At 42.2% G+C, this 131975-nt stretch overlaps 3 protein-coding genes across 4 annotated transcripts; 2 read left to right on the forward strand and 1 right to left on the reverse strand.

Annotated features, from left to right (window-relative positions):
• Positions 1-63157: 63157 nt before the first annotated feature.
• On the reverse strand, positions 63158-82270 carry RCHY1 (ring finger and CHY zinc finger domain containing 1). Of its 2 annotated transcripts, XM_055138466.1 has the most exons (10): positions 82074-82270; positions 76231-76350; positions 75922-76037; positions 73438-73516; positions 72206-72250; positions 72061-72119; positions 71939-71965; positions 70834-70954; positions 70096-70200; positions 63158-67846 (listed from the first exon to the last, which is right to left on the reverse strand). In XM_055138466.1, exons 1-10 carry the CDS (start codon positions 82146-82148, stop codon positions 67718-67720), a joined length of 876 nt encoding a protein of 291 aa, XP_054994441.1. In that variant the 5' UTR covers positions 82149-82270; the 3' UTR covers positions 63158-67717. The 2 variants fall into 2 exon arrangements, with proteins under 2 accessions (XP_054994441.1, XP_004617925.1); XM_004617868.2 differs by lacking the exon at positions 70096-70200 and having other exon boundaries at positions 82074-82269.
• Positions 82263-98141, forward strand: THAP6 (THAP domain containing 6). Its single transcript, XM_004617867.2, has 5 exons — positions 82263-82401; positions 83131-83233; positions 84995-85202; positions 89404-89520; positions 95224-98141. Exons 2-5 carry the CDS (start codon positions 83154-83156, stop codon positions 95476-95478), a joined length of 660 nt encoding a protein of 219 aa, XP_004617924.1. The 5' UTR covers positions 82263-82401; positions 83131-83153; the 3' UTR covers positions 95479-98141.
• A 17831-nt stretch (positions 98142-115972) lies between these two features.
• Positions 115973-121669, forward strand: ODAPH (odontogenesis associated phosphoprotein). The gene is made up of 2 exons (XM_004617895.2): positions 115973-116036; positions 121106-121669. The coding sequence occupies exons 1-2, from the start codon at positions 115973-115975 to the stop codon at positions 121486-121488; spliced, it is 447 nt and encodes a 148-aa protein (XP_004617952.2). The 3' UTR covers positions 121489-121669.
• Positions 121670-131975: the final 10306 nt, after the last annotated feature.

Here is a 131975-nt window from a genome sequence, read left to right on the forward strand (position 1 = left end):
AGCCATGCTCAGGACTCCTGACTCTGAGGTCCAGGATCACTCCTGGTTGACTCAAAACGCCCTATGCCAAGCTAGGGATAGAATCTGGGTTCGCTGCATGCAAAGCAAGTTTCTGATCCACTGTCTTTTTACTATCTCCCTAATCCCCTGAACTGAATTTTAAAGAAAAAAGAAAGTGTAATATATATATTACAATAGAACACTACTGAGAAGACAAAATCTTCATGCTGAGCAAAATAAAGCAGAAGAAAGATAATTTTTTAATGAACTCCTATGTAAAATATAGAAAATCTTACTCATTAAAAGCAAAAAAGGGAATAGGGAAAGCCAAATGAAAACTAACAGATCCTAAACCACAGAACTCAGGTTTCTTTAGGCGATGGAGGACATGGGCCAAAGAGGATGGGGGATCCAAGGAACTTCTGCAGAGTGATGCTGTACTTTGGTGGTGGGTACAGTATGAGAATATATGTAGAGAAGAGTATGAATTTGTACCCTCCAAACATATATAAGAGCCAAGGTAGCACAACAGATAGGGCATTTGCCTGACATGCGCCTGATCCGGGTTCAATCCCTGGAATGCCAAATGGTAGCTCCCTCCCCAATGTCCATCAGGAGCGATCCTGAGTGCAGACCCAAGAGTAAGTGCTGAGCACCACTGAGCACAAAACAAAACAAAATAAGAGTAAATAGAAAATAAAAAAATGATATTTTAATAGGAAAAGAATAAGAAAAAATTTACCTAAGACTCTGAAAAAGAATAATATATCAACCAATGTACAAGAATAGAGCAAACATTCACAGAAATTATTACCCCAAATACCTAATTGGCATCATATTGATCAGGTTAAAGCTAGGGCATGGACTGTTCACAATAGCCAGAACCTGGAAACAACCCCAGTGCCTGAGAAGAAACGACTGGTTAAAGAAACTTTGGTACATCTACACAATGGAATACTATGCAGCTGTTAGAAAAGATGAAGTCATGAAATTTGCTTATAAGGGATGGACATGGAGAGTATCATGCTAAGTGAAGTGAGTCAGAAAGAGAGAGACAGACATAGAATGACTACACTTGTTTGTGGAATGTAAAATAACATAATATGAGACTGACATCTAAGAACAGTAGACACAAGAGCCAGGAATATTGCCACATAGTTGGAGCCTGTCTCATGAGCTGGTAGAGAAGACAGATGGAATAGAGAAGGGATCACTAAGACTATAATGGTTGGAGGGATCATTCAAGATGGGGGATGTGTGCTAAAGTAGATAAAGGACCAAACCTGATAAGCTCTTAAAATCTGTATTGCAAACCATAAAACTCTAAAGCAGAGAGAGAGTATGGGGGAAATTATTTGCCATGGAGGCAAGGGTGAGGGTTGGAAAGGGAGGGGTATAATGGGAACATTGATGGTGGAGAATATGCACTGGTGGAGGGATGGGTGTTTGATCATTGTATGGCTGAAACTCAAACATGAAAGCTTGTAACTGTATCTCACAGTGATTCAATAATAAATAAATAAATCTTAAAAGCTAGGGCACCACTGGGCAAATGAGGACTTCCAATATGGAAAAATTTTAAAAAATCTATGTAGAAAAATATAATGTTTATCCAATAATGTCTGTAAAGAAAATAAAATAGGGGAACAAAAGAATTTTAGTCAATAGAAAGATATTCTCTGGCAAGGAGAAAGCTGGTTTATTTAAATTCACCATGGTCAAAAAACAATATTCCTCTCTTCACTCTATATTCACAATAATAAATTTCTGGCCACTCTAGTTCAGCACATATGTTCTGAGCATCTCCCGAGTACAAAGCACTGTGAAATGGACTGAATATTAAAGAAATGTACAAAAGGAATCAGAGAGAGAATACAGGACTTGGGCTACTGATGAACTGGGTTTGATCCCAGGTATCATGTGGCATCCTAAGCCTCACTGGATAGCACTGGAGGTACAAAGTATCATCAGGTGTGGACCTAAAGATCCCCAAACACCTCCAAGCTAGCTCATAGTCCCGGCACCAAAGGTCTCTGAGCATCATTTGGGAGTCCTTTCCACCTGGCAGAATGAAAAAGAATGAGTAATAAATAATCTTTTATTTAAGGAGGGGATAAACAGGAAAAGGAATTGTAAGAGTGTCAAGATTCTAACTTGAGCAATTAGCCTGATGCTATTAACTGAGAAAATATCCATCGAACAACAGAGTGAGTGAAGAAACAGAAAAGGAGGAGAAATTTGGACCTCAGGACAGTCTCGAATGCCTTTGGAAACAAGAGACAATCACAGAGTTTTAACAAATATTTACTTATACTATGAAGAAATCTTGATTAATACAGCTCAGAAAATGCAACTGCTAAACAATATCACCAGGGATACTGGTTTTATCTATTCATTACCCCAGCAAATTAGTAGATTGGCATTTTGTTCCTGTGCTTGCTATTTCATGTTACAATTTCCAGGATATATGTCAGTTATTCAACCAACGTGCACTTGTCATCCCTCTTGAAGTCTCCCTAATACCAATATACAAAAAATCAGCAACTATATTTATACAATGTTTTAATCAAATAAAATTAAGTACCAAAATGCTTAAGCCTATTCTTCACTCTATCCAACTATTATTACACAGGTGATAGAAAAATAAAAATGCAAACTTGATTTCTAGGTGGATGTAAATCATTTCCTAGTTTCATAATATCTAGCAAACATCTGTTAAACAAGCAGAAATCCTTTTTTATTGTAAAACAGTGTTTTCTTTGGAGCTCTTGAGTGCTTCAGGAGGCAGTGGGAGAATGACTTTCTATCCAGACGCTGCACTGTACCTTCCCATCCATTAGCTAGAGCCGAAATGCATGTGTTCAATGTAAACTGCATCACGAACAGCTGTTCCTTCCCCAAAGCAAGCCAGCTGGATACTATAATAGCTATCCAGTCTAGGGTTTACTGATAGAGCATCTTGATGTCCCCAGACAGAAAACATTACAGATAAGTTTACTTACTCATATCAAATATAAAAGAGTTGGGAATTTTTCCTGTATTTCTCGATCAGCCCTTAACTATTTTGTATATGTTCTTGTAATTCAGAAACAAGACTTGAATGTGTATTATTAATTATTTATCAACACTCAACCATCTTACAAATTACTGTATAATGCATATAAATGTTAACTGGGATGTGCAAGAAGGTAGAAATTTGAACTTCACTCATTCCTTAAAACTGTTCTCTTTACTCAAGTTGATTGTTTCAAAATAGAATTTCTCCTTGTCATAATAATTCAAGAGGCAAATAAGGAAGCTATAAGACAAGGCAAGAGGAAATAAGACACATCTTCCATAGATAGAAGCATAGTACTATGCTTGGTTTTTTTTCCCAAGAAGAAACACACACAAAATTTTTGAATCAGTCTTGTCTGGATAAGTCCCAATTTCTGAAAACTCAATACTACTTTTCACTTGCCACACTTACAAAACTGTTAGAATCCTCAAAATCTGATTTATGTAAAAGATGAAAAGAAAGTCGATAGGGTTTTTATCCCAGAAAGAGAAATAGGTCTTCTACAGCATGATTTACTCCAGGCATATGGAAATCCATTGGTTTCCCTCATGCAAAATATGTGTTTTTTCAGAGGGGCCATTCTGGCCTTTTTTAAAGATCACTTTCTCTCTTTATTCTTTATTTTTTTGCCTTGTTGAATGTTATTACTGAATTGCAGTAATAACATATTGACATAAGCAAAAGCATATTCTACAGTACAACCAGAAAAATATGTTAAAAATGAAATATATATATATATATATATATTTGTTTTGGGGCTACACCCAGCTATGCTCAGGTGTTACTCCTGGCTCTGTACTCAGGAATTACCCTGGCGGTGCTTGGGGGATCGTATGGGATTCCAGGAATCTAACCCGAGTCAGCCGCATGCAAGGCAAATGTCCTCCCCACTGTACTATCACTCTGACCCCAAAATGAAATATATTTTTCCTTAACGACTGCACAGAGTCAGTTGATGGCTAACCTGACATTGTCAGCACCTTCTTATGCAAAGAAACTAATTGAGGAGCCTCACAATTTTCCAGTGCAAAGAGGAGCATCAGAATTGATCTGCCAAGTCTCTGATTAGACAAGCAGTCGATTTAGGAATGAGACCTTTCTCAGAGGATAGCAGAGAAGAAACTTCGTGTATGCCTTGAATAGAGTTTGATTTGTCATAGAACAAAAGCAAGGTGAATATGTGGACAAAGAGAGAACACTGAAACATGTAATAGATGAGAAAATGAGGAAGAAGAGCCAGAGAAATACAGGCTCTATAAGTCGATTGCTTGGGGTTCTGACAACCTATAGATCATATCAGTCAATTTCCTTATTTAAGAAAAAGAAAACTCTCATGGGGCTGGAGCGATAGCACAGCGGGTAGGACGTTTGCCTTGCACGTGGCCGACCCGGGTTCGAATCCCAGCATCCCATATGGTCCCCTGAGCACCTCCAGGGGTAATTCCTGAGTGAAGAGCCAGGAGTAACCCCAGTGCATCGCCGGGTGTGACCCAAAAACCAAAAAAAAAAAAAAAAGAAAAAGAAAATTCAATTTTTTAAATAAACAAAGTTGAAATTTTGGGACATGATAGGTAATATAAGAGTGCAAAAAGCAAAGAAGAAGTGGTGAGATTTTTATCACCTTGGCAAATAAAGAAGGGTCAAAAATTGGTATTATCCATGCAAAAGCATAGGACATGCAAAGAATTCAAGCTCAGATAGGGCTAATAATGGCAGATATAGCTAGAAACACCCTTGATGATGTAACCTTATATGAAGTTCTATCCTCTTAATAGATTATTTTTTAAAGATTTTAAGATCATAATATAATATTAAAGCTATTGCTCATCTTTGCTTTAAAAAATATGGCAAAATTCCAGGCACATGGTGAGTACCAAATATTTGAAGGAGGAAGGAAAGAAGAGAGGTCAGCCCTATGCAAGGCAAGGAGCTTACCTGCTAGATTAGCTCTTGACCCCGATTAGGTTTTTATTAAATTCTACTCAAATTATATAAATTAAATGGTCTGAAGTGTATGCTTTGCATGTCGGATTCCAGGTTCAATTCCCAACCCCATATGTTCTCCTGAGAGGCAAGAACATCACTAGATGTGGTCTAAAAGAAAAAAACAAGATGAAATCATACTCCATTTTAGAGAAATTCCTTTGAATCCCTATGAAGGGTAATTTCTAAATGCCATCTCTGGTCGGATAGGCATCCTTAGTGAGATGGAGGGGGAGGATGGGCTGGAGAGGGATGGACACTCGCGGTGTATCCAAGATCCCAAATGGCTCTAGGGCAAGGAGCTCATCTCAAGGTGTTCAGCTGTAATCCTCAGAACTCTTGGGATCCCACAAGATAGATGCCTCAGGGATCACTCCCCCATCAGGGAAAGGAGGTGACAAGCAAGATGGGCTCCAAGTACACCGCCCCAGCCACCCACAGCAGCTCTCTGAAACGACTCACATGTTTGCGACTACTATATGGGGTTTTGTGTGTGTCCAATCCTCTATTAAAACTTCACATAAATACTCTAACCAGTTTGAATTATGATACTTTTCTTTAGTTTTTAACACAATTGTGATTACTTTTTTGACATCTCAAAACAACTCAGAGGACTTAAAAATCTTCTAATCATATCAAATGCAAAAACAGTTGGTTGAAAACATTATTCAGTGGGATCAGTTCCCCGCTACTTTCTCCTCATTATCAGGGAAAAGACCCAGTTCTCCCTAGCAGGAGCTCTTTCCTATTCATATTTATTCGTAACAACATAATTATGAACCACGAGAGCAACTAAAATGTTAATGACAGTTTTTTAGGAGAAACAGAAAGCAATTCAATGTTTCTGAATAAAATGCAATAGACATCTAATTTTTTAAAGGTGTATTTAAATTCTGCAAAGATCTTTGTCATAGCTGCCCATGCTTTCTCACACTTGGGAGCCGTATTCATAGATGGCTTCAGTTTTCAAGAGCAAGACCATAAATTCCCTTTATTAGGTGCTGCCCCTCAAATGCCAATATAATCCCTATAAAATAAATGCCACCACCCTAGTTAACACAGCTGCACAGAAGCAGGAGATAGAAATGAATGTTTCCTTTTATTTTTCCCCAGCACATACCAAATACAAGCTTCTCTGAAGGAGACATGGTGAAAAAAGAACCAGGCCTGTCTTCCCAGTTGTTGCAGTTGGCAGGAGAAAAAGAAATTATTCCATCCTCCAGACTGTCTTGCCAAGTTCTGTCTTTCCTAAACCCTACACCTCATCAAGGGCCATTGTGAGATGAAGGATTACCTGTCGGCACAGTTTGGACTCCATAGTCAAAGCACCTGCCTTGTGAACAAGAGGCTCCAAGGGAAGCCTGAGTGTTGCCTCATGCACAGAGGATGATTCTGACAATTCTCTCGTCTGTGCCTGACAGCTCTGCTGTCTTTGAGCCCCAGCTGTTAGCAGTTGCCAACTATATCACAACCAGGTGCATAGGAGTGCCACAACCAAACGTATGTGTCGCACAATGCAGCCTGTGTGCAACCCCTGTCATCATCAAAATGGGAAGTCTGAGGCTTAAGGCTGAGTAGTAGAGCTCATGTCTTACTGCATAAGTCCCTGGGTTCTTTCCCTAACATAACCCAAAAAAAGGAATTTTGACATGCTTTTTATCCACCTAACAGAGCTATTCCTTTACCGTGGAAGTCAGAATTAAGAAGACATGAGTTGACTGAGAAGCTAAGAGCTGCCGGCATCATGGCATAGCTAACAGCAAGAACTAGAGCTTTGCAGTGACAATTCTCTAAAATCTAAAACTCATCTCACTGCAGTATACATAGCAAAAAATGATGTACCCAAGCAAAACACTTTAGAGTTTTGGGGACTGAAGTGATGGTAGAATGGTGCGGGGGGGGGGGGCGGAAATTTGCCTTGCAAATCCTGGTTTCATGGCCAACATCCCATATGGTCTTCCAAGCACTGCCAGGAGTAATTCCTGAGTAGAGAGCCCAGAGTAATCTTTGAGCACCACCAGGTGTTGCCCAAAAAGATGAAGAAGAAGACAAAGAAATGAGTCACTCCTACCACAACAAAGAAAAACTTAAACTATATGAAACTGTTTTTGAGAATCAGCTGACAAGTAGTAAGAGGGAAAAAATGTTTTCACTAACATGTATCACCCCTGAGTAAAAGTTTGAAAGAAGTTACATTAAGTCCATCCATCGTTTTTCTTTTATCGCCACCATTGGACCAAGAGTGGGTCAGATCTAGATTTAGACAAAGACAGATGGGACCAACCACAAGGTTATGGTCATTAGATGGACTGAGGGATGTGCCTTTGTTCTCTGAAGCATCCCCCACCAAAAATTCTTAAGTGCCACATTTATACATCTCTGTGATTGTGGGAGAAAAAAAGGGGTGGAAAAGAGGGCAAAAGAAAGAACATATTTAAGATATAAGACATTTTAAAGGCAGAAGAATATATGGCATATTGTCTATCACCAAGTAGATTCAAATAAGACCTAAGTGTGAGTGGAGTGAAAGTACGGAAGACTTCTAATAAAACCTGGGCAAGACTGGAAAGATAGAACGACTCTTGCCTTGCACACAGTCAACCTGGTTTCAACCCTCTGCACCACATATGGTCCCCCAAGCACTGTCAGCGGTGATCCCTAGACAGCTGGATATGGCCACCTTGGGGGCCTCCCCTCCCCAACACACACACAAATTGGAAAGGTGTGTGTGTGTGTGTGTGTGTGTGTGTGTGTGTTTCATCCAAAGAAGCAGTTTCTGCCCCAGGTCTAATGGATGATGGTTCTAAAGGAGACATCATAGAAAACAAGTGAATTATAAGCTTTTTGTCGAAAATAACTCCCGAGTAAATTCTTTTCTTCCCTTCTCACCTCACCAGAAATAAAAAATCAACCAAAAATTTCATACACCAACATAAGAACTCTGGAGAAAAAAATGATTCTTGGCCCACAGCGTCAATGCAATGTGAATACCTTCTCAAAGATGGAAATCCTCAAGAATGCAGACTGTCAGAAGTGCTGTGGCTCATTATAAATCCAGAATGCCTCTATAAGCTGGGAAATGGTGATAAATCAGAAAGATTTGCGAGCCATCATCAGAAGAGGTTGTGGGTGGCGATGATGGCAAGAAGCAAGGCAAAGTTCACAGAAGAGGAAGACTTAACTATTACTGGTTCTGCCAAGAGAGGTCAGTATCCTCAAGGAATAGTGTAATTAGGAAAAGTTAGATGGGAAAAGATTTTTAAGGCATTCTTGATTTTGTTTTTCCTGATTAGTACCTATCAGTTGCCAGTTTCCACTAATGTGCACAACATGCCTCATTTTTGTTATCAAGCTCATATCCCTTGCTCACCCTGAACCACTACCATATTTCTAAGTCATTCCCTGCTCCCTGTCCCTTCATTCTTCTCTTGCCTGTACATTTGATGCCACACTGATGGATTTGTCTTTCCAAAGGTAACCCACCTGCTATGGACTACAGTCCCAAATCCCCCCTTAGCTACCAAACTCCTCCCAAATCTGACACACTGACTTACTCACATTGACTCAAATCAAAAGGTCCGTTCCCCAAAGAAGGGATCACTAAGTCCATGATAGTTGGAGGGATCATTTGAGAAGAGCTGAAATAGATAAAGGACCAAACATGAAGGTTTCTCAGTACTTGAAAACCATAATGCCCAAAGTAGAGAGAGCGCATGGGAGAAATTGTCTGCCATAGAGGCAGGGGGAGGGTTGGGATGGGGAGATACTGGGGACATTGGTGGTGAGAAATGTGCACTAGTGGAGGGATGGGTGTTTGATCATTGTATGTCTGAAACTCAAATATAAAAGCTTTGTAACTCTATCTCATGGTGATTCCATTTTTAAAAATCCATTTCTTTTTGGATTCGCCATAGCCATGCCTCCAGACCCTGTGCAGGCTGTTTCATTCAGGGCAACCTGGAGCCGGGGTAGGTGAGTTCCCCTCCCCACCCCAAAGGAGCCAGACCCAGCAGCCAAAACCTCCGGAACTCAACCACCACCACCACCACACTCATGGCCACTCTCCACACGCTCAGACGAGCCTCACCCATGAGTGGATCTATTCCTGGACATCTCATACTTTACGCCACTGCTATACCAAGAGTAGCGCCCCACATTTGATGGGGTTTAAAGGAGAATGCAACCAATCTTAGGGGAAATATATTTTTACAGATATATACATATATATATGTAAGCACACACACACACACACACACACACACACACACATATATATGTAAAGGTTCAACCTTTAACCACATGCTAGTAATCTCTTGCAGAAGGGTTTAATGGTTCCTGGGTGAAATACAACAATCTTCATACACTTTTCTCTTTTAAAAAAATCCATTCTTTTATATATGTATATGTGTGTGTGTGTGTATATATATATATATATATAACCACCAGTTTTCCTTTCTAGACCTTTGTTCAGCTATTGCCCATCATCCCCCCCCCCCACACACACACACACTTTCTTCCAAATGTCCAAGTTCTGCACATGCTCAGAGCCCAGCCCATGCCCACTCCCTCACTGAAGGCTTCCCCCACCCTTCCACTCTGCTCTCAACACTCTGAGCTCAGATAACATCATCTGAGGCTCTTAGGAAACTTGTCACTTCTATCTAGTGTCATCTGTGTGTCTGGTTTACTCCCTCAGTTTTCTGAAAAGCAAAGTCTTGTCCTAATACTACAGAAGAACAGAGGGCAGAAGCAAGAAGAAAAACAACTCTAGTCCAAATCTGGTACCCCAGCAACTCAAATACCCACTAACTCCCCTGACAAACTTTTTTCTGCTTTACTGACTCCCTAAATTCTCCTTGCCTAGCAAATTGTGGTGCCAGTATCTGCTTTAATGCTTTCCCCTCTACTAATTATGAACCAAAATGAGCACCCAGATTAGATCGCCAGATCCCAGAGCCAAGCACTTTGGAAGACTTGGGATGAGGCTGGGAGAGGCAAGGTTGGGAGGAATAGAAGCGCCCAGTGGATAAAGCAAATTGCCTGATAGTGCTGGTGCAGCTGGACTGGGCCAATAGCACAGCGGGTAGGGCGTTTTCCTTGCACACAGCCGACCCGGGTTCGATTCCTCCATCCCTCTCAGAGAGCCTGGCAAGCTACCAAGAATATCCCGCCTGAACAACAGAGCCTGGCAAGCTACCCGTGGTGTATTCGATATGCCAAAAACAGTAACAACAAGTCTCACAATGGAGATGTTACTGGTGGGCACTCGAGCAAATCGATGAACGAGACGCCAGTGCTGCAGTGCAGACAGTGCTTCGTACAACGAAGCAGAGACATCAGATCAATTCACAGGCCTGCGTACTTCTGTGCTACCGTCTCAAATGTTTAAACTTAAGCCAAACATCATGTGTCCTGACCCCGTCCAGCTCTGAGATGCAGAGCTCTCCCCTAGAGCCACAGTGCGCCCCCAAGAGGCGCCACCGGGAACTCCAACAGGTTACCAGGTTCCAGGCTCGGCCAACTGCTGCCACAATTGTTGAATTTAATTCTCAAAAAACCTGCACTGCACAGATGCGGATGCTGCGGCTCTGCTCTGGGGGTCTCTCACAGAGACCCCCGGGTCCTGGAGCTACCTGAGATGTGTAGACAGTTCGCAGGGTCGGAAAAGGTGGGGGAAGTCTCCTGCCGCCTCCACCCATTTTCCTGGCTGCTGGCTACTCCGGCACAGACCACGCGCGGGCAATCTTTAATTCATCACCTATTGTGCTCGGCCAACTGGCACTTCCAAAGCCTGGTGCGGAACGAAGAGCTCCCAGATGATTTTACCCGTTCGATAAGTCCTCTGTGGGGACAATGTGTGCTGTTGCTCTCCCATCTGCCAGAGTCTGTTCTTCGACACCTGCCACCTTCCTGATCACAGGGGGAAGCAAAATAATCCCAGTGGTGCGTGCTGATTTGGAGCAGTTGTGGTCCCTTGAGCACTGTCCTTTAAGCCAGTGTCAGAGATCACGTGGCTCCACATTCCATCCTGAAGAATCATCGCTGCCTCCCCACAGCAGACTCTCTCCACTCATCCTAAATCCAACTGCATCTTTTCTTTAGTGTTAATCTAATTTTTTTTTTACTTTTTTATTGAATTACTGTGAGATAGACCATTACAAAGGTGTTCATGATTGGATTTCAGTCATACCATGTTCCAACACTCATCCCTCCACCAGTGTACATTTCCCAGCACCAGTGTCCCCAGGTTCCCTCCCATCACCCTCCACCCCCCATCCCCTGCCTGCCTCTATGGCAGGTGATTTTATGCTCTCTCTCTCTCTCGTGCTCTCTCTCTCTCTCTCTCGCTCTCTCTCTCTCTCTCGCTCTCTCTCTCTCTCTCTCTCTCTCGCTCTCTCTCTCGCATTGTGGTTTGCAATATCGATACTGAAAGGTTATCAAGAATATCCCTTCACCTACTTTTAACACTCAGATCTTGTCCAGTGTGATCATTCCCTGCTACTGTTGTCATACTGCATTCATTTGTGATATATAAAAATAATATATAGTAGAAGACTAACTAATATCCATGACCAGGGAAAACAGGAGCTAGGAGGACTGGTCAATGGTTGGATTAGAGAAAAGACCAGTATCCAACTGCATCCTGATAGGTCACCTTCAGGGAGCCCTGGCGATTCCAATAACTATGGGCACCAGTTCTTGTTTAATGTTGACAGCCTGTTTCATTCTGTTCAGCAGGTTTTCCAGCCCATCTCCAACCTTCCCACATACGTGACCCAAACTCCCAGTGGAAGCAGCCTGTGGGCCTCGCCTCCCAACTCCACAAACTCTGGCACAGTCCTCCTCCGTTCCCATCTATAGAGAGCCCAAACATTGGCTGAAATGCTGAATCTTCTCATGACTTTCTTCCTAAGCCTTCTCCCAATCCTAATCCTATGTAGGATTCCTAGAGTCTCGGTGGCTCCCTGTTCCAGGTGGCTGCGCCTTTATTGAGTGTTTACAGCATTCAGCCCTCACTAGAGTGACCCATATTCTAACTTCCTTTATCATAAACTGTCTAGTCAAGGGAAAACCCACATCCCTATCACAATAGCCGCTGACAGGGTGTTTGTCATCCAATTGCTATTTATTGAATCACATTGTAAACTGTTGAACTGGACAAATGTGATTGGCAGAACCATTGAATTTACTCCCTTTATCCTGGGTTTTAGCCTACAGTTTGTTATTTTCATTTTCTTCTTTACTCTTGTTACCAAATGGTGAGTGTCCATTCTCATCCGTTAACAATCCAGAATTTTAACGAGTATCACTGTTATCACTTCATAATTTTACAAATGAAGTGAATGGGGAGTTTCCTGACACAATTTACTCATAAAGGTGAAATGCGAAGGACACTGCAAAATGGCTTCTGTTCTCTATGTCCCATTCCAGCCTGGAAAAGCCATGCAGAGGCCTAACCTAAGGATCTCTTTATTTCAAGTTTATTTCAAAAGATTCACACTTCTCCTGACTAAGAAAACCCAGGCGGGGCTGGAGCGATAGCACAGCAGGTAGGGCGTTTGCCTTGCACGCGGCCGACCCGGGTTCTAATCCCAGCATCCCATATGGTCCCCTGAGCACCACCAGGGGTAATTCCTGAGTGAAGAGCCAGGAGTAACCCCTGTGCATCGCCGGGTGTGACCCAAAAACCAAAAAAAAAAAAAAAAGAAAACCCAGGCATCAGAGATAGTATAAGGAGGTAAAGTGCTTGCCTTGTTCATGGACAAATCTGGCTTGATTCCAGCACCACATATAGTCCGCTAAGCACCACCGAGAGTGATCTCAGAGCAAAGTCAGGAGTCAGCCCTGAGCACTGTCAGGTATGGCCCAAGCCATATCCCCTAAACTTTCCCCTCAAAAGAGGGGGAGGGGCAGAGAAAACTCTGCACCTGTTTTTTTGTTTGTTTGTTTGTTTTTAATCAAAAGGCCAACTGACTCTAGCTTCCATGGGTGGAGACATGCATAAAGGAAAGGAAGTCAAGGATAGCTATTAAGACAATTTCCAAAAGGAAATTCTCTATCATGTAACATACTTACCTCCCTATTTATGCTCTCTCCTCATAGCCTCTGATAACCACAGCTTTAATTTCTGTCTCTATAAATAAGACTGTTTCAAGCACTTTTGGCAGTTTTTCATAAAAAATCAATACAAAATATATTATTTCGGTTCTACTTTGGGGCCCGGGTTGGTGTTTGGGCTGGAGACATCTGAAATATGGTGGTGGGAAGGTGTAATGGTGGTGGGATTGGTGTTTGAATATTAAATTTAATCAAATATTGTGAACTACTTTATAAAATAAGAAAGTCCAAAAAAGTAAAAGATACAAATTTTAAAAATAGACTCTTTCAAATCTCATGTAAGTGGAATCATTACAATACTTGTCCTTGTCTGATTTACTTCAGTTAACCTAATATATTTCAAAGTCATGGTGTAACAGTACTAGAATTTTACCCACTGAATTACTACACCATTGCATGCATATATCATATTTTATCTGTTTATCTGTTAATGGACACTTGAATTGCTTCTACCTTTGGGGTTTGTGAATAATGCTATAAGCATTAATGTACAAATAAAAAAGTAGATTAATGGTTTATCAGGGTTGGAAAAGGTTGCTAGGAATATAGGGTGTTAATTTTTAAGGTGATTATAATGCTCTAAAGTTGACTATGACAGTGACTGTATATGACTATGAATACACTAAAATCATTTCATTGTAAATTTTAAATGGTTGAAAACTTTAAATGGTTGAGTTGGATGGTACTTGAATTATACTTTAATAAAGTAAGTTTTAAGGAGAGGAGGACCCTTGATTAACTACACTAATAAGAGCTCGATAGAATCTTAAACAAATAATAATTGTTAATAAAATTGATGAGTTTGACAGAAAGTAAAAATTAGCTAATTACTAGCACCCTCCTGCAGATTTCCAGTCCAAGAAGATCTTGTGGAGCAAAGAACTCAACATAAACTCCTCGGCCACAAAGATCAGAGTTCTTTCTATTGCAAATGATGTAACAAAACAATGAATTGTTTTGATTTTGAATAGTCTGGCCATACACCCTGGTTAGCCTAGATTGTTCCAGATTTTGACCATCGCCCAATATTCCTAATTCCTAACAGTTTGACATTTGTTTAGGATTTCTTTTGTGTGTGAAATTTAACTACTATCAAATATTGTATTAAAATAATCTGGAAAGAGATTGGATTTGCCGAGCTCCACTTACCATTTCTATGGCATGGTCTGTCTGTAATGGATGAAATGCACATGCAGCCTTATATGCAGTGAAGTCCAGAAGTCAGCTGCCAGAACCCATCTCTGTTTCCCTGATACTTTCCAGACACAGCGTTAACACCATCCTGTAAAGGGACGTCAGATAGAGTTAACACCGTCCTGTAAAGGGTGCAGAGATCTCTTCATGGACATGGCATTCAGACAAAAGCAGTTTTTACAGCTCACTCCTCATCTACGTGGTGGTAGGCAAAGGCATTTAATGCTGTTGTCACTGACAGCCACTGGGGGGACCAGGCAGTTATGTTATGACTGTGGGTTATAGTCAGTACAGCCAGTGGGAAACAAAAGGATAGAAGCACATCAAATAAAGATGCAAAATTGGGTGCTGCGCACTCCTGTTGATCACAGGGCACGGTCTGGACTTCCTGGCCCTGATTTTGTCACAAATATTTAGACAAATCTACAACTATTGATTTTATGTTTGGTAATTATTTTTAATTTTGAATTAATTATAACTACATGCTAATTTGTTTGACACCTCTCCTTATATCCCCCCCAAAATGTACCTGTTTTAGGCCACAAATGGACAGACATCATAGCAATAGGGTGAAGGGGACCAGCACTATCAGTATGTCTGGCTCCTGACCATCCAAATATTATTGGCCCTGGAGCACTTCAAGGAGGAGAACCACAAAACTTCGGGGAGCTATTGCCCAGCTTAGACTCCAGTGTCTCTGGGCGCTATAGTCTTTAAATCAGGTACAGATGCAGTTCCCCATATTTGGTTACCACCAAGCTAAAAACCTGTTTGCTGTCCCAACATACCTCATGCGCAGTGTTGAAGAATAAAACAGCCAATCATCTTCAAGTAGGAAGGAGTGGCAGAACTCTCTGTCCTGGAAGTTATGCAACTTCCCTATAGAATGTGGTGTCTAATTTATGTGCCAATTTGGCTGGATAAAAGGTTGCCCACACAGTTAATAACGAACTACTTCTGCATGAGTCTGTGAAGTTATTTCTGGAAGAGATTAGCATTTGAATCTGTGGAGTACATAGACTGTCCTCCTGACTTGGGCAGGTGATATCTTAGCCACCGAGGGTCTGAAGGAACACAAAGGAGGGCATATTTGTTCACCTGCTCTCCAGTGGGAAATGCTCCCAATTCTCAGACTTGGGAATCTGATTCTTATACCACCAGTCCCCTCTCCTTTTGGCTTTTGGAACTTAAACCACTGACTCATCTAGTCTTCAGCTCTTTGGGTTTGGACTAGAACTATACGATCAAATTTCTTGGACCTCCAGATTTCAGATAGCAGATGAAAGAACTTCTCAGGGTCCATAATCACGTGAGACAATTAACCATACTAAGTCTCTAGATATGAGGGATTGACAGACAGAAGGATAGAAAGATAGATAGATAGATAGATAGATAGATAGATAGATAGATAGATAGATAGATAGATAGAATCATTTTGTTTCCTTTTTTTGAAGATTCCTAACTCCTGAAAATCAAGCAGCCCTTAATTTCTATACTCTAAAAAACTTTGCTTAGATGAAGTCATGAAATTTGCATATAAATGGATGAAACATGGAAAGTATCATGCTAAGTGAAATGAGTCAGAAAGAGAGGGACAGACATAAAAAGATTGCACTCATTTGTGGAATAAAAGTAACAGAACGAGAGACTAACACCCAGGAATAGTAGAGATAAGTACCAGGAGGTTTGCTCCACAGCTTGGAAGCCAACTTCACATGCTGAGGGAGAAGGCAGCTCAGATAGAGAAAGGAACACCAAGTAAAGGGTGTTTGGAGGACCCAGGATGGGAGATGCGAGCCAAAAGTAGACTATAGATCAAACACAATGACAACTCAATACCTCTATTGCAAACCACAACACCCAAAAGGAGAGAGAGAACAAAAGGGAATGCTCTGTCACAGAGGTGGGGTGGGGGGGATGGGATGGAGGTGGTGGGAGGAATACTGGGATCATTGGTAGTGGAGAATGGGCACTGGTGGAGGGATGGGTACTTGATCATTGTATGACTGAAATGCAAGCATGAAAGCTTGTAAGTCTGTAATTGTACCTCACAGTGATTCAATAATAAAATTTTTTTTCATATAAATAAAAAAAAAAACTTTTCTTGCCAACTCTTCTCCGTGGGCCTGGTTTTTTATCTTCTTGGAGATTCTATCTTTCCTTTCTCATTGTCATCCATGGTAACATCTCAGGTGAGTATTAGAGAAGATAAAACAGACAATCGCCCGGAGGCATAGCCCAATGACTTGGAGCAACTTAGAGGGCAGTTCCTGGTAAGCAGTGTGCAAGCACTACAGCTAAGTGTACACGTCTCCGTGAGCACCACAGCCAAATGTGTGATCTGCGCAACCTAGACGGGTGTGAGAACAAGCCCCAGTCTCTGTGACAACAGCATCAATAATAATAACAAGGAAGGGAAGATGAGAGAAGTTATATGTAATCAATAAAAACAACACAGTATGCTACCATATGCTACAACACATGGTGTTGTATGTTGTATGCATACAACACCACGGTATGGTGGCCATGGGGGTAGGCCACCATGGAGCATTTCTAAGTCTCCTGTGGCTTCCAGGTGGCACGAAAGGTACATGGAATTCCCTATGTTCCATGGCATAGCACTGCCGGTGTCAACTGGCCAAGTTTTTGAGGAGATGCTATGACCAAACCCACACCCTTGGGCTGGGGGCTATAAAGCAAAACATTGGTCAAATAGAGCTTAGGACTCATAGTCGGAGGGACCGCTGAGTCCCAGCAAAGCTATTAAAGAGTGGATGAGGGGCCAAAGCAATAGCACAGAAGGAAAGGCATTTGCAACCCACCTGGGTTCAATCCCTGGCACCATTTACGGTCCCCTGAGCCTGCCAAGGGTGATTCCTGAGTGCAGAGGCAGGAGTAAGCTCTGAGCACAGCTGGGTGTGGCCCCAAAAATAAAGTAAATAGATAAAACTTAAAAGTGAATGAGGCTTGGGGCTGGAGCATAGCACAGCAGGTTTGGCGTTTGCCTTGCATGCGGCCCACCTGGGTTTGATTCCCAACATTCCATATGGTCCCCTGAGCACCACCAGGAGTAATTTCTGAGTGCAGAGCCAGGAGTAAACCCTGTACATCGCCGGGTGTGACCCAAAAAGCAAAAAAAAAAAAAAAAGTGAATGAGGCCAGAAACAGAAATCAGCAGAATAGGATTGGACCTATGAGTGCCTAGTGCGTGCCAGATCCGCCCTGAGGCACCTGAAGGAGGAAATATACTGGGCTCCGCTTAGGAGAGGAACAGACAGTTAAGGAAAATCTAAAAGCCTAAATCATCCTTGAGACTAAGTTTATCTAAGAAGACGATTTGGAGGAACAGTCTAAGGATGACAATTGACCTACAAATTGAGTTTTAACCCTCTCCTCAATAGGTTAGGGGACTTCCCAGTACCACCTCAGTTACAGTATTACTGGACACATGTTCCTATAATGTGAGAAAAATTGCAACCACAATGCAAGCAGAAAAATCCATGTTTGGGGCTGGAGAGTAGTACAGTTCTTTCCTTGCATGTGGCTGACCTAGGTTTGATCCCTGGCATCCCATATGATCCCACGAAACTTCCAGGAGTAATTCCTGAATGCAGAACTAGGAGTAACCCCTGACCATTACTAGGTGTGACCACCACACCCCCCCCAGAAAAAAAAATATATGGGTGTTTATAGACATTTTATAAGGGTAGTTGCATTTTCAGTGAGAAGATTATAAACTTTTGTAGCTGTGTTTGTAGGAGGGAATTTAATCACTGCAGCATTTCAAAGACTTCCTAGCAGCAAAGGAGATGGGAAATTATGAAAGCCTAAAATCCTGAACATCAGCTACAAAGTACTTCTATAAAGTCTGTGTGTATTTACCATTCTTTGAGAACCACAGTTGCAAGAGGCTTGTTCCGGTGAGACAGAAGGTAGACGGTGAGGAGAGAGACGAGGGAGCAGCAAGCAAGCTGGCTACGGAGCCTGTGAAGCGGGGTCGATCCCTCAGGCTCCAGGAAGCAGATGCTGTGCTTGCCCCACACGGATCACCTGGGCCCAGTGGAGGTCACCTGCGGCTCTGGTGGGGAGTTCACGGGAACTCCAAGTGTCCTTCCTAGGGCACCTCTATCTCCCTGCACATTTCTCTGCAAATGTGCCTAGCACGCATGGAGTGTCCGCTAGGGGTGCTAGTGAGTTAATACCCCTGGACCAATTCTGGGTGGCATGTCCGCCAGGGGTGCTAGTGAGTTAATGCCCCTGGACCAACTTTGGGTAATGAGCAATGGGAATGAATGAGAAAATCGCGTCTCTTCTTTTCCTTTCATTGAACCATTTTGTAATGTTCTGCACCGTCTCCGTGGGTACCTGTGAAATGAAACCATTTGCTCCCTGTGGTAATGCATCCTCTACCCTTCGCTTACTGCCCTGTCTACACTCCCGGTACCTTATTCCCCCACTGCACCCCCAGGGCTATCGCCTCCCAAATCAAATCAAATACAGAGCCATGTTTCAGGACCTCTTTGGGACATTTATGGCCCCAGGCCATTTGTGAGAAACTTAAACGAAGGTGGTTAGACTGGAGCGCAGAAGTGATGGGCTGACAAGCCCTAGCAACGAGCAAACTTGGGGAAACCACAACCTTTCCCTTATGCAAAACAAACTTACAAGGTACATGAAAGAGCATAACTGCCTTGACTCTGGTGGAGAAAGCTACAGAAGAGCTTTTGCTAATGTATGAATCAGAGCACAGGAGCTAAGCCTGCGTGTTCCCACACTGTTCTAAGAATCAAAACAGGAACTTCTCAAAAACAGGTCGGTCACTATCTGTCACTCAGTCTCTTCCTGACCCACAAATGCTCTCCCAAGGGCTAAAGTTTAGAGGTTGCGGTTTTTTATCTAACCAAGTATTTCCAGAATTTGGATCTCCCTATCCACCATCTTCCTGTTTCTCGAGCAAGTTTGTTGAATGTGCAGTGGCGATAATAAAATGTATGCCCAAGCATGACAGAAATGCTAAAAATGATGAACTCGAGTACTGCCGTAGAATGGAAACTATTTCTTTTTTTCTGCTGCGAACATAAATTCCATCCAGCTGCTTCTTTATTCTTGAGTTCCCTGCGAGCACCCGCCGAGAAAGTGGTCGTCTTCCAACATGCTTCGGTGGCAGTTTGTCATGGCATTCATATTTTATCTCACTTGTTGCAGCTTTCACACTGAGCAAAACTGGGTGTGCAGCTGAGAGGTGTTGCGGTGGTGGTTCACCTTTTGTCAGATAATTATTCACTTTGAGAACGGTCAGCCTGCTTTCCTGCTGGGTTCAGTCATATCTATTCCTTTGATCCATTTTTACCATTGAAGTTTCCTCTTTTATAACAGTTGCTAATTGAATTTGGATCAGTGAGAACACTATCTCTGAAGAAAGCAACTTGGTGGGGGCGGGGGGGAGGGAATTCTTAATGCTTTCTCCCCTTGTGTCATTAATCATGGTATTATCAATGACTTGTTCACATTGCAGAGGCATTTGCTTGTAAGGTCTGGGTGTGGATTTAGGAAGTGCAACAAGACTTGATGAACTATTTCCCAGAATGGCTGAAAACAATGTCATCAAGAATTCAAAACAGGGGCTGGAGAGATAGTCAAGTGGATAGGGTGATTGCCTTGATCGTGGCCGAGCTGGGTTCGATCCCCAGATCCCATAAGGTTCCCCAGCACCGCCAGGAGTAATTCCTGAGTAAGCTGAGTATCACAAGCTTGGCTCCCACCCCTCAAAAAAGAATTCAAAATAAAAATTGGCATCGGGAAGGAAACTAGAAATAGACTGGAAAGGCATTTGGAAAACATAGGTTTTTCAAAGAGCTTGAGGCTGTCAGGAACAGATTTAGAGGAACAGGGCAAAGCAATCCCTTTATGGACTCGGAGATGCAAAAGTGGCAGTGGCTCATTTTGAAGCAGGCTAGTATCCTGATTGTGACGGGCAATATTTCACCACTTACCAGTGCTTCGTAGGTCTCCCCTCTCCCAGGAACTATGCTGCCTTAGACTTTCTGAATCCACTGTAGTTGAGTCGAACCATCTGATTGACTTTGAGATTTAAGTTTTAAGCCAAAGTTCTATTTTCTATTCTAGATAGGAACATTTCATTGCGGAACAGGAAAGAGAGCTCAAGAGCTGAGTGCATGCACTACATGCAGGAAACCCAAGTTCAGCTACTGGCACTCCCATGGTCCTCCCCGGCCACCCCAGCAACACCAGGAGCAACCCTCAAGTACTGTTAAATGTTGCAATAAAAAAAAAATAACAACAATATTTAGTTATCATTGCTAGACTTTCTTGAGTCCTCCAGTCCCTATGGAATGATGATCAGTAACATTCAAGATGATGACTGGAATATCAGCCTAGATCCACTCAAGTAAAAAAATGTAGACCAAAGTGGCGGCAATCTTATCTGCAACTGATAAGTAAGCTCTTTTGAGTCATTGGGAATTTTTTAGTTATTATCTAGGAGAATCTAATCCAACCTGGTATCATGACAGAAATATTCTGCTAAATTCAAAAAGATGAGTTCGATAAATATTAAGTTCATCCAAGTATGGCAAAGTATGAACCCAGGTGTGTGGGACCCGGGGCTGAGACCTCCAAGGCTGCTCGGATCGGGACTGGGCCTCCTCCGTCCAGATTTCCCATCTCCCAGTAGCTAGGCAGTCACACCCAGGGACTGCCCCCGGCGCTCTGTAATTCTGCCAATGGCTAGCATCCAGAGACTTAAAAGCAAGCTCCCGGAAGCGATATTTCCCTCTGGGAGAACCTGGCAAACTACTGGGAGTTTCCTGCCCACATGGGAGAGCCTCGCAAGGTCCCCATGGTGTATTAATATGCCAAAACTAGTAACAAGCTGGATCTCATTCCTCTGACCCTGAAAGAGCCTCCATATGTCATCGTTGGAAGGACGAGTAGAGAGAGGCTTCTAAAATCTTAGGGCTTGGACAAATGGAGACGTTACTGAGACCGCTCAAGAAATTCGACGATCAACAGGATGATGATGATGATGATGATGATGATGAAGTATGGCAACAAATGAAAATAATATGGACTAATCTACTTGAATGGATGAATGAATGGATAGGTATATACGAAGATATATAAGATGGCCTGATACATATGACAAAAGTATAGAACTAAAAGAGTTCCTGAATTTACTCTTACTTCCTATTAATTATACAGGCTTGAATATCAATTCCCTTAGCCTCTTTAATTGAACATCAGCATTGTCATTTGAAGATAGAAATAAGAACATCTCCATACCATCTACCCAATGTTATCATTATGACATACTCCAGGTGACACACAGAATCTCATCTTCTTGGGATTCATGGCTGTGCCTTTTTTTTTTTGATTTAATTTATTTTATTAAAGCACCATGATTTACAAATTTATTCATAGCTGAGCTTTAGACATAGTGTTTCTGCACTAACCCTACCACCACTGTCAAATTCCCTCCACCAGTGTTCCCAGGTTCCCCTCACCCTGCCCCTGCTTGCCATTGTTTAAGTTTGGTTGTTAGTTTGGATATCATATCTTCAGTGTTTTTGATTCTGTGGTTTGGATATTTATCCATACCACTCCTTTACACCACCATTGTACCTAAATCCCCTTGACTCCTGCCATCATGAAGAGGATCATGAAGAGGTGGACCATACACACAATTGAATAACACGCAGCTGTGAGGAACAATTAATCCGTGCAATTCACTGCAAAGTGGATGGAACTAGGAGATACCTTGTTAAATGAAATAAGACAGAAGAGTAGGGCAAAACACAGGCTATCACTTACAAGTGGTATTTAGAATAACTGAACAAGGGAACGCAATATTTTTCAAAGGGGGTGCCTCGATCAGCCTTGACCCCAGAGTACTGGAAGAAGAACAAGGAAAGCAATCTGCGAGGTGGGGTATGGGGTGGAAAGAGATGTATGGAGGGGAAACTAGTTTTTGATTTTCACTTTTAATTTTTGACCATACCTGTGTGCCTTTGTTTAAAGTCCTCCCCTCATGTATGGCGGGAACTTTGGATTATAACATGATAATTTTTGACATGTCACTTTAGAAATCCTTTTATAGACTCAATCCTGACCATAGTTGCTTGAGCCTCCATTTTTATGGAAGGACCAATGTTTATTCAGCCATTACCTGTTCTTGGGCAAAGGAATTCTCAATTTTTCATTTATTAAAAATGTTATGATGAAAATACAAGAACAAGGCAAAAATTATAGAAAATTCTCCATGATTATGTCAAGACCCCTTATAGTCTCCACCTTTCTAAGAAACTTTAGAAATGAGCAGATAAACCAACAAGCAAGTTGGGAAAGCTGATGGTCTCGGGACCATAAGCAGACTCCGAGAGCTGCTTGTCCAGAAGCGTGAGGACCCAGGACTTCAGGGCTTCCCATCCTACAACCACAGAAAGTAAGTTATACCCATAACCTGAATGAGCTTGAAAGCATGTTTTCTTCACAGTTGATTCTCCAAATCTAAATTCAGCCTAAGTGACATCTTAATTATAGCCTTATGAGACACTAGCCAAGGACCCATCAAAGTTATTCCGAGACTCCGGATGCACAGAAGCTGAGAGAACAAGGCGTACTGTTTAAACTGTTAAGTTTGGAGCTGAAGAAACAGTCCAAGAGGGTCTACGTGAGCACAAAGCATGCTTTACATGTCAGAGACCTGGGTTTGATCCCCAGCACTGCCTGGTCCCCCAAGCATCACCAGGAACAACCCCTACGCACAGAAGCAGGAGTGCTCCTGAGCACTGCCAGGAGCAACCCCAAAATAAAATAAGTTTGTCTTAATTTTAAACAAATCACTAAGTTGATAGTCCTTTATTATGTAGCAATGATCTAATAATATAATAATAGTATAATAATACTACATGAATACAATCATTAAATGAACTAAGATATGTCAAAGAATTTCATTAACTGAAAGATGGTAACCACATATTAAATTTTACCTTAAGATATATGAAAGATTATGGAGGGAGACTTTAGGTAGTAAAAAATTTGAAAAGTTAATTCTTATTATTTTGTAGTCCCGGAGTCATTTGCAGGATGTGGGGTGGGCGGAGGTTTGGGACCACAGCCAGCTATGCTCAGGGTCTCTCCCCCTGGTTCTGCGCTGATGACTCTCTCCTGGTGATGCTCAGAGGACCACGTGGCTCTATAGAAGGCCTAGGGTTGACAGCATGTAAAGCAAGAACCTATATGATCTCTCCAGACTCATGTCATTTTTTAACCAAGTTTTCACATAAACTTCTCCAATTTATCTTAAGACCATAGCATCTACTCTTTTGTTTTGCCCTTGAGTTCCTGACAATGGTGTCACTGATTACTTTCGGCCTGGAATATTCTTATTTTTTATATTGTTGTCAATAAAGACAAAATATGGGGTTTAGTTGTTCCTCCTCAGAGAACTAAGAAAAGCCGGGCTGCTTTAACTGTGAATCCAATTTAATAGGTACAGTTCAGCCCACATTTCAATGGAATTGCCACTTCCATCATTTTTACTATTACTGTACAATGTGTTGTGGCTATTAAGAATCTCAATTAATACTTGTACTTTGCAAGTACCTGCTCTGTTTTTCATCTTGAGACCTTTAGAATGGATGGTGAGATGATATTGTCCATGTCAAGATGCCAAATTTCTTCTCAGATATAGGGATATAAATAATGATGTGCTTAGTTTCTGTGACCAGTAATAATAATATTAGCAGATCTTCTGCCAAGAACTCCTGCTCCAAGTATAATCAGTCTGGAGGCCCTAGGACAATACAATAGAGGCCCAAGGGCAATACAAAACAATCCCTTACTTATTCCAAATGTGCAGTAGCACTGTCTGTAGCACTGTTGTCCCATTGTTCATCAATTTGCTCGAGCGGGCTCCAGTAACGTCTCCATTGTGAGACTTGTTGTTACTGTTTTTGGTATATTGAATATGCCACAGGTAGCTTGCCAGGCTCTGCCGTGCGGGCGGGATAGTCTTGGTAGCTTGCTGGGCTCTCTGAGAGGGGTGGAGGAATCGAACCCGGGTCGGCTGCGTGCAAGGCAAACGCCCTACCCACTGTGCTATTGCTGCAGTACAAACTAAATTAAAACAGTTCAAAATGTAGGATTTTTTTAAAAAGCCGCAAGTCATACCTCCCCCCCACCAACCCTGCACATTTTGGGGGACCACACCCAGTGGGGTGCTCAGGCCTTACTCCTGGTTCTATATCAGGGATCACTTCGGGAGGGGTTCAGAGCACCATTTGTGCTGCCAGGGACTGAAACCAGGTGAGCCGTATGCAAGATAAGCCTTACCCAGTGTGCTGTTGCTCCCTCCCTTGCACATTCACTGTTAACGAAGCTGGATTTTAAGTAAGTGCCTTTAGGTTAGAATGTTTGTTTTGGGGTGGCGGGGTGTTTGGGTCACAACCAGAAATGCTCAGGGGTTACTTACTCCTGGCTCTGCACTCAGGAATTACTCCTAGAGGCACTGGGGGGACCATAAGGGATGCCAGGGGTAGAACCTGGGTCAACTGTGTGCAAGGCAAAATGTCCTACCCGCTGTGCCATCTCTCCAGTCCTACTAGATATTACTAATTGAGCATGGTGACCAAGTTACTTAAAGTTGTTCAAAAGCTTAGAATGGAATTATTAGACCTAGTTTTCAGTTAAGAACAGTTGGTTAGAGCTGGAGTGGAGAACTGCCTTGCATGTGGTCAACCCGGATTCAATCCCTGGAACCCCGTACCACTCTGGAGTCCACCAGGAGTGATTCTCAAGCGCAGAGCCAGGAGTTAGGCCTGGACATGAAAAGGCAATGCTCAAAAACAACAAAATACAGAAGCAAAAAACCAATTTGGAAGAAAACACCTATCCAAATGAGACTTTAGGGAAAAAAGTCTTGCAATTGTCAAAAGGTTGAGAATTATTACAAATTCCCACAAGCTCCCAACATACTTGAATTTCCATTCAAATGCAGAGCTAAGGAAAAATAAAACTTAGCAAACAGAAGGGAGAAGCAGCTTCATAGTGACAGCTTGGATCTTACACTCCCCCAAGGCCTGGTTTCCTTGCTCTCTGACAAGCCTTCTTTTGGGATCCAAGTTCAGTGAACCGGGGAGCTGGGGAGATTGTACAGGAGGAGCGCGTAAAGTACTTGCTTGCATGCAGACACCCCCAGCCCAGTTGCGCCCAAACTACCAGGAGTGATCCCTGAACAGAGGGGTTGGAGTTTGATTATTATAATAATGGGCAGTAACCGAATACCTTCTAAGTCATAGGCACTTCCCAGACATCTTAGCTAAGTCTCAGAACTGTACAGAGTAAGTACTTTAATTTCCATGTTACAGAGATCAGTAAATTCAGATGCCGGGGGTGGGGGGTTGATTTTCCTATCTAAAGTCACACATTTATAATTCACAACCAAGATTTTCAATCAGGTATGTCAAAATACGAAGCCCACTTTTTTCCAAAGCACCCTACCAGTTCCTCTAGCATTGGAAAATGGGAATACAGTATAACTCGGTCGCTGTAGCACTGCCGTCCCGTTGTTCATCAATTTGCTCAAGTGGGCACCAGTAAGGTCTCCATTGTGAGAATTGTTACTGCTTTGGGCATATCAAATACACCATGGGTAGCTTGCCAAGGCGCTGCCTTGCAGGCGAGATGCTCTCGATAGCTTGCCGGGCTCTCCGAGAGGGACAGAAGACTCGAACCTGGGTTGGCTGTGTGCAAGGCAAACGCCCTAATCGCTGTCAATAGCACAATATAACTCAAATTAATAAATGTTTCCCAATATCATTCCATTCATTGCCATCCTTTTAATATTCCACTTCTTTATAGATGTCATCTATAATCATCTATTTATAGTGCCCATCTTTGTCAAGGGAACAGGGAAGAATTTCATGTTAGTGATCGTCATACGTGGCTATGAGAAGAAAAGGGAACTATCACATTGGCATAAACAGATCTAAGCTTACAATTCGTGCCTGTGGATATTGGCTTGTTATGTCCATGTAACTTGAGTCCACCCGGAGGAGACTGGGAACAGTTCTGCGCATGCCATGTTAACCACCCTCATCCCCTCTGCACGCTTTGATCTAGGAAAGAGCTGCTAGGCTGCCAGGTGCCATACAGGTCAGGCTGTTGGGGTGTTCACACCTTCCCCAGGACACAGAAGAGAAGCACCCCAGGGATCTTGGATTTGAATAAAAAATCTCTGAGACACATTTCAGTGTCTTTCAGAGGAACACAGGGATATTCTGTTTCTGTTGCCCTGAATCAAGGTTCACTATTGAATACCTGGCCCTTGGGAAATACATAGTCTAAAGAAATAAACAACTGCTGGCAATGTGAAACAATTTACTATAATGAACGTGGAAGAAAAGAGCTAGGGAGAATGCAATAAGTGATTTCTAATAGTAGACTTAAAGAGGACTCCGTGGGGTTGGAGAGATAGCACAGCGGGTAGAGCGTTTGCCTTGCACACAGCCAATGTGGGTTCGATTCTCAGCATCCCATATGGTCCCCCGAGCACCGCCAGGAGTAGTTCCTGAGTACAAAGCCAGGAGTAACCCTTGAGTATCACCGGGTATGACCTCCCCCCGGCAAAAAAGAGCAAAAATAAATAAATAAATAAATAAAATAAAGAAGACTCCTATGAGAAAATAGTATGTATTAAGCTTTAAAGGTGGGTAAAATTTTAATAAGAAGGGAAAAAGGACCTCCCACGCTAAGTAAATAACATGAATAATGAATAATGATCTCAACAGCTGCTTCTCCCAGACGGGAGTATAAAATGAGCCCCTGCCCCCATAGCCATGCCACCGGACTCCACACCAGGCTGTTTTCACTTGGGGCGCCCCAGATAGGGATGGGTGAGAACCCTTCCTGTCCCAAGGGACCCAGCCCCGGCAGCCGACCTCCACTACCCAAACCACTGCCACGCTCCAGGTCGCTTTCTGGACACATTATAAGACACTTCCTACCCATTTTCCATAATTACCACACCATACTTGATGGAGTTCAGAAAGTAGGCAACAAATCACAGAGTATAATATGCACACACACACACACACACACACACACACACACACACACACACACACCTCTTGGAGAGCCTGACAAGCTAACGAGAGTATCCCGCCCACACAGGCAGAGCCTGGCAAGCTACCCATGGCATAGTCAACATGCCAAGAACAGTAATGATAGGTCTCATTCCCCTGACCCTGAAAGAGCTTCCAATCATTGGGAAAGATGAGTAAGGAGAGGCTGCTAAAATCTCAGGCTGGGAGAAAGAGAGACATTACTAGTGCCCGCTCAAGTAAACTGATGAACAACAGGATGACAGTGACAGTGACAGAATAATGTAAAGAGTTGTACAAAGCTAGTTCAGGGGCCAGAGAGTGGGTACGGTGCTCAACTTGCATGTGGACAGCCTGGGTTCAATTCCTGGCACCTCATATGGTCCCCTGATCCTCACTAGGAAAGATCTCTGAGCACATAGCCAAGAGTAAGTGCTTATTTAGAGAGACTAATATGGACCTAGAAAAAGGCTCTATTTTAATATGTTCACTCAAAATTCATTCTTTCTTTCTTCCACAGTGGTAGATTCTTCAGATAATTGAATGCTCACTCCAAATAAATATTGTATTTCCAGATCCCCATAGAGCTAGGTGGAACAAAGAACTATATTCTGATTAATGAAAGAAGAGGCAGATATATTACAAGTCTGCCGCTGAGAATTGCCCATAAGAAACCAGCTAATGAGCCTCTCATAGTTCTGAGTTTGGGCAACATAACTGATCAAGAGCCCTAACTACAAAATAAATCTCGGAAAAGGAAGAGAGAAACACACCGCAGAGATGCCACTGGACCCTGTGCCAGGCTGTCTCATTCAGGGCAACCCGGAGGGGGATAGGTGAGTCTCAAAAGAGCCCCAGCAGCCAAAAACCTCCAGAACTCAATCACCACCATGCTCACAGCCAATCTCCACAGGCTGGGACAAGCCTCATCCATGAGTGAAACTGCTGGAAAACCCAGGTATGCAGGATTTGCGACCAAAATCTCCAGACTGACATGGAGTCAGGAATGGGTGACCTCCCCCCATCTCCCTGTGCTTCCCGTAGCCTGTCAGTCATGCCCACTGTGACCCCATATAAGCTCCTTAATGACCATGATCCAGAGACTCACAAGTAAAACTCAGAAGAGAGCAACATGACACAGAGATGCCTCCAGACCCCATTCTTAGCTGTGTTTATCTAATATGTGAATGGAATAGATTCACAGTAACACTCGTTAACACCATTTCCTGACATCTACTTCTTACACCACAGCTTGCTCTTTCTCAGTCTCTAAATTTCCCAAAAATTTCTCCCGAAAATCTTCTCCCAGTAACTTAACCTTTGTGCTACTTTGCCTACCCCTCTGAAAAAAACGCAGATGCAGCATTATGGCAGCGACACCCTTGCCAGACGTGAGCTGTTTTCTTAAGAGGTTTTCTAAAGGAACTCAAACCAACAAGAAAATACTCTGCTGGTACTAAGTATTTCTATACTTCTGCAGAACCCAAAATACCCATTTTCCATCTTAGTTCTCCATTCTACCTTCTGAATGCTTTCTTTTTCAACAAATAGACAATCAAAAAAATCTTTTAAAATGTTTACAGCAGGCAATAATATTTGCTTTTCCAAAGCCATTTCCATTTTCCTTATTAATAACACTTTGTTTATATTTTTAGAAACAATGAACCCTGTCCTAATCTTAGAAGATGAAACATAATTTTCCAAGCCAGCCATGCTAATCCCATTTCCTCTACCATTGAAAGGTAAGTGAACAAACACAAAACTCACTTCTAGTCAGAAGGCCCGAGGGGAATTTACTAGGAACTACTAGAATGATTTTTCTTCATGATTTAAAAGAGAAGCACAAATGAAGCACTCTTCCTATTTTAATTCAGTTGTGTGAAAACATAATGCTTTAAAGCTGAAGCAGCCATCAAGTGACTATGGAACGAAAATCAAAAGAATGACAGAAACTCAGACATCAACTGTGCTACTGAATTAAATCTTGGAACTGCTTACTTGTACGTCTGTGTTTTGTTAACTGCAAATGTACTTTTATGCTCTATTAAATATTTCTTTTCTTATAGCAAAAACATCATTCTAACTGAAAATATTCATGAATGACATCCATTTGCTTTCCTTCCACTAAATATTTGAAAGTTATGTAAGTTATAAGTAAACTTATTGAATGTAATCATAAACTGAATATTATTTTTATTTAGGTAGCATAATTATAAACTAATTTATAATCTCTATTATTAACATTGATAGATACATTTGAAGTTCTTGGAATTTGCATCTAAATTTTTTCAATTATCACAGCCACATCACTTTATTATGTCTAAAAACAGTCTTTGATATCTCATTTTCATTTTCTTGTCTGACCAACTGAACTCCATTGACTGCCCAACCAGGAAACTGGCTCGAATGTGAATGTCTAAGAATATGAGCTGTACTTCGGGGCTTGACTTGAGGACAAGCATACTGAAGGCCAAAAGGTTCTCAACAGAGGAAAAATCCAAGTGATCAAACTCTAAGACTTTCACAAAGAACAAATATGTTCATCGGTCCCTTGTAGAGACTTGGAAAGTTTAAAAGTCAAACGCTAATGACAATGAGTCTGAAGTGCCTTTTCCCTACTAATGCAGAATTTACCTGAATGCCCTAAGACACACTACATGTTTATACGCCGCCTTCTTCATAACCATTCTTCATTATCCTGGGATCTGGAATAACATGTACCCAGCTGTGCAATATACCTGCCCTAATGTGCAACACATTTATTTTTAAATCCCATTTGTACATTATTTCTCTCAAGCCTGCAAAGGACATAATGAGATAATGTGGTGGAAAGTACTTTGTAAGCTGTGAAGTACCATAAAAATGTTGCTATTTTTATTACAACTTTAGCTTCTTTTTAATGTTAAAATGAGCAATGGCTTGGTGAAAATACTCTCCCACGGTGCAAGATAGACTCCTACTAAGACAATGAGATGTATATCCAGAGTCAGACGGGGCTGATTATTTCACTACTTATATAGACTAATATTCTGTCCAAGAGACAGAAATGGTTTAGGAATCCTACCTTCTGTTGTTTAGAACAAATATACAGTGGTGCTTCTATTCCGTGTCCTGGGGAAGGTATGAAAGCTCCAGCCCTGAGCAATAAAGAGAAACTCTTAGAATATTTGTAAGTTATACGCAACCCTTATGTTCTGATCTCACTCTTCCCTCTATCAAGAATAGAGACTTGGCAGCTATTTAAGCTACATTCAACAAAAAAAGTAGCTTTGTTTACTCTCCATAGACTAACTAGGTTGACCTCCAGGAGTTTGTCAGAAAGGAAGAATTTTGGGAGCCACTGCAGACCTACCAAATCAGAATCTGCACTATAATAAACATCTACCCCACCCCAAAGTTTGCAGTTCACCTTAAAGTAAGTGTAAGAGTTCTGCAGCTGTGAATATAGCGTTGCTGTGTTTTGTTTTATTTTTGGAGTCCACTTGGAGTCCAACCTAGAGGTGACAGGACAGAACAGTTTTCTCTCTCTCCCTCCCCCTCCCTCCCTTCCCTCCTTTCCTCTCTCTGTCTCTCTGTCTCTCCCCACCTCACTCCCTTCCTCCCACCCTTCTTACTTCCCTCCCTCCCTCCCTCCCTCCCTCCCTCCCTCCCTCCCTCCCTCCCTCCCTCCCTCCCTCCCTCCCTTCTTCACTTAGGAAAGTGCTGCCATGTACCATACAGGTCAGGATTCTGGGTATTTCACCTTCCCCAGAACACAGAATAGAAGCATCAGTGTTCTTGGATTTGAACAGGGACACTGAGACTTATTCCACTGCCCTTTAGAAGATCACAGGGATATTGTGTTCCAATTACCCAGAATCATAGTCCACTATTGAACTCCCTGTCTCCCTTCCCTACACCCTTAACACTTGTCCTTGGACTCACTTTCCAAAGAAACAATCTTCACTCTAATCCTTGTCTCAGGATTTTGCTTGTGGAAAAAACTCCAACTAAGACAAGTTGCACAGAACATTTTTAAATTTTTATTTTATTTTATTGAATCACCGTGAGATAGTTACAAGCTTTCATGTTTGGGTTACAATCTCATAATGATCAAACACCCATCCCTCCACCAGTGCACATTCCCCACCACCAATATCCCGGGTATACCCCCCCTTTCCCACCCTCCCCCTGCCTCTATGGCAGACAATATCCCCATACTCTCTCTCTACTTTTGGGCATTATAGCTTGCAACACAGACACTGAGGTCATCATGTTTGTTCCAATATCTACTTTCTACACACATCTCCCATCCCAATTGGTTCCTCCACCATCATTTTCTTTAGTGATCCTTTCTCTATCCCATCTGCCTTCTCTCCTCTGCTCATGAAGCAGTCTTCCAGCTATGGGGCAATTCCCCTGGCCCTTGTATCTACTGTCCTTGAATGTGAGCCTCATGTGATGTTATTTTATACTTCACAAATGAGTAGTTACACACCACTTTGATAATCTTTGCTCTCTATTCTAGCCTAAGTCAGGTTGCCATAACAAAAGGCCCAAAACCAGGTGAGTAAAAAGACAGACACTTATCTCACCATCTGGGAAGTTAGGATTCAGAGCTCGGCTGCCCAGAACGGTTGGTTTCTGGTAAGGATTCTCCCCCTCCTGGCAGACAGCTATAATATTGTTTCTATCCTCAAGTTAAATCAATGCTCAGGATGTCAACGGGATCACAAGGGCCAGAACACAGGTGCCTAACACTAAGTGAAAGATGGGGCGCGGGGTCAGGAACCCGAGTCTCTGATTCCAAGCCTAGGGCTGCTCCTAATACACCAAACTGCTTCTCACAACAATGATCCCAGGAATTTCTAGAGCAACAACAGAACCCGACAAGTCATAACATTGAGCCTCCCTCTTTTTTCCTCCCTCTTTTTGTTCTGCAAACCTAAGTCATTTTAATGACAACCTATTTGTGACAATTCACAGTAAGGAAAGGGAGCATTGACATAAATAATTCAGAAACTCACTAATACTCCCCCCAGCTGGATCATAGTCGTGCCAGGAGAAGCATCTCGGGACGCCGTCCTGGCTGGGGAGATGACAGGCTCGCGCCCCATGCATGTAGATCATCCACTGCGGTATTCAAACAGTGTGTTGCCAGCCTCAGAACCAGGCTTGGGAAGGCAGTCACGGGCCCCGCTGGCAAGAGGATCGAGACAACCTCCTATTACTGTTTCAAAGAGCTTCAGAGGGACCTGAGGGTTTTCAAAACTAAAATAACAGCCCAAGTGCTAGGACAGGGGGGAGGGCTCTTGCCTCACACCCAGCTGACCCAGGTTTGATCCTGGCACCCTGTAAAGTCTCCCGAGCGCCACCAGGAATAATCCCTGAGCACCACTGGGTGTGGCCCGAAAGATGACAGAACTTGGAAACCTGTGGAAGCATTCTGCTGCCTAATCAAGTTACCACTTCTCTGTTTCAGTGAGTTTGTCTAAATCTGACCTCATCCAATTTGGCCTTGGATATTGTCACAGGAGCTTATTGGAGCACTGTAAGGTATAGGAGGTTTTCCTGTTAGGAATGTTAGGCAGCATAGAGCTTAGTATGTTCTTGTTTTATTTGGAATACATCAATATATGTTATCTTAAGATTCTTTTTCACTGTGCAGACAATTGAGTCATGTCTTTCAACATAAAATCATGAGAGTACTGGAAATTACCCATAGTATATGTTAGGCACCAACCAGAAAAATAATTCAATTCATAATCTAGGTGTGATGTTTTCATTTTAGGGATAATTTATTTGATTTTGAAGAAAGAGACGTGGGGGGGAGGGAGAATTGAAGAGGAAGATGGGAGGTAACCAAGGCAGGAGGGCGGAGTGCGGGACACACTGGCATGAAGAGCTGTGGTAAATCTATATATGACCACAGATCCAACAAGAGTGAAAGCATGAGATCCAGACTATAACATTCAAAGTTTAAAATGGGCCTGTCCTGGAGTAAACAGGGATTAGGAGGACTGGCCAGTGGTTGAACTAACCACAACTGTTGGGGGGGAGAGGGAGCTGAGCGTAGGTAAGATAGAGAAGAGACTCCTATGACAATAATAGCTGGAATGAATGATCACGCTGAATAAGATTTGATATATCTGACTTATATCTAAATAAGATATAGTCACTGTCATCCCATTGCTCATCGATTTGTTCGAGCAGGCACCAGTAACGTCTCACATTGTGAGACTTATTGTTACTGTTTTTGGCATATTGAATATGCCACGGGTAGCTTGCCAAGCTCTGCCGTGTGGGTGCAATACTCTCGGTAACTTGCCAGACTCTCTGAGAGGGGTGGAGGAATCGAACACGGGTCGGCTGCGCGTAAGGCAAATGCCCTACCGCTGTGCTATCTCTCCAGCCCAGGGTTAAAAGTAAGGAAAGGCTATTCTTGATATTGCAAACCAGAATGCCCAAGGGGGGGGAGAGAGAGAGAGAGAGAGAGAGAGAGAGAGAGAGAGAGAGAGAGAGAGAGAGAGAGAAGCGCCTCCATGGATGCAGGCAGGGGGTGGGGGTGGGAGTGATAGGGGAACCTGGGGACACTGGAGCTGGGAAATGTCCACTGGTGGAGGAATGGGTATTGGAATACTGTATGACTGAAATCTAATCATGAACAGCTTGTAATGTTTTATCCCACAGAAATTCAATACAAAAGTTTAAAAAATAAATAAATAAAATGGGCCTGTCACAGGGACTGAGTGGACAGTGCAGGGAAACTGGGATCACGGGCGGTAAGAGGCTGACACTGGTGGTGGGATTGGCGTTGGAACATTGTATGCCTGGAACTATGGATAACTTGGTAAAACACAGTTCCTCAGTTTAAAAAAAAAAGCACTTTAATTTAAAATGTTCCATCTAATGACACTAATAATAGAGCAAATGCAACCTGGTTAATTTATATATGTGAATTAGTTAAACTCATTCATTCTTTAATAACAGAGCAATGTGGGAAAATCATATTTGAGTCCTATGAAAGGTTTGACTTGGTTTTAATGGCATTAAATTCCTGAATAATTTTGCCTGTTAACAACAACTAATAATTACTGACAAGATTTAAAGCTCAAAAATTGGCAAGAGTATTAGTTGACTCTTGAATTTTAGTCCCATAGCATAATGTGGAGTGGGAATTGGCACCTGTGCAGGGAATCTAATCTTAGAGATGGCTAAATAGGCCCAAAACATCCACTTCTGCAACCAAATCATGGCAGCAGTCTTTGAATTACACATTTCACCTTGAAATTTTCTAGGCAGCAATCATGTCCAGGAGCATAACTGAGAAGGGATTTAGAGTAGTCAGAATGGACGATGGGAGATGATTGTACAATTCCACTCAGAAACCTTTCACAAGACAGGAACCTAGGGGGCATTGATCAATATTCTTTAGTTTTAGAGGCTCCCTTCAGAGGAGCCATTGGAAAGCATTTATACATGGACGATCCCTACTGAGAAAAGCCCTTCCAGAGAGAATGTGCAATTCAACTGCCAAATCCTGTCACTTATGTGAATAAGATTTGGGTACTTGACAATCATCTTAAGTGAATATTACCCCAATCTAGGGCAGTCAAAAGCACAAATTATTTAAAAAGAAATGCCAGTAAGTACTATAGAACAAATCATGAAGAGGGAATTATAAGAAGGCAGGACTTTCTTTTTATATACAAAAAAGAGCACATACTTATGGGCAATATATTACACACCAGTATTAGGGACACAATGACAAGTAAAACTCTGTTCTTGCCATCCAGTACTTTATAGCCCACTCTATCTAAGCACTGTCGTCCTGTTGTTCATCGCTTTGCTCAAGCAGGCACCAGTAAGGTTTCCATTGTGAGACTTGTTTTTTACTGTTTTTGGCATATCGAATACAGCCACGGTAGCTTTCCAGGCTCTGCCATGTGGGCAGGATACTCTCGGTAACTTGCTGGGCTCTTTGAGAGGGATGGAGATTTCGAACCCCAGTCGGCTGCATGCAAGGCAAACACCCTACCTGCTGTGCTATCATTCCAGCCCTGTATCTAAAGACAAACTGAAAAATAAAATATTATAAAACTCTTTGTATCAGCAGAATTGAGATTATTTAGAGAGGAGGAGAAAGAGTACAACACTGTTGTATCTAATTTGCACTTTATACTTAAAAGATGGAACAGTAAAAGCTACATACATTGACTAAACCCAAAAGAACATTTCAGCACACCTGAATTAGAAACACCTCTAAGTTAAATGACATTGTTTTATTAGGTTAGGAGCTGTGGTATGATTATAGAGCAATAAAATAAATTTTAATTATTCTGAGATGTGAGAAGACCTTACCGATGAATGATAGAAAAGTAGGGTTTTTTTTAAAGGCTTGTAGCCATCATATTAATTAGTCTTCATATTCAGCATTTATTAGTTAGACTAAGGGATAAAACTTGGCCAAAATCCAGCCATTCATCACTTTCTCCCACAAATAATTTTGAATAGACACCAAGCAATTTCAACCAATCAAGTATTTGTCCACCATGTGCCTAAAGAGGCTAAATAAGCCAGTCAGCACAAAGAGAGGACAATATAGCAGAGAAAGAAATTGAGTTGCTAGATAGATAATTCCAGTAGGGGGGTGAGGCTGATTTGCTTCTGGCAGGTTCCAAAACCCTGGTTGAGTGCCTCCAATAAAGCCTACTGTTTCATGTAAGCCAAGGTGAGTTAGTTATGATAATCTCCCACCAACAACACATCCCAAGGAGACTGATCTGCTCACTGTCTCCAAAACGCCTTTGGCACATCAAAAAAGTGCTTTGATCCTATCCTTTCAGTGCCCCAGACCCTACGCTTGCCCCACCTCCAATTCTATGTCACTTATTATTGCACTGTAGCACTGTCATCCCGTTGTTCATCGATTTACTCAAGTGGGCACCAGTAACGTCTCCATTGTGAGACTTGTTGTTATTGCTTTTGGCATATCGAATATGCCACGGGTAGCTTGCCAGGCTCTGCCATGTGGGCGGGATACTCTCAGTAGCTTCCTGGGCTCTGAGAGAGGGACAGAGGAATAGAACCCGGGTTGGCCAAGTGCAAGTCAACTGCCCTACCTACTGTTCTATCGCTCCAGTCCTCCACCTCCAATTCTAGTGTCTTGCTCCCATCCTGTCACCAGCATACCTCAAGGAACTTTAGATGAAGTTCCAGGAAAAGACTGAGGCTAGAAATTAGCTTTAGTCCTACTTCATACTAAAGCATCTCTCAGATGAAAAGTCTTTGGGAATCCAAAATACACTTTATATTCATTGTTATTAGGAGTATCACATTTCAAGTACTCACTGTGACCTCTGGCTAATAGTGACCATATTGGCCAGTGCAATTTCAAAGTTCTAAGCTCTGCCTTTTCCTTATTGTGTGACACAGAACACATTACTTAGCCTCTCCAGGTCTCACAACGTGTAAGTTTTAAGTTTTAAATAATATATTACCTGCAAATTCTTCAGCTATTGCCTGGAACATAGAAAGCGCTCAATAAATATTAACCACTAATTTTATCACAGAACATGGTCAACAGAAAGGAAAGAAAAGGAAAAGATTTTTCAGTGGCATTTAATATATTTTTAAAAAGTAACAAGTGAATAAAAATCCTATAGTGGCCATTAGAAGTTATATAGAAGTGTGTATAGGGTTTAAGAGCTATGTGAGGCCTAAACTCTGATCCTACCACTTACAGCTGTACAAAATTGGGGCCAAGAGTGATAGTACAGCAGGTAGGGCACTTGCCTTGCACTCAGCCAACCAGGGTTCAATCCCCAGCATCCCATACAGTCCCCCAGCACTACCAGGAGTAACTACTGAGCGCAGAGACAGGAGTAACACTTGAACATCACTGAGTGTGGCCCAGAAACCAAAAACATAATATTTTTTTAATTGGGGAATTAGTGTAACTATTTGATATTTCAGTGCCTTGCTCGACAAAATGGAAATAGCAATGGTATCTCCTGAAAATTTTTGAGGGAATCAAATGAGTTAGTATATGTACAACATTTAGGACAGTAGTGAACGGTAAAGATAAGCCAGAGCTACCACTATCGTCTCCATTAGTCATATCATCACTATCAGTCATCACCGCTATGACCACGGCTACGATTTCAGATAGTTAATGCCATCCTAATCACTGGTTCTCTGAAGAGGGAGTTTGTGGTGGCCGAGTGTAGTAAGTTTATATATCACTAAATAGATGATAACTTTCAACTGACCCCAAATTAATCTACTGTGCATAAAATCATGAATTTTCTCTAGCTGGTATTTAGGGATACCGAAGGGCAAAAGTATTATTACAACAGACTAGATAAAAGCATCCAGTTCATCCAGTTAATAAATGCCACAATTCAATTCACAATTACAAGTCCTGAGAAACAGACAGAGTCAGAATCTGGGACCTATACATAATAACTAGAATAATGATAAGCTATTATCTGTTGACCCTACACTCTCTTCCATCCCTTTCTTTCTTCTTTATGCCATAAGGGCTGGAAGCCTGGCAACTAAACGTAATTCAGTGGTCAGCAGGTACAATTCAGTGTACAATAATGAGATACACTCATGCAAAATTCAGGTTTAAGGTTATTCTTTTTTTTTTTTTGTCAGTCAAATGGGGTACAGGGCAAAAATAAGAGCTCCTGTGTTCCCTTGATTACATTTTGCTCTGCTTGAGGGCAAGAGTGATAGTACAGCAGGTTGGACATTTGCCTTGCATACAGATGACCAGGTTTGATCCCCAGCACCTCATATGGTCCCCTAGGCCCCGTTGGAAGTAATCCTTGAGCACAGATCCAGGAGTAAGCCCTGAGCACCTCCGGGTGTGGCCCCAAACAAATACATAATACATAAACAAACCTTGCTCTACTTGAGATAACTCAAAAAATTTCTGTTTTCCTAACTAAAACTTGATTGACAATCTTGTTTTCCTCTGAAAACTGATCTTGACTCCTAAATCTAGCTGATGTCTCCAAGAGATGCTAGAAGGAAATCATGAGGAATTAACCCAATCAACTTCAGTTTACTGGCACCAATTCATTTCAACAGTAGTCACAATGAAGAGCAGCCATTACTAAATGACAAAGTAAATAACTCACCGAACAAAAGAGACTGCTTTGCATGACTGTCCCTGCCTCAGAGTCAACACACCCTTCTCCCACTCCATTAATTCATAGATTGAAGCTCTATCCCCAGTGTAATGGTACTTGGGGATGAAGCCTGGGGAGGTAATTGGCTTTAGATTTAGGTCATAAGAGCAGAGCTCTCATGGTGAGATCAGTGCCATAATAAGAGACTAACACCCTCCACCTCTCCATCATGTGAGGCTACGGAAAGACAACAGTCACTCAAGCCAGATAAGGAATCTGCTAGCACCTTGATCTTAGACTTCGCAATATCCAAACTGAGAAATAGAGGTTTGTTATGTAGACCACTTCGTCTGTTGTATTCCGTTAGAGCTTCCTGCACTAAGACATCTAATACCAAAGTGCATTTTGTAACCCATGAAACTGTCCTGTCATATTGAACTGTACCTGATAACCACTATCATTCACTGAGAGCCAGACTTGACTGCACTGTGCCTTCTCCATGGAAAGATACCATATTCCATAATTACTCTACCTAAAATCTTGCTCCCAGGACCAGAAAGATAATACAGAGGGTAGGGTGTTTGCCTTGCACACTGCTGACCCAGATTTGGCATCCCATATAGTCCCCTGAGCACTGCCAGGAGTAACCCCTGAGCATTACCAAATGTGAAAAAAAATTTAAATTAAAATAAAATCTTGCTTCCCTGACCACAGGAGACACTAAACTGAATGAGCATGATGATTTCCTTTTGTAGAAAGAGAGACTGATGCTGAGTGTCTGTATGCAAAAACAAGACTGAGTCTAAGATAGAACCACTTGATCTTAGGATGAAGTAAATATGTGGTATGTATGATTTTCAGCAGTCACTGAAAAAATGTCAAAGCACAGGAAGATTTTGTTTCTAATTTAGTAAGGTTTACTTAAAAATACCCCCCAAATTCCCACTCATCCAGACAGAGGTCTAGGAGTGGGTTCCTTCTCTGGAGAAGTAGGTTCAACAGAGATGTGGTAATAGCCTCATGCATTGCTAGTCATCTTCTGCTAATGAGACAAAAAGCAGATGGATAACGCAGCAGGGATTAGAACAGTGTTCTTTGAGCTTTAGCTCCGTTACCACAGCAACATCATACCTGGAGGAAATATGCCTTATGATGGGGCTCAGCTTGTCTGTCTCCATGACAACAGGATCACAACATTTTGGCCTGGATTCCTCCCCCTCAATCTTCAGCAGTGACCACAGGACCTGTGCTATACACCCCCGTGTAACTTCCAGATACACAAGTCTCCATCTCTGGTTTCTTTGGGATGGAAGTCTTACTCAGGGTCCCCAGATATGAACCCCAGTATAAAAATGTATGTGGAAGTGATTTATTAAAGAAGTTGTACCAAGGGAAAGAGGAAGGAAAGGAGAGTGAGCTAAGAAAGGGAGAAAGGTGACAACAGTGTAGCTCCAGACACAGGCTGGCAACGGCAACTTCTGCAGGCTCCCATGGCGGAAACCTGGAACAAATCTCAGATCCCAGGTCAGTAACCATGGACTGCCCCAAGGGAATGTCATTCTCAGAGACCTTGAGCTTTCTAGGGAAAGCTAAAACCCAGGAACCAAAGAGTCTAGAGAAAAGGTGCAAGTGTTGACTTTGGAAAGTACAGAGGAAACAGGTGGTGCAAAAAGAGAACAATGGTACCCAGTGAGGTTCTAATAAGGTCTTTGTGTTGAGGAACTGTGGAGAGATGACTGGAAGGAAAGGTAGAGTTGGCAGGACCTTCTTTCCCATGCATTTCAGGCTCTGTTCACCTAGGATGTTCCAGGATGCGGTTGAAACATCAAGGTCAACTGGCAGTCCTAAATCATCAATAAATGTGCTCCATACAGGAGTAAAAATTGTGGGAAATTCAATCAATGACATATCATGCTGTACAGTAAGATGAGATTCATTCCCAGTAAGAGACCCCATATTGGCTCCAATAATGAGACTTGGTAGGGCGGCCAGAGACAGGATTCAAGTTATCCAAAAAGGTACTGAAAAAATTTGCCTCTCAACTGACATTTAGGATTTTGCAACGTCGATCTTTGATCCTGCACTATCCCTTACATTTTGGGGAACCCCGGAAATTTTATTTTTTAGTTAAGGGTGATAAGACTTAATTTTTATTGAGAGCCCGGCAAACTACCGAGAGTATCCCGCCCGCACGGCAGAGCCTAGCAAGCTACCCATGGCATATTCTATATGCCAGAAACAGTAACAGTAAGTCTCACAATGAGAGACCTTACTGATGCCTGCTCAAACAAATTGATGAGCAACGGGATGACAGTGACAGTGACAGTGACAGTGATTTTACTCAGGTGATGTGACTGACAAAAATTTCTGGATTATTGTTTTTCAACTGCAACGCTTCTTCGTGTTTACTTTGGGGATCAGGGGATTGTGTATTTTTGGTTTTTTGTGGGGGGTTGCTTTTGTTTGGGGAATTTGTAGAGGTCATTGTTTTTGCAGTTGAGAGCCGTTACTTGTGCAGTTCCTATGCTCAACACAGCAGAGTCACCTGCAGAATATTTAATTTACTCCAAAGTAAATGGGCAACAAACACCACACGGGCCTGACTCTGCCTGCGTGCTGGTTGCAGGGCGAAGGAGCCTGTCAGCCCTGGGCCTCCTGGAACCGCCCGTTTGGGGGGTGTTTGGGCCCCGCCTTACACTCAGGGCTCACCTTTGGCGCCTCACTAGGGCATCACTCCCAGCCGCCGGCCTGGCAGGCCTTAGCTAATGCCCAGGACAGACCTCGTGGACAGGGTGCAAGGCCCTACCTGCTCCGGCCCCTCCTTCAACTTTTAATACCAGATTTTTTTTCCTTCTGTAAAACGTAAACGTTAATACCTACCTTGCACCTGCACTTTAGGAAGAGAGCAGACTAAATTTCCCCCCATCCTCCCACCAACTCCGACAAAGAATTTTGAGCATCAGATATAAAACTAACATAAGACGGCTCTGAAAGGTGGAGAGATGGAGGGGAGGCAACCAGCAAGAGAGCTTGGAAAAGTTGCAAAAGAAGTTGAATTTAAAATTGTGACAGGTAGCCTGTTCTTCAGGACCAGTCTATTGTCCTTACTGTCCCCAAAGCCTGAAAGCAGGTTGAAGGCTTACTCAGAAACCCCAGTTTAGTTTGCAGGTGGGTGGAGTGTGCCTGCGGGACCACCCCATGAGGCCATTTAGGGGTGACTCTGATTCCTAGCACTCTGCAAGCCACCAGCGGTTTTAGAAAAAGAGCCCTGTGTTCTTTTCCTCTAAACAGTTTCTTCTGGCCTGACCCAGGAGATGGCTACTCCGAGGGCACGACCCTGTTATCTCCATTCACTGTCACTCCAGTGGTAGTGACCCTGGACCTTCGCTTACTATCTCCAAATCCACAAATGGTACCATGATAAATTCTACCAATTTACTTTTTGCTGGTCAAATACTGGAACTTGTTAGAAATACATATATGTTTGGTATTGGTTCCCATTTCCGGCCTAGAGCTCCTAAAACTCTTGGGATTTCCTGAATAATAGAAACTATCAAATTTCGGTGTTATGTTAATGAGATTACTTTAAGAACTCACCTAAAGGTGAGGTTTATGTCAGGAGGGCCATCCTCATCGTTGTCGTCATCATCATCATCATCATCCCATTGATCATCGAATTTCTTGGGTGGTCTCAGTAACATCGCCATTCGTCCTAGTCCTGAAATTTTAGAGGCCTCTCTTTACTCATCCTTTCCAATGGTGCCGCATTGGAAGCTCTTTCAGGGTCAGGAACCCTGAGACCCATCATTGTTACTGGTTTTGGCATATGAATACGCCACAGGCAGTTTGCGAGGCTCTCCCATGTGAGCAGGAAACTCTTGGTAGCTTGCCAGGTTCTCCCAGAGGGAGAAATAGGCTATAATAGGCTATAATGCCAGGACGGCCATTCCAGAGAATAGAGGGTTGAATTTCAGTCTCATCCTAAACTCTGACGTCCAAGGAAGCAAAAGGGGCTGGTGATAGAACCAAAGAGCAATGGTCAAAGATTTACTCTAAACCCAGAGGAGGCCGTGGGGAGAACAGTCAAAGGGCCAGAGCATTTGCTTTGCATGCAGGAGGCCTGAGTTCATCAGCACACAACTTGGTCCCGTGAGGGAGGCGACTCAGATTGAATTCCCAGGTATAAGAGGCCTTTGAACACCATCAGGTGTGGCCCTAAACCAAGACAAAGAAAACATGGGTCAGCATTTCGAGAGTTTCCGGGTGGCTCCAAGAGTTCAGGTACTTGGAGAGTCCGAGACAGTGGCACATCTGAAGAGCACTGGAAGCAACTTGCTCTTCCCTAGACCTCGCTCTATGCATCTTTTCTGTCTGGCCATTCCTAAATCACGTAATAAGTTTCTATGATAAATTGACAATGAAGACAGAGCAAAATGGCTGAACTCGAACTTGTGTTTATCTCCTCCTGCTCAAATCACAGTAAATTAACACAGGAACTTGAATGAATTTGCACAGAAACCAACCTGAAATCCCAGGGAATAAATGCTTTCAATAGGGGACAACTGAGAACCCAGGTGGACAGAAGACAAGAAGATGCCCTCAAAATCCTGTTGTGGGCCAATAAGCTACACTTGAGATCTCTAAAGTATATAAAATTACCCCAGGGAGAAAAGGGGTTGCACAAAACGCCTGGCATTAAAACTAGAATTCTATACTTAAAGCTGGAACAGGAAATCAAAATCTGTAGGACGTAAGCAGGGATCAGTCACAGGCTGGTGTGACCTGGATGACTTCGGGCTGCCAAGCCAACAGAGCAGAGTTTAAATCTCATTCTTCATCATCACAGGCCCTAGGGGAAACCCTGAGAAGAGCACCACCCAGCCCTACCAAAGAGCTAGATAACGGGGACACGGAGACAATTGTCAGGAGACTTCTGACTCTAGCAGACAAATGGACGAGTCCTAATCAGCCCACATCTGCCTTTGAGTGTGCAAGTCACAGCATTAAAGACAGAAAGCGTCTGTAGAGTCAGTTAGCCTGAGGATTCTACCTGGCCCCCACACCCCCACTTCTTCCCCAGCCCCCATCTCCTGTGTTCCCATGCTTGCCTGCAGTCTGGCAGACTCTGCTCCTGCGAGCCCCAGGATAACCATTCTGTCTGTCCCCAGTTGGTACTGAGGTCCCATCCAGCACAAGTTCACCAAATGCTGCCAGTGTAGCAGGCAGCCAAGAGACCGTGGGCCACAGGCAACCACAAGCCCAGGATCGCTCTTCAGGCTAATTCAAATTTGACTGACAGGTACCCCAGGGCTCACCCAAACTTGAACCCCTGGTCACTATCCAGGCCTCCTTGAACACACCTCCCTTAGCATCCAGCTAGGCACTCACGGAGCACCAGACTTAATGACGAGAGAGGGGAATTCACGTGCCAATGATACAGAACTCTTAGTATGGCAGAATTAGGCAAACTAGCTGAAGAAGACTTCAAAGCAACAGTTCTAATAGTGCTCAGTTCAATAAGAAGATGGATGAAAAAGAACTTCAATGAAATAATTCATGAGATAAAATATGGGAAAAATCCCAACAAATCATAAAACTAAAGAACATACTAGCTATATTTAAAAATTCAATAAACGGTCTCACAGCAAAATGGAAGAATCAAAAAACTTATATTTTACAGTGTCATCTCAAAAAGGTTTCAACAAGTAGTCACTAACATTCTTTTTTTTTTTTTGCTTTTGTTTTTTGGGTCACACCCGGCAATACTCAGGGGTTCCTCCTCACTCTGTACTCGAGTCACTCCCAACAGTGCTCGGGGGACCATATGGGATGGCGGGGATCGAACTTGGGTCGGGTACGTGCAAGGCAAACACCTTAACCGAAGTACTGTCGCTCCAACCCTAGATGCCTTTTTTTTTTTTTTTTTTTGCTTTTTGCTTTTTGGGTCCCACCCAGCGATGCACAAGGGTCACGCCTGGCTCTGCACTCAGGAATTACCTTTGGTGGTTGTCAGAGGAACATATGGGATGCTGGGAATAAGACTCGGGTCAGCCACATGCAAGGCAAACGCCCTACCTGCTGTGCTATCACTTCAGCCCTCATCACTAACATTCTTAAATCAATATTATGTTTTAATAAAATATTAGGAAGTATTAAAAAAGTGGAAACTTTAGAATTATAAAATAAAAAATATATAAATAAAAAGCTCAAATGATGGTTCACAGCAGAATGGAGAGTACTGCGAAATAAGATACTCAAATGCATCTAATATTAAAAATTGAACTAGCCCTATAACTATTAAGGGCTAGTTATAAAATTTAATTAAAATTATAAAAAATATTTTATTATTTTAAAATTTATTTTGTAGTTTTTTTAAATTATAAAACTGAATGTATAATTTAAAAATTCTTAAAAAGAAATATCACCACTTTGGAAAAATGACTTGAGATTTCTAACAAAAACTTTAATAAATTACAGAGGACACACAGAAAACATTCTCTCACCATAGACCCAGAAACCACACCTCTTTCACAGTTATTCAATTGAGACATTCTTAGGAGTTGAATGAATATACTGTGGTATAAACATTTATAGAATATTATTCCATGTTAAAAATATTGAGTCATTAGATTATGAAAATACTTGATAGAACTTTAAATTCTTATTCCAAATGAAATAAACCCTATCTAAAATTACACTCGATGAGTCTAACTATATAACATTCTAGATAAAGTAAAATACTTAAAAGAGTAAAAATTATACACGTGACCAGAGATATGATATGACGATATGTACACACCAATATAATACCATATATTTTTTTACCTAAAATTACCCACTTCGGGACTGGAGCAATAGCACAGTGGGTAGGGCATTTGCCTTGCATGCGGCCAACTGGGGTTCGAATCCCAGCATCCCATATGGTCCCCCTAGCACTTCCAGGAATAATTCCTGAATGCATGAGCCAGGAGTGACCCCTGTGCATCGCTGGGTGTGACCCAAAAACAAAACAAAAATTAAATAAAATAAAAAATAAAATTACCCACTTCATCTGTTAATCCCACCTTCCCTTCTGCCCCTGGAAATTACTGGTACACACATATATATATTGTGTAGGAAGGGAGAGTTTGGCCACAACTAGCGAGGCTAAGGTTTGCTCTTGGTTCTGAACAAAGGGGTCACTCCTGGCGGTACTTGAGTGTGAAAGACCCATGGGGTGTTGGGGATCATCATAAAGTGTTTTCAAATCCGTAGAATGTGAATCTTAACTCATAAACTATGGTTTCTGGGAAGTTAACGCAGCAATCTGGGTTCATCCGTTACAGCGAGTGTGCCTCTCTGGTGGGAGACGCTGACCAAGGGGGAAGCTCTGTGAGAGCAGAGGACACACAGAAAATATTCTGCACAATACTTATAAGTTTATAGCTGCTCTTGAAAATAGAATATTAAAAAAGAATACAGGGAAAGTATGCACGCATTTACTGGAGAATTCTACAAGATGCTTAAAGAAAAACTGACAATTATATGCAAATCTCTCCTGGAACAAAGGGAAGAAAATTTCTCAAGTCATTTTAGAAAACACCAAAACCAGACAAAGTACAAGGAAAACATACTAAACACTACTTTTGCTCATGAATATAAACATGAAAATCTTTAACGAAATGTTGGTGTGTAGAATAAAGCAGTATGTAAGATTCACTGTATCACTGTCATCCCATTGTTCATAGATTTGCTCGAGCCGGAGCCAGTAACATCTCCATTCGTCCCTGTCACATGCTAGTGTAGCCAGATGTCATATTGGGGGTTCTTTCAGGATCGGGGAATGAGGACCGTTGTTGTTACTGTTTTTGGCATATCGAGTACACCACAGGTAGCTTGCCAGGCTCTGCCACACGAGTGGGATACTCTCGGTAGCTTGCCGGGCTCTCCAAGAGGGACCGAGGCTTTTACAGCAGACTCTAATCTACATATTATGATTAAGTGCATTTTATTGAAAGTTATGCAAGGCTGATTTAACATAAAAAACTAATCCATCGGCACTTGTCTTGCACACAGACTGAGAATCACCAGGTGTTAGCCAAAAATACGGAAAAAAATACATAATGGGACAGTTACTAGCAAAACAATGAAATAGATTGTTTCATTATTTCATTACTATTCAGATTATTTTTTTTTATTCTTTTGCTTTTGGGACACAACTGGTAACTGGTGTTACTCCTGGATCTGCTCTCAGGGCTTACTCCTGGCCCTGCTGGGGAAAAGTGGGAGGGGTCATAGGGGGTGCCAGGATCCAATTGGGAAAGCCACATGCAAGGCCAATGTCATACCCACTGTACTATCCCTCCAGCCCCATTTGGAGATGTCTTTTTGTTCTGTTTTCTTTTGTTTTGGTTTCAATTGCAGTTTATCCCAATCTCATCTCCACTCACCTCTGATTGGAGAAGTTCTTGCTTCGTCCTCCCCTATGCTGCTTCATTCTCCTTCTGGATTCCACTTCATACTCATTTGGAGATGTCTTTTTTTTTTTTTTTTTGCTTTTTGGGTCACACCCAGCGATGCTCAGGGGTCACTCCTGGCTCTGCACTCAGGAATTATCCCTGTCTGTGCTCAGAGGACCATATTGGATGCTGGGAATCGAACCCAGGTCAGCCACGTGCAAGGCAAACACCCTACCCACTGTGCTATCACTCCAGCCCCTCATTTGGAGATGTCTTAAGTCACCACTTTCAGAAACTGATAGCCTAAATAGAAAAAAATAGCAAAAATGCAAAATACTTAATTCTCAACAAAACTTTACCCTCCCCCAAAATGCTACTAAAGAATTCAAATTTATAAAACCCATTTTAAACTGTGAATTTTGGATTTCTCAGAGGTGCCATTTTTTCTTTTGGCATATTTTACTATTTAGCCTTGTAAAACTAAAGCCTCTTCTAGTTTTACTGATAAACCTTTCCAAGACTCAGGACACATATTTCCACTTTGCCCCAAAGCTGTCAGAAACACACGGAATATTCTGCATCACAAAACTGACCTGACAACCTTAATTCTAACAAAATTAGTAAGACATTTGGATCTCAGAAACTGCCTTTACAGCCTCAGGAAATAGTTTGTCATCTCCAAGAGGCTTATAATGCTGGTTGGTTGTTTCATAATGTGCTATGCTGGTGATAATATTTGAAATGGCATCTTAAAGATATAAATACTTGTTGACTTTCTTTGTTAAGGCAGAAAGAGATCAGTGATACTTAACATGCCTAGAGAAAACGAGCAACATGACTTTTAGATTGCCATTTTACACAGAGCTTGATTGAAAATTTCATCTTATTTAAATACATGAATAATGCTGCAGTTAAACAGAAAATCATGGAGGTAAATTATAAGCTACTGAGAACAAACAAAGAAGTACAATATATTAAAATTTGTGAGATGCACCTTAATAGTACATGGAGGAATATTTATATCTTTGAATATATTAAAGAAAGATTTTTTAAAATTTTACTATTTTGTACTTTAAGCTGTGCTCAGAGGGCCCAAGGGCATCAATTCTCCAGCCCAGCAGTGCTGGGTGCCACCATAATACCCTCACCCCTCATCCCAGAGCTGTCACCCCAGCCCTTAATTAACTATTTCTCTTCTCCTCTTTCCTTCTTGCCTGCCTTTCTTCCTCTGAGCAGTTCAGACCACGACACATGAGTGCAACAGAGGTAGGCACCGCACCATACCATAGGGGTGGGGTAAGACAGAGCAGCCCAGCACACAGAATTGACATCTGAGGAAGGCAGGAAGGAGGTCCACCTGAAGGAGGTGACCACTACAGCAAGGCACAGGAAGTCAGAGCCAAACCGTGGACAATCTGGTGTGGAGGAAGGAAGATGGATACATCAAGAGCACCCCAAGAGGAGGGGAGCATTCAGGATGAGAAATCAGTTACATACAGAAAAATTAATCTAAAAAGAAAATAAAGACTCTCCCAAAAGTCTCTGTGCAATTTAAGATTTGGAAGAATATAATATTAGAATCTTAAATTCTAGTGTTATACAAAATTAATTGGAATGTTTATGTATGTAGATTTCTTCTACAGTTAGATTTATTGATGTCAGAGGTTTTATTTTGGTCTCTGAAGGCAGCAAGTGTTGACTGAAACAGGATGAACATTTTAATGTATTATTCAAATTTGTTTGAAATAAAGTGTTTATAAAAGTGCCTTTAAAATAAGCAAGTATAAAAGAAATATAAATAATTAAAATTTAAATTATAGTCCAAAGGAAAAAGCTTAGAATATGCCTATCACATTGCATTGTCTATAAAGATATGGATGTAAAAATTAAGATTTTCAATTTGTAAATTGATAGATGTATGTAGGTTAAGAGAGAGGTAAGAACAGGGAGAGAGAAATGGAGAAGGGGAGAGACATACTGGAGGTAAAGAAGAGAGAGATGGGGGAGGAATACAGAGACAGGAAGGGAGAAAAGCGATAGGAAAGTGGAGGGAGAGAAGGAAGAGAGAGATGGCGCAGGGGAACAAGTATATTCCTTAACATTGTCCACTGATGAGATTGGAGGCAATGATACCCCCAAATCAATGGGCAAACCTAGCATCAGTATACCATATATTTCCACTCAAAAGAAGTAGGACTTCTAGAAGAAATGTCTGCACAAGGCAAATATAAAGATTAACTTACATCACACACTTGTATGAGAAAGTAAGGAAATGCTCAGAGTGATGAGTCTGGCCCTGGACAGAGTTCCCAGTATGGGAAAAAATATTAGAACACGTACTTTTAGGAAATACAAGCCTTGTTTTTTCATTAAAAGAAATAGTTGGGACTGGAGCGATAGCACAGCGGGTAGTGCTTTTGCCTTGCATGCGGCTGACCTGGGTTCGATTCCCAGCATCTCATATGGTCCCCCGAGCACCGCCAGGAGTAATTCTTGAGTGCATGAGCCAGGAGAAACTCCTGTGCAAAGCCGGTTGTGACCCAAAAAGCAAAACAAACAAACAAACAAAAAGAAATAGTTCCAGGTCGACAGAAATAGTACAGCAGGTAGGACACTTACTTTGCACACTCTGACCCACGTTCAATCCCCAGCACCCCTTGTTGTCCCTGAGCACTACCAGGAGTGATCCCTGAGCACAGAGCCAGGAGTAAGGCCTGAGCACAGACACGTGTGCAGGTGTGGTCAAAAACAGAAAAAGAAAAAAAAAAGTAGTGCCAAAGATTTAAAGCTCAAAGGAAAACTAAAGAACTGTTTTAGATTGAAGAGTGTGACAAGTTAACAATTAAATGCAGCACATGATTATATTACCAGGTAATTTTTGAAAGCTGGAGACTGTGCATTGAATGGTGATAATATGTTAAAGGCATTTATATTAATTGGGTGATTGTGCATTGTGAGTATCTAGGAGAATTTTCGTGTTTACTGAAATAAAAGTTATTTAAAATGTTATATAAAAGTACTATTTCTGTGAATCACTGCCAACTCTTACGCTGATTGACTTTATCTTTTTTTTCTAGTATGATAGATGTTAAGTTATATGCCACTCATACTTTAATTTGTTTTTCCTGGCTGTTTGTGAGTGCAAACATCCTTTATAGAATCATTGACATTTCGGGGGAAAAATACACATATTTACATATACTATGCAATCTCTAGATTTCTGCTTCTACTTAAGTGAAAATAGAGTCCCTAGATTATAGATCACTTCTCAGAAACTCTCTTGCAGAATTTTGTTTCTTTTCTCCATTAAAAATAATTAATAAAGTTAAAATGATATTTGTTATAGTATGAATCAAATATTTTCCCTATTTTTCTTCTAGATTTAATATGTATAAAATAACCCTAACTTCCCCCAGCATAGTAAACTACCAGTTTGTTGCATTTTTAACTATTTTGTATGCTAGTATCTACTTTTATATTTTCTATTTTGACCCATTTACCAATATGTATTTTCTTTTTGGGGGGCAGACAGGAGAGCACACCTAACTGCTCAAGAGCTACTCCCAGCTTAATGTCAGAGGTCACTGCTGGAGAAAGTATGTGGTGCTGGGAATTGAACCCAGAACTTCACTCATGTAAGGTAAGTGCTCTACCAATGAGCCATACCCCACCCTATCTAACTTCCATATTGTATTTACTGGAAAGACTTTGAAGCATGGTCTAACACCTGGGATGGAAAAGCCCCTTCTGTTCCTATGTGTTTTCATGTTTTTCTTCTTTTTTTTGGGGGGGGGGTCACACCTGGCAATGCACAGGGGTTACTCCTGGCTCTGCACTCAGGAGTCACCCCTGGCGGTGCTCAGAGGACCATATGGGATGCTGGGAATCGAACCCGGGTCAGCCACGTGGAAGGCAAACACCCTACCCGCTGTGCTATTGCTCCAGCCCCCCTCATGTTTTTCTTGATTATTGATAAGCACCTCTTCTTTTGGGAGAGGGGAGAGGCTGATGGGGGCAGGGACACACCCAGGGGTACTCAGGGCTTACTCCTGGCAGGGTTCAGGGGATGATATGTTATGCAGGGGATTAAACCCAGTGTGCAAGGCAAACACCTTACCTGTGTACTATCTCTCTAGCCCTATAAACATCTGTTCTTAATCCTAAACTATAAAATACTTTTACCCAATCCCAAAGATGTTGCTTAAGTTGGATGATCAATTTAGGAGAGACTTTTGCATTATTTCACATTATTTAAATATTGTCTTGCCCTTTGTTCAAATCTTGTTTTAGATTACTTTATCTTTCCTATGATTTTCTTTTAAATATTATTCCTGAGTACTATTGTCTACTATTACTAGACAATTCCTAGTACTATTCCTGAGTACTAGTTTCTATTGTCTTTTCTTGGTATGCATAAATAATTAAGAAAAAATCACCATTTTTTTGTTTAAGAATCTTGAATCATACATCTAACATAATTTCCTTCCTTCCTTCTTTCCTTCCTTCCCCCCTTCTTCCCTCCCTCCCTCCCTTCTTTCTTTCTTTTTTCTTTCTTTCTTTCTTTCTTTCTTTCTTTCTTTCTTTCTTTCTTTCTGTCTGTCTGTCTTTTTTCTTCCTTCCTTCCTTCTTTTCTTTCTTTTCTTTCTTTCTTTCTTTCTTTCTTTCTTTCTTTCTTTCTTTCTTTCTTTCTTTCTTTCTTTCTTTCTTTCTTTTCTTTCTATCTTTTTTCTTCCTTCCTTCCTTTCTTTCTTTCTTTCTTTCTTTCTTTCTTTCTTTCTTTCTTTCTTTCTTTCTTTCTTTCTTTCTTTCTTTCTTTCTTCCTTTTGTTTTGGTTCACCCCCAGTGATGCTCAGGAGATACTCCTGGCTCTGCACTTAGAAATTGCTCCTGGAAGTTCTTACAGGAACCATATGGGATGCCGAAGATTGAACCCGGGTTGGCTGCATGCAAGGCAAATGCCTTACCCGCTGTATTATCGCTCCGGCTCCTCATAAAATTTTTCTTGATTCTCATATTTTACTTTTTACATACTAGGTTTTCTAAATATAAAATAATAATCAGGAAAAAGTGATGGTTCACTTCTTCAAAATTTATATCAATTACTGTCTTTTATCTCACTAAATGAACCATGTCTTCACAATAGCATTAAATAACAGTGTTAGTGAACAGTCTTGAATGGTTAACATTTTGATAAAAATAGTTTTAATTATCTGACTTTAGAATAATAATATTTATTATCCAGTTTTGGTACATAGTCTTTAATCCTGTATTGCAACTGGGAAAAACCTTTCACACTGGTCACCAGTGTGTAAATGAAGACATAGAACTATAATTATCAGATTAAACTGCATTCCTGGCCTTAACCTTCAGTCTTCACAATGTTTGGAAAAACAAGGCAATCTTATAACATCTCAGATAACAGTAAATAAAGGAAATGTCATGAGCATTTTTAACATAAAGGAATCCATTGTGAACTTAAAAAGAATTTCTGGTTAACTAGTTCTCTGGAAATATATATAATTAGCTAGCAAAGGATTATATTTTGCCATAATGTTTTAAAAAAGCTTAACCTTTGAAATAACTGGGTAAATAATGATTGCCAACTAAAATGAATTATTCCAAATAATGCTCTTCTGTTTCTATTTTACTGTTTAAATGGGAATGGATGTTAACTTTGACTGTGTTGTCTCCCGCATTAATTGAAGTAATCATCATGATTTGTTATATAAAGCATTTCAATAGCTTTATTACTTTTGGTTATCTTTAAATCTTTTAATAAAGACATTTTATTAAAAATAAAAGCTTTTTATTTTCTTTTTTGTTGTTGTTGTTGTTGTTTCTTTTTGGGTCACACCCGGCGATGCACAGGGGTCATTCCTGGCTCATGCACTCAGGAATTATCCCTGGCGGTGCTCAGGGGACCATATGGGATGCTGGGATTCGAACTCAGGTCGGCCACGGGCAAGGCAAACGCCCCACCCGCTGTGCTATCACTCCAGCCCCCAAAAGCTTTTTATTTTCAAAAAATAAGGCTGCTCAGATCGGGACTGTGCCTCTTACACCCAGATCCCCCATTTTCCAGTAGCTAGGCAGTCACACCCAGAGACTGCCCCTGGCGGCACCCGTGTAATCCCATCAATGGCCAACATCCAGAGACTATAAAACCAAGCTCCCAGAAGCCTAGTTCTCCCTGTTGGAGAACCTGACAAGCTACTGAGAGTCTATTGCCCACTTGGGAGAGCCTGGCAAGCTCCCCATGGTGTATTCATATCCAAAATACAGTAACAGATATATACATACCTCTAGGAGAGCCCGGCAAGCTACTAAGAGTATCCTGCCTGCATGGCAGAGCCTGGCAAGTTACCCATGGCATATTCGATATGCCAAAAACAGTAACAATAGGTCTCATTCCCCGGACCCTGAGAGAGCCTCTAATCGTTGGGAAAGATGAGTAAGGAGAGGCTGCTAAAATCTCAGGGCTGAGTGTAATAGAGACGTTACTCGTGCCCACTTGAGTGGGATGACAGTGATGATGATGAATAAAGACATTGATTAAAATATATATTCTTTATTGTCAGATCATTACTGATACTTGTAATTTTCACATTGATATTCACAAATGAGATTGTTCTGTACTTAAAACTTTTTAAAGTTTTTAGTATTAAAGTTATTACTTCATAGAACTATTTGGATATGTCTATGTTTTTACATGATCTGGAATCACTTGAAGGTCATTCATTATTCATTCTTTAAAGGTCTTTAGTCATTCTTTAAGCATTAGGTAATGACTCTGAAGCCATCTATGTTTTTACAGTACTTTTTGACTTACCTTTACGTTCTCATCAATAGTAGTTTTCATTTCCTTGTTCATTTTTAATAATTTCTATTATATTTTTCTAAGAAGTGAACATTCCTCATTTTTCAAATTTCTTGTAATGAATTTACATGATTCAGAATTAAACAGTGAAATGAGAGTCACTCTCAGAAACCCAGCAGCTTTATTTAATTTTTAATTCTTGAGTGCCAAAATATGGTGACTGGCATCTCAAATAACCTTTTGAAATTCCCGGTGTCAACCAGCAACTCATTTTTTCTTATGAGAACCAGTAACATCATGATTGTTGAGGGCAAGCTTCATTGTTGCTAGTGTGAAGTGTCACTGTGGTGGTGTGTATTTATTTTGTCCAAGTTTGTTCGACAAGTGTAACTTAAGCTAGTGCCCATTACCTATTGATTTGCTCTGTGCAAATGATAATAGATTTTTTGAGAACTCTTCAACAACAAAAATAAACACTAAAATACTTGGACATAAAACATCTGAACAGTTTTGAACTTGACTTTTGGTTGTTTTAAGGATTGCCACAGCACTCTTTGAATTGGTGGTGCTTTTGTTTTTGTTTTTGTTTGATGGACAAATAAACTGTTTACTTTATTAGTGTGTTTAAAATATTTTTTGATAGACTGTTATGTCTTAAGTGCATGAGAAGGCAATTGTAATGAAATCAAATTGCTTCCTTGGGCAGTTTGATGTGCACATAATGAAGATTTACAATCTGGTTGTACTTTCCTTTTTAACTTATTAACTGTAAATAAATTTTTAAGAAAAAAGAAAAGAAAAGAAACCCAGCAGCTTCTCTCCTTGTTTCTCCAAGAATTGGTCTGAGATCCTGCAGAGCCATAGGGGAATGGGTCGAACATTAGTGAGTTTCTACCTACCACCTACTGGCCACGTTTGCCTCTGCCCCAACACTGGCTGGAGCCACTCAAATACCATCCCTGGACTGTAGCAGGCTGCTAATGAATCTCCTATTTCCCGCCTAACAACAATCTATTCTGCAGGCACAGAGGAGATTATTCTTTAAAAGAATAAATTGGGCAAGCTATCTTATTTATAATTTCTGAAGTTTTCCACAGCATTCAAAGCTCTACATGAACTGGCTCCCTTTGAAACTCTCCAATTTACCCCATTCCACTTGCCCCCTGACCGCCATGCTCCAAGCACTCTGCGCCCCTCTCCCTCAAGACGCCAGACACGGTTCTGTTTGAGGCTCCTCACATCTGCTGTTCCTTGTGTATATATTGTGTTTCCTGCTTCTTGTTTTCAGGTCTCACCTCAGATGTTGTCCTCTCCAATCTTATTTTTTAATGATTTACTACCCTAGTTAGATCAGTTGTCCCCAATCCAGCTACTTGCTTTCATCTTTTTGTTTGTTTGGGGGCTACAACCGGCGATGTTCAGGGGTTACTCCTGGCTCAGCACTCAGGAATTACTCTGGTCATATACAGGGGACCATGTAGGATGCCAGGGAGCGAATCCATCGGCTGCATGCAATGCAAGTACCTTATCTGCTGCCTTCACATTCACTGTGTCACTGTATCACTGTCATCTGGTTGTTCATTGATTTGCTCGAGTGGACACCAGTAACATCTCCATTCATCCCAGCCCTGAGATTTTAACAGCCTCTCCTTACTCGTCCTTCCAAATGGTGCCGTATTGGAGGCTCTTTCAGGGTCAGGGAAATGAGACCATTATTGCTGCTGTATTTAGCATATCGAATACGCCATGGGGGGGCTTGCCAGGCACGGCCTTCACATTAGCACTAAATAATAATAATATACTGTGCTATCTCCGGCCCCTATTTCATTTTCTTTATATCACTTATCATTACCTGCATTTTTATGTTTCCTTCACTTGTATATAAACCAATTAAAGGTAGAGATCCCACTGTATCATATTTAGTGCCTAGAACACTGCCTACTTATCAGTAAATAATCTACAAATATGTGTGATTTTCTGAATAAAATCCAAACTTCATATCATGCCAGTCAAATGCTATATTATCTGAGCTGGCTCAGCTCTTCATGTTCACCATGTGCTTTTCCACTTCCTGCCATGATACAACCAGGACTCAGTGTAAGTTAGTGCTGGTTTCAGTAAACCAAGAATAGCCCTAAGGATCTTAATGTTTACAGAAAATCTTTAGCATAATCCAAAGAATAAAAAGGGGGAAAGAAAAACAGAATTAACTATGGAAGAAAAGAGGAAAGAAAAGTACATTTTTGGAGTGGGTGATTCCTGAGTGCATGAGCCAGGAGTGACTCCTGTGCATCGCTGGGTGTGACCCAAAAAGCAAAAAACAAACAAACAAAAAAAAAGTGCATTTTTCACATGGTAAGGCAGAAGTCAGAGTGAGTGAAGAGCACTGAAATAAAAAGTGAACCTTGGGCCAGAGAGATATTACAGTGGATGGGGCACTTGCCTTGAAAAGACTGACACAGGTTCAATCCCCAGTATTCCATATGGTTCTCAAGCCCCAACAGGAGTGATTCCTGAGCACAGAACCAGGAGTAAGCTCAAGCACAGCCAGGCGTGGGCCAAAAAAAAAAAAACCAACCCAAAAGGAGCATGCCCTTGGGAGTATAGGTGTGTACCCCACACAGGAGTGCATACAGCATCTCATAAAAAGAACGAGAATAAGGGCCTGAGGAGGTGTCTAGAGCATGTGGAAATTTACAATACAAGATAGAAGATATAAAGCAAAAACATGTGTGTTCCCCTTGCCTGCAGCCCTACCCTGTTCAACCCCCACTGCTGCATATGGCCTCGCCCTCATACACTAGCAGACCCTTAAGAACACAGAGTCAGGCGTAAACCCAGACCTTAGCACTACTGGGTGCGTCCCCCACCACCACCAGCAAATGTGCTCAAGAACACTATTCATTTGCTGCGGAAATTTTACAAGACTTGCTATTCTTCCAATGAGGGTAATTGGTTTTCAGCAAAGATCGAAACCTCCTTCCTTATGTGGAGTCCTCAAAGCCTGGAGTATAGCATTTCTAGAAAATTAAAGTATAATTCCCAAGAGTGGACAATTAATGAATGCTCACTGAACAAATAAAGGCATGAATGTCTAGGGGGGATAAGGACCTGTGGGGGAGGCTCAGATACAGGCGGTAAGCGAAGTTGATGCCTCCTTCTACACAGTGAAGGACGTTTCCATAGAGCTCACACACCACCTATACCAGACCGGAGTCAGGGCCAGAATCATACTTCAGTCATGTGAAAGAAATCCTTCTTGGGGAGATGGATTTGAGACCACGAATGCACGCCAACAAATCAGAAAATGAAACCTTACCTGGCGCTAGATCTGGATCTACCGCATGCTGTCCCGGCAGAGAGCAGTGTCAAGCCCCAGAGCAGAAAACACGGAATGACAGTGTCAGGCCTGAGTGTCTCCTCTCCTCACACTCCACTGCCAGCAGGATGGAGGCTGCCAGGTTGACAGCACAAGGTGGAAACCAACAAAGACTAGAGGGAACCATCCTATTTCAACCTGTCACTGTCACTGTCACTGTTATCCGTTGTTCATCAAATTGCTCAAGCGGCACCAGCAATGTCTCCATTGTGAGACTTGTTGTTACTGTTTTTGGCATATCAAATATGCCACAGGAAGCTTGCCAGGCTCTGCTGTGTGGGCGGGATACTCTCAGTAGCTTGCTGGGCTCTCCGAGAGGGACAGAGGACTTGAACCCGGGTCGACCACATGCAAGGCGAACGCCCTACCTGCTGTGCTATTGCTCCAGTCCAAATTTCAACCTATTCTATGGAAATGCCAGCCCAGAGCATCGACAAAAGATGTGAGTGACTAGGAACAGCAGGTGAGGTGTTCACGCTACTGATCCACATTAGCAACTGAACAGCATTTTCCTTTGAGCATTTCGACAACATTCATCTTCCTGCAGATGAGCAGCAGTAAGGGGAATGTTAAGAAAAGTATGTTCTTGATTTAAAATTGAGAGGGAAGAAGATTCTTTAGGGGGAGAGAGAGAGGAAATCATATTACCTGTGATCAACAATGTGTGCTCAACCAAAAGGCTTTCACCTGATATTGCCCTGTCCCCACACTCCTACATCTTTTATTTCTGAGGTCACCAATCCACAGGCACCTGCTAACCCCTTCTCTACAGGACAAGAGATAAGAAATATGGAATTAAATAAGTTTAAATTGGAAATAGCCTAGCTCCAAGGCTATAGCGCTGTTGCCCAAATTGAGTCCCTTGCTATAAAACCCTTATAATGGAGCCATGCAATCTGCTGTGACATGGATGGAACTCAGAGGATTTCATGCTGAGTGAAGCCAGTCACAAGAAAAGGGATAGATACCGAATAATGTCTCTCATCTTTTCGGACTTAAAGATATACAGCAAAAGAGCAACAAAGGATCAAAGGCAGCACAAAGAGAGAATTCACAAATTTCAGGGGGGGGAGGGTTTTGCATGGGGCTTGAAAAGGAGGGGCATTTTTATCAGTGGGGGAGGTGGGTACACTGGCGATGGGTATAGTACTAGAATTATGTACACAGGAAGCCATCAATAGCAACACTGTAAATCATAGTACCTCAGTTAAAAAATAAAAATGAGGCTGTGCCAAGACACTATATGTGGGGTCTCCACGCGACCTGGACTTGCTCTCTGCGTGGTGTCAAAGTTCTAAGATCTGCCATCTTAGTGATATCCCGGGTAGCAAGTCTATCACCTTCATGACACGGTTTCTGAAACATCACTTCAGTCTCTCCCACGCTTAAAAAGGCATAAAGGAAGTACCGCCTCTTCACAGGGAGACACTGCTGTGAAGATCACTTTGGAAATGAATACATGAAATAGACCTCTTGTAGCCACCTTGAAAAATTCAATCTGCCATACTTTTGAAGCCCCATGGTAGGCACTTTTGTTTCTCTAGTTCTGACTAGTTTCTAATTCAGGAGGCCAAAGAGCTTTTTTCTGCTTAGAACAATCGTCCATCTGGTTTTGTTCAGCTTGCACAATCCCTAGGGCACCACAATTTACATAATTTAGCACCAGAGCTAACTGCTGCTTAATTTCTGCTTCCACCTTTACTCTTTCTTTCTTGTCCATTTCAAAATGTGTATGATCAAAAATCTAGCAAGCTGACTGATCATATATTCTTGAAAGTACTCTACCTTTAAAACCAAAGTATGGTGGGAACAGACAAGCTGAACTGCATTTTAAAGCTATTGAACAACTATGTACTCTTGATGTTAGTGTCATCATTAATCTTTTTTGGGGGATGAGAGGTCAAGGCACACCAAGGTACACAGGACTTACTCCTGTCTTGTAGGATATCATTGCTTTGTCCTTTCTCCCTTGCCACAAAGAGTTTAGGTTATCTGGTAATACCCATCACAGTGCTCCTGAAGCACCTCCATTCCTCTGTGTTTATTGGAACGTAGCTCTAAACATTTTGGGACAACATTGGTATGTCCTGTTCCCCTTGCCACAGGAAGCTTAGGTTTATCACAGTGCTACTAAGGCACTTCCATTCCACTGAATTTATCTGTAAACTCCTCTCTATGCTTTCTTCTCCAACCGGTCTATCACCTTTTCCCCTTAATCAGACTCTATTAACTTGTAAGGTCAGATTCCTCAGAAATCTATGATTTTATATGTATGAGTAAAATGTTGCCTTTCTCCTCTCCTTATGTCTTTTGAATAGTTTAGTTTAAAACAATGGGAAGAAAGACAGTCGATATTATGCTTTATAACTTGGGATTTAATTGGCTTTGAATATTATTCATTCCGGGCATCTGCTTTCTCGACATCCTCAGTTGCCCTTAGTTCCTAGCACCCCAAAAGCAGGGTCCCGACGAAGGACTGAAAGCAAGCTGTGAGCTACCCTGGCATTGATATGGGCCAGGCCAAAGCGCCACGATTCTTAACTGTAAGTTAAGAGCTTGATCATGGACAAATGCTGTCAGGATCCCAAGATAACGACGAGACTAGGACCCAGCTAGGGATAGGAAAGACTAATCTGGCCTGAGCACTGTAATCTGAGATCGAGATGACCCCAGGAGAGCAATTCTATAAGCTTAATGTATCTCCTATTGTGTCCATACAAAATGACTAATATTATGCATGTATGCTTGTTGGACTAAGGAAAGGAGAACCGCACCCCTAGATTGTATTTCGCCCTTAGGCGGGTCATCTTGCTGTATGAGAATCTGTCAAGAAACAGCATCCCCTGAGGGAAAGAATTGTGACCACACCTATGTGTAAGCCCCAACCCCTAATGTTTGGGGGTTTAACAAGGCTGTAAAAGTGGGCTGGGAAGTTCCAGATCCAGGGAATCCAAAGCCAGATTGAGAGCCAGGAGAAGGAGAAGGAGAGAAGCAGAGGGAGAGACAGGAGTGAGTAGAGAGGAGATTGGAATAGACAGCAATTGAGACCAACCAGGCTGGCTCCCGTTTTTTCCTTCGCCTGCACATCATCATCGACCTCCCCAGGGTGGGGGAAGCAGCCCGAGACTACCGACTGTGGGTGGCGGGAGAGATAGAGCACCGCTGCCCCTTTTTTGTGATTGCACACTGGATCTGTGCTCAAAATCACTCCCAGCAGTGTATGGACAAGTGGCGAAAGGAATCGAACTCGGGTATGTACATGCAAGGCAAGCACCCTGCAGGCTGTGCGCTCTCCAGTCCCAAGTCTGTGTCATTACAGAATGGGGACTCAGAGCCTGGGCGTCAGGAATCCGCAAAAGCTCTTCCTTTCAAACGCCAGGTAGGAAGATTCTTCCATTAGATTCCTGTCACCAACAACATTGCAGCACCCTCTGCTGTCGGGGAGCTCAGAGGTGTCCAGGGGTTTATTTTTCCCTGCATAATTTTTCAGCAATTTTGTACACAGGCTGCCAATTGTCTTATCCAGATGTAATAGCAGAAAAATCAAAGAGAGGCGGAAAGCTATGGGACTTAGTTGAGGCAAGCAAATCAAGATAATAGAAATCTTAAGAACATTCAGCTAACGGGTAGTAAGGGAAAAGGCAGCGAATCTCGGGGCCAGGCATTAAGAGACAACGTAATACTTTAAATGATAGCCCTCAGGGCCAGGCTATCATTTAAAGTACACCTTTAAGAAACTAATTCATTTAAGAAGCTAACTTTAAGTTCCCGAAAAACAACCCATGAAAGAGAATGAATGGTGTAGCAAGTTGGCCACGGTCACACAGCGAGTAAAAGGCAGAGCAAAGCCACAAATGCCAGTTACCTGTCTCCAGAGCCTCTATCTTTTTTACCACTGCTTTACTCTCCAATAAGTTAATCTGTTCATGGGGAAGGGGGAGGGTTATTTAAGAAATATTCTTAAACATGATTGCTCTTACCTAAAAGAAAATTGATGGCCAGGAAAGTTATTTTCCACTTTTCGAAAGTTCAAAGTACTTTGCTTTTATGAAAGACCTATGTTAGTATGTTTTTTCCACTAATGGAAATAAATCTGGAGACTCCGGTGCTTCAGTAAAAGGTGAGAGGCGCAAACAGCACTCAGTGGACGTTTCGCAGCAGCCATAATAGCAGCACTTCACAATTTGAGCTGCAAAAAGTGGCCCCATCACGCTCTCTCTCAAAGAACTACTCTATACAAGCTGTATGTTTATTCAAGATTTTGCTTTTAATGTTATTGCTTTTCTAGGCTTTATGTGGCATGATTTGGGTCAGTTATTCTGAGGGAGCCCAGGAATACTCAAAAAAGTTCCCACATGAAGAAACTCTAAATACACTATAAAATTTGCATGAAAGTTTTCATAAACACCTTGAGGACCACAGAGATGGCTCAAAAGGTTGGAGCGCATGCTACATTACCAGCAGTCACAGTTACCAACTCCATTTATCTTCCCCAAGTCAGCTGCTTAGAGGACTTTCAGCTTTGGTTGTATTCCACCATCACCACCAGTTTCTCCACTCAGACTTTACACTGTTTCCATATATTGTTTCATACATTCTTTCAGTGGACTAGAGTGATAGCACAGCAGGTAGGGTGTTTGCCTTGCACACAGCCAACCAGAGTTCAATTCCTCCGTCAGAGAGCCCAGCAAGCTACTGAGAGTATCCCGCCCGTAGGGCAGAGCCTTGCAAGCTCCCCATGGCGTATTCAGAATGCCAAAAAAGTAACAAGTCTCACAATGGAGACGTTATTGGTGCCTGCTTGAGCAAATCGATGAACAATGGGATGACAGTGCTATATTGTTTTTAATAAAAAAAATGTTCAGCCCCAGAGTAACATAAAGTACATATGCTGCCCAGTGCCCACGTGGCTGAGCACATGGGGCGCCCGCATCTCCCCTCTTGAGATGTGCAGTTTCCTATCTAATTGTGGGGTGTGCAGGGGCTCTCTACCCTTGGAGAAGCCCGCTTTCTACCTTTAGAGCGTTACTCTCTCTTTCCCTCGCTCCTCACCTTCAAACCCTCCAAATAAAATGTTTTTCACAAAAGAAAAAAAGATTAACATAAAATGTTGTTTAGAAGAGGAAGTTTCAAAGAATATTTTTGCATTAACTTTGCATTTATATTAAATTTCATATTCAAGGAGGAGGTACACTTTGAGTTGAACTATAAAGAAAACATGCAATTTTCTTCTCTAGGATTGACTACATCCATGAAAAAACAAAGTATGCTAAAGCAAGAATCAAAAGCTTGGAGGAGGGCCAGAGCAATAGTACAGTGGGTAGGGTGCTTGCCTGGCACGCAGCGGACCTGGGTTCAATCCTCAGCAGCCCATAAAGTCTCCCAAGCCACCAGGACTGGCCCAAAAACAACTAGAAAAAAAATTTAAATTTGAAAAAATGAGCACAATACTGTAAAGGCTTCAAAGTGCAGATTAATCTGCACTTAATCAAATACACAATAGGGAATTAGCACCCTTTTGGGCAGTGCTAGAGACTGAATCCAGGTCTCAGATACTCAAAGGCAAGTGCTCTACCTCTGAGCAACATTCGGTCCAACCTGTACATTTGTTAAGCCAAAACTGTATCAAGTCTAAATTTGAGGAAAAAACTCTAGCAGGATTAGAGGTGAGGAGAAACATAATGTAATCAGATGTAAGACAAGTAGAATTGAGACTTTTAAGGGAATTTAAGAGAATAGGAAGAGCAAAGAAGCAAGCCTGTCCAAAGGTAACACATAATCCAAAGGATTAACTGGACAAATACAGCAGAAGAACCCACAAAAGTGAATGTAATCAAGTTCATAGAATCAAGAGCTTTTTAAAGAAAGGAACGCATTTGAATATAATGTAAACAGAAAAAAAAATCAAGAGCACTTAAGCAAAGGTGACTATAGGAATGCCATTAGTTCTAGGCATTTATCATTTCAAATTAATTTATTTATGCTTATCAAGTGCAGACACTTAAAAACAGGATGTTATCTCCTTAGTAATCACATTTACTTCATTAACAAATGTTTTATAGAATAAACATGTACACAATATAAATTTTTGAAAATTTTTTAGGAAACAAGCCATTTAAAAATCTGATTCATAAACATACCACTTGAAATTTGAACTAAAACTAGTATCATACAGAGCTCCACAAACTTAAGACAACAGAAACTATAGGAGAAAAATATAAACAACTTTATACACTCTTCTTTAATAATAAAAGGAGTCAAAGAGCTTCCATGCACCAAGAAATTTATAAACATACTGAAGTAATTATTTTGGTTTGGGGTTCACACCCAGCAGTGCGGAGAGGTGGTGTCTCGGCTAGAGCCACAGGCAAGGCAAATGTCTTAGCTCTGTACTCTCTCCCGCCGTGGAATGATTTTTTAAATATTTTGCTTTTAATGTTTAATGTCATAGATTAAATTCTATGACAGGGTAACCTGACTTCTTTTAGCGAGCAATTATGTTGTGCCCAATTCAGAGAAAGACAATTCTAACCACACCTAAGGCCAGACTAAACACAACATTCCTGTAAGTTCAGGGGGGGAAATCTCATAATAGGAAAGGAAAAACATGAAATTATCTGTAAAAATGTAAATAGCAATCATCACTGGAAGATGAGATTGTGGGTTTTTTTTTTAATCTACTTTTCTTATATCCTCAGAAATGATAAAGGTTATTTTTGAAGACAGAAAAACCTAAACAAAACATAATAGTACCAATTGTCACTGTACCTGCTGATGGGCAATAAGATAATGCATACCTGAGAACTAAACCCTGTGAGCAATTTTATCCTACATATACATAACTATGAAAAAAGTTTAAGTTTAAATTAGTAAGAGAGGAACAGTAATGAAAATAAAAATGAACTATACAACTACTAAATTTGTATGTACGTGGTCTCTCAAAATCTTATTCTACTGTACTCAACCTTCTGGAATGTAATGAAATGTTTGCACGATAAGACAAAGTAACAATGGTATTGTGATATGCATAACCTTCTACAGAGTGGATTCAATGGAGAGAGGGATGATTCAACCTATGGGCAGGATAGAACAAGCTACAAAGGATTTCATTGTACTAGTCAAAATGGCACACAAAAATTCTGGAATTTTCTCACTTATTAGTTTCAGGTTTGGGTTGGCTGTTGGTAATCAAGACTGTGTAGAACCACAGGCAAAGAGAGATCATTCTACCCATTTTAACTGCCACATACTAAATGCTAAGAGACTTCTGATTGTGGATGAGAACTGATGATGAATTTTAAGCACTGCACAGTCATGTAGAGAAACCCTTAAAATCCCTGGGTAGAAACCCTGAAGAAACTTTAAATTTTCTAAAAACCTCTTCCAGCACGTAATAAGTAAATTAATATATACTAATTCTATATTATTTTGGACAAATTTGAAGTTGAACATACAAATTTTAAAGATTTTACAATTGTAAAAACGGAAGGTCTAGCAAGTCCTATGCTCCTCCACAGATGAGTTGGCTACTAAGTCACGGATCCACCGGAGTTCGGAGTTACTGATGAGACTGGACCAGCAACTACAACCTTTACACAGTCTGAATATAAGCCCAGAAAGTTAGATTTTGCCTTGTTTGTAGTCCAGTACAGTACTCCTTGTACTGGACTCAAGCTTTTAAGTACTGAGGTATCCACTTCAAAGAAGGCTTGAGTCAGTCAAAATAAAAGAGGCCAGGGACCGTCCCACATGAGAATCCTTTGTTCTGGAGACCTAAGCTGATTTTGATAACTATTTGGACCACTTGTTTTTCATCTTCAGAAACTTTAAATTCTACTCGACGTTTAGAATTCACCAAGGAGCCTAGGACAGCCTAGCCCACTCACACCTCCAACCCCAGTAAAATAGAACTGCAGGCCTTGTGTATGCTATGATTTCACTGTTACGGCCCAGGGTGTGCTATGCAATTTGCAGATCCTCTAAGTAATAAAACTTTTACTTTTTACAGAGCTTTCCATGTTTATTTTACGTTTACAATGACGAAGGGCATACTGTCATGTCATCACAATAAACACACAGGAACCAGTCCAGTTATAGCAGTGATTTGAAAGGGGCGAACACAGGAGGCAAACTCACTATAGCCCAACTGAATATGCTCAAGATCTCTGGTCAACAACAATACAATCAACAGGCTGAGACTGGAATGACTTACTTGGCCCTGTTATCAAATCTCTGAATCTTAGTGCCTTCATTTATAAAACAAAGACAATACCTACTCCAGAGAACCATTACAATGAGTAGTGCTAATAAATGTGGTGGTGTACAATGCTCTGAAAACACAGAGGTTTACTACCACCACATATACTGAGCCCTACTCGAAGATTCACCGCTTCTGATTAAAATCAGAGTGTGCTCAACAGTCCATGAGTATGTTTTGCATACAGGACACCTGAGTCTGATCTCTGGCACCACATGGGTCCCCTGACACCACCAGGAGCAACCCCCAAGCAGAATCAGAAGCAGCCTTTGAGCACTGCCAGGTGTGCTCTAAAAAAATAAATTAATGAATTAAAATTCTTAAAAAATTAAAATTTAAGGGGCTGGAGTGATAGCATAGCGGGTAGGGCGTTTGTCTTGCACGCGCTGACCCGGGTTTGATTCCCAGCATCCCATATGGTGCCCTGAGCACCGCCAGGAGTAATCCTGAGTGCAGAGCCAGGAATGACCCCTGTGCATAGCCGGGTGTGACCCAAAAAGAAAAAAAAATTAAAATTAAAGATAAGCTGACTAGGGGCAGGAGTATGACTTAGTTTCTCAAGATAGCAGAAATTATTTTCTTACAACTAGTTATTCGTTATCTGTATAGTACCTGGTATGAATGACAAGACATCACCTTCCTTCGCCAAACTAAGATCAGCAGCATTGCTGTGCCCAAGCCAGGAAAACAGACACAGGGAGGAAGGAAAGAACAGAGCAGGAAGATAGGCAGGCAGATATAATCAAAGTCTGGGGCGAGGGATGTGGCTCATGAATGAGCCCCTGGGACTGACCGCTAAGCATGCGCATTGCATCCAGGGGAACTGGGTTGATCCCTGAGCACCGCCGGTAATGAACACAAGCACAGAACCCAGAAGTAACCCACAAACACTGCCAGGTGTGGCCCTAAAACAACAACACCCAGAATTTAAAGAGTAGCTGCTCATTAAATACCTGACTGAGTTAGTCTTTGGAGAAATAATTTTAGGCAACTTTAAATTATTTTCAGTGCTGATGGTTTTACTTAAGGCTTATGAAGTTCTATTATTATACATTTTTCCAACCACTCTTATAAAAAGAAAACCTCAAAAGGAAAAGAAATTTTCTCACAAGACTGGGTCTACTGTCCCTAATGGGCCAAACTAAGTAACCTTGGGGGAGAAGTTCTATAAAACACTGTTGCAATATAATTTTATTAGCAGTTATTACATCAGAATTCACATTTATAGGATCCAAAGGAATGTTTTTAGAAAACCCAAAGATATTATATGCAGACTTTAAGGATAAGACATATTTTCATTACAGCACAGTCCTTAAAAAAAATCAAGAATATTAAAAATTTGGGGCCCTGGGGGCTGGAGAGATAGCACAGCAGGTAGGGCATTTGCCTTGCATGCAGCCAACCTGGGTTCAATTCCCAGCATCCCATACGGTACCCCAAGCATCGCCAGGAGTAATTCCTGAGTGCAGAGCCAGGAGTAACCCCTGTGCATCGCCGGGTGTGACCCAAAAAGAAAAAAAAAAAAAAATTGGGGGCCAGGGCAATTGTACAGTGGGTAGGGTGCTTGCCTTACACATAGATAACCTGGGTTTAATCTGTGCATCACATTTGGTGTCCCGTGTCCCACCAGGAATGATTCCGGAGCACAGAGCCAGAAGTAAGCCCAGAGCACTGTCAGGCATGGTTCCATAAACCCCACAAAAGAGAGAATTCAACGTAGTTCTATGAAGAACCAGAAATGAATTCTGAGAACATAGTGTCACTTAGAGCAAGGTTCCATAAAAGTATAATATAGTAATAGTACAGAGGGTAAGGTACTTGTCTTGCATGCGGCCAATATGAGTTTACTCCCTGGTAATCCCTATGGTCCCCGCAATCCCACTAGGAGTGATCCTGAGTGCAGGTACAGGAGTAAGTCCTAACTATCACTCACTGGGTGTGACCCCAAAACAAAAAAAGTATAATACACATCTATAGATATGAATTTCAGCACAAAACGTTATTGGCTTCAAATAACTGACACTTAAGAAATTTTCAATCAAAACACAAGTGCAGAGGTTATCATTCAAGACAGAGCTATGATAATCCTACAGAGTTCTGATAATATGATTTTATGCTGTGAAACTATTACAAAAACACATCAATTATAATGCATAGATTCTGACACATTATGAGAACAGAGTAATAAAGACAGGAAAAATGTTGTTTTCCAGTGCGGTAAGTATAGGCTGGTCACTGTTGATCTAGTGAAATTCTACATCCTCCAGTTTGAGCAGTATTGTAGGATTCACAAATGTTACATTTCATGCCTAATATATGAAACTGAACTGTTGATCTTTCATTGCAATCATTGCAGAGAATCTGAAAAGAGATGAAGAAAAATCATTAAGATGAAAAATATTAAGCATTAAAAATACAAAATCGTATGGCCTGCTGAAAATAACTCATTAAGACGACATAAAGACACAAAAACATATGTAAACATATGTATTTTCAGTAAGTAGAAATACACTGATTCTGAAGACTTCAAGATCGTTTGATAGCTTTTATTTATTTATGTTTGTTTTTGAGCCATAGCCAGTGGCACTCAGGGTTGACTCCTAGAAGGCTTGGGGGACCATATGGGCTGCCAAAAATTGAACCTGGCTGAATGCATACAAAGCAAGCTTCCTACCTGCCAAAGTATCACTCTGGCCCCAAAACTGCTTTTATTTAGAAAATGAAAATGTGGATTTGAGTTATTTTACAATAGCTTCCAAAGTGTATAAAAAATAGCACTGTAGCACTGTCGTTGTTTTCCCATTGTTCATCAATTTGCTCGAGCGGGCACCAGTAACATCTCCATTGTGAGACTTGTTGTTACTGTTTTTGACATATTGAATACGCCATGGGTAGCTCGCCAGGCTCTGCAGTGTGGGCGGGATACTCTCGGTAGCTTGCCGGGCTCTCCGAGAGGGATGGAGGAATTGAACTCCAGTCAGCCTCGTGCAAGTCAAATGCCCTACCCGCTGTGCTATCACTCCTTGCAAAAAGTAGTTAACAGACACAGACCAATAACTATGCCTTACAATTCAAAAGATCATGTATTTTAAATTGTTTTTAAAAAGCTTTTAAGATATAACCTGTGACATAGCTTGTCCATTAAAAATGTCCGGTTCTTTATAGTATATTCTTGGGGCTATATAAAATGTTACCACCATCAATTTTAGACCATTTTTACCACCCCGAAAGAAACCCTATACCCATTAGTCATTTCCTAATATCCTAGCTATAATTAGGCAACTTACTTTGTGTGTTTAGCATATATTCTTATTAGAATTTACCAAGTTTCATTCAGAACTAACTTGGAGTTTTCTTCTTGTTATGGTGTGACTGTTCTCAATCTAATGCCTGCTTTCTCTCACCAAGTTATCAATTACTCTATTTTCAAGTTATTACTCCTTTTTCATTTTTAAGAGTTCTAGAAGAGAGTAATTCTTCTGTGGCATCTTAATGTCATTACTGAATAAGCTAAAGCTTACTGAATTATGTCTCATTGAGATAAACTAAAGCTTCATATTCAGTCTCAGGAACTACCTTTTTCTTCAGTTTTATTTGAATTTATTGTATTTCATGAGTTCTTTCCAAAAACTTGAGTCAACATAATTTTACAATACTGTTAATGACGGGATGTTTATTATAGCATCCCCTCCACCAGAGTGTCTGCTTCCCTTCACCACTGTTACAGGGTCTTTTCCGGCCAGTCCCTCTATGCTACCCCTGGGAACTCTGTAGACCAGTTTAGGAACTAATCTTTCAGACTTTAATGCATTCTTGAGGCAAGAGGATTCAGAAATTTATACACCAAAGATAACCAGAAACATGTTTTGCCTGTATAAAGTAATTGTATTCACATCACATGAGGCAGACACCCAAGGAAAGTAGATACAAGGGCCACGAGAATTGCCCCATAGCTGGAAGCCTGTTTCATGAGCAGACACTCTGGTGGAGGGGAGAAGGCAGACGGAATAGAGAAGGGATCACTAAGAAAATGACAGCTGGAGGAACCAGCTGGGATGGGAGATGTGTGCCGAAAGTAGATAATGGACAAACATCATGACCTCTCAGTGTCTGTGTTGCAAGCCATAGAGCCCAAAAGTAGAGAGAGTATGGGGAATATTGTCTGCCATGGAGGCAGGGGGAGGGTGGGAAAGGGGGGGTATACCCGGGATATTGGTGGTGGGGAATGTGCACTGGTGGAGGGATGGGTATTTGATCATTGTGAGATTGTAACCCAAACATGAAAGCTTGTAACTATCTCACGGTGATTCAATAAAATTAAAAAAAAAAAAATTGAAAGAAAAAAAAAGTAGTTGTATTCTATTTAGGTGATTGTCCAAGTGTCAGTGAATAATAACAAAATGCACATATAACACACCACAGCCTCTAGTAAACTGACATAATAATGATCAGACAGCATTAGTAAGATATTTTAATTAGTAACAATATCCAAAAATTATTAAAAAATCTGTAGTAAAATTATAAGTGCATAAAAAGCCTTAAACACAAAAAATTAATCTTCAAAAATCGATAGCTCAGCGGGTAGGGCATTTGCCTTGCATGCAGCTGACCTGGGTTCGGTTCCTCCGTCCCTCTCGGGGAGCCTGGCAAGCTACCAAGAGTATCTCACCCGCATAGCAGAGTCTAGCAAGCTCCCCATGGCGTATTCGATATGCCTAAAACAATAACAACAAGTCTCACAGTGGAAATTTACTGGTGCCGGCTTGAGCAAATCGATGAGCAACAAGATGACAGTGACAGTGACAAAAATCAGCTAGCATGTTCAATGTCTACATTTTTTTTCTTGGCTTTCGGGCCATACCTGACAACAATCAGGGGTTACCCCTGCTCTGCACTTAGGAATTCCCCCTGGTCAGTGGGCCATTCCTTGGCATCCCATGCCAGTAGCCAAGTGCAAGGCAAGTGGCCAGCACTCTCTGGCCACAACATTTTAAATTAAAACAAAACAATTAAACAAAACAAGTAAAGTAAGACAACAGGCAAATAATTCACCTCTAGTTGGTTATTGACTGGACTGGCTCTGGCAAATGAAGGTAATTCAGAATAGTTCCGGCCTGCCATCTAGTGTTGGAAAACCTGCACAAAAGTACTTCTTAAGACTTTCCCTTTTTTTTTGGGGGGGGGGGAGGTTTCAGTTCACTATAACTAAAATTTAGAGATCACTTTAACCTTCCCAATATCATTACCGTCACTTCAGCCAAAGCAGTATTTTTAAGATTTCATCAAAAGGATGAAATTAACAGTATCAAAAAGAAAGCTGCAAAGGTTTAAGCAGTGATGATACTCACGTCCACAGTCATGTTCTGATATTCTGAAGGCATCGGAGTCTGTGCTACCTCATCATCCAGTTGTCTCCAGTACCTAGACATATCTAAAGCAGAGTGCATACATAACGGACATCTGTAGCCTCTGGAAGAGATTTTTAAAAAAAGGTTAAGGTTGTTTTCCAACCCTTAAACTGAGTTATACAAGATGCATGCCAACTGGTAAATAAACCACCAAATTTTCCTTCTGAACACTGAAAAACTTCAACTCTGAATCATTAGAATACCTGCACATCAATTGGTCAGACACAATACACTTGTGGAGACTAATCGAACTATTCCTATCTCATTTTAACATCCTTCCCTCCCAATCAAGTCTCAGCTTTACTATTTATTTTAATGTTTCTTTTAGTCACCATAAAATTACAAAGTTACTCATAATTGGGCTTCAGACAACAATGTTTCGACATTGATTCACCACTGTCCAGTCAAGTCTCAGTTTCAGATAACCGAATCTCCTTAGCTTTCTCTGAAAGTCATCATACTGTAGCACTGTAGCACTGTCATCCCATTGTTCATCAATTTGTTCCAGCTGACACGGGTAATGTCTCCATTGTGAGACTTGTTACTGTTTTTGGCATATCCAATAGGCCACTAAACAAATGTAATTACTTAGGAGTGTGAGTAACTCAGCAGAAACTCTGCTCTAAAGTAAGCATGACCAAAAATTAAACACAGGATCAATCTCAGGTTATGGGAAGAGACAGAGCTTCAGAAACCTGGAGATAAAGTTCCTAAACACCTTAAGATGCTTCACCGACTACTCAAGATAAATATCCGCCGTGCTGTAACACCAGTAACAGCTCTTTGCCTGCCTCTCCACCCCCCCCCCCGGCCAAAAAAAATCTTACAAGTAGATTTTTTTGGGGGAAAAAGGGAGAGACTACAGCCGTGCTCTGGGCTTACACCTGGGTCTGTGCTCAGGAATTACTCTTGGGGGCTTGGGAGGCCACTGGAATGCGCAGAATTGAACCCGTTCAGGCTGCATGCAAGGCAAGCATTCTACCCACCCTATTACCACTCTGGAACCCTCAATTACAAGTTTTTAAAATCCCATCCAAATACTCACTCTTTCAACATTTCTTCATAACACGTTCTGGGGAAAAAAAAAAAACACATTATTTTTAGTACAGCAAAACTACTCTCCAATATTTTAAAACATTTTTGAGAGAAAAAAATCAATTACTTTACCTATGTAAAAGATGCCCACATGGCAAAACATGAGCAACAACACGGGATGTATGAATGTCCTGTCAAGAAAACATTACTGTTTAGATGAAGACAATATAATTCAAGTGCAGAGGTTTCCAGAAAAAGATAGAGGTTTTAAGCTTACCTCCAAACAGATCGGGCAGTTCTGTCGGGAGACATTTTCAATACACTGTTTTAAATAAAAAGTCATATTATCAAAAGTGAAAACAGCTGAAAATATCAGATATAACAATATTACTAATAATAAAAAGCTTAAAATGAAGAAAACAGCAAAACCAATCACTAAATATAACTATTTCAGGTTTTTCACATTACCTGAAACAATAAGTTGTTCAATACATCTTAATCATACAAAGCATTTTCAATTTACAGATAAGCAAATTCAGTGATTCAAGATTTACCAAAGATGCAAAGAAAACGGATGCTTGAATACCTTCTCTGTCAGTGTTTTAGGTCATGGTTAAGTTACTTTAAAATATTGACATTCCGTATTGAGATGTTTCATTCTCACAACTCTATAAAATACAGATATAATTATTAAACCATTTCATAGATGAGGTTTATTTGAAACCTAGCGAAGAAAAATAACTTCAAAATTGGGGCTGGAGAGACAGTTGTCTTGCACACAGCCAATCTGGGTTTGACCCCTGGCATCCAGATGCTCCCCTGAGCACCGCCAAGAATGATCCTTGAGTACAAAGCTAGGAGTAAGTCATTAGCACCACTGGGTGTGGCCCAGAAAAACAAAACAAAACAAAACAAAAAAAACAGAAAAAAGACAAAAATATATAGTTTAAAAGACAATGCAGTAAGGGAATCCCTTGAAATAAATCTGAATTACAATCGCAGCTGCACCAATTACTAACCCTTAAGACCTTGGGCAAGGAGCTTGAGAGACAGTTCAACAAGCTGAGCACAAGCTTGGTATGCAAGACGCTGGGTTCAATCCCAGCATTGCATGGTCCCCCAAATACCACTGAGCACAGAGCCAGAGATCACATGTGAGACCACTAAGTAGGCCCCAAAGCCAAAAAAGGGAAGAAATAAAAAGGATAAAAAGGATAGTGGTAAGCTTTTACTTTTTAATTGTTGCTGTTTTGGGGCCACACCCAGCTATGCTCAGGGCTTACTCCTGGCTCTGCTCAGGAAGCACGTGGTTGTGTTTGGGGGGGGCTAATATGCAGTGTAGGAGGTCAGTGGGGTCTTATACACTATAGAGAAGAAAGGAAATTATAGGAATACTGAGGCATGCATTTTAGGACACCTATTACTTAAAACTGCTAAAATATGTCAGGATTTAAGCAGGTTTAAGAACATTATAATACTTCTAAGTTTATGCAAAATTAAATTATATACCTTGTGTTTCCCTTGAAGATTTATAGCTAGGCATAAGTTACATTTCAAACAGTGGAAAAAATCTTCCTTTGGACCAATCCTAAAAATACATAAAAGTCAACAATTAGACTGATTGCACCATAGTAATAATTTATTACATATAAACTTATATGCACTATAAAACTTTCAAACACACTCAAGAAAATAAATTCCCACCTCCCCAATATCATTCCCTAAACATATAAAAAGAATAGTATATACATTTCTAACCCCCTTTATACCTAAAAAATACACACATGCTTTGGGTTTTATTTTTCAAATTGATGGATTCTTTCCAAATCCTATTCTACAATATATTCTATAATTCTATTCTACAATATTTTTCTATAATACATCCTAAAGATTTTTCTATAGGTCTATATAGATCTTAATTCTCTTTCATTTGTACCATGTACTACACTGTACTGTAGTGTAGTACAGTACTCATGAAAACAGTACATGAGTGTACAGCGAGACATTTTCATTTTTTAACCTATACATTTTAATGAATCACAGTACAAAGCTGTTCACAACTGGGTTTCATCATAGAATGTACACTGTAGTACATGGTACAAATGCATCATAATCTAAAAAAATATTCCTTTATAATTTACCCTCTCTGTTAATAAAATAGTATAAAAAAATCCTTAGACATGATGATGAGTGTTTTGTTGGGGTGATTCCCAGTAGATCAAGGCCCCATATTACTGAGGGACACACATGTTGATCTTTATTTGGGATCACACCAAAATAGCACTCACGGCAACTCCCAGCTAACTGCTCAGGAGTCACTCTCAGCATTGCTCAGGGGACCATGTGGTGCCAGGAACCTACACTACTCCACATGTTCAATTATTACAAATAAAAGAGACTCACATCAGAGTTGTAGAAAAAAGTAACTATAATAGCAGTCTAGACATTGATGAAAAAATCGGTCAAAATCTAAAAAAAATTTTTTTAAAACACGAACGTAAGCTGGTAACTTTGAATAACTTATATACATGCAATAGATCAGAAAGGTGAAGACAAAAAAAAGCTGAGATCATAAACACACAAAATCAAGAAGCCCAACAAACCCAAAGCATAAGCAACATGAAGAAAACTAAACCACGGAACATCATACTCAAATTGCTCAAAGCCAAGTAAAGGAAAAGATACAGAAGAACAAAAGAATACAGATTTCTCACTGAAAACAGTACATGAGTGTACAGCAAGACATTTTCATTTTTTAATGTTTTTTAACCTATACATTTTAATGAATCACAGTACAAAGCTGTTCATAACTGGGTTTCATCATAGAATGTTCCAACCTTGTACGAAACAACCCTTCACCAGTGTACATTTCCCACCACCAATGTTCCCAGTTTCCCTCCTGGACCAAACCCAGCCCACCTCTATGGCAGACATTTCTCCACTCTGGAGAAGCTCCTGTTCTGGTTTGGGGGGAGGGTTTTGATGCCACACCCAGCTGTACTCAGGGCTTACTCCCCACTCTACACTCAGGGATCATCTGGGGTATCAGGGAGCGAACCCAGGTGGGTCATATGTGAGGCAAGCACCTTACCTACCGTTCAATCACTCCAAACACTCATGTTCTCTTTTGAACATGTATTTCTCTTTCCCCTCACATCTTTCTAAGTAAATTTCTTTCAATAAAATATCTTCACTAAGAATACAAAAAAAGTAAATAAGGGCCAGAGCAATACTACAGGAGACAGGGCACTTGCCTTGCATACCTGACCCGGATTCTACCCCATTTGGCCTCCCATTTGGTCCCCCGAGCCTGACTATAAGTGAACCCTGAGCACAGAGCCAGGAGTAAGCCCTGAGCACTGCCAGGTGTGGGACCCCTCCCCAAAAGAAGCAAAATCTCTTCTCTCTCTTTCCCCTCCCTCCCTCGTTCCCTACCCCCCTCTCTCTATATATATAGATAATGTATATATATCTATATATAGGCTAGAATGTTTGAAGTGCCAACAGTAATAAAAATCTAGGCCAGAATACCTGATAACTTGATCCCTTTGCTGTGAAGATTTTGTTTGCTTGTTTAGGAATTTTAATTAAGCCACACCCGGCCGTTCTCAGGGTTTACTCTTGGCTCTGTGCTAGGGATCACTCCAGGAGGGGCTCAGGGGACCATATGGAGTGCGAGGGATGGAACCCTGGTCAGCCGCATTCAAGGCAAACGCCTTGCCCACAGTTATATCTCTCTGGTCTTTGCTTTTCAAAAAGCAAGTGTTTCACAGTAAGTCAATAAAAAAGAAAGAATGATGGGGGCCAGAAAGAAAGGTAGGGCGTATGTCTAGCAGGTGGCTACCAGTGTTCAATTCCCAGTATCCCATATGATCACCTGAGTACTTGAGTGACCTGAGTTTATACACGTAATTGTATTTCAATAAAACTGTTTTTTTAAAAATCCATTATTGTCCTGATACATTAGAAAAAAAGGTATTTTACATACAGTACCTACAAATTCCACATTTTTCACAATGATACTGCTTCTTGTCTTTGTCAAAGAGGTGGCATATACTACAATAATATTCTCCAAATAATGTGCTGCATTCTTCACAAGTCTGTTGGGCCTAAAATGACATATGTAATTAGAACTTGGAACAAATTTACAAAAATTACTATTTGAATATCCACAATTTGTTTAAAGTATATAGCTTTGCTTTTATAAGTTCGTAATCAAAGCAAAGATATTATTTACTCTAGAAGTTAAAAAGTTATCACAGTTGCAACATTCTCAGTTAGAAATGTATCATAAAATCTTACGTGCTGAATTTTTTCACAGTTTATGCACTGCACTTCCTTTACTTTAAAGCGATCTAGTTGATGATCCTCTTGGTTATCGTGACACAACCGGCAAGTATAAAGCTTTTCACAGCAAGGTGCCTAAACCCCAGGAAAGAAAAAGTTGTAAGAATCAAAAGAAGATAATTGTAAATGCAAAAAGAATTTTTTCCTTCCTCTCCTGGAATAGGCCAAAGACTAGAACCAATGGGATCAGTTGTTAAGCATCTCCTAAATATACTACCGCTCACTATTTCTGGCATGTTTCAATGATTTTCTTCAGCACTGTTATATCTGTCTGAAGTTTAACACAACCTCCTAGTTCTTAAAAACAAAGATTTACAATAGATGAAAATCCTGAGACTAAAAATCTAATACCACCACACACTTAACTCATTCCCAGTCTCACTGGCAACCAGGAAACTTCACAGATATCTTCAGACAATGTATCCCCAAAATAGTAAATAAAATAAAGATTATAGTTTAGCTCATTTGCACTATTCATCAATATTCCTGACAATTTAGGATGCAACAAATATAAGTCACACTTCTTGTTTTCATGATTAGCAAAGGCAAGTTGCCCACCCAAACTAATTCTCTCCTTCCTGGGCACATGATCACCAACCTATATGTAACAGTTCTCAGACATTCTGACTGTTAGTTTTTAAGTGATCATACCAAAGTTCATACCAACAGACCATGAATACAAAGCACGGCCACTCTTGGCTTAGATTATAAAATAATCTTCTCCAAGCTCCTTTAGCAGCAGATAAAACCTGAGCATGGCAACAAATTTGCTGATGGCTATAGGAGCTACAACATGGAGAAAAATACAAAGGAGAAATCCTGTCCTGGTGTAATACACCCCCCATCATGTAACCTAATTACTCATCTTGTAATTGGTAGAAGAGAAAAAACTTTTACTCTTATTTTTTTAAAAAATCATTGGATATGATTTACAAATTGATTATCATTTTAAAATTGTTCTAAATTTAACAACGGGAGGCACACCCAGCAACTTCAGGGGTTACTCCTGGCAGTGCTCGGGGACCAGATGTGATGCCAGTATCCAGTTGTAGTATCTCTGACCCCTAAATTTAACTGTATCACTGTCATCCGGTTGTTCATCGATTTACTCGAGCGGGCACCAGTAACGTCTCTACTCCTCTCAGCCCTGAGATTTTAGCAGCCTCTCCTTACTCGTCTTTCCCAACAATTGGAGGCTCTTCCAGGGTGAGGGGAATGAGACTTATCATTACTATTTTTGGCATATCGAAGACGCCCTGGGTAGCTTGCCAGGCTCTGCCCGTGTGGATGGGATACTCTCGGTAGCTTGCCGGGCTCTCCAAGATGTATGTATATACTGTCATCCCATTTTTTAAACAATTCTTAACCTACAGTACAGTCAGGTCTTTTTGTTAAAGTACCCAGCCTTACTCTAATGGATCAAAGTTTCCAAGTCAACAAGCTAACCCAGTATTTTCCATTGTACCATCATTATGCAGATTTATTTCTGAGGTCTTCCTTTGTCATGACTTAGCATAAATATAGTTCATTCCTTAAAGACTGTAATAGTCCACTCGTTTCCTTTCTCTCTAACACCCTACATCCCAGAGATATGCAAATCCACAATGGTAACTTCTAAATAATCTGAATTTTCAGTTCTTGATTTTCTCCCTTCCAGCGCCTTCGTCATCCAAGTTTCCTCAACTACATAGTCACCATCATACCGCAGAGGACTACTACTTACATATTTTGGCCTCACAATCCTTTCCAGTCTTAAACACTAAGAATTTCAAAGGGCTATTTTTCTTTTACCATTTTTATTGAGGTATCAAAATTTATAATACTGTTAATTAAACTTTTCGGCATTCATCATTCCAACACCACACCCACTACCAGACTTCTGCTTCCCTCCCCCAGTGTACAAACCAAAAAAGCTGAAGCTATATCCTAAACTAAAACTTACGTTTTTCTAATTACTTTCTTTTTTTAAAAAAAGTTAAAAGCCAATGTTAGTATAAATGCTTTGATGAAAATAACTGTTTTCCCCTAAAAAAGCTGACTCATTTCTGCTTCCATAACCAATCAATTTTGCTTGAAGTGCATAAAACAACTTTGGCCTGAAAGAAATATGTAGCTGGGGCTGGAGCAATAGTACAGTGCGGAGGGAGGGCATTTGCCTTGCAAGCGGCCGGCCCAGGTTCAATTCCCAGCATTCTGTATGGTCCCCTGAGGACCACCAGGAGTAATTCCTAAATGCAGAGCCTGGAGTAACCCCTGTGCATCGCTGGGTGTGACCCCCCCAAAAAAAACAAAGAAATATGCAGCTGGCTTTTCATAAAATTAAGGATCTTCTCTTGATTTTATACCAAAATTCAACAACTTATTGGTAAGTTGTTAGCTGCAAGAGAGATTATTCTCCTGTTATATGAATTTTTCTCCTTCTGTTACATAAAATTCCCCTGATCTAGACTTTGAATGGATCCTTTCACCGAGCACTGATCACTGGAAAATAATTACTTCATATAGATCTTACAAATGTTCACACATTGGACATGTAAGGAAAAATCACATTCATTAATATCATAATTCATTTCATCAGAAAAAGCTTTAGGTACTGGGAAGTTTTAAGCTACAGATACTAGAAGTTTTCGAAGATTCTAATTTTCACTTGAAATCATAAATCTTTAATCACTATTTTTCCTACATATCATGGTTTCATTTCCTTCCTTTTCAAGACAATACCCAATAAATACCTGTCTGAATAGTTACAATTCAAGTAAAAAATGTTGCACATGAAAATAACTATTTTGCAATCCAATTGTCAAAGCTGTTCCTCATGACAACCACCTAAGTTTTATTTTAGGGAGATGGGGGGCATATCTGCCGATGCTCAGGGGTTACTCCTGACTGTGCACTCAGGAATCACTTCAAGTGGTACTCAGGGGACTATATGAGATGCCGGAGATCGAACCCAGAGAGGCCATGTGCAAGGCACCCTATCTGCTGCACTCTTTCTCCAGCCCCAGACCACCACCTATGTTTAGTTTGGCAAAGTGCTTTTTGCAAATGTCCCATTTAAACAATATTAAATGAACAATGTAATATTATTTAAACACTGTCGTGTTTGTATAATACATTCAGTCGTCACTACTTTGCCAGCAGTTTTTATTATTGCTTTTCTAATAGTATCTTAGAAAGCCATTCTGATCTCCTAAAGGCTCCAAAAGGGCCTCCTGCAAGAATCCCCAAGACATCAGTCCACTTTGTGGTTTTGTTTTGTTTTGTTTTTGCTTTTTTGGGTCACACCAGGCAATGCTCAGTGGTTACTCCTGGCTCTGCATTCAGGAATTACTCCTGGCAGTGCTCAGGGGACCATGTGGGATGCTGGGAATCGAACCTGGGTCGGCCGCATGAAAGGCAAATGCCGTACCCACTGTGCTATCGCTCCAGCCCCATCGATCTACTTTGAAAACCGTTATCTTAGAACAAGAACTGAATCCTGTTTCTAACTTAATTTCAAACATGAAACTCTCAATCACTACCTCCTCTTTCCACTCATTCGAATTCTTGCCTTTCATGCACCCTAGGTTTCTTCTCTTTTGTTTTTGGGCCATACCAGGCACTGCTCAGGACGTACTCCTGCCAGTGCTGGGGGGTGGCGGGGGAGCACATGAGGTGCCTAGGAGGGGGAAGGCTTGGCAAGCACCTGTTCACGGCGCTGCCACTCCAGCTCCTCTTCTCTAATGTTCCACACACTCACTGTTCCAAAATCCCAACTCTTATTCAAAGCATTTCTCACAGGCTAACCTGATAAGGAACTGTGAATACAGCTAGAGAGCCACCATACTGAGTGGTACCACTTCCAAGTGCTAAGAACTGATGGAAAGTGTACCTTTCTACCATGTTCCACATCACCCATTCTTCTAAAGAGTACAGAACCTAGGATCCAGATGATTAACTTTGCATCTTCTTTTGGAACCTAATACTCTTATACTCTGTTGATGACCCTACTTCTTATTTTGCTGCAAATACAAATAATCAAGACGATCCTTCCACAAACTGGTTCAACATTGGTGAAAGTATTGATGGAAGAACTTCAGTACTGTCTTCCTTCTGCTACAGTCTACAGTCTATGTTTTGGTCCAAGACTTGTCATTAACCCCATCTTCTCTTCGTCTATTTAGGAAGAGTACTCCTACAGTTTTCCCTCTCCTTCCTGAACTATACAATAGTCTCATGCTATAGGGTCATTTCCAGGATGATACGAACATGTTGCAATACTTCTAATCTTAAAGAGAGTGGGGCGAGAGAAAAATCTCCCATTTAAAATCATAGTTTCTACAAGTCCCCCAAACTGCATACAAATGCTATTTCACTTTCGCTAAACCCATTCCATCTTGAACCTAACCCAAGCAGGCCTTGCCCCAACTTCTCCATTGAAAATTCTTGTCCAATCACCAGTGACCACCTCTAAAACACAAGCACAAGTGTGGTATGGAGTCAAAGAGTGGGCGTGCAAAGGCTGGGGCAAAATGTTGAGTTCAATTTTAGACCTCAAGGGGCTGCAGCAATAGCACAGCGGGTAGGGCGTTTGCCTTACACACGGCCAACCGGGTTGGAATCCCAGCATCCCATATGGTCCCCTGAGCACCGCCAGGAGTAATTCCTGAGTGCAGAGCCAAGAGTAACTTCTGAGCATCGCTGGGTGTGACCCAAAAAGAAAAAAAAAATTAAACCTCAAGTTTAGAAGAACATTTCTGTGGAAATGGAATAATTAGAAACAGGTTCCATTTCCTACACAATTCTAGATGAACCAACAAGAGCTTCACCCAGGGCGTGGGGAAGTTCACCAACCCCAGAGAAGGGGAGTGTGTGTTTTAAGTTGTCCTTGTGTGCCTCATCCTCTCGATCAAGGTGGGACTTCGATCTATTTTACAGAAAGCACTTATGAGAGCACCCCTGAAATCAATAATCGACGAAGGGGCTAAGTTAAAGGGGAAAAGGCTGCGGGACTGCAAATCTCAAAGCTTTCCTAGCCAATTTTCCAACTTCTAGCGCTGAAAAAATATATATATCTGCCAACTCGAACTGGATGGCTGCCGCTTCCAGATGGACCTGGAGGGTTTTTCCATCACCACGTAAACAAAACGTAAGCACGGGAACCCTTTCCCAGGCATAATTCCCAACTTCGCGGGAGCCGCCTGCGGGCCTCATTTCCCGGCTCCATCTATTTTCTCCTGGGCAGGTAAATTCAGGATGACACACTGCAGGCTCTGAAACGCAGCAAACGACTTCCTGCAGAACCTGAACCCACGACTCTCCCCGAGCGGGTCCCCCGGCTGTTATTTCATCATGCACCAGGGCCGGGGCGAGGGCAGCCTCCACTCCACGTCCTTCCGCGAGCGCCACACTCCAGAAACCCACGGGCCAGGTCGGCGACACGCGGGCCCGCAGCAACAGCATCGCGGGCGGGACCTGCCGTGCACGCGCGCCACCCGGGTTCGACCCCCCGGCGCCGCGGAAGGTCCCCCGCGCACCGCCCACCAAGAGCTCCCTGAGCACAGAGCCCGGAGTAACCCCAGAGCATCGCCGGGCGTGACCCCCTCCCTCCCTCCCCGCAAAGAAAAACAGGGGAGGGGGCGGGTGGCACCATGCAAACCCACGCTCTTCCGGTTTAAAACTCTCGGGGGGCCAGGGCGAGCCCGCGACGGAGCAGGTCCCTTGACAGACAGTTCCCAGGCACACCGGGGAGTCCGCCCCACGCCCCGCGCCGCGCCCGGCGGAAACGCCTCAAGAGCGGACTCCTACGCAGTCGTCACCTTCAGGATACATCCTCTCTCATAGTGCTCGCAGCCCCGCCGCCCGGCGCCATCTTTCAGGAGCGAGGCCGCCATGGCCAGCACCTCGCCACCGGCTCCTCGGACCCCGGCCCCTCGGGAAGGAAAGCCACGCCCAGAGGAGCGCCGCCGCTCCCGCACGCTCGCTCGCTCGCCCGCCGCCGCCGCCGCCGCCGCCGCCGCCACAGCCAAGATGGCGGCCGCGCACGTGACCCGGGGCAGCCGCACTTCCGGTTCCTGGGCCGACGGGGCGGAAGCGAAGGGAGACGCAATCTGTCGTCGATGTTAGTCGGTCCCTTCGCTACTAACGGTAATGACTCTGAGGTGGCCTCTTCCTTTACCCCCCCATGGCCGACCCGCCCAGCCCGTGTGTGTCCCGCGGGGCGAGGAGGACCGCAGTGGCGCCGAGGTGTCCCGCGGCCCCTGGAGGCCGGGACGCGCCGCGGTCGCCCCGGCACCTGTGACAGGGCGGCCCCTCCCTCGCTCCCTGGCTGCGGGCGCCGGGAGCCTCGAGGAGGGGGCGGAGCTTCCCGGCTTCCGGGCCCGGCGTGGGGGGCCGGGCGCGAGCCGGGGGGTCCTGCTGCCGTCGGCGCCCCGAACCGCCGCCTCCCCCGGGCCTGGCGCCGGGTCCTCCCAGACCGGCCCCCGCACACACGGCGCCCGTCACCTGCGAGGACGGGGGCGCAGCAGCGCGCGCCTCCGCCGCGCCCTCGGGGAGCAGCTGGACGTGGGGGCGGGGCGGTGGGCGGCGGGGAGACGCGGGGCTCGGAAACGCAGGTGGAGTCTCCGCCGTTGGCCGCGCCGCGCCCCCCGAGAGCTGAGCCGCGCCCCGACGGGGACGTTCCCCCCGCCCAGGACTCGGGCCGGCCCCAGAGCGCCGTCGTCGCGGGGCCCGACGGCCGTCGATCGCCCCTGCCCCCGCCCCCCTCGACGTGCACGTTTCCCACGTGAGACCGAGGTGGTCTCGTGTGCCCCTCCCACCCCACCCCTCGCCGGCCTGCCCCTGTCAGCCCTGACCAGTCTCGTTTTTTCTTTCCAGTTCTGGGATGAAGCGCTAAAATCATGGTGAAATGTTGCTCGGCCATTGGATGTGCTTCTCGCTGTTTGCCCAATTCCAAGTTAAAGGGATTGACATTTCACGTGTAAGATTCCGCTGTCGTTCAGCCTAGCACTCTCCCACGGAAAAAGCGCAAGCCAGTTCTGCTTAAGCCTTCCTGTTCGGACTTGAGTTTCCCCAGTACTTTTTTTAAAGGGGGGGGCAGGTGGGAGCAAAGTGGAGGACCACCCAGGTAGTGGGCAGGCCTGAGGGATGCTCCAGCAACTACAGAGGGGAGAGCAGGGGACCACCCCTCCCGGGCGCACCCCAGCGTCTAAGCTAGCTCCTTTCCCAAGTGCTTTTTAAGTAACTTTCTTAGTTAATTAGAATTGGCTTACACCGGACACTTTTGGAAATTAGAATGTTAGACACCGATATCTGTAGGATCACAGTCAACAGTCATCCCATTGCTCATCGATTTGCTCGCTGGGGCACCAGTAAGGGTTCATTGTAAGACTTATTTTTACTGTTTTTGGCATATAGAATACATCATGGGGAGCTTGCCAGGCTCTGCTGTCAGGGCCGGATACTCGGTAGCTTGCCGGGCTCTCCGAGAGGGGCAGAGGAATCTAACCCCGGTCAGCTGTGTGCAAGGCAAACACCCTACCGCTGTGCTATCGCTCCAGCAAATTAGAAGTTTAAGAAACCTTTTTAAGACATCAGAAACTGGTTTGAGAAAAATGCCATCAGACATTTGCTAATATATATAGTTTGCTAATATATTTACTTTAAATTGTAACATACCTTAAAAGAAATTCACTTTACATACAGTGTACAATATGAAGGAAGAATCTTTGCCTGAATAGATTCTGTTTTGTTTGGAAATAGATCAAGCTTAGATTGTAAAGAAAAATATGTAAGTATAAGTTCTAGCCAAGGGTTCTTTTCCTTGTATTGTAGATACAGCAGGATGATCCTTAATTAATGATTTAGCCAGTCCTCTGACAAGCATAGAAAGGAAAAAAATAAGAATTATTCGTTTACCAAATGTTTATTTTGCTGCTTTTTGTGCCAAGGGCTGTGCTGTGTACTCAAGAAAGATGTAATTACTTGCTAGGTATGAGGAAATAAAAAATTAGTGTGTATACCCTCTCTGATCTCAGAAAAAAAGATATGAACCATCTTAGGTACTAAGATGGGGGTATTGACTAAGAAACTACCTTAGAAACTAAGAAATGGGGTAAATTTCTTAGACTCTAAGAATGACTCTAATGTCCAGAACTCCAAACTCAGCATCATTTTTTCATTATATGCTAAACATTATAGATATGTGTCTATTAAATATGATGAGCATTTTTCTGATGCCGAGAGAAAAATGAAGTATAAAGGGAGCTATTCATATGGGAAAAGTTATGGAAATCGGTTCAGATAGAAAAAAGCTCAAGGGACTAGAGTGATAGCACAGGGGGTAGGGCATTTGCCTTGCACACAGCTGGCCTGGGTTCAATTCCCAGCATCCCATATGGTCCCCTGAGCACTGCCAGGAGTAATTCCTGAGTGCATGAGCCAGGAGTAACCCCTGTGCATTGCATGGTGTGACTCACAAAGCAAAAAACAAACAAACAAAAAGCTCAAGTGATTGTCTTATAAAACCTCCATTGTGGATCTTTCTCTCCTAAGTTGCTAAATTTCCATTGAAACATTCTTTATAATATAAGGATTAGTGAACTGAGAACTGTATATCTAGCATCATGAGTCATGGTGCTTTTTAAAATATTCCAGTTTTCTATAATAATAAACTAAAAAATCAAAGCATTTTCCTAATATGTATTGATATAGTGTGGTTTTTTAAAATATTTTTTTCTAGATTCCCCACAGATGAAAATGTCAAAAGAAAATGGGTATTAGCAATGAAAAGACTTGATGTGAATGCTGCAGGCATTTGGGAGCCTAAAAAAGGAGATGTATTATGTTCAAGGCACTTTAAGAAGACAGACTTTGACAGAAGTACTCCAAATATTAAATTAAAACCTGGAGTCGTACCTTCTGTCTTTGATGTCCCGTCTCACTTACAGGTCTGTATATAGAATACTGCGTACCTGGACTGAAGAAGTAATACAGGGGTCAAAGCACCAAGTTACCAACCCTGGTTCAGTCCCCAGCACTGCTTTTGGGGCCCCCAGGAATGATCCCTGAGCACAGCCAGAATAGCCCCAGAGCACCACCAGGGGTGGCCCAAGGTTTCCAAACTAGAGACTAACGGAGTCCAATATGGAAAATTCAGGGATTTCTTAGGGGTTTTCCACAGCATTAGTAATAAGTTTCAGTTGAAAATTATCTTTCCTCCTTGGCAGCTGGAAACAAGGGGAGGAGTTCAGAAGCAAACTTGTCCCGTGCTGTCTTGGTCACTTTGTGCACTTCTGACAGTTTAAGTAGACACCACCTCACATTCTCCCATGTTAGCAAATGTACATTAGCTCCTGTTGAATACTCTTCGGGGTTTTTTCCCCCACTACTGGCAAGACTGTTATGTTAAGAGGACTCAATGAAATAGCGTAATAACTCAAGCACAATAAAATTACTTTGAAAAACCAATACATCCTTCTAACAAAAACTTTTCATTATTCAAAATTGTATGGCACTGCAAAAGAGAATAGAAATAACAGTAGCCAGAGCTAATACTATGGACACTTTAATTCTGTGTTTTGTTTTTTTTGTTTGTTTGTTTCATTTTGTTTTGGTGCCATACCTGGCAGTGCTTTGGGGCTCAAATAGTGCCAGGGATTGAGCCCTGGATTCCTGCAGGCTGAGCATGTGTCCATCCTATTGAGCCATTTTAGGGCCCAATGGTGTAGTGCAGCACTTTAATCCATGTTTTCCCTACAGCATGTTCATGTTACATTCTTGGAAAAATATACTGTATCTTTTTGCTCTTTAAAAAAAAAAAACACTTCTATGTGCTTAATAGGTGCCAGACACCATTCTGAGCTCATGTAGTTCATGTAGTTCTCATAATAACCATGTGAAATAAGTAATGTATTAGTCACATTTTAAATGAGAACTTAAGGCAACTTAGGTCCAGAGAACTGGAATACCTTCCCCAGGCTCTTTAGTTGACAGAGGCGGGACCTGAGCTTGGACATTTTGACTCTTGGCCAAGGGATGTTGCTCAGCTATAGTGTATACACTTTGCATGTGTGAGACCCTAAGTCCAACCCCTGACATTGTAGGGGGAAAAAGTAATAAATGCAAAATCCTCTGTCCCATTCCCAGAGAATTTGAGCCCATATGCATTCCGTAAGTTGGGGCTGGCATTAAGGAATCGGCACTTTGATACATATATCCCCAAATAATGTTTGGAACACATTTGTACGAGAAATTTATTTTAAAAATCTTTAAACAAAATTTTTTTGGCAAGAACCACTACTAACTGAAGCTGGTCTGGTAATGCCAGTGGTGCTGGAGTTCCAGAAGGGCCATACCCAGTGTTGCTCAAGGGCCACCAGAACTACAGCCTTGAGGTATAGAGGAGACAACTCAGGGCCTTGCATGTGCTTTATTGCTTGAACTACATCTCTGGCCATAACCATCAATTTTTTTAAACTAAATTTTATATTGAAGTTCAGCACACATATGGAAAAATTATACATCATAAGTGTACAGAGCAACAACAGCTCAAAGTGATTTTATTCATGTAATTCTCCATATTAATTATTTCTAGTGCCCCAGCAGCCTCCGTGCTCTTTCCCTGTCACGACACCATGAAAGAGCTCTCCTGACTTCAGGCATCACTTGCATAAGTGGAGTTACACAGCACATGCTCTGGCTTTTGTAGCTCATTTTAAGTGCTCCACTGACACTGAAGTGTGATAGTAGTCCATTTGTTTTCTGTGCAATATAGTATTCTTGTGTACAGTCTGATTTCTCTGTTCTGTTGGTGAACATTTGAGTTGTTTTCACTTTGGAGTCATTATGAATGGTGCACCTATGAATGTTTTTCCACCAGAATGTTTTTTGGTGTACATTTGTACACATTTCTGTAGACTATCTTCACTGTTAAAAATGGAATTGCAGGGTCCTAGAGATATGTTTTTCAGTTTGCATAGATGGTGCCATAGTTTTCCAAAGCAGTTTCACCAATATGTATTCTGATCATCAGTATCAAAAAGTTCCTCTAGTTCCTCATCCTTCAGGCATTTGATAGTGTCAGTTTTATAACCAACCATCTAGGTTTTCATTTTCATAGGGACCACACCTAGTAGTGTTGGGGATAGGCATTCAGAGGTCACACCTAGAGATTCTTAACTCAGTGGTACAAGTCTTATAGGTTAGAGCTCAGACCTGTGTTTTTCTCATGCCACCAGGGCCACTCCCAGGGGTGCTTTAGGAGCCATCAGGTACTGAGATTAAATATGGGGCCTTGTGTGAACTAAGTATGTGCTCTGCCACTTGACCTATCTCTCTGTCCTCTTCTACTGCTTTAAACAGCACAGTGAAGAGGTTCATTCTAACTGGCTATTCATGCAATCTTTTATTTTCTTTAGATTCCTGTAAATGGTTGGACCAAAAGTATATACCCTTGGGTTCAAACTCCAGTACCATAAAAATTATTTCCTTTTCAACTTTTGCTTTCGGTAGAAGTCTCCTAAAGCCCCAGCAGAAAGCTCATGACAGTCTCTTCTCCCACTAAGCGTAAACGTGCCAATCAGCTTTATGCTCTGTGTTAGTTGTCATTTTTCGGCTTTTGTCTTTGGGGCCACACCCAGCAGTGCTCAGGGATCACTCTGGGCAGTGGTCAGGGAACTGTATGCAGTGCCAAGGATCAAGCTAGGGTCAGCTGTTTGCAAAGCAAATGTTTTACTCCAGTTATGGTCTCTATGGCCCTAAACTGTGTTTTTAACTTTGCAAAAACTGATAGCAAAATTGCATCTTAATTTCCTTAAATTTTAATTTCTATTTTAATTTGTGATTATTAGTTTTGGCATATTCCATGTCTTTCTTTTTTTTTCTTTATTTTATTTTATTTATTTATTTATTTTTGCTTTTTGGGTCACATCTGGCGATGCACAGGCGTCACTCCTAGTTCTGCACTCAGGAATTACCCCTGGTGGTGCTCAGGGGACCATATGGAATGCTGGGAATCGAACCCAGGTCGGCCACATGCAAGGCAAACGCCCTACCCACTGTGCTATCACTCCAGCCCCTAGTCCATGTCTTAATTAATTTGATCCTCTATTTTTATGTTTTTTCTAAACTATTATTAAATCATTTCATATTGAACTGTGAATTATTTACTGCATCTATGTTGTAATTGCTTTGTTTTTAATTTTAATTAGAGGGTTGGGGTTCTTTTTGGCTTTGGAAATTCAGGGGTTTTTTTAAGTTGTCAATATTACATTTTCATTTGAATTGATGTTAACTTTCGCTCCCTTAAGTTTATGTTAGTCATTCCTATTTTTTCCCTAATTCATTATTAATTTGTAGCACAGAACCTAGAGATAGTGCAGTGGGCAAGGTGCTTGATTTGTATGCAGTGACCCAGGTTTGATCCCTGTCACCATATATGACCCCCTGAGCAGAAAGCTTGAACTAAGCCTGAGCACCACTAGGTGCTCCGAAAACTCCCCAAATCAAAAATAAAGTTATGACCCCAGGTCCCCCCAATTAAAAATAAAATTTTAGCATGCAGAATTCTGTTTTGTTCATAAAATGATGATTTAATATTTATAGTCTTTCTTCACTTACTTAGAATGCTTTTTATAAAAATTACAAAGCCATTCTTCTACTTGAAAGTAGAAAAGTTTATTGGAAAGTAGAAGAGAAAGAAAAGGGGAAAATAACTTGTATAGGACTAAGTTCTTTTACTTGATCTGTTTATAGAATTTTTATCTGACCAGAGTGGCATATTCAACTATTGTTGCTGTGTAATATTTTTAGTAGTTGGCAGGTATATCTTCTCTCACTATTGCTCTTCTTTTTTCAGGAAATTTTTGTTTCCAAAGTATTTAGGGATAAATTTTCATCTTTGCCCCCAGTTTGGGTCCACACCTGGCTTACTGCGATGATCAGACCATCAGACTGAGGCCTCCTGCCTCAGCCCATTGAGTTATCATTGTTATTAAACTTCAATCTCAGGGAAAGTTAAAGTTTGCTGACTCTTAAAGGCAGTTTCGATTTAAAAAAAAATAAAAAAGTTGCATTTCTCTACAAAGATTAGAAGGAACAAAAAATTATGAAAAAACATCTGTAATGTGTGTTATTAACTATTTTTAACAGGAAAAAAGAGAAAAGCTTCATTGTAGAAAAAACTTCACCCTCAAAACCATCCCAGTGACAAACCACCAGCTTGTCGCTTCCACTTGTAGTGAAGAATTCCAGTCTCAGTTCATTTTTGTAAGTAAAATTTTATGTTGAATGTGTCATTTCCCCTGGTATTAAATTAGGGCTTTAAGCATTTGATAGGTAATTTTGTTTTGTTTCGTTTTATCTGGGGACCACACTCTGACACGCTCAGGGCTGTGCCTTCCTCTTCACTCAGGAGTTACTCCTGGCAGTGCTCGGAAGATCACATGGGATGCTGGGATTGATTCTGGGTCAGTCACACACAAGACAGACACCCTACCCATTGTACTGTCTCCAGCCCCATTATTTCTTTTTTATTTAATTTGAGCATTTTTTCTTGGGTTCATAATAATTTAATATAGAGGTAGTTAATTATTTCTTACATATTTAGCTAAAGAATGCTTTTGCAGGGATATTTCTGCCCCCAAAAGGCAATGACTAATTCCTTCCTCTTTAGGTTTTCTTAAAGAACATTCATATATAGGATATTCAGCTTGCATTTGTATATTCATCATATTTCCTTTTCATATTAAAGCAAGGCTGGATCTGTTTCAATATTTTGATTATCAGAAATTTTATATCACTGTCACTGTCATCCCGTTGCTCATCGATTTGCTCAAGCGGGCACCAGTAACATCTCCATTGTGAGACTTGTTACTGTTTTTGGCATATCGAAAACACCACAGTTAGCTTACCAGGCTCTGCCAGGCGGGCGAGATACTCTAGGTAGCTTGCTGGGCTCTCCGAGAGGGGTGGAGGAATTGAACCTGGGTTGGCCGCGTGCAAGGGCAAATGCCCTACCGCTGTGCTATCACTCAACGTTAGTCTTTCAACTTTGTTCTTTTTCAGAGTTTTTTTGAATATATTATAGGTCTTTTGAGACTCAGTTTGTTACATAAAAACTGCTAGAATTTTAGCTGGAATTGCATTGAATCTATAGAACCACATGGGAAGAATTGACATTTATTAAGACTATTTTAAGTTTTTATAGGCTGGAGAGGTTGTACAGTGGGTTAAGCATTTGCCTTGTACATGTCTGACCTGGGTTTAATCCCTGAGACCCCATATGGTCCTCCAGCCACACCAGAAGTGATTCTTTAGTGCAAAGCCAGGAGGAAAGCCCTGAGCACTTGTGGGTGTGGCCCAAAATTTAGAAATAAAAAGACTGTCTTTTCTTTTTATTTATTTATTGAATATCCATGAGACAGACCATTACAAAGCCATTACTGATTGAGTTTCAGTCATACAATGAACCAGCACCCGTCTCTCCACCAGTGTACATTTCCCAACACCAATGTCCACCATTTCCCTCCCACCATCCATCAACAACCCCCACTCCACCCTACCCCCCCACACACGCACACAGCCACCTGCCTCTATGGCAGACACTGTTCTTCTTTCTCTTTTTCTTTTTGTGCATTATGGTTTGCAATACAGGTACTGAGAGGTCATGGTGTTTGTTCAGGGCATTCAGTATTTTTATCGAGATGGTAAGGCTGTAGTAGCTTTTTAACTGGGTGACAGCTTTGGAGTGTGGACATGACTTCCAAAGCTTCTGAAACTACAGGGAGGTGGGGGGAGGTAACCCATCCTGGCCTTGAGAAAGCTTGGAGATTTCAGTCACAAAACCCGCAAGGAATTTTTAGCAGATTATATCTCGGTGAGGTTCGTCACTAAGGCAGTGGAGTCCGGTGAGGGGGCATGGCAGCGATTTTGGATTGTGGCAGCAAGTGGCTGCCAGGGGCTCTGCTCAGGGATCCTTTAAGTCTTTAACAATGAACTCATTATATGTCTTTATTAAAGGTTTTTATGTCTCCTTATATAGATGAAAGGCATTGAGTCATCACCACAGAGGATGCTAATCATAATAAGTTTTTTATGAAGTCCTTGTATTGATGGCCTAGTTCCTAGTTTGTCAAGAATTTTAATCAGAAACGAATGTTCTGTCGTTCACTTTTGTGTTCTAGGCAGTAGTGTTAGTATAGCAATTAGGGTTCTTGCATTATACATGGGTGCACCCAGGTTCATTTCCAGTCCTATATATGGTTCCCTAAACCCTCCAGGAGTGACCCCTGATTAGGATCAAGAATCCTGAGCACTGCTGGGCACCAGGTGTGGCCCAAAAACAAAGGAAAAAATTCTTTTTTGTGCTTATTAAGAGAGCATAATTTGGGGCCGGAGCGATAGCACAGCGGGTAGGGTGTTTGCCTTGCACACGGCCGACCCGGGTTCGATCCCCGGCATCCCATATGGTCCCCCAAGCATCGCCAGGAGTAATTCCTGAGTGCAAAGCCAGGAGTAACCCCTGAGCATCGCTGGGTGTGACCCAAAAAGCAAAAAAAAAAAAAAAAAGCATAATTTTTTAGTTCATTTTTAGTTTGATGATAGGATTTTGTTGTTGTTGGGTTTTGGCTTTAGGGCCTCCCCTGGCAGTGCTTGAGGATTACTCCTGCATCTGCAATCACGAGTCTTTTCTAGCAGTACTGGTACTAGGGGAGTCAAACTTGGGCCAGCCACATTCTCGACAAGCACCCTATTCTCTGTGCTATCTATTCAGCCCCAGTGTTAATAGTGATTTTTAAATGTGAAGTTGTCTTGTATTCCTTGAATAAACCCTACTTCTTCATGATGTATAAACTCTTTTTTGTTTATTTTATGGTTTTGTTTGTTTCTTTGGGGGGCCACATCTGTAATGTTCAGGAGTTACTCCGCACTCTGTACTCAAGAATTATTCCTAGTAGTGCTCAGGGTACAATATGGGATGCTGGAACTCAAACTTAGGTTGTGCATGTACAAGGCAAACACCCTAGTCTCAGTATTATCATTCAGTCTCTTCACTGCTACATTTTATAACAATATAAGGTTCTAAATATTTAGGATTATGTTACTTTTAAGAAATGGCTTACATTCCTGCCTGTCTCTGAAATCTACTTTGATAGCAGTATATCCAGTTTATCTCTTTTAAAATTTGTATTATATCAGCATTTCTTTTCCACCTCTTTTATTTTTAATCTATATATATCCTTTTATCTGCCTACTATACTATCTCCCACTCCTTGAGTTATTTAGAGCATTTATATTTTACTGTAAATATTCCATTATGATATCCTTTAGTGTTTCCTTCATGTTTCTTTTTTTTTTTTTTGCTTTTTTTGGGGTCACACCCAATAATACACAGGGGTTACTCCTGGCTCTGCACTCAGGAAATACTCCTGGCAGTGCTCAGAGGACCATATGGGATGCTGGGAATCGAACCTGGGTCGGCCGCATGCAAGGCAAACGCCCTACCCGCTGTGCTATTGCTCCAGCCCCTCCTTCATGTTTCTTGTTCTAGGGATTTGTTAAGATGCTTCATCTGTAGGTTTATATTTTTTATCAAACTTTGGAAAAATTGACCATGGTTTCTTTAAATACATTTTTCGATCTCAGCTTTTCTTTTTTCCAAGATTATAATTACATGTGTTCTCTACTTGGAAATTGTGCCATTGTACACTGCCACTTTATCTCCTCTCATGCCCCCCACCATGCCGCACCCCACTTTACTCTTTTTCATTTGTATTATTTGGGTTCTTTTTTTTTTAATTCTCTTTTCTCTTTGTTATCCAGTTGAATAGTTTGTATTATTGTGTCTTCACCTTCCCTATTCTTTCTGAAATGTCTGATATCCTATTAATTTCTTCAAATTTATTTTTCTCCTCCCATTTTGCCGGGGTTTTGTTTGGTTGGTGGTTTGGAGCCACACGCTCAGGGTTCACTCCTGACTCTGCACTCAGAAATCACTCTTGGCAGGCTCCCGTGACCATACAGGACACTAGGGGTCAAAACCCGGTCAGCTGAGCACAAGGCAATCACTTTAACCACTACGCTTTCTCCCCAACTCTCCCATTTCTAGTTTTATCTCTAGATGTTCTATTTGACTCTTTTTTGTATATTTCAAGTCTCTACTTATATTTTTACACATATGGAGTAAAGCTTAAATAACTTTTTTTTTGGGGGGGGGGGCTAATTTTAACAGTTACATCAGTTCCAGGTTGATTTCCACTGGTTTCTTTCATGGCTTTTTTTTTTTTTCCTGATTGCTTGCATGCCACTTTGTGTGGTAAATTTTGTGTTCCATGTCCCATGCACTGTACTTTCTTTAAAAAAAAAATTATTGGGGCTGGAGTGATAGCACAGCGAGTAGGGTGTTTGCCTTGCATGCGGCCGACCCGAGTTCGATTCCCAGCATCCCATATGGTCTCCTGAGCACCGCCAAGGGTGATTTCTGAGTATAAAGCCAGGAGTAACCCCTGTGCATCGCTGGGTGTGACCCAAAAAAAGCAAAAAAAAAAAAATTATTGAGTCGATAGGAGATAGACTCTTACAAAACTGTTCATGATTAGGTTTCAGTCATACAGTGTTCCAGTACCTATGCCTCAACCAGTGTACATTTCCCAGCACCAGTGTCCCCAGTTTCCCTCCCATCAACCCGCCACCCCACCTTCAGCCTGACTCTATGGCAGGCGCTTTACTTCTCCCTCTCTCCCCTCCCCCCACACGCCCCCCCCCCCCCTTGCGGGCATTGTGATTTGCAATAAAATTGTACTTTTCTTAATGCTGTATAGTTTTATGTCTTATGTTCTGGAACTTTGTTCTGGAATTTTCTTATTTGAAAATAGTTTGATTCTTTTAGGTTTTGCTTTGTTAGTTAGGGCTAGATAGTGCTCAGTCAAGAGCTACTGAGAAAAGGCCCACTGACTTTCTCTCGAATCTTGAATTTTTTTAGTCAGACTGATGAGGACATTGCCTGTGTTCTACGAGTACAGAGCAACTTTAATCTTATATGCCACACTTGCTTTTTATTCACTATCTTCAAAGTTCTTTTTTTGTCACTTGGCCGTGTTTTGGGTTTTTTAGATAGGAGTCAATCCAGTCTCTTACTCATCGGGATTGGAAGCAAAAGTCCTGTTCACTAACTTTATTATTGATGTTAAAAAATATATCTTAAAGTAGATTTACATGCCACTTTTATTTTCCCTATCTTCAAATGAAAAATGTCACCCAGAAAACTTGAGCATAGCCATTATAAATATTTAAATTATCTCTTAAATTCCAAGGCCAGAGTTCTCTCTAAATCAACACCCAGTCTGATCACCCACTCCAGTACTCCTTTTCCTATCATCCCTTATAAAGGGAAACATTTTTTAAAATTAAATAACATAGTTAAAAGTTTAATACTTCAGTTTAACACTTCAGTTGATAGGTAAGACTTAGCAGCCCACACTTGGGGAAGGAAAGCTGAATGGTAATCACGGTGCTCCTGGCAGTCATAGCAGATACCTACCCCTGGATAAGTGTTCCCAGTCATAGGATTTCACAGTATTTGTATAGCCTTAGACAAGAGAACTGTTGTTCTTTTTTTATTATTATTAGTTTCTTTCTTGGGCCACACCCAGTGATGCTCAAGGCCTACTCCTGGCTCTGCACTAAGGAATTACTCCTGGTGGTGGTGCATGACAGACCGTATGGGGCTGGGGATCCAATCCAGGTTGGCTGTATGCAAGGCAGACAGCTTACACGATGTACTAATCTCTCCAATCCCACAAGAGAACTGTTTTTTAACCCCTTCTTTCCTATGTTCTTTGTTTAAATCTCTTATTACCGACTGTTTGAACTTTCCTGTGCATCATAAATGGAGGCCAGCTGAGGCCTACTTATAAGCTATCTTCTGAGTCTTCTTTATCTCACTTAATATCTTCATGTTTGTGTTTTTAGGAACATAGCTACAGTGTAATGGACAGTCCAAAGAAACTTAAGCATAAATTAGATCATGTGATCAGCGAGCTAGAGGATACCAAGCAAAGTCTGCGGAATGTCTTAGACCGAGAAAAACGTTTCCAAAAATCGTTGAGGAAGACAATCAGGGAATTAAAGGATGAATGTCTCATCAGCCAAGAAACAGCAAATAGGCTGGAAGCTTTCTGTTGGGAATGTTGTCAGGAGAGCGTAGAACGAGACTATATTTCATGAAATAATTTCATGTTCTACTTAAAATTGACATTGGCACCGCTTTTTACAAAATAGTTTACCATTATTAAATAATACCCACCATTTAGAGAGCTTCTTTGGATTCTCTGCAGCATTGTGCGCTATAGATTGTTATCCAAAGACTTCTGAAACATGCAAATACTTGTGCTAGTTATCATGTCCTCGTATGACTTGTAACAATTATGTTTTTTTAGACCTAACTAGTGCCAGGTTACTCTTTTAAAGTGTTAAAAACTCAAGAAAACTCCAGAGGAGTAAGAAAATGGTATCAAATCAGCCACATAAAAGCTTTGCTAGTAAGAACTAGAAACCTGCAGCATGGTATTTTTCACTTCTGAGGAGGACCTTTATTTATGTAGGCTTCACGGTAAGTATGCTGGGTTGTACTTTAATTGTATTTTACTCTAAGTAGAATTCATTTGTAGCACATATCTGTTTGACAGCCAGTCCAAGAGGCTTTGTTACCAAAAATACCAAAAGGCCGTTTTCTGAGGCATGCCATAGTACTAATCCTGAGAGCAGCATATGATGCAGATCTGTTGACTTGAAAAGATTCTTGATGAGGCCGTGATTTTCCAGGATAGCACATCCTTCCTTCTCACTAGGCCCACATAGCATTAACATTTTTCAGGGCATAAATTTGATTTCTTTTTCTTTGTTTGGGGAGCCACACCTGGCAATTCTCCAGTTACTCCTAGATCTCCACTCAGGAATTACTCCTTGCTTGAGGGACCATGTGGGATTTCCGGAATTGAACCTGGGTCAGCTGCATACAAGGCAAGCACCTCAAACCCCTGTACTATCACTCCTGCCCATAAATTTGATATCTACATGGTTATCTGCTCTGACAGTTCTTCTGAAAATTTTGCTTCATGACTGTTATTTATGTTTTTAAAATCCAAATGTCAGTACTAGATGAATAATACTAAAGCTGTTCTGTATTTTATAGAAAGTAATATTGATGATATTTTTTTAAATGAAAAATATAGAAGAAACCATTAAAAAGCAATGATGCAGCTCTTCCAGTTGAAATCAGAATTGGAGAAAGGATTATAATGTTCTTTTTTAGGAATGTACAAGAGTTACTTTAATTAGGACTGTTCAGGGGTTTTTATTTAAATAGGTAGGTAAGAAAAAAAGCTTTAACATAGCTTCTCGATGAATATAGAAGAATGACAGTTACTTTTTTTACTGTTCCAAGTTTCAGAAATTTAGCTTTTCTTATAATTTCTTAGCAAAAACAACTGAAATTAAGTCATAAATATTGTAGATTGAAATACAGCTTACAGGCCCAGGTTAGAGATGTAGCAGAGTGGTGGTGCTCATGCATGACATGGATGAACCCTGGATTTGTGCCCCGACACCTGCCCCAAATTACTATCTGAAAGCCAGATTCTGCTTTGAGAACACCATGCATTTACAAACCTCAGTCAGACTTCTATGCTATAGTAGTTTTAACTTGATTATCAGTTGTTTGGGTTTCAGTGTTTTAACTAGAAATGAATTGAATTTTGTGCTTAAATATTTATTGTAATTTTGTTTTAATATCAGTTAGGTTATGGTTACTTGAATTTTTTTTATATATTTAAGAATTTTCTATTTTATGCATGTTATATTTTCATGTAATATTCCAAACATTTTTTAAGTGGGATACTACATTTGAGTGAACAACATTATACTAAGAAGAAATCATTGCGGTCATATCTTTTCATTACCTTAAAGAAATATTGATTAGTTAGCATTATTTATTTTACTTATTTAATTTTTAATTCATAGTGAGACTCTGAATAGGAAGTTTGGATATAATGTTAGGTTTCCTAGAGACTGCTTTTCTCTGTTCTTGAGCATAAAACTTAGTCAGCAGTGGACGAAAATAAGAGGATAGATCTCAACACCGTATGTCCAAATTCTATCTAAATACTAACTTTGTAGAATAAATCAAACCTAGGAGATCTTTTCTGGAGTCAGGTCTCAATTTTTGCCACTGGCAGAACTGCTACATTTACTTTTATTACTGGTGTTCAAGAACTCAGTTCTTGTCCTTTTCATTGGTCCTGGTATCACATAAAGATCTATAACTGCAGGCAAAATATTGGTATCAAGAACCCAGTTCTACAGATTTGTTCTTCATTCTTAAGAAGAAATTAAGATTTTGAATAGATGTTTGAAATAAATTAGGTCCTCCCTTCTGCCACCCCTAACAACTTCCTGAACACAATGTTTACCTCATACCTTTGTTCCCAAGAGATTCACACACACAAAAACAATCACTCCTCTATCCAGAGGGCCCTCAAGCAACTAATGCTCATCTGAAGGTTTCTCTTTGTAAAGTGTCCTATAGACACTGGGCTCAGCACTCACTAGGTACGACGGATTTGACATGGCATTTTCTCCAGAATAGTTTTAAATCTTTGGAAATTGACTTTGGTTGCTAAAGATAATCAGATGTATACTTTAGTCTTTAATTTGAGAAATTAAATGAATTAAAATGTATTAAAGTAATTTAAACAGTAAAATTAGTATAAGAATAAGGGATGAAGAATCCTTCATATATATATTTGACCAATGAAAACTTTTTCCAGTAATGTGCTTTCTGTGGTTTTGATACATTCAGTTACTCAATAAAGTGAGAAAAGAAAAATGGAGTGTAACAGTAGTTTTGTCTGATTTCTTTGACATTGTTTCCCTCTACTATAACTCTACTCTTTTTTGTTGTTCCTTTTTTTCATTGAATCACTTTGAGATATACAGTTACAAGTTGTTCATGATTGAGTCTCAGTTATACAATGTTCTAACACCCATCCCTTCACCAGTGCACTTTTTCCACCACCAGTGTTCGTAGTCTTCCTGTGCTTCTGTGGGCTTCCAGGGTCTGCTGGATTAGATGAACCTAGTGACAGCTCAGGCTTCCCCACACCAGATGTCTGCCACAGAGCCTTCTGCATGGGGCCTCACACAAAACTGGCAGCTTTTCATACCACCCCATATATAGATGGCTAGGAGCAGTGCTCTTTGGTGTGGCATATGTTGCTTTCAGAACTCAAAACCCTTTAGATGTTGTGCTTCCTTCTTCCTAGTAGCAGACGAAAGTTGTAATCATTTGTTACTTCATAAGAAACATTTAGTATCTCCTGATCACTAGACTCCTCTCCCAAAGTTCTGTTGATGTGGTAGGCCCTGATTGCCAGGTTTTATCTCACACTCTGAAGCACATGTTCTCCTTATGACTTCAGATTCATTTGTCACATCTTTTATGTGTGGTAAAGGGGTGTTGAGCCATACCCAGCCATCTTGAGGAATCACTCCTGGTGATACTGGAGGGACATATGTGTGCCATATGCAATGCCAGGTACGAAGGTGGGGTCAGCCACATGTACAGCAAGGGCCTTTGATTCTGTATGATCGCTCCAGTCCTGTTAGTCACAGCTTGCTCATTCCATTGGGGTAATAATTCATCGATATAATAAACAGTGATTTTCTGTAGAATGTTCTAGGACTCAGTTATATTTTAACTGAAGCAAGAACATTAATGTGGCCTGTGGTTTCACGTGACTGAACTGTTTCTGATCCTATTTTCTTGTAGAAATGGAAAAGCATGCACCCACCAGATCAGTGGTCACAAATCATGTACCCATAGCCATGTACTCTAACAAAAATAACACTTCTGGCCCAGCACTTGTACTGAAAGCTATTCTTTCACTGACTTTGCCTTAATCCATTGATATCCTTGCTACCTTTGGCAAGGGCCAGATAGGTGAAGTAAATACATATGATGGGAACCACTGCTCCTGCATCCTACTCCAGCTTCACAGATATCTGGGTCTGGTGTGGTGAGAAAGGTCTATTCTCAGAAAGACCTGCCACCAGAGGCTCTTGGGGAGTGATGTGGGAACATAGATTTGGGGAGGAAGGGTTCACATCCTTCCCTGACAGATAAAAGAAGCTCACTCTGCCTAAAGTTTGTTTATAGAAACTGTGGGTTTTTTGCTGAACCCACTTTCCTTCTGAGAATCTAATGTTTGGAAATGTATTAGGAAGAGGATACCTGCATGATCTGTGGAACAAAAACCCACAATAAAAATATATTAATTTATTTTTTAAAGAGTTTCCCTGTTAGATAACACTTCATGTATGTTAACACAGTTCACTGCATATAGATACTCTGCCAGACTCACCACCCAAAATACAATAATCATCCCTCATCCAGCTTTGTTTTACAATGTCAGTTAACCTGTGGTCAAATGCAGTGAAAAAAAAATTGTATATTTTATAAAGACGCCACATTTACATGGGCTGGAGTGATAGCACAGCGGTAGGGCATTCACCTTTCACGCCACCGACCCGTGTTCGATTCCTCTGCCCCTCTCGGAGAGCTCGGCAAGCTACCGAGAGTATCGAGCCCTCTCGGCAGACCTGGTAAGCTACCCGTGCGTATTAGATATGCCAAAAACAGTAAGAATAAGTCTCTAAATGAGAGACGTTACAGGTGCCCGCTCGAACAAATTGATGAGTAACGGGATGACAGTGACAGTGACCACATTTATATATCCTTTGGGCGGTGGGCATCAGGGCTAGGGACTGAATTCAAATCACATATGCAACACTACTGTTCTGCCACTGAGCCACATCCCTGGCCCCTCATATAACTTGTTCATCGTGTCAGAATTGTTCTGTCATGTTATTATTGTTAATCTCTTAACTGATTTATACATAAAACTTTATTGCAGTATGTAGATAGTAGGAAATTACAGTACATATACTCTCAGTGGCTTCAGACTGACTGGGTCTTAGAGAATTCCCATGGACTCCTGTATTCCTAGGAAGGTCAGAGTGTAACTGGCTCCTCCACTGTGTTGATGGGGATACTGAAGTGAGGTCAGTAGTCTCAGTAGTCTGAGAGGGGAGCTAGCCCGCTTCTTACACGGGGGTACCTGAGCCAGTGCGAGTGTTGGCTACCTTTTCTGTGGTTCTCGTGGTCTTTCATATTGCTCCCTCAAACTTCATTTCACCAATCACCATGCTCAGAAGAAACAGCTGTCGCCCTGCTTCCACAACTCTCCCCTTTCTCTAACCAGTGCTTCTGATCATCAGAAGAATTCTGCCTGATGCAAAGCCTGAGTTTTAAGAGAGAAATGGGGAGGGAAAAAACATTGGATCAGAAATCCAAAAAACAAAAGGCACAGTTTGTAATCTCAGAACTCTATGGAGATTGATAGCACTAACAACCAGTTAGAGGAAATATTGAAGATTTAGCATTCCTTTAGAAATTGAACTTCCATTTGACCCAGCAATACCACTGCTGGGAATATACCTCGGAGAAGAAGAAAAGTATAGTCAAAATGACATCTGCACTTATATGTTCATCCCAGCACTGTTTACAGTAGCCAGAATCTGGAAAAAATCCGTGTGCCCTAGAACAGATGACTTGTTAATGAAACTTTGGTACATCTATATAATGGAATACTATGCAGCTGTTAGAAAAAAATGAAGTCATGAACGTTGCATATAAGTGAATCAACATGGAAAGTATGTATCATGCTAAGTGAAATGAGTCAGAAAGAGAGAGAGACACAGAAAGATTGCACTCATCTGTGGAATAATAACAGAGTAGGAGACTAGAACCCAAGAATAGTAGAAATAAATACCAGGAGGTTGGCTCCGTGGCTTGGAAGCTGGCCTCACATTCTGGGGAGAGGGCAGCTCAGATAGAGAAGGGAACACCAAGAAAAATGTGGTTGGAGACCACGCGCGGGAAGGGTGATGCGTGCTGAAAGTAGACTAGAGACTGAACACAATGGCCACTCAACACCCCTATTGCAAACCATAACACCCAATTGGAGAGAGAACAAAAGGGAATACCCTGCCACAGAGGCAGGGTGGGGTGGGGGGAGATGGGGTGGGGGATGGGAGGGATACTGGGTTTATTGGTGGTGGAGAATGGGCATTGGTAAAGGGATGGGTTCTCGAACATTGTATGAGGGAAACATGAGCTCGAAAATGTGTAAATCTGTAACTGTACCCACACGGTGATTCACTAATTAAAAAATAAATAAATTTGAGGCTGGAGCAATAGCACAGCAGGTAGGGTGTTTGCCTTGCACACGGCCAACCCAGGTTCGATTCCCAGCATCCCATATGGTCCCCTGAGCACCGCCAGGGGTGGTTCCTGAGTGCAGAGCCAGGAGTAACCCCTGTGCATTGCCGGGTGTGATCAAAAAAGCAAAAAAGTAAATAAATAAAATTAATTGATTAATAATAATAAAAATTAAAAAATAAAAAGATTTAGCATTCCTGACATTTCCACAGATCTTTTCTGAGTACCAGGAATGGTATGTCAGGGAATTTGGAGAAACAAGACCCAATTCCTGCCCCCATGGAGAATATAGACTGGTAAGAAGTTCCAAAAGCCATAATCCAGATCCCCTTGGCATGGCCTCAAGACTGTGACTGCCTGGTGACTGTCTTCCCACTGTGCGATGCTTTATTGAACCACACACATGCTCAATGGATTTTACACCACACATTGAGGTTCATTTCACTCTTAATAACTCTTACCCATTTAATATTTATCTTAGGCACATAAACAAGCTCACAGAATAACAATATAATAATCCATCAAGTTCCCACAGACTGAAATAGAGGAGAAAAATGCATTAAATGATAGTGACTGATAGTGGTACAGGTAGAATATTTAATGTGAATGGTATCACTCATCCACTGAAAGGAAATTTTGTTTCATCAACTTCCCCATTTTCTCATCTCAACCCTGAAGTGTCATTTACTCCATCTTACATTTGTCATTATTCATTCAGCTACATGAAGCACATTAGTACCACTCAGAATGTTCATAGACCAGAGTACATGTCAGTGTACAAGCCTGCACCGGAATGTAGGTCACCTGCATAGCAAAACATACTTGTTCAGTCACTACATTTTCCACAGCAAGAATTTTTCAGTGAGTTGACTCTGAAGTGATTTGATTTACATGCTGGAATGTGAGCCTTAATTTACTCGACCTGTGATCAGGAATTCACAGGCCAGCTACTTCGGCAATTCTGTCTCTGAATCAAGTCACTTCATAGACAGTTCAACTAGCCTGAGCCCAATCTATGATTCGTAGTCAGTTGACAGCAGAGCAGATTAGAAGGGATTTGTGTCAGATAAATTTCCCAGGCTCTTGCAGTAGAGCTTATGCAATGATAAAATCTCATCTGACTCAGCAGATGTGGGCTTCGTGCTTTTTTTTTTTTTAAAAAAAAAAAAAGCATATATTTTTATTAAAGATCACCAGGAGTCCAGGCTTTGTGGGGTGCCCACCACAAAAACTGGTGAGGAGCTCCTGCACAAACAGGCAGTCAGGAATTCATCCATGGACTTGCCAACTATGCAGACCAACACACAGTTTACCTCATAATGAAGAACACTGGCTCTCCACCCAGACAAGACCCCGAGCGGCCCCACATGAACGGCTCCTCCGCTCCTAAACGACCATGATCCCGGAAGCCCACTAACCAATTTCAGAACTCAGCAGCTTCTTCCAGAAATACCTCTAGGCTGTGAACTAAGCTATGGCCCCTTGCTGCTCCGGGAGGGGAAAGGTTTTTCTCTCTCGGCCTTTCCTTTTGGCGGCTGCAGCGGAGTGGCGACTGCCATCTTTTGGAACCCTTTAGATAGAGGTACAAGCTTGCAGTGACACGGCTTCTGGCAGAAGTTTCCTCTGGACTTAATTACTAAAATACCAGAAATCCAAAACTGCGCGGCCGCTCTCGCAGCCTCAAGACCTCATATGCTTTTCATTCTCAGCAATGGAAAACAAATTATCAAATGATGCTTTTTCGGCAGGTCTGATCATTGGGGGGAAATTCCAAATAATAATAGTGAGTGTTCTGTCAAAATATTGAATGTAATCAAAGTATAGAGAGAGTAAAGTGAAGATTATTAGCCACACAGGTGGGTGGTGGGTAGGATGGGAGGTATACTGGGGTTTTTGGTGGTGGAACATGTGCATTGGTGAAGGGATGGGTTTTTGATCATTGTATCACTGAGGCTTAAACCTGAAAGCTTTGTAACTTTTCTCATGGTGATTCAATTAAAAAAAAAAATCCACACCAAAAAATTGAAGAACACTGCTGGTTACAGGAGCATTTGATTTTTCTAATTGTCCAAAATATTACCAGTTACTGTTGAAGACATAACAGTTGTAGAACACTTCCGTAGTGTGCGTGTGATTCCTGGGTTTGATCTTCAAACATGCACCTCCCCTCTTCCAGCAAAAAAGTAAAATAAGTGTTGCCAGGCTCTAGAGCTAAAGGATTCCTGCCGAAATCCTGAATATTTCCAAAACTGTTTTGATGGCCACTCTCACTAAACACTAATAGATGGACCTCAATGTTTTACTGGGATCACTTATTTTACCTCTGTGTAGTATGACCATTATTTGATCATATTTTATGGAGAAGCCTGGAAATTTTACTTTAACCAGAAATGTGAGACTATCGAAAGAATCAAACTTTCAGGGAATGGGGAGGTCTGGAAGGGCGAGCACTGGGGGCCTCGGGTACATTTGGATGTGGGTACACTGGCGATGTAAATGTAAGTAACAGTACTGTAAATCAATAAAGTTTTTTTTAATCAAAACTCACAAAGATCCCATTCAACTTGGTAAATATTATAATGAGATAAAAACGTATTTTATAATTTAAATCTAAAACCAGTCTCAGTAAGTGATTATTTTGTTTTGCTGAGACAGGTAGGGTTGGGATGCACCCCAGGGTACTCAGCTCTCTGTACTAAGGAGTGACCATGCAGTGTTCTGGGGGTCGTCTGTGATACCAGGAATTAAAATATGGGTCAGCTACATGCTAGGCTGCACCTTACCTACCATACTATTTTTTATTTTCCTCATGACAAAGGAACAATGCATGTGTCCAAAGAAGGCTATGGGAAGGATCGATTGTAAGACAGAAAATGGTAAGCAACCCAAATTCCATTAAGTGGTGAATGAGTATATAAAACTGTGGGACACCTACATATTGCAATATTAAGGAACAATTCAAAAGATATTAGCCTACATGTTTTGATATGAAAAGTTATACTCTGAAAATAACAGAAAATTCAACATTCCACTTAAAAAAAATTCAGTCAGTACAAAAAACTTTTTCAGGGGGCCAGAGCAATAGTACAGTGTGTAGGGCATTTGCCTTGCACATGGCCGACCTGGGTTCAATTCCTGGCATCCTATATGGTCCCCCAGGAACTGCCAGGAGTAGTTCCTGAATGCAGAGCCATGAATAACCCTTGAACATTGCTGGGTGGGACCCAAAAAGAAAAAAGTTTTTCAGTTTGTAAATATCTTGAAAAAGAAGTCAAAGAAGATTGTTAAAATTGGTTTTTGAAAAATCAGTCAGACACATGGCTCAGGCGTAAATTACCTGAGCGCCAGGCACAAGACTTGGGTTCTGTCCCTAGCACTAGCAAGGTGGGGGTGATTTCTTTTGCTGAGGAGAGTATATTTGTTGGAGACAGAGAGGAAGAGAAAGGAAAAGAAAAGAAAGTAGGGAAATTGAGAATTGTAATCACGGCATTTTACAATTTTAACTTCAGTGTATTTCATCTCTGAAGACTAGGGCTTGCTTATTTTCACCATCATCTCCTTGAGATATTCACTACAGTTGGGTCCAACTCTTGAATTATTACCACTTTCTATGACCCCTAAATATTTCAAAGAAATCTCTCAAACCTCTGCCAGCTTTGATATTGAGATGCACAGGAACTATTTTCTGTGTATGTATGGTTATGAGATTTAAGTTAACTTGCCTATGACTCCTCCTATTAAAAAAAAAGGTAAAACATCTAGATTGTCTGCTGAGACTCAAGTATAAACTTGATACCTCAGAAAACTGAAAAAGATGACTTCAGAGGGGGCTGGAGCAATAGCACAGTGGGTAGGGCGTTTGCCTTGCACACGGCCGACACAGGCTCGATTCCCAGCATCCCATATGGTCCCCAACACCAGCAGGAGTAACTCCTGAGTGCAGAGCCAGCAGTAACCCCTAAGCATTGCTGGGTATCACTGTATCACTGCCATCCCTTTGCTCATCGATTTGCTCGAGCGGGCACCAGTAACGTCTCCACTGTAAGACTTGTTGTTACTGTTTTGGCATATTGGATACGCCACGGGTAGCTTGCCAGGCTCTCCAGTGCGGGCAAGATACTCTCGGTAGCTTGCCGGGCTCTCCGAGTGGGATGGAGAAATCAAACCCGGGTCGGCCTTTGCAAGGCAAACGCCCTACCCGCTGAGCATTGCTGGATGTGACCCAAAAAGGAAAAAAAATAAAGAAGATGACTTCACAGTATTGTTATCTGAGGGAGTATTATTTATTCTCAAAGAACTTTTCATACCTTAATAAATTCTCTCTGTTTCAGGTTTTCAAGTTCTAGAGGAAATATTTGTTCAATGAAAAAAAAATTTTATTCAATAATAATGAGAGCTACCATTAGAAAGTGCTAGTCTCTGCTCACCATGTTTAAATGTTATTAACTCAGTTAACCTCAGAACTCTGAGGTGGACACTATTCGTTTCACTGTATAGATAAGGGAATTAAAGTTAGATAGCTTCTCAGAGGTCTGAACACTGCTGTAGTCTTGTCCATATACTATATACTATCACCTTCCTGCTCTTTAACACCAGACTCAGGGATTTTAATTCACTAAATGGTCAATTGAGCGTTCACACCTGAGACTAGACTTCAGTCATTCCATTCAGAAGCTCTAGTTGAGACAGGTAGAGATAGAAGGATAAAATATGAACTCATCCTGTGTCTAAAGATGGGGAAAGCCCACAATTACTCATTACCACAATCTGGATCTGTCTGTTACTCTCATCACAAACAGGGTGGTGAAGTCACCTTACCACGAGGAAGCATTCACACATCCATGAGCTTCATCTGCAAAGGAGTCTCTCTAATCACCAGGTTTTATTCTCAGCTCCTAGGTTGAATGCATGATGTGACCAAAGGATCAAACTTAACATCACTGTATCACTGTATTACTGTCATCCCATTAATCATCGATTTGCTCAAGCAGGCGCCAGTAGCGTGTCCACTCATCCTAGCCCCGAGATTTTAGCAGCCTCTCTTTACTCATTATTTCCAGCAGTGCCACATTGGAAGCTCTTTCAGTGTAAGGGGAATGAGACCCATCATTGTTACTGTATTTGGCATATCGAATATGCCACAGAGAGCTTGCCAGGCTCTGCCAATTGTGAACTACTTTATATTTTTTTTTAAAAATCATAATAAAATTATTGCTTCCAAAATAAATAGATGCACTCATACCAATCAGCCTAATCGTAACCTATCTTGCTTTTCAGCTTTATTCCTCTTGTTTTACAGCTATATTAAGAAGAAAATAAGATTCCCGGACCAGAGTCTGAAATGATATATAGCGGTAGGGCGTTTGCCTTGCACGCAGCTGACCTGGGTTCGATTCCCAGCATCCCATATGGTCCCCCGGGCATCTCCAAGACTAATCCCTGAGTACAAAGCCAGGAGTAATCCCTGAACATCGCCGGATGTGACCCAAAAAGAAAAAAAAAGATTGCTGGACCAGTTAAATAATTTCGGTCACAAAGCACACATTTTAAGTGCCATGTTTCTCTTATGTTCTCTGGCTACAAAGGGTCGTGTATAAGGCTCCTGCTATCCTCCACATTTGCATTCTTCCACTCTTCTATCTACTTCACTTCAACCTCCACGGGGCAGAGACGACAGGAAGTGTAGCAAGAATGACACAGGACTTCACCGAAATAGCTTAGTTGGGAGAGTGTTAAATTGAAGATCAAACTTGACATAGATTAAATAATTAACATAATTTTCTATTCATTGACTATATCTTTAGTTTATAATAAAATAAGAGTATAGTTGATCAAAACAACAACAATAATATAGGGGCTGGAGCGATAGCACAGCGGGTAGGGCGTTTGCCTTGCACTCGGCCGACCCGGGTTCGAATCCCAGCATCCCATATGGTCCCCTGAGCACCGCCAAGAGTAATTCCTGAGTGTAGAACCAGGAGTAACCCCTGTGCATCGCCGGGTGTGACCCAAAGAGCAAAACAACAACAACAACAACAAAAAACAATAATATAAATGCTACTTGTTGATTGGTGGGAGTAGGTTATAGACGATCTCGGAGCCAGGAAAGTAGGGAAATGATGGCTCCCTGGTGGGAAGTCAGAGAAGTAGGACGGATGTTGGATGGATGATGAGAATATAGTTTTAGACTGGAATGAAGGTTTTTGTGTTTATCTCTTTGAGTTCATTTTTCTACCAGGATAGTGGGAACACTATAGGAAGACTTTGGCACTTGTTTTCATACTATATAACACTGTTTTTTGTTTGTTTGTTGTTTGGGGGCCACACCTGGGCTTACTTCTGGCTCTGCACTCAGGGATCACTCCTGGAAAGACTCAGGGGACCATATGTGGTGCCGGGAATTGAAACCACATCTGCCATGTGTAAGACAAGCATCTAAGATATCTATTGTACTATGGCTCTAGCCCACAAGACAACACTGCATTTTTAACACAGTTTGCCTAGCTAGGAAGCATGCAATCATTTTATCTTATTTGCTCTAGAAATACAGTTCTATACCAGATCTTTTGACAGGATCCTGATCTTTTATTTTCTAGTTCTCTGTAGACCAAGTTCATTCACCCTCATTCATTCATATACGCAGCCATTTGTTCAATACAGAAGAATACCACATATCTGCCATGTGGAAAATTACATCCTTCAAAGGTGAATCTTCATCTTTTACTTCTTCAATCTTCTTCTTCTACTATCCCTGTAGAATAGGCCCTGAATGCTTTTGGTATTTCTAATACAAAAAAAGAAATATATGCAGAGAGGTTTTTTTTAATGTTATGTAATGGAAAGTTTCAAACAAAGAGTACATTAAACTCCAATGTGCCACTCTCCCAACTTCAATTATTAAACCTGCTTAATCTTGTTCTATCATATCCACATTTTACTCCCCAATGTCTATTTTTTTTTGCTTTTTTTTGGGTCACACCTGGCGATGCACAGGGGTTACTCCTGGCTCTGCACTCAGGAATTACTCCTGGCGGTGCTCAGGGGACCATATGGGATGCTGGGGATCGAACCCGGGTCGGCCGCGTGCAAGGCAAATGCCCTACCCGCTGTGCTATTGCTCCAGCCCCCCAATGTCTATTTTTGAAGCAATTCTTAGACAGCATATAATTAGTAAATATTTCAGCATCTAAAAGGTAAATACTTCTTTTATTTCTACAGGCATTTAAGTTACTAATACAGGGGCTGGAGCAGTAGCACAGTGGGAAGGGCATTTGCCTTGCACGTGGACGATCTGGGTTCGATTCCCAGCATCCCATATGGTCCCCGGAGCACCGCCAGGAGTAATTCCTGAGTGCAGAGCCAGGAGTAACCCCTGTCCATAGCCATGTAACCCCACCCAAAAATTACTAATACATCTATAATAATTCATTAATATAAAATATCTGTGCATATATTATTCCAGGTTTTTTTTACAATTTGTCATTATAAACGGTAACCAAATAAAACATTGTAATTGGCTGATATATATACAAATACAAAAATATCTCTTAAATATTTTACATTTATTTTGGGACACCCCTGATGAAGGCTTGTTGAAAAAGACATCCCCAATCTCCCTGCCACACCTAATATTTATATGTGAGGCCCTGAATATTTTATATACATATTTTATATTATATATAAAATATATAAGTATATATAATTATAAAATATAAAAATAATTATATATACAATACATAATATAGAAAATGGGACTGGAGCGATAGCATAGCAGGTAGGGTGTTTGCCTTGCACGTGGCCAACCTGGGTTCGATTCCTCTATCCCTCTCGGTATAGAGAGCCCGGCAAGCTACCGAGAGTATCCTGCCTGAGCGCCAGAACCTGGCAAGCTACCTGTGGCATATTCGATATGCCAAAAACAGTAACAACAAGTCTCACAATGAAGAGGTTACTGGTGCACACTTGAGCAAATCTATGAACAATGGAATGACAGTGACAGGTATATATGACATATATATATGTATATATATATATATATATAAAATCTCTGTCTTCTTTCCCCTTTGTCTCTTTATTGGGGGAAAGGGTGATACCCAATGGCACTCAGGGCTTGCTTCTGGCTCTCTGCTCAGGGATCATTCCTGACAAGACTCAGGGGGTGCTGGGAATTGAGCGTAGTTGGCCACGTGCTAGGCAAGGCCCCTACCCACTCTGCTATCTCTCCATCCCCACCCCTTTGCCTCTTTTTGTTTGTTAATTTAACATATCTTGAAAATAATTTAAACCAAGATGTTGTTGTTGTTGTGTTTTTATTTTTTATGTCCTGTACTAGATGGATAAATTTTATGGTTACTTTCCCCGAGCATTTACAGAAATAAGCTGTTACAAAGAATACCTAGCAAAATGACTAAGAGTAAGAAATTCTGGACTTGAACTTCTGGGTTCAGTTCAGGTCCTGCAACTTAATAGCCACCTGACTGACTCTCCCTATCCTCGGTTTTCCTACCTTTAAATTAGAGGTAACAATAGTATTTGATTCATTGGGTTGCTTTGAGAACTCAATGGCTAAATATAGACAATAAAACAGTGATGCTTAGACTACAGTGCAGACATGTACAGATGAGGAAACAGCGCCACTGAGGCTGACTGATGCGAGGTGTCAGTGTTATTTGGCGGTAGGGCACCAATTACGCTGTATACTGAACTATCCCGCTGATTCAATGTCATTTCAACCACTAATAAATGAGGCTTCACACTAACCAGAACCAGAATGGCATTGCCTTTCTGCTGCTAATTAACTGGCTTGATTTTTAGAAAATTTCTCTTGGCCTCAGTCTCCTGATCTGCTAAAGGGGACAGGCAGATGTGATGAAGGTGAAATCCCAGCAGAAAATGCCCCAACAAGCTTTCGCCAGCGGTGCCACCAAACTCACCATAGAGCAGTGCCTCTGAATCGACACTAACCACACATGCAGTACCATAGACCCTCCAGGAACTGCTTCCAGCAGAGAGCCTGTGCCAAAGCTAGCCCAGGCCTCCAGGAAATAAGCTTCCGGAGCCCAACCCTACGACCCATTCAGACTCGGGCTGGCTGGCACCAACCACTCCCCAAGCTCGCTGGCACACATAATCCTGACTCACACATGGTCGCTGTCTCGATTATTCACTGTGGCCAGTGGAGGGAGGGAGCGGCCTCTCAGGGCCAGCGTCAGCAGTTTCTGCAGTGGGAGACTAGCTTCACTGGACACGCGTGTGGCTCACCTTTGCCTCTTTGAGGCTTCAGGACTGCAAAAAAGGACAATGCAAGGGTCAGTTGACCCATTCCCAGGAAGATGCCCTAGTGGGCCCTCGAGTCTGGGAAAGGCGAGACCATGGAGCAGCCCCAAAAGCTGCAGATGGGGGCTGGGGCGATAGGACCAGAGGGAAGGGCGCTTGACTTGCACACGGCCAACCTGGATTCAATCCCCAGCACCCCATAAGGTCCTCTAAACACCTCCAGGAGTAATTCCTGAGCGCAGAGGCAGGAGTAAGTCCTGAGCATTGCCAGCATGGCCCAGAAAAAAATTAAATAGCTGGCACAGCCTTGGCACCCCAGCACTGCTGCTCTGAACTACTAGGGCTGCGTTCTTTACCCTCTGGAACTGTTTGTTTTCATTTCCATTAATAGGGGAGGGTGGTTGGTGTTGTCTCAATTTTAGCACCTAAAATAATTTAGTTGAGCCAGACAGATAGTACAGTGAGTAGGGTTTGTGCTTTACATGCGTCTGACCTGGGTTCAATCCCTGACATCCTGTATGGTTTCCTGAACGCTACCAGGAGTGATCCCTGAGCACAAAGCCAGGAGTAAGTCCGAAGCACTGCCAGGTGTGACCCCAAAAGTTTTAATTGGCTCATTTAATTATGGAGGATAGCAAATGCAAAAAATTGCAGGGTATACTGGCAGGATGGAGGTGAAGAGAAGAAAGAATTTGAGACAAGTTCAGTCAAGTTCAAGGGCCCTCTCCTGAAGATTCTCTCTTATACTTTTTTTTTGGGGGGGAGGAGGTAATTTGTTTATGTTATTTGGTCCTCCACCTATTTGGAAGAAGCCCATCCACTTTGGGCAATATGCTTGAACCCAAACCCATCTATTTAAGTGTTCATAGTTTCCAGGGATATTCTTATAGGAACCTCTGGAATAAATTTGACCAAGTATCTGGGCACCACATCCCAGCCAAGCTGACATAAAGTTAACCATCATCGGGGTACAAGTGGGAAGATAAAGAAAGACAACATATCCCTGAGCAACTGCCCCAAAGCAGGGGGAGGCAGAGCCCGGGACAGACACTATCCCCTGCCAAACACCTGGGCTGCCTGAACACGTGAGCCCCGCCCTGCTGGCCATCTTCCTGTGCCAGCACCGAGGCACCAGCTGCTGTCCAGACCCAGCTCTCCTATATGTTGGAAAATCTCAGGACACCTTCGATATGATATATACCTGACCATACTGAAAATACAAGGTGACTCAGAGGATGGGGAGTGAGCTCCAAGGGCTGGTGGGTAGAAATCTCATTCACAAGGTCCTGCTCTCAATACCCCACTGAGCACCACCCAGGGAGACCACAAAGTTGAGTGAATAAAAGACTCAGTTGTGGGCTGGAGCGGTAGTGCAGTGGGTAGGGCATTTGCCTTGCATGCGGCTGACCCGGGTTCAATCTCCAGTATCCCATATGGTCCCCCAAGCACCTCCAGGAGTCATTCCTGAATGCAGAGCCGGGAGTAACCCCTGAGCATCGCTGGGTGTGACCAAAAAAAGCACAAAAGGGGCTGGAGCAATAGCACAGTGGATAGGGCATTTGCCTTGCACAGAGATGACCCGGATTCGATTCCCAGCATCCCATATAGTCCCCTGAGCACTGCCAGGGGTAACTCCTGAGTGCATGAGCCAGGAGTAACCCCTGTGCAATGCCAGGTGTGACCCAAAAAGAAAAGAAAAAAAAGTACACACACACACACACACACACACACACAAAAAAAAAAAAAAAAAACCTCAGTTGCTGCCACAGAGAGGACAGATACAAGGCAGCTTCCATGGAGAGCACTGCACAGGGGGAGTCAGACAATGGCCCAGGGCCTCGTGCGCCCACAGACACTGCCCCGATCACCGAGTTCGCCCCTTCCGGTATCAGCCGAACAGCTCAGGGTAGAAGGTCACCTGCACCCGGCCCGTTGATCACAGTGAGAACATACAAGGCCCTGCAGTACACACCCAAGGACACTTACTTTACAGAAAAAAGGAAACATTTGAAAATTCAATTTTAGTCCCGATTACACCTAATGGCAGCAGTCTAGTATTCAGACCAAAGACCTTCGGGGTTACGGATGACACCCCTAACTCATCCGGAAATCCCGTCGACTCTTCCTTCAGAATACCCTGAGCGCCCTCAGAATTCCCCTACTTCCCTCTGCGCCCTTCCCGCTTTGAGTCACCATCATCTCCTCGGCCGCAGACCACTGAGGGGGTCAGTGGTTTTCATGAACTGCCTGTTTCCAACTTTAGCTGCCCCGCAGCCCACACAGTGATCACAACGGGCCTTCCAAGTGTCAGGGACTCTCTCACGTGGCTACACCATCCTTCAGTGGCTTCCCGTTGCCCTCGGGATAGCCACCTGACCTCCCCCGGCTGCTGGCTTTGATCCTCACACTGACCCAACTTACTCTGCTCTGCCCCAACCCACTCATTACTGTTGTTTGTTGCGTGCCAAGCCTGTCCCATCTCAGATGCCCAAACTGTTCCCTCTGCTCATGTACTCTGCCCAACAGCCTCTGTGAAGCACTTCCCCGTGGCCCTTGGGGGCCATGGGACCACCCAATAATAACTAGCTCCATGGGTCCTCGCCCCTAACACACTGACAAACATGTTTTTTGCTTTCTTGACATGAAAATAGAATTCTCCATTAGATTCCTTAGGAGCCTTCAACTAAATGATAATGTTATGATGAATTAATTTTAATGCATATAAATGATAAGGATGTTGTTATCAAAATCACTGCATTTGAGGGCCAGAGTACTTGCCTTGCATGGGGCCAACATTGGTCCTATCCCCAGTGCCAACTATGATTCTCTGAGCCCTGCCAGGAGCCAGGAGTAAGCCATGAGCACTACTGGGTATCCACCCCCCAAAAAATAAAAATTACTGCATTTGAAATAAGATCTCAATTTTTTTCAGGTAAATATGGATCTGAATCAATAGTTTCACTGATTTTTATTTGTCAAACACATGCTTTTGTTATAACATCACTATCACTATCACTATCATCCCGTTGATTGTCAGTTTGCTCAAGCGGGCCCAGTAACGTCTCCATTCATCCTAGCCCTGAGATTTTAGCAGCTTCTCTTTACTTGTCCTTCCCAACAGTGCCACATTAGAGGCTCTTTCGGGGTCAGGAGAATGAGACCCATCATTGTTACTGTATTTGGCATGTGAATACGCCACAGGGAGCTTGCCAGGCTCTCCCGTGCGATCAGTAAACTCTCGGTATCTTGTCAGGTTCTCCAAGAGGGAGAACTAGGCTATAAGATATATAGCAGACTAATAAATAAGGTGTGACCAGACTAAGTTACTCTACACACCATTAGTAAGAAATAAGTGAGAATCTTCTGTTAATAATTTGATCATTTTAGGGGCTGGAGTGATAGCACAGCATCTTACATGCGGCCGACCCTGGTTCGATTCCCAGAACCCCATATGGTCCCGAGCACTGCCAGGAGTAACTCCTCAGTGCAGTCAGGTGTAACCCCTATGCATCGCTGGGTGTGACTCAAAAAACAAATCATCATCATCATCATCATCATCATCATCATCATCATCATCATTCCATTGATCGTTGAATTTCTCGAGCGGTTTCAGTAATGTCTCCATTTGTCCTAGCCCTGAGATTTTAGAAGCCTCTCTTTACTCATCCTTCCCAACGATGCTGCATTAGAGACTCTTTAAGGGTCAGGGGAATGAGATCCAGCATTGTTACTGGTTTTGGCATATGAATACACCACAAGGAACTTGCCAGGCTCTCCCATGTGGGCAGGAAACTCTCGGTAGCCTGCTGGTTCTCCCAGAGGGAGAACTAGCTATAAGATGTCTTCTGGGAGCTTGGTTTTAAGTCTCTGGATGTTAGCCATTGGTGGGATTACAGGGTGCTGGGGGGCAGTACCTGAGTGTGACTGCCTAGCTACTGGAAAATGGGAAATCTGGGGGGAAAGATGCCCAGTCCCAATCCCAGCAGGCTTGGAGGTCTCAGCCCCGGGTCCCACATACCTAGGTTCCTCTGCCGGTACCTTCATGCGTGAGGCTCATCCCTACAGGGTCTCGAGTACATGAGTGGTGCTAAGGGAGGTAACAATGTGTACTAAAATCTGACCTGTCAGTTAACAATAATGGTGCAGGGGCACAAGGAATGTCAGACCAGAGTGGACGTGGGACTGGGTGGGTGGGTAGGGTCATGGGCACTTCTGTGGCAGAGGTGTACAGTAGCTTTGTACATCAATACCAGGAACTTGAAACTCACATTTTTGTAACTGTCACCTAAACTACAATTTAAAAAAACAAGCTTTGTTGTTTGTTTGGGGACCATACTCCTGGCTCTGCACTCAGGAATCAATCACTCCTGAGGTGCTCATGGGACCATATAGGTTGCTGGCGGATTAAACCCAGGTCTGCCACATGCAAGGCAAACTCCTTACCTGCTGTACTGTCACTCTGGCAACCTTTACCCCCTCCAATTTTGTTTTGGTGGGGGGTGATGCGCTGAGGTTAATCTTGACTGCAATCAGGAATCACTTCTGGTGGTGCCCAGGGGACCATGTGGGATGCCGGGATTTGAACCCAGGTTGGCCACGTGCAAGGTAAAGTGCCTCACCTGCTGTACTATAATTCCAGTTCCCCAGCCCATCCCCACACCCTCCCACCTTCCCAAACTTCTTTAATGAAGGAGACACAAAGCATAGCAGGTCTGTTAGCAGGTTTGATGGGGGGCTTGCAAGTGACCCGAGCGGGCCTGAAGGTTTTGGACAAGGCCAACAACGCAAAGGCAGCAGTGCACTGCATTTCCTGTCTAAAGAGAAGGCACTGCATGGGGAGCTCAGAAGGAATGAAAGGGCTGGTGAAGGCGTGGCTGTCCACCATCCGACTCCAGGGAGAGTTGAAAGGGGTTTGGCCCGGTCATTCCCAAAGCTGCTGGTTGATAAATACTGTCTGGAATTTCCTTGCTTAGCCTCACACCGCAGGCCCTGATCCCGGTGGTCCACTATGCAGATGCAAATTACCCGAGTCAGGCTGCAGGTGACTCACCCCGGCCCCTTAAAGCCAGGTGAGGTTCCCCGGTGGTGACTGCGGAGGGCAGAGCCATGGCTCACACAGGCGCCTTCTCCTGCCTTCTGCTCTCCTGGCTGCTGGCGGCTGTGGCGGAAGGTAAGGCTTTTGCTTTCATGCTTCCATGAGCCCGTAATTAATTAATGTTTCATGAACGTATTCTGAGTTGTGTGAAGGGACGAAGGAGGACTCTATGATTATCCATATCCTTAAATTAGACGCTTCTCTGTCAGCTTCCATCAGCCTGTGAGGTGAAAGAGAGAGAGAAGCTGCATCTGGCCATCCGAATTCTAGCGCCGTGACTTCCCCCAGGTTGAGTCTCTGGCATGTGTCTGCTCAGGCGTGAGGGGACGGGAGGATTAGCATTCCCTGTGCTAAGCGGCTGGCTGGTGAGGAACAAATGTGCTATCACTTCGGGAAAATTCTTGGAGCTTCAAGCACCACCCGGTTCTGAGTTATCCTTGTTGTAAAGCTGTTTCCATCCTGAAGGACAGCATTCCCCACCTCAGTACCCCTCTCCGAACTCCCCTGCCCACCCCAGCACTGCCCTCGGTACATGGTGGGTGTTTCATCCATTCATTCTTTGATGAGTCACACAGTCGTGTCTTGCTACGACTAGAGGTGAGCGTAGATTCCCTTTCTTGGGATTATATTAGATTCAATTCTCCACTCGTGTTCGCTTCAGATCTCTCTGTCCTCCCCCCTGCCGGACCCCCCCCTACAAAAGCACCAATCTGAGCCTGAGGATGAGTTCCCTGGGGGACGTCAGAGGGGCTGGGGAAGGCGAGCCGAAGGGCAGAGAGAATGCCAGAACTACACTCTGTTCGGGGCGGAGGGGCCGCCAGAGTCCCGTGAATTGTTTCTTCACATGCCCCCCGGCTTCTCAGGCGCTCAGCTCCGTGTTTGTCACCCCCGACAAGTTTCCCCACTCTCATGCCCAGGATGAAGAGGGGCAGCGAGCACCAGGGTGCTCCCCTCGCCAGCTGTCCTCTGTGCCAGCTCCAGGGACTAAGCGGGGGAGTATGAATCACAGCTAATCGTGCCCCAGTTCCCAACTCAGGGCCACCTCCCTTCCCCCAGCGCCCCCTACCCAGCACCCCTGCTGCAGGGAGCAACTGAGAGAGCCTATAAAACTGGACTAGCCATTTGACACGTAAGGAGGGAGCAAAACAAGCTATCAATATGATTAAAGGTGTATGCACATCAAAAACAAAATACTAAACACCATTTAAAATAGCAGCCTCGGGGCTGGAGCGATAGCACAGCGGGTAGGGCGTTTGCCTTGCACAAGGCCGACCCGGGTTCGATTTCCAGCATCTCATATGGTCCCCTGAGCACCACCAGGAGTAGTTCCTGAGTGCAGAGCCAGGAGTAGCCCCTGTGCATCGCCAGGTGTGACTCAAAAAGCAAAATAAAATAAAATAAAATAAAATAGCAGCCTTCCTGCCAGTTCACAGGCACCTTCCTTCACTGGGCCAAGACTCTGCCAGTGACGTTTAATGTCGCTATAAGTAGCACCTTTACAGAGGTTTTCTAAAAGCAGTTTTAAAATTTCTGTCACTCTCCCCCTTCTCTGACTTCTTTGAATGCGTCCGGCAATTAGCATCACCCAAGGCCCTCACTGAGCAGAGATCTGTTAGCAATGCAGGTAGAGCAAATCCCATTTCTCAGCTTTTGTATCATCTCTGTATTTGTCACAGCACCTAACGAAGGATCCTGCACACGGTTGAAAGTTAGAGCATAGAGAGATGCGGTCTTTTCTGCACCAAATCCTTTACCAATAAAATGAGAGCTTTAGTATACGAGTCAGCCATTCTGTGTATCTACAAAATTCAGTTAACGTTATTGTGAGTAAATTAATTACAGAATTTATTTCTTTTGGGTTCAAATCTGAAAGCATGTAAGAATGCTTGTAATAGTACAGGTCCCGTGAAGAGAAAGTGCAGCATACCTCTACATCAGAGAGTTAAACTCTCTTAAATATCAGTAGTCTCTAAAAACCACAGACAACAAGCAGTTATAAAAAAAAGCTCTTTTCATCATTACTTATTTTTTTAAGTACTAGTTGTTGGTAAGCTATAAATACTACTCATGTCTAGACTATAATATGCCCATTTAAAATTGATATCTAAACTCCAAGCATTATTGTGCCTTGATATTTTGTTGGGCTGGAGCAAAAGCACAGCGGTTGGGCATTCGCCTTTCACGCAGCCAACCCGAGTTCGATTCCTCCACCCCTCTCGGAGAGCCTGGCAAGCTACCGAGAGTATTGAGCCCACGAGGCAGAGCCTGGCAAGCTACCCGTGCGTATTGGATATGTCAAAACAGTAACAATAAGTCTCTCAATGAGAGACGTTACTGGTGTCTGCTTGAACAAATCGATGAGCAATGGGATGACAGTGACAGTGACAGTGATATTTTGTTATACTTTGATTTTATTTATACCTTGATTTTATTTATTTATTTATTTATTTATTACTTTTTGGGTCACACCTGGCTATGCACAAGGGTTACTCCTGGATCATGCACTCAGAAATTACTCCTGGCAGTGCTCGGGGCACCATATGGGATGCTGGGAATCGAACCCAGGCCAGCCGCGTTCAAGGCAAACGCCCTACTTGCTGTGCTATCACTCTAGCCCCTATACCTTGATTTTAAATATTAGTAATGGTTGTAAGTTTTATGGTCCTTGAATTAAATATTCAATGAGTTCCACAAAACTATACAGAAAGGAATTCTTGGCGTATATCTGATTTTTCACCAACTATGCACTAGACCTACTACAAACCAAGGCCTGTTTTACATACCAGGCACAGAGCAGTGGCCAACTCAGTCAGCAGACCTTTCTTTCATGGAGGTCTGGTCTTTATATATATATATATATATATATATATATATATATATATATATACATATCTTGGTTTTGGGGCCACAACCAGGTGCTCCGGGCTTACTCTGACTCTGCACTCATGGATCACTCCTAGCAGGCTAGGGGGACCATATGGGATGCCAGGGATAGAACACAGGTCAGTCACATACAAATGCCCTACCCACTGTACTATCTCTCCAATCCCCACGGAGGTCTTTACTAATATCATCTGTATCTAAGTGCTCATCCAGTTAAGATGGGCCCTCGCTGGAGATACACAGGACTCAGGCTATCAGAATTTTTCCATAATACTCAAGATCAATAGAAACAGTAGCTAACTCCAAGTAGTTCATGTGTCAGACATGCTCAGAACACACTGAAGACTTTTGTATCAGGGAGCTCTGTAGAGCTGAGAGGTTAGAGTTCAGTTCCAAGAGGTAAATCCATGTGGTAGAGTTCAGTACCCAGCACGGGGGGAAAAAAGTAAATTCATAATTATATGTAGGAAAAATGGGATTAACAAACGTGTGGACTTCCGTTTGAAATGAGAGAAGTGGAAACAAAGAAGTTCATGACAGGCTACTGAAATTTTTTCTTGGAAATATGAAGCTAAGAATTCTATTTAGAAAATCAGAGAATGGCCCTGAAAGCACAGTGGTAAAGGCACTTGCCTTGCACATGGCCTACCCAGTCCAGTCCCTGGCTCTGCGTGTACTCTCATGAGCACACCACCAGTAATCCCTGAGCACACAGCCAGGAGTAAGTCCTCAGCACTGCCAGCACTGCAACCCCTCAAACCCCGCAAAAGGGGTCCACTTGTAATGAGAATCTTCAAATGAATGAAAATGATCATTTTTAAGAGACTTTAAGGATATCAAACATTTAAATGTCAATGGGAACAAAGGAGATCAAAGATAAAAGAATAAAGGAAGTGCTGAGGGTGTAGGTCAAAGCGGTAGAGTACATGCCTAGCATATGCAGGGCCTGGGTTCACCCTCTCAAAGTACCCTGGAAACAGAAAGGAAGGAAGGAAGGAAGGAAGGAAGGAAGGAAGGAAGGAAGGAAGGAAGGAAGGAAGGAAGGAAGGAAGGAAGGAAGGAAGGAAGGAAGGAAGGAAGGAAGGAAGGAAGGAAGGGAGGGAGGGAGGGAGGGAGGGAGGGAGGGAGGGAGGGAGGGAGGAAGAGAGGAAGGGAGGGAGGAAGGGAGGAAGGAAGGAAGGAAGGAAGGAAGGAAGGAAGGAAGGAAGGAAGGAAGGAAGGAAGGAAGGAAGGAAGGAAGGAAGGAAGGAAGGAAGGAAGGAAGGAAGGAAGGAACGGAGGGACAAGGTATCAAGGTATTGAGGGAGGGAGGGAGGGATAAGCTGTAACTCAGATGCATCCTGGAAGGGTGTGAGAGGTCTCCAAGTCAGTGCATATATCTCAGGGTTGAGGGGGAGGGGGAGGGATGTGAACCACACATAGCGGCGCTCAGAGTGATGCTCCTGGCACTCTGCTCAAGGGATCATTCCTGGTAGTGCTCAGGGAGCCATACTGGATAACAGGAATTGAGCCAGGATTGGCATTGTGCAAGGCAAGTGACTTATGCCCCTGTGCTTTCTCTCTAGTCCCGGTGTGTGCTCTTTGGGGTTTAACTTCTCTTGCTTAACATACATGGGACTCACGCATGTCACTGTAATTTGTGGCTCTTCCTTTTCATTGCTGAGTCATATTTCCTTGTATGAATACACACTATTTTATCTAGTCATTCTCCTACTGGACCCTGATATCATTCCCAGGCTTAGGCTCTAGTAAATAAAGCTACTACAAACTTTCTTCTGAGATCAAATCCCATCAGGGAAGCCGAAGAAGAGCACAGTGGGTAAGTTGCTGTCTTGCACAGCTGTACCTGGGTTGATCCCCCTGGAACTCTTGACCCCATACAGTCCCCTGAGTCCACTAGGAGTGATCCCTGAGCACAGAGCCAAGAATAAACCCTGAATACTGCCGGGTATGTCCCCCCAAAACAACAACAACAACAACAACAATAATAACAACTTTAAAAAACTCACCCAGGGGGTCGTATATTTCAGGGCGGTATCACGAAGAGTCTCACCTAGGTCTTTGAACTCATGTCCTTCACGCTCTCAGATGACTTCCTCAAAGAGGAAATGCTGGATAACTAGGTGTGTCCCTGTGTTATGGGGCTAGATCTTGGCACTTCTTTCCAATATGCCTTTTTGGGATCTCTTTCTCTCTTCCAGTCTCTCTCTCCCGCCCCCGCTCTCAGGTCTGTGTCCTGACTCATAGTTCTCTCTCCACAGGACAGGACACTCCTCCCGGAGTGGACCCGACAGACTGCCAGATCTTCACCCTCACTCCTCCGCCCGTCACAAGGCACCCAGTGACAAGGTTCCCGCCCATTATCAGGACACCCAAGTGTCCCATCCATTTTTTTCCACCGCAAAGGCCCAGAGTCCACGTTCCATTTCCCTTTCCAAACAGACCTTTTGTGCCTCCCAGGTGCAACCACCGTGTTCACTTCCAGCCAGTTTGGAGACCACAGAATCGCCTTCCTCCTCGTTATAACTATTTCCCCATAAGGCAGCTCCAGAAAGGAAGCTCCTCTGAGGAGAGCAGGGAGAAAAGAGAAGCCCCTCGCAAGCTGAAGCAGAAGAAACGAATGCTTCAGAAAAGGCTAAAATGAAGACCTTTGTTTTCTATGCTCAAACTAAAACTACTGGATTTGAAGATTAAGAATATTTTGTTTGGGGGCGGGAGCAATAGTACAGCAGACAAGACCTTGCATGTGGCCAACCTGGGTTGCATCCTCTGTATCCCAAATGGTCCTCTGAGCACGCCAGGAGTAATTCCTGAGTGCAGAGCTAGGAGTAACCCCTGAGCATTAGCGGGTGTGACCCAAAAAGCTGAAAAAAAATGTTTTTGTTTGTTGGGGGAGGTACCCAGGATTTATTCTTGACTTTCTTCTCAGGGATCACTCTTTACAAGCTCAGGGACCCATGATTGAACTGGGGTGAGCCACCAAGGCAAGTGGACAGTGGACAAGTGTCTTAACCTCGGTACTATCTCTCTGATCCTTTGACGAGAAACTGTTTTCCTTGTCAACAGTAAAGATATTGGTTTATTGGAGATTCATGATTGCAAAATAGGAGCAATGACTGCATTGTTATTGTTCATAGCTTTTTATAATCAAAGAGATGGTGTTGAGAATAAAATCCTACGCCTGCTGGTTCCAGTTATTCCTGTCCATACTGAGATGCCGGATGGACCCAGTCCCTAATCTAAAGTGAAGAGCTTTTCAATAAACTGACATCATTATAAGCCCAATGAAAACAGCGTGACGCCTTTTTGTAGTCTTCGGACAACATACATAGCACAGCACACTCACAATAAAAGCTTTAGGAGAAGTTCTACAATTTGCAAAGGCAAAGTTACAGGAATTTGGATTATACATGGCACTTCATTTTGTTTTGTTTGCAGGGGCCCCAATCCACAGTGAGGCCTCCTCTCTTGCCTCAGTGCTTGGAGGGTTTGTCCAGCACTGTCCAGGGACCACCCTGAGCTCGTACCCAACCTGGGTCCTGCATGCAAAGCCAGCACTCCAACCATTGCCCCAGTACCCTGTACCCTAATACATGAAACAATATCGTAAATACCCAAATTGGTTTTTTTTATTTTTGCTTTGGGGCCATACTCTGCTATGCTCAGTGCTTCCACCTGACTCTGTACTCAGGGGTCACTGCTGGCAGGGCTCAGGGGTCCGTATGGGATGGTGGGGATCAAATCCTGGTCAGCTGTGCAAGACAAGCCTCCTACCCCGTGTATTATCACTGCAGCCACAAAACTTTTTTTTTTGTTTTTTGCTTTTTGGGTCACACCTGGCAATGCACAGGGGTTACTCCTGGCTCTGCACTCAGGAATTACTCCTGGTGGTGCTCAGGGGACCATTTGGGATGCTGGGAATCGAACCTGGGTTGACCGCGTGCAAGGCAAACGCCCTACCCGCTGTGCTATAGATCCAGCCCCAAAACATTTTTTTTTAATTGTGATCTTTCAATTGACATTGTTATTGTTGTTATTGGGGCTTCCCCAGCAGGGCTGGGGGTCACCAGGACGCCACCCCGGGGGGCTTCAGAGGCTAAAATACTCCAGCCTCTTGAGCTATCTCCCCAGTTGTTATAAATTTACTTTAATGTGAACTTTTTAAGCAACCAATGTAAATTAAAATCCCTGTTTCTTTGTTGTTATCGAGTCAATATTAGCATAAATGATACACTCCCTCTAAAACTGTCCATATGGGTCCAAGCTCAAGTCTGATGAAAAGGTTACACGGACGTTTTATAACCCCAGTACTACAAGACATAATTCACGGGAAGATCTGAGCCTTGGCAGAGGCTGCAGTGCAAGTAACAAATCCCACACATTGGCCTTCGCTGGTTATTTCTTTGGCAGCTTCTTCAAACACTGCTTGTGTCGATGCCACTCATTGTGCCTGTAACATCACCTTCGGGTTTGCATTTGTGGTCATGACTTCCATTTGTTTACCCCAAGGACTGCATGCAAAAGTTGCTGCTGATGTTTCTGCAAGGTAACAGAAAAACAGTTGGAACTATTGCCTGGAAGAAAGAAAGCAAAAATCCTTGTGCTGTGCTTCTATACTATATTGAAAGATAAAAACGATTTCCTTTCCTTCCTTTCTAGCAAAGCTCATTAAGAGATTGGATATAGGCTTCAAAATCACAGGCATCAATAAAAATTGTATTTGGAATCCTCCTTAAGAAACTCTGTTTTGGGGCTGGAGTGATAGCACAGCGGGTAGGGCATTTGCCTTGCACGCAGTTGACAGGGGTTCGATTCCCAGCATCCCATATGGTCCCCTGAGCACCACCAGGAGTAATTCCTAAGTGCAGAGCCAGGAGTAACCCCTGTGCATCGCTGGGTGTGACCCAAAAATAAAAAAAAAGAAACTCTGTTTTGGGGAGCTGGAGTGAGTGTACAGCGGGTAGGGCATTTGCCTTGCACACAGCCGACCCAGGTTTGATCACCCATATAGTCTCCCAGGAGCACAGCCGGGATTAATTCCTGTGCATCGCTGGGTGTGACCCAGGAAACTAAAGAACAAACAATAAAAACCTGTTTTTGTAATATAAGCTTACTTTCTTTTGGCTTTCTTTGAGGAGAAGTGGGGATAAAAAGGAAAGCGCCAGCGTCGGCGCATTTGAAGACTGAGAAAGGTTGATGATGGAGTCCCGCTTGCAATGCCGGGCCTGATCCCATAAGGCATGCACACTGCTCACCCTCGGCGCCTCTGCCTCCCATAATCAACTGAGCTTGGACGGGGCTTTCTCTCCCCCAAACATAAGAACTTTCTCAATTCCGAACTTCTGGGAAACCTCGTCTCTGGAGGTCTTGCTTCGTGATAGGGAAAACAGAGGAGCTAAAGGTGAACAACTTAAAGCGTTAGTCACGGCATCATTATAAACAGCGGGCTGCAGCTAGTGTGTCATCCTGGGGGCCTTTTCCGCAACAACCTTTTTTTGTTTTGTCTTGTTTTGGTTTTTGTTTGGGGGCTACACCTGGTGATGCTCAGGGTTTACTCCTGAACCTGCACTCAGGTAATACTCCTGGCAGTGCAGAGGAAACTGTAAGGGATAGAACCCGGGTCTGCTGCATTCCCCTACCCACCCCTCCAGCCCCAGCTGACACATTGTGTTTGCTTGGGGTCCACACCAGCGAGTGGTCCAGGTGGTGTTTGGGCATCACATGCTATGGGAGTTGAACCCAGATTTCCTGCATGTAAGGACACACTGCAGACCTTTCAACTATCCTTCAGGTCCCACAAGTGACACATTTTTTAAAATGTGAACCTGTTGGGGACTGCTCAGGACCCTGAACAAAAGAGGACCCCGAAATCTTTACCCTGGACAAACCGGAAAATTCCATTACCAGCTTTGCATAACCTGAGGCACAGGTGCCCTTGTGACAAAGGAAATAGCTAAACTCAAGAAGTAAAAGTAGCCCAGGGCAGTTAACTAAGAGACCCCAAAAAGCCCGTAGAGTGCCTTCCTCTACACTAAAAGCCTTGTGCATTCCTCCTGACAGATGCTCCTGCCAGATAAACCCTTGTCTTCCCCTCCCCACTATTTCTCAACCTACTCTTGGAGAATGTTGTAAGCCCACCAAAGTACGCCCCAAACCTTTCCTTATTTGGTCTGAGAAGACACTTCCCTGATGATTGACAACTCATGTACCAACCCCCTGCTAAGAAAAGTATAAAACCAGCATGGCTGTTAAAAAAGTTGCCCTTGATTGGCATGTGTCGCCTTGGGCCCCCTGTTTACTAACCTCACTAGTCTTATTTCAGATCGGGACCGCTCACAGAATCCACCCAATTAGGAGCGCTTTCCACTGCTGTCTCTCCACGGGCCGGAGAGATCTCCGGGGGAACGCGCATAAACCAAGTGTTAAAAAATGGAATTATATCAAAGCTAATTTTTCTGAATTAGATAACTGTAAGAGAATACCCTGTTCTTAGGAAATACTGCAAATAGTTGTATTAAAGGAGTATGACCTCTTAGAGCAAATATCAAACTCTTTAGGAGTTAAACCAAAGAGAGAGAGAAAGAGAGAGGAAGAAAGAGAGAAAGAGAGAGAGAGAGTGGCGGCAGATGTGGGCAGAAGGAAGGAGAGTGGAATAAAGCAAAAATAGCAAAAAAAATTAGAATGAATGTGATCTGGGAGTTCTTTGTAATCTGCCATAGTTTGCAATTACTTCAAAATGACAGGGAAAAGACACTGTAAAATTCAATTTAAAAGCACACAGGCCTTAGTGGCAGGGCGGGTCACCAGCCTGGATTTAGCTGTGGGTGAAAGTGACCAGTTTGGGACTTCAAGGGAATTTCTGCAACTGCTGGCAGAAATTCCTCTGGACTTAGTTACTAAAATACTAAAATACAGAAATCCAAAATCTCGCGGCCACTATTGTGGCCACACGACCTCATATCTCTTCATTCTCAGCAATGGAAAACAAATGATCAAATGCTCCTTTCCAGCAGGTCCGACTCTGGGGGTGGGGGGGCAAACTCCAAACAATAATAGTGAGTTTTTTGTTTGAATTTAATCAAAATAAAGAGAAAGTAAAGTGAAATTTATCAGCTACACAGGCTGGGTGAGGGGCTGGGGAGGTGGGGGGGTGGGGGGAGGTTTACTGTGGTTCTTGGTGGTGGAATATGTGCACTGGTGAAGGGATGGGTGTTCTGAGCATTGTGTAACTGAGACTTGAGCCTGAAAGCTTTGTAACTTTCCACTTGGTGATTCAATAAAAAAAATAAGAAAGATTAAAAACAAAACAAAAAAACAAAACAATCTTTGGATCCTGGCGCCAGTGATGGAAGTTTCCCCCGTAGCCCCAAGAGGCGGCACTGTGCCAGCTGCTCCAAGCCTGGCTGCTCCACCTGTCCCCAGACGGAGCCTCCCCTCCAAGGGCTGGTCTCTGCCCAGCTTTGCTTGGGAGGCAGAGGGGAGGGCAGGGAAGAAGCGGGGAAGGCTCAGGGTGTGAAACAGGTGCCGGAAAAGAGCCCCTAGAATCTCCCCGGCTCACGACTGCAGGGGACCCTTGAACTTGCCCGTCCTAGCAGCCGTAGAAAGTGCTCAGCACAAAAGGGTGCCGTATGCTGGTTTAAAAGAGTCATTTCACATCCTTCAGATCATTGGCCAGGAATGGGATGGAGGAGCACGTGGCATTCCACTTTACGTTTTTAAGGAATCCGCATAGCTTTTCCCAGAGAGGCTGCAGCACTTTCCCACCAATATAGAAGATTCCTCCCCACCCCCCACCCCACCTGTGCGCAGGCTGACCCTCCTCAGTCTTTTTGAGACAGGGCGTTCTCAACAGTGGGAGATATTATCTCACTGTGGTTATTGTGGGTAGGGCTTGCATTTCTACCTGAGATAATTTTGCTTCTTTCATTTCTTCTTTTAAAACTTCCTTTGCTTTTTTTTTCCTCAGTGTACTTAGCTAAGCGCTTGCCATTTTTGTCTTTCAAAGAGCTAGCTCTTGGCTTCACTGTTCTTTGTCCTGTGTTTTTAGTTTCAAGACTGCTTGTTTGAGACATTCTTCCTTACTTATGTGAGCCTCTGTTTCTTTGAACTTTCCTCTAACTGCTGCTTCTGCGTCATCCCATAATTGATGGCCTACTTATCTTTTTCATTCACCTCCAGATAACTTTTAATTTTTTCTGTGATTTCTTCATTTAGCCAATGAAACATGTTTAATCTCCACGTTTGAGCTTTTTCTTTTTGTGGTTTAGTTATAATGTAGTGCATCCTCTCAGCTTATTGTCTCATTTGGGGGGTGATTACTAATATTTGGGGATTAATTTCTACCATTTAACTTTTGTTTTCCAGTTCTTTTATGTTTTTGGCGTTTCTTTTGCTTATGAAAAGAGCATTTGCACCTTGTAGGGTTTAAGTGTTACTCCTGGCAGTGCTTAGATTCTAATTTTGTGATTACAGTAGGACTAAATAAGATGTTCTATTTTTGAGAAAGACTATTGTTCTGGTGTAGGCTTGAGATTTTTATTGTTGCATGTTTTTGTTTCATTTGGGGGCCATACCCAGAAGTGCTCAGGATTTACTCTGGCACGGCTCAGAAAACTTTACTGAATCAGGTCGGTCCTATGCAAGGCAAGCACCTTACCCACTGTACTATTTATTCTTGAATTCTGACTTGATGTTTTAAAATTAAGAGTCTGTCTTATTCCTCCTCTTCAATGTTTAGTTGTTGTCTTTTTAAATTCTTATTTATATTTTTAATTCTGTATTACTTATTATTTTGTTCAAGGTTTTGTAGTTTTTGTTTTTTCTTTTCCTGTTAAAGAAATTCATTCAACAAAATCTGGTGGTGGTGAACTTCCCTAGTTTTGAATATCTGGGAAACTTTATTTATATTTGATGTTGCTTGGTATATTTTTATGGGCAGAATGTTATTGGATGGATGTTTTTATCCTTGAGAATTATTATGTCATACCACTCTCCCCTAGACTGTAATTTCTCCTCAGAAATTTGGTGATAATCTTATTTAGAGGCCTATTACATGTTTTTTCCTAGCAGTATCGAACTATTTTTCCTTATATTGGCCTTTAGTAATTTGATGTCTTGGTGTTTTGGCATTTAGAATTTTTCATCAAAATGCCATAATTTACAAAGTTGTTCTTAAATATAGTTGTCTTAAGACTACAGTGTTCCAACACTAAACCCACCTCTAATGTGACCTTCCCTCCACCAATGTCCCCAGTTTCTCTCCCACCTCCCAGCCTGTCCTCTTGGCAGACACAAATGAATTTACTTCATATTTCTTGCTCCAACAAAACTTAAAGCAATGGAAAATTGAATTAGCACAAAATAAGTTGATAAAGGTCAAATTGTGGTGACTGGTTACTATACAGCATTTGGATGGCCTATCAACTTCCTGCACTTCTCTGATTAAATGGTTAGGTTTTTTCTTTACGTTTGGGGAGTTTGTGGTCATTATATCTTTGAATAAACCCACTTTAAAAAATAAATTTATTTGTTGGATCACCGTGAAAACGGTTACAAAGCTTTTGGGTTTAAGTCTCAGTCATACAATGATAAAACACCCGTCCTTCACCAGTGCACATTTTCTACCACCAAAAACCCCAGTATACCCCAGTATAGCCTCCCCCCACCCATGTAGCAAATGATTTCCACATTACTCTCTCTCTACTTTGATTACATTCAATATTTCTACACCAGCCTCACAATTATTATTTGGTATTTTCTTCCAACACTCAGACCTACCGAAAAGGCAACATTAGACAATTTGTTTTCTATTGCTGATTACGAATAGCATATGATTTCAGGAATTCTGAAATTTTAATAATTGAATATGGAGGGATTTCTTCCAAAAGCCGCTGGGTTCCAAGTTTCACTTGTGTGTCTCTGGGTTCATGGCCATTAAGCAGCTTGATCAGTAGCCGGAGGGACTGTTTGTAGGCAAAGACTCGGGGTCTCATTGGGGTGGGAGAAAACAAAATAAACCCACTTCTATAGGAGATGATTTTGTATGCCAAAATAGAGTAAGAAATATTTAAATAAAACTGGGGTGGGGGGCTGGAACGATAGTACAGCGGGTAGGGCGTTTGCCTTGCACGCGGTCGACCTGGGTTCGATTCCCAGCATTCCATATGGTCCTCCGAGCACTGCCAGGAGTAATTCCTGAGTACAGAGCCAGGAGAAGCCCCTGTACATCGCCGGTGTGACCCAGAGGAAAAAGAAAACAAAAAACAAAAAACTGGGTGGGGGGGGCACCTTGCGGGGAGAACTCTGAAAACAAGGGGAAAGACATTTTGTGGATGGTTTTGTTGTTGTTATTGTTGTTGGCTTGGTTTTGAGGCCATAGCCAGTGGTATTCAGGGCTTACTCCAAGGGTCACTAACTTATGGATTCAGGGTCACTCCTGCTATGCTCAGAGGGCCATAAATGATGCTGGAATTTAAGCCCTTCTCATATTTACAGCCTCATGTAAAGCAGGTGCTTCAACCTCTGTACTATCTCTCTAGCTGTGATTTGTTTTGTTTCAAGAAAATTTCTGGGTGTACACTAGTAAAGGAAGGGGTGTTGGAACATTATATAACTGAAACCCAATCATGAACAGCCTTGTAACTGTGTGTCTCACTGTGGTTCAATTTTTTAAAAAAAATTTAAAATAGAAAAGAAAATTTCTGTAGTTGAAGAGATAGTAGGGCAGGTAGGGCATTTTCCTTACACTTGAGTTTGATTCTGGCACCCCAAATGATACCATGAGAATCACCAGAAGAAATACTTGAGCATCTCCTGGTGTGGCCCAACCGACCCCATAAAGAAATTGAAGTTAAAGAAAATTTCTTAGGATACAATAATATATTCAATAACATATTCACTAACATTCAGAAGCAAATGATCTAATCATTCCTAGGTATTTATTCAAATGATATGAAAACTCTGATTAAAAAATATTTTCATTGATATATTCATAGCAGCTTTATTTATAACAGCTAAATTTCAAGTTACTTAAAATTCAAGTCAGGATTTGTGGTTAAGAGACTTCTCAGAAGAGCATGTTAAGAAACAGGTAAGCTGCCCCTTAATTACATTTTCAAGTTATTTCATGTCTTAATCAAAATAAAAAGAATAAAATTAGAAAGCAATATGAGAACATAATGTTCTATCCACATGAAGTGTCAAGGGTCTCTTATTAACATAAAAACATGGAGAGAAAATCCATTCAATCTGTCTCTTCACTGCTCTGATGCCTTTGGAGAATTGGGCTCAGTGTTTCGAATTTCCTGCTAGTTAGGATACACAGAGAAGCATTTAGTCAAATCATGTTTAAGTTTAGTCTCTTACTGTCTTTTCATATCAGAGTGCAGCAAAGGTTTAAGAATCAATAATGAGAGGGCAACTGAGTAGGACCAGAGAAACGGCTTGGTGGTGAAGTGCTTGCCTTACATGTGTGAGGGCCTCCTGGTTCAATCCCTAGCACAGGAAGGGAGGGAGAGAGGGAGGGAGGGAGGAAGGAAGGAAAGAAGGAAGGAAGGAAGGAAGGAAGGAAGGAAGGAAGGAAGGAAGGAAGGAAGGAAGGAAGGAAGGAAGGAAGGAAGGAAGGAAGGAAGGAAGGAAGGAAGGAAGGAAGGAAGGGAGGGAGGGAGGAAGGAAGGAAGGAAGGAAGGGAGGGAGGGAGGGAGGGAGAGGGAGGGAGGGAGGGAGGGAGGGAGGGAGGGAGGGAGGGAGGAAAGAAAGAAAGGAGGGAGGGAGGGAGGAAGGAAAGAAGGAAGGAAGAGGGGAGAGGGGATTGGAGATTGTGCTTATTTTAAGTGAAATAAACTGAGGAAGTGAAAAACCAGTACTCTGATTGCACCCATATCTGGAATTTAAATAACCAAAGTAAACGATACCCTGCCCTGACTAATTCCTAGACTTTGTGAAAACTATGGAAAACTGTCAGAGGGAACAGGGAGAGGAATGGATGGAGGTGCCTTTTTGGTGTTGGGATGACACTAAATGTTTGATAATGGGTGCAATAAATTTTATATGGATACATATATATAAATGAATACCCTGAAATAGTATTGTTAAACCAATAATAAAATTTAAAAATGCAAGAGCACAAAGAAAATGTTCTCACAGCAATAGGAAGTCAGCAAGGGATTTTCAATCAAGAGAACAACATTCTTTTTTTTCAATTTTATTGATTCACCGTGAGATATAGTTAGAAGCTTTCATATTTGAGTTACAGTCACACAATGATCAAACACCCATCCCCACATCAGTGCACATTCCCCACCACCACCAATGTCCCTGGTACACCCCCCTTTCCCACCCTCCCCCTGCCTCCATGGCAGACAATATTCCTCATACTCTCTCTCTACTTTTGGACATTATGGTTTGTAATGCAGATACTGAGAGGTCATCATGTTTGGTCCTTTATCTACTTTCGGCACACATCTCCCATCCCTACCAATTCCTCCAACCATCCTTTTCTTAATGATCTTTTCTCTATTCCAGCTGTTCTCTCCCCAGCCACTCATGAGGCAGGCTTCCAACTATGGAGCAATCTCCTGACCCTTCTATCTACTGTCCTTGGGTGTCGGTCTTGTGTTATTTTGTACTCCACAAATGAGTGCAGTCCTTCTGTATCTGTCCCTCTCTTTCTGACTCATTTCACATAGCATGATACTCTCCATGTCTATCCACTTATAAGCAAATTTCATGACTTCATCTCTCCTACCAGCTGCATAGTATTCCATTGTGTAGATGTACAAAAGTTTCTTTAACTAGTCATCTGTTCTTGGACACTTGGGTTGTTTCCACATTTTGGCTACTGTGAACAGTGCTGAACACATAGGTACAGATGTCATTTCCACTGTGCTTTTTTGCACCCTCGGGATATATTTCCAGAAGTGGTATTACGGGGCCAGGTGGAAACTCAATTTCTAGTTTTTGAAGGACTGTCCATACTGTTTTGCAAAAAGGCTGGACCAGTCAGCATTCCCACTAACGGTGAAAGAGCGTCCCGTTTTCCCCACATCCACGCCAGCACTGGTTGCTTTTGTTCTTTTGAATGTGTGCCCGTCTCTGTGGAGTGAGATGATTTCTCATTGTTGTTTTGATTTG

Source organism: Sorex araneus, chromosome 5 (genome assembly GCF_027595985.1).
Source record: "Sorex araneus isolate mSorAra2 chromosome 5, mSorAra2.pri, whole genome shotgun sequence".
NCBI lineage: Eukaryota > Metazoa > Chordata > Mammalia > Eulipotyphla > Soricidae > Sorex > Sorex araneus.

Bases quoted from the DNA above. Each gene is read 5' to 3' on its own strand.
- RCHY1 (XM_055138466.1), bottom strand. From the start codon at position 82,148: ATGGCGGCCTCGCTCCTGAAAGATGGCGCCGGGCGGCGGGGCTGCGAG. The intron at 73,517-75,921 runs GTACTGTATGTA...ATGTATTTTTAG, and splicing joins GAAAAATGTGGAATTTGTAG to GATTGGTCCAAAGGAAGATT. The intron at 72,120-72,205 runs GTAAGCTTAAAA...TTTTCTTGACAG, and splicing joins ACTGCCCGATCTGTTTGGAG to GACATTCATACATCCCGTGT.
- ODAPH (XM_004617895.2), top strand. From the start codon at position 115,973: ATGGCTCACACAGGCGCCTTCTCCTGCCTTCTGCTCTCCTGGCTGCTG. The intron at 116,037-121,105 runs GTAAGGCTTTTG...CTCTCTCCACAG, and splicing joins GCTGGCGGCTGTGGCGGAAG to GACAGGACACTCCTCCCGGA.
- THAP6 (XM_004617867.2), top strand. From the start codon at position 83,154: ATGGTGAAATGTTGCTCGGCCATTGGATGTGCTTCTCGCTGTTTGCCC. The intron at 85,203-89,403 runs GTCTGTATATAG...TATTTTTAACAG, and splicing joins ATGTCCCGTCTCACTTACAG to GAAAAAAGAGAAAAGCTTCA. The intron at 89,521-95,223 runs GTAAGTAAAATT...TTGTGTTTTTAG, and splicing joins TCCAGTCTCAGTTCATTTTT to GAACATAGCTACAGTGTAAT.